Raw genomic sequence first — 144179 nt, 5'->3', positions numbered from 1 at the left:
ATTTTACATTGTTCTTCCTTTTTGTACAATTCATGCTTTCTCCTTTTTTTAATCTTTTTTAATATTAATTTTTATTTTTTTTACATCATTGTTCATTTTTAAACAATATTTGCTTCTCCCAACCCCCCCTCAGGTGTAGTCCCCATAGAGTCTCCTTCACCAATGCACCCGTGCACCATCACCACAGCCCACTCTGCTCCTCTCTCCCTTCATCCCTCCCTCTGATACCTCTTCTACCTCCTCCCCTGCAGTATGTCTGATTTATAATTGTCCTTTTTTGCTTTGTTGTGTTTTGTACTGTTATTTTTTTTAAGATTTTTTTTTAAGATTTATTCATTCATGCATACAAGAACCGGGGTACAGGCCAGAGGGGCGGAGGTGGGAGGATTCACCAGAGAGAGAGCGGGGAACAGAACAGGCAGACTGACGAAATACACTGCTGAGGGGAGCAGCAGGCGAGACAGGAGAGGTCTGCCGCGCCATGTGGGATTCTCACCAGCCAGCTGGGATCGAACCAGTGCTGCAGAGGCTGCGGACAGCTTCACAGCGCTGCACTCAACCGCCCATGCCAACGGGGGAGGCCCTGTTATTATTTTTTTTACACTGATGTCTTATTTGGTTGCCCTATATTCCTGCTGTAAGTAAAAACATCCTTTTTATTTTTTTTTTCTTTTTCCTTCTGGCTTATTTCATTGAGCATAATTCCTTCTAGTTCCATCCACATTGCTGTGAATGGCATGAGTTTATCTTTTTTAATTGCTGAGTAATAGTCCATTATGTGACACATCTTCTTGATTCAGTCATTTATTTTTGGGCACTTGGGTTGTTTCCAGGTTTTACCTATTGTAAATAGTGCTGCAATAAACATAGGAGTACAGGTGTTCTTTTGAACCAATGTTTTTGTGTCCATGCTTTCTCCTTTCTCCTTTGTAGTCTCCGTAAAACTTCCATCACCAATTCACCCATGCACCATCACCATAGTCCCTTGTATAAGAACAGATTCCCATCCCTGTTTCGATCCCTCTCCCTCCCCCTCACCACCACCCCCCTCACAGTGTGTCTCTGATTAATAGTTGCCTGTTAATTTTGTTTTATAATTGATTATAATTATTTCTTTTTCTCAGTCCCTTATTTGGTTCTCCAATATACCTCCTATAAGTGGGACCATCTGATATTTTTTCCTTTTCCTTCTCCTTATTTCACTGAGCATAATCCCTTCCAGCTCCATCCATGTTGCTGAAAACAGCGTGAGTTTATCTTTTTGATTGCTGAATAATATTCCATTGTGTATATATACCACATCTTCTTGATCCAGTCATCTGTTTGGTGATCTTTGACTAAAGACTTGAAGAGGCAAGGGAGAGAATCATGTAGGGATCTGGAGAGTGAGCATCCCAAGAGTTAAGAGTCCAAGAAGGAGTAATCCCTTTGTGTCAGGAGACCAAGGAGGCCAGAGTGGCTAGAATGGAGTGCACAAGAGGAAGGAAGTGGAATAGGCAGTTGGAGCTGTAGGGGCAGGGGACCATGTAGGGATTTAGGTTTTGCTCCTGGAATGTGGTAAGCAGAGAGAGCCCTGAAGACTTATTGTAATAGCTAGTTAGCAATAACCAGGGCTCGAGTTCACGTGTGACTCTAGGCTTCTTTCTTCCCACCCACATGAAAAATCTGGAGGAGCATTGAAGCTGGTTGTGTAGGAAAACTTGTCTGGAGTGTTGACTTTTATGGGTACAGAGTCTGTGAGAAGCTGGGACACCTCCTCTCAGTATTTAGTATCAAGATGCTTGAGCTTTATCAAGCACAGCAGAGGATGCAGGCATTAGGGACAAAGGGCACTTACCTGGATAGGACCAGCAGGACTGCAGAATTCCCAGTGGTTTGGGTGGAGGAGTAAGACATTAAGTCTCATCCCTGTGATTGCCCTGTAACCGCCCTGTAACCTAAAGGATTGTTTTCTCTTCTGGCTAAAAAGATCTCTGTGTAACAGCCCCACACAGACATTGCTTCTCTAAATTTTCCATTTTGTAGAGAATTCCACATCTAAATGCCTCTTGCCTCTCAGGTGCATACATGCGAGAGCCTACACAGACTGTCAGAAAGTGTGGCTAAAGGTGTTTACTCCTTGCAAACTGGTCCAATCACTATGGAGAGCTGTGTGGAGATTTCTGGACCTACTAAACATAGAGCTTCCATATGATCCAGCAATTCCACTCCTAGGTATTTACCCAGAGGACACAGAAACATCAATTCCAAAGAACACCTGCACCCCTATGTTTATAGCAGCACTATTTACAATAGCTAAGCTTTGGAAACAGCCCAAAGGCCCAAAAATAGATGACTGGATCAAGATGTGGTACATATACACCATGGAATATTACTCAGCATTCAAAAAAGATAAACACATGCAATTTGCAGCAACATGGATGGTGCTGGAAGGGATCATGCTCAGCGAAATAAGCCAAAAAGAAAAAGAAAAATACCGGATGGTCTCACTCATAGCAGGAATCTAGAAAACTTAAATAAGGGACCAGGAAAATGAATAACTATAAGAAAGTGAAAATCAAAATCAATAAACTATGAACCAGAGACACTTTTTGGGGGGTGGGAGCGGGAGGGGAGGGATTGGGGTCAGAATGGGGGGGCTGCAATTGTATGGGGAATATAACAATAAAATTTATTATTTAAAAAAAATAATAAAGGTGTTTACTCCTTAGAGAAATTGTCTTGCATGATTAAGATTCTGTGAAAACAAGAAAGACCCAAAAAGTTTCTGACTCTGGGAAGCTAATTAGTAGCTCAGTCTTAGTTTTCAGGTAACATTACAAGATACTAAATAATTCATGGATAACTTCCCCAGATTCAGAGGCTGAGTGTAAGCCCCAGATGACTCCAGGAAAGCCCACAAGTTGTTCACTATGCATTTGGCTTAATTAACTAGAAAACTCATTCTGCATTTGCTCAGAAAAGTGATTTTGTAAGGCAGAAGTGCAGTAAGATAATTCACGACCCCCACTAACTGTTCTGTCATTTGCCAGCTTCCCACAATCACCCCCCGGGATGCCCAGGCAGGCTATACATGTTAGAAGCAAACCAGAGGCTGGGAGGACATGAAAAGTAAATAAACTACAGTTAATGCATCTTCAAAATTAGAAATGAAGCACCCAAGATGCTGGAAGCAAAGGAATTCAGTGTTTATGTTGCAATACAGAAGGCCCACAACCTGGGGGAGTCTGTCAAGGCAGGAGGACCACCCCTCCCCAGGATGACTCTCCTCCCACCCCAGCCCCTTCTTGGGGAGCATCAGAGTTAGCAAAAGAGAACCATGGCTTTTTGTATCTGGAAAGTTATCGATCCCTAAGTCGTAATATTGGAAGTCGCCCTCAACTCCTGTTTCCCATACAACAAATCCAACCCCAAGTCCTTTCTATTCTAACACCTCACTGTTGAATCCCTTGCTGCCTCCTACCACTACTCAGATCCAAGTCACTGTCACTGAAGATTTAAGTTCTGGAATAGCCTCTCAGTTGGAGTCTCCATACCAAATTAAAAAAAAAAAAAAAAAGATGAAGTCTAAAATCATCTCCAAAGCACATAAAGTTCTTTACAATCTGGCCGTTGCTTACCTGTCTATTTCCCCTAAGCCCAGCTTTCAATTCCAAGATGCTGTGTATCCCCTCTGCCCGCAGGGCCTTGGCATATGCTTTCCGTCAAATGGATCTTATCACTACTGCCTGGTTAATAACTCCAACGCCCCTCTGACAATGATGAAGGATATGAAATTATAAAGCATTTGCAAGTGGAAAGACCTAAACCATCAACTCTTCTTGTTCAAGAGAGAATACACACGCACAGCCCCCCCTTCAGAAGGGGAGGACTCCCCTTCTGGGTGGGTCCTGGGCCTTCCCTTTCTCATGGCAGCCAGGTAATGGGTCAGTTTACAATGTCAATTAAAAAAGCCAAAGTTACTGAATTTTTCTCTGAATTGTTTCAAAAAGTCTAAGTTAGAGAAGGTAGAAAGGAGGAGGCAGGAAATCAGGGCATTAAGTTTAAGGAATAATTTGAGGGGTGCTTTACATGTAGAAGGTAGAGGTAACAAGAAAAAAGATTTTTAACATCTTAATATATGCATGTTATAGATAAAAATGTTATATACAGGTTGATTTTTAATGAACACCGGAAACATAATATGATGTAACTTCAATAAATACATAAATACATTCATGGAGGAGGGTTGCTCTCTAGGTGATAATAAACCCATAGTGGTTAAGAATCAAAAAATTTGTATTTAAATCCCACTTCCATGATTTGCTAGTTGAGTGATCTTGGTCAATTACTTACTCTCCCAGTGCCTCAGTGTCATTATCTATAAAATAGGGACATACATAGTTTCTACCCCTTAAAGATATAATACGTCACATATAGTATGTCCTTAGTATATGTTATTTACACTGTTTTATGTAAGTAACATAGGCATTTTGTCAAGAAATTGTACTAAAATTATAATTCTCAAGACTTTTTATTTTATTTTTTTTTACTCAAAGGAAGGTGCAATTTTTGTTAAATTAGCAAAATTAATTTAGAATGATTGAGTGTATCTATTGATGACAGTTTCTTGCATTCCTGTGAAATATAGCTAAAATGGGTGAACTTAATTCCTATCAAAAGTCACAGAGATAGCCAGATATAAAAAAAAAGAACACACATTATTCTAGCAAGAATTTTTACAATAGCAGCACTAGATAATGTTGAGAATACAATAAAGCTGTTTATCATGTAACTGTCTGATAGTATTACAAAATACTAGAACCCTTTTAGAAAACAATTTACCAACCTGATTCATTTGGAACACATAGGAAAACGTAGAAAGGAAAACAAAATTACTTTTTAATACTATCAACTAGAGAAAAGTATTGTTAATATTTTGGCACATGGCCTTCAAAAGCTCTCCTGGAAAAAAAAAGGGACTAGAGGCATCACACTCCCAGACTTCAAACTATACTACAAAGCCATAATCATCAAAACTGCATGGTATTGGAACAAGAACAGACACACAGACCAATGGAATTCAATAGAAAATCCAGAAATAAACCCACAGATTTATGGTCAACTAATCTTTGACAAAGGAGCAAAGACTATGCATTGGAGCAAAGAAAATTTGTTCAATAAATGGTGCTGGGAAATCTCAAGACTTTTTAGAAGCCAGACTGATACTTCTGCAAATGTGATACCAGGACGAGACAGAGTTAAGATGTGAGCATTCAAATAGCAGTTCAAAGATGACCTGGGCCAGGTCATTACAGAAGTTCACCCCTCCCCCTAACAACTTGGCAACACAGATCTCATGGGACATTTCTTTGTTTGGTGTTTGATCCAGGAGAGCAAATACTATGTATCTCTTATTCATTACTGTATCCACAGGGGATAGTAGGGTGCCTGGAACCTAGTATGTGCTCAGTGTACATTCCATGAATGAATGAATGAATGAATGAATGGATGAATGAATGGATGGATGAATGGATGGATCGCTCCATCAATCCATATCCAAAGACAGGACAGGAAATATGAAGCACTGGTCAGTACTATCCCCCAAGAACAAAAAGTTAGTCTTGTGGCTGAAATGATAGAATATTGTGAAGACCAAATCTAAAGTGAGAATAGATTGATTGCTGTTCCAGTTTTGTTTTGGGAGTCTTTCACTTAGATTCTTTGAGACTATTTCCTCATTTGCTAACTTATTCAATGGAAATAATCATACTGACCTTATGGGATGGTGAATTAGGACCAGAAAACGTACAGAAAGCCCCTTGCTCAAAACAGGTCATGCTTGTCTGTCCTTGGTTAGAGAGGTGCCCGACTGATGACCTGCCCCCTCTTGGTATCATGTGAAGGCAGGCCAGAAGCTAACTTGAGGGGACATAAGAGACCCATTAGTGATGTCACACTCCCAATTTGTGGCTACTCCTTGATTATTCAAGAATTGGCAACCTATGATATTTTGGCAAATATCAAAATATGTAGGACTTAGTGATGAGTAAAAGACCTTCGGTCTTGAAAACTATATTTGATACTCTCCATATCATTATGACATAATATAGAGGCATAGAAAAGAATCAAAGCAATTATATCATAGCTGAAGACCAGATCCATAGAACAGTAGAAAAAACTCATGGTACAAAACACATTAACTACTTTAAGATCCCATGACCTCTTGATTATGACAATAGCTGGTGAGGATATTGACTGGAAATGTTAATTGACTGGAAATGGCCCCTCTGATAAATTTAATACATGAAACCTAACAAATGAAATTTTGCTGAGTATCTATAATTTTCAAGGCACTGTTGTGATTTGCAATTCAGTTACTGAACTGAGAACATTATCCTTGACTGGCAGGCATTGTAGTCAGTGCAAAAGTCAGAAATGATGAATTTGATATGATTACAGTTGACAATGTAAGTGTAACATACTCTTGATTCTATCACTGGACTTTAGCCCTTGGAATGTTGTCATGGAAATTTTATGATTTATTTTATTCTCGGTAACCCCTGCATATGCTGACATGTTTAAATCAGAAAAGCTAGCCCATGTATTCTTTTCCTGCAGTTACTTGGGGTCTGTTTTCTCAGCAATATTTCCCCAGAAAGTGAACCTTATATTTATTAAACTTATAATGGATTCAGTACTGTAATTTGCTTTATCTTAATATTGCTCCAAAGCAAACAAAATGATCAGCCATGATGTGTTAGTTGCAGCTAAATTAGTGTTTTCGATATTACTGCACAGTCTGTCAAAATAAAGTCTCTTAACTACAATTGGCAAGGAATCTTGATTGACGTGCTAGGAGATACACTTTGGCAAATTGTAAATATTTATTCAGTTATACTAAGACTAAAATCTGGCTCATCTTTATTTGCATGATTAATTAAGCATAGGGGTCCTGCCTTCGCTTGCTTGGGCTCCCAGATTCCTTGGGAAGTCACCATGACCCGTCAATTCACCAAACTCTTGATTGAGGGCTTGATGCTGGCAGCCCAGGTTACCTCCGCAGGGGAGTTAGTACTTTTTCATTTCCCCGTTCTACCCCTCCTGCTCTCTGGGAGTGTGCCTCTGTTTGCCATCTGCCCCACTCTAGGGGGTACTTCAAAAAGAGGGGACATCACTCTCTGAACCTCTCCTGCAGGATTTCCAGAGTGGTGCACAGCTGGAACACTGAAACAAAGAACCTGGATTCTGTGAAATTGAGATGCCAAGGAGGGAATAGGTTGCTCCAAGCTCCTCTCAGGGCACAGTGAGTTTTGTGTTGTGACACCAGGTTGCTTCTGCAAGGTAAAGGCAGTGTTTTGACAATACAACTCCCTATCTGGGCAACCTATCTAAGTGGCAGAAACTTTGCTAGGAATTCCCATACTTTGTCACATTTAATAATGCCCAAACCCTAGGAGGGAGGTATTATTATAGCTACTTTACAGATGCATGAACTGTGTAAAAGAGTCTAAGTAAATTGTCCCAGACACCTCAAGAGTAGGACTGAAAGTCAGATCTTTTTTTTTTTTTTAAGATTTATTTATTTATGCAGACAAGTACTAGGATACAGGCCAGAGGTATGGGGGTGAGAGGACCCACCAGGGACAGAACAGGAAACAGAACAGGCAAATTGACCGAAATGCACTGCTGAGGGGAGCAGCGGGTGAGTCAGGAGAGATTTGCACCATGTGGGTCACCTTCCTGGCCAGGGATCGAACTTGTGCTGCAGTTTGCTGTGGATAGTTTCATAGTGCTGCATATTAACCCCTTGCACCACCAGGGAGGCCCTCAAAGTCAGATCTCTTAAACTCCAAGTCTCTGCTTTGTTCATAATACTATTTAGAGGTTCCATTTATTTTTTAAAGATTTATTCATTTTTATTTATTTATTTATACAAGCACTGGGTACAGTCAGAAGCGCGGGAGGGTGAGAGAATCCACCAGAACCAGAGGGGAGAGCAGGCAGACTGACAAAGTACACTGCTGAGAGGAGCAGTGGGCGGCGGGAGAGGTCTGTCCACCATGTGGGACCCTCGCCCGGCGGCTGGGGATCGAACTGGAGCTGCAGAAGCTGCGGGAAGCTTCACAACCCAGCGCTCAACCGCTGCGCCATTGGGGGGGGCCCTAGAGGTTCCATTTAATACTAAAAGTGAAAACGAAAATAAATCCCCACATGATAAGCCATTTTTTCTTCCACATGTTTTGAACATGTGCTGTGTGACCCCTGCACGCTGGGTCCCCTCTCTACTCACCGCTGAGGACATCATGCCAGGAAGTCTCTCTTCTCTCTCTCTTGCTCATCATCAGCTTTTCCCTGTCTACTGGATTGTTCCCATCACCACCCCGGACGATACTTCTTCCATCTTAAAACAATGTCTTAGCTCTGCATCCCACTCCACCTATCACACCATTTCTCTGTTCTCCCTCAGCGCAAAACCCACTAAGGAAAACATGTATTCTCACTAGTATTCAACAATCCAAATAAGTGGCTTTGTGTTCCTTCTCTATTCTCTATCAGAACCTGAGATTTAGAAACATGGAGTCACCTGTGGCACATTTTACCTCAGACCATTTCTCTGAACAGGACATTTGATTGCAGTTTTCATCTCAGATGTGGGTGTTTGTTGTTTTCCTTCATGGAAATTTAGAAGTAAAAAACAAGAATTTAACCTTGCTAGGGACAGTGGGATTCTGTTGAGTCCTTGGCCACCCGCTGCCATTTTGCCAACACCACATGACACCAGCGATGGGGACATGAGTGATCCAGGTCAGCCACTCCCCCACCTGAGAGAAGGCACTTAAAGGTTGTTGCCTCCCAATGATGTCTAAGAAGTGTTTTTTTTCTGGAGGAAAGCAACCTATTTGATGCAATTTCTCACTATAATGTTTATGTATAAATCATGTTCTGTAAATAAAATTGTTTTAAGCATAGTTGGAGAGCATGTAAATTGACAGATGAAACGGAATGAGCAAAAAGAACATAAAGGCACAGAAGCTCATTGTGTGAATGAATGTGGATCCCTTTGTAATCCCGAAAATGCTTTTGTAATGAAAGCATTTATCTTCCAGGCAGCTCTAAATGTGCTTGGATCACATGCGCTTCAGCAAGTACACCTGAGTAGGATGGGAAGCCTTATTTGTTGTTCTGTGTTTTATAGATGTTCCTTTTGTATTATGGGATTCATTTGAAATTCTATCATGAGCATGTACTTGGGAGTCTCTCTCAAGTGAATTTTAAAAGCAGCCTTAAACAACTCATGAAATACAGTACTCAGAATGCAACATAAATAAGGCAGTTCTGATCAGGTTATTTACATACACTTGTGGTCCCAGGTGTTTATACAGCATGCTCAGAAAAGAGGTTGGGGAGTAGGACGGCACAAAAACTCTCCAAGGAAATTTGGTGTAAAATTTTTACATAAATTATAAACTGTTGCTGGAAGGAAGGTGAGAAGAGTGGGGAAGAATGGAGAGAGAGAGGATAGAAGGAAGACAGGGAAAGCAGGCTCTTTCTAGAACAGCGATCTTATCACTGAGTACAGGATTGCCATATCTGTACCAGAGGTCAAGAGAAGTAAAGGAATTTAAGATTACACAGCCAGCTGGTGGCAGAAATGAGTTAATACAGATCCCTTGACTTCCATTTTAGAACTCTGCTTTCAAACTGCTAAATAATTAATAGCTACTTTTTCTAACAATAAATTATTAAATGCAATACTTGCCATTGAATATGAAGAAACTATACTTGGCTAATTCCATATAGATTTTTAAATCCCTGCAAAATGGACCAATGAGATACATTTTCAAAGCTCCTGCAAATCAATGGGAAACAAGATTTCACAAAAGAGCACAACCAAATGGCCAGTAAACAATGGTATTCAACATTGCTACTTATAAGAGAACTACAAATTGAAATCACCATGAAATACCAAAACACTCACTAGAGTGAAGAAGCAGGAGAACACTACTCTGTACCAATGGCAAGTCTCAGAGTGCTATAACCACTTTTTAATCTTCTTTTAATTGAACGTTGCATTATAGTTTCAGGTGTGCATCATTGAAACCTATGTGCATATTTCAACAGTTCACCACTAAAAGTCCAGTTCTACCCTTTGTCACGCCCTCTGCCCCAATCGCCCACCCACTTCTCCCTGCCCATCTGATAATCACTAATTTGTCTTCTAGTCTGAAAGTTTCCTTTTGTTTAATCATCTTCATGTTTTCTATATATACCACATGTGAGTGATATCATACGGTCATTGTCCTTCTCTCCCTGGCTTATGTCACTAAACATAATGCATAACCACTTGGGAAATTGTTTGGCACATTTCCCAAAATTGGACAGACGCACATCCTGTGGCCCAGTCATTCCACTCCTCTATATAGCCCTAGTGGAATGCATGTTTTCAGTCACCAGAACACAGGGACAGGCATGCTCACAGAAGTGCAATTCCTAATAGCCTGAAACAAGAAACAACCCACTTGTCCACTAGCAGCAGAACAGATAAATAAATCATGGTAAGTTTGAGTATGGAACAGCAATAGGAACCAGTGAATCGCTCCTGTAGGAAAACATGCATGAATCTCAGAGGCAAAAGGCTGAACAAAAAGCCCAGACAAAATTGATTGCACATATGTAAAAAGTTAGTGAGAACTGTCACGAGGGTGGTTGCCTTGGAGGAGGTTGATATTCAATGAATGGAAAGTGGCAGAAGGAAGCTGTGGGGGTGCTGGCAGTTCTTCGTATTTTTTTTTGTCTGGGTGCTGGTTATAGTGTCTGTTCCTGTTGTGAAAGTTCATTAAGCTGTCTACTTGGATTCAAACACTTTGAATATGAATATTTCATTAAAAAGCTAATTAAAAATAGATAACAATGGTGAGACCATGAGCTAAACGTGACTTGGTTCAGTGTTGGAACATATCTCCTACAACCATGACATAGAAGAGGTCATCTCTGCCCCTCTCCCTGGCCCTTCCTGGTGCCCCTTGCCTGGGAGAGCTACTCTCCTGCCCCCTTAGTTGGCAGCTTTGACCATGCCCTTACAGCATGTCCCTTAAGAAAGAAATCCCCACTAGGCAGCCTTGGTTTAAATCCTACTGGTCACTGCGTGACCTTAGACAAGTGATGGAAACTAAGGCCTCGGTTTCCTCATTTGTAAAGCAAGATTAAAACTGCAAAGGTTTGTTTTGAAAATTAAGTGTATTCAGTTCAGTACACAGAGCAATGCCCGGTTCTTTGTAATTTGAGTTGGTGTTACTGCCAGAGCAGTGGACGGTCAGTGGCCAGTCTCCATCGTGCTGATCTCCTCCTTGGGAAGAGCCTGGTTTTATCCAGAGTCTATGGCAAGAACTATGGGAATAATCCCAGAGGGAGAGGACTACATGGAAGAAAGAAATGGTGATGAGTGTTCACTGTGACTCCAGATGCTTAGCACTCAAGAAATAGGGAAGAGCTTGGGTGCTTTGATAGGGAAGAACTTTGGATGACTTCAACTGATGCCAGCTATTGACTATGAACCCTTTGCCAAAGTCAAGGTAATATACAGCTAAGGCCCATCTGGGGTGTTGCCAGTCATCCACAAGGCTCCTCCATTCTTGTATCCTTTTGTCTCAGGTTTCACCATTATCTTTCTACTGGTATCCCTTAGTGAAACAAAAAAAAAAAATGTTTCTAGAAGGGGTGACTGTATGGCATAGGAGAGCCAACGAGAGGTACCAAATGCCAAGAATAGAGAGAAGGTCTTGGAGAAAAGTGGAAAGATGCTAAAGGCAACCCAAAACTCAAAAAGTTTGCCTTTCAAAGAAAGACATACTATGGCACAGCCCATGGTGCAGAGCAGTGTTAACAGGACCCAGAACATGCTTACTAAAATCTGGCAACTCACATCTCCACACAGTTCTAATAATTTTCAAATATGTAAACAGATTTTCTAGGACTCATAAGGGGAGATGGTGAATGTAGAGCTAACTCAGCTTAGAAGAACATAAATCTGTGCCATGTTCAAGTTAACAAAACAACATTGTTCTTTTTGGCCATGAGTAAAATAATCCAGGTTTTCAAATGACTAGCAATTAAATCTTCAATAAAGTAATGTTTGAAAACTAAAGAATTAGGGGCTATCCTACATATTGAGCAAGTCTTGTCAGCCACTGAGCTAGATGCTTCACACATTGCCCCATTTCATTACTATAATAGTTTAGTAAGCAGTGACACAAAAAAGAGTCCATTGGTATATTTTGGGGGATTCTGTGAGCTTGTTCCATTGATAATGAGAATGAGAAATTGACAAATATCACAAATCAGACCTCAGAGAACCAATTGTTAGCACATTCACCAATACATCACTGCATAGATTATTATCCTAACCTTATTAAGTAAGGGAACTTGGGCTCCGATGATACTCATTCTCTCCAAAGTTATCCATTTACTGCTGCAAAGTCAGATTTCAGAGCTACATCTCCAGCCTCAAAGTCCATGTTTTATCCCTGAAGCCTTACTTTACAATTTGAAATCATCACTAATGATCCACTTCATTAGGGATATAATTTGAGTTTAATTGAAAAGCCTAACTTACAATTTAAACAATCATTTTCTTAATTTGTTATCCTACTACTTTATTATTTAAAAAATTATAAGGACCCTTCAAATGGCACAGCTGAGAGAAACTTGTTAATTATGTTTCCATTAATTCAGCTAAGCCAGCCTGATGCCAATGACTACATAATTTGGTCCCACAAGCAAAATCAATTGGAATTCAGGACTTGTCCAGAAAAAGATGACTCACATCTAATGAAAGCAAAGCAGCTCCCTAGTAATAATCATATTATTTGATTTAACAATGGTAGACTAGTAACATCAGCATAATGCTTTGTTATATTGAAGGATACCTGTGAAAGGCTAACCTGTGAAATCAGTGATACCAAATCCTAGTGTTTGAGAGATTCTGAAATACTGGGACCATGATTTCTCAACTCTGGCTGCATATTACATTTAAAATATCTCCTACTTACCCCAAACCAATGTAATCAGAATCTCTGGAAATGGCATCTTGGCATTGGTATTTTTTACCAGGGATTTGTTCACCAGAGACCAGCTCCCCTCAAAGGACTTGTTTTCTTCCTCTTCCACCTTGTCATAGAATACTGTCATGTGAATAGATGGGCCTCCCTTCCCACCACCTCAGGCGTAGAATATCCAGCCAGCCCCACCAGCCAGTCGGGCATCTTCCACCTGCTCATTCTGTGAGCATCTCCTGCCAGCAGCCCTTACCATCTTCCAAAGGGCTCAGAAACCGGCAGTAAAGCCCTTTACCCTACTGTCTGTCACCTAGCAGGGTGGCAGTGTTGGGAGCCTTGCCAGATGGAGGAAAAACAACTCAAACTCAAAGTCTGAGTAGTGAGAGAGAGAGACCTAGCGGGGCTCACATCTCTGAAGATGCAGCACCTTTCCCCAAGCCAGTCTCATATTTCTTTGGTATCAGATGCAGGGAAGGTATGCAAGTACACAGAGGAATGTGTGGAGGAATGTGCTTGGTGGGGATGTGGATTGGGGAGCCTAATAGTCTGGCACAAACTAGGGGGGACTGAATAGGGGCTGTTACCTAGGGGACTCCATTGTTGCTGGAACATCCTATCTCTATTCTCTGTTTACGCTTAACTTCCTGTCAAGGTGGTCTAGCTGGTTATGCTAACCTGGCCCTAATGTCTGCCTGCTGTTTTCAGCAGATATCCTCATACTGAGACACTTGTCCTGGTGAGAGGCCCCCTGCCTGACTCTATATTTTAGCTTGACAAAAGCAGCAACTTTGGGTGCCAAGTAAGAACAGGGAGGCTGGGGAATCTACAACCTTCCACCTCTAGGATAAACAGATTGCAATTTATGGGTGGCGCTGGGGTTAAAGACAGTACTATCAGGCTATCACCAGCCATTGCAGCATGAGTTCTTGAGTTCAATCCCCACTGGCCAGGGAGCAGCCCACATGGCACAGCAGACTTCTCCTTCCTCGCCTGCTACTCCCCTCAGCAGTGTATTTCAGTAGATCTGCCTGTCTGCTCCCCACTCTCTCTGGTGAATCCTCTCATCCTCATACACCTCTGGCTTATACCCCAGTTCTTGTATGCATAAATAAATTTTTAAAAAATGCAATTTATATTTATACTTGACTAAAATCTCAGTTATTCTCACTCATTTAAGGTGATTTACCTTCATACTCCCAGTCACTCATTCTTTTATTCCATTCTTTGTTCCATTTAGCAGCAAAAGAATGAGACTTTTTGAGTCAGATAGATTCCAGTCCTATATATCTCTCTGCCTTTGCCCTCTAGTAGCTTTGTGATGCTGTACAAGAGCTTGACTTTCCAAGTCTTAAAGACAGTCCCTGCAATGCATGAATATCAATGCAAAAGATGCACTAATTTATGAAAACTAAGTGAGATGTTATCACAAAGTCCCTCGCATAGTGTCAGGCTCATGGCATATATTTAATGATAAAGTGATAATGTCATCAATTTCTTCTTTAAATGAAGGTTTTTAGTACCTGCACTCTAAAAGTCTAGAATCTAATAAGGGAAACAAGATGATAATGCTCCAAATCTGTAGATAAGCTCCCGAACTATGCTCATTTAGGTGAAATTGCCTTCCTACATCAAATTTTATCTCTTCATAATTTTACCTAGACTTAAAACTGTTGAGTGACTTAACAGTTATTTTCAATATCTCACACATGATATCTTTTTTTTTAAGATTTATTTATACAAGAACTAGGGTACAGGCCAGATTCATGGGAGGGTGAGAGGATTCACCAGAGACAGAGTGGGGAACAGAAGAGACAGACTGACGAAATGCACTGCTGAGGGGAGCAGCTGGTGAGACAGGAGAGGTCTGCCACGCCATGTGGGACCCTCGCCGGCTGGGCCAGAATCAAACCGGTGCTGCGGAGGCTGCGGACAGCTTCACAGCGCTGCGCTCAACCACCTGCGCCACCAGGGGAGGCCCTCACACATCATATCTTAACTAAATAAACTTATACAAAAATAACATGGTTTTGGATGGAAGAGAAAGTTAAAATATAGTTACCATCTTGGGTAAGACACAGAAAGGAAAGCTAAAGGGAAAGCAGAGAACCTAATACCTCCTCTTAGGAGAATGTGGAGGAATTAAGAAACACAGGACTAGGGGAACACATTCCAATCCGAATATGTTAATTCTTCAAAATACTTTAGAATCTTTTTCACATACAGATGAAAAATACTTCATAAAACAAATCAAAGTGTAAGAGATAATTTGAAAGCTTTCCCTCATCTAGGCATTATCAATCAGAAAGATATATTTAGAGCACTTTAAAAACTTTCTCTACAGCAATATTATAAAATGATATTCTTTCCTAGTACATGGTAATATATTCTAAATAGATATCAAATCTTCTGGCCAAATACATTATTTTGTATTTATAATCTTTTCACACAAGCATGATTCACTAATATTAAGCTTCAAAATACATTCCATTATGCCAAGGAAAAAATTTAAGAACTGATTTTTGCACTGTCATTCCACTTTAATGGTTTCTTTGGTGCCAATTTCTTAATATGACTCCAAGACATAATAATTAAATTTGTTTCCACCAATTTAATAGGAGAGAAGCTTGCTGGATACTTTAGCAAAGCTTGCTAGGAAAAGTCATTCATTCATTGATTCAACATACATTGATTGACCAATCGTAGCTGTTAAGCACTAAGATAAGTGCTGTAGAAAAAACACTGAAAAATTGTAAAATGAAGGCAGCATCAAACAAATCACTGTGGGATAGTGAAATGTTCACAAATAACAAAAATGTAGAGAGTGCCATCTGAGAAACACAAATGAAAGAAGATAAGCTCTGTGAAGATTCTGATCACTTATATCCTACTTTCTGTGTGATCTGCATCAAGAAGATACCTTGACCCTTAGTAGGTATTTCCTAAAAAATAAGCATTTGATCTGGGTTTGAAATCTGTAATGCTATGTGCAAGAAATAATTAAGAAAGCACATTTTAAAAATCAGTTATGCTAGTTGGTCTAATTTCGTTTACTCATTTCTTTTCCATTTGTGATAAATGGTACAATGTGGTTCCAAATGTCCCTGTCTACATATTGTGAGTGCAACTTAGGAAGTCATCACTGGACATAAGGGTATTACATGCCCAGGAGGAAATGCGCTGGCTTGGTGTTCATCCATCCAATTAATTTTGTTTCTTTCAAAGGAGTCACTTTGAAAGACACTTAACTTTAATGCTATCATCATTCAATATACACTTGAAACTCTTCTGTGTAAATTATCTTCATGATCTGCATAAGCTGCTTTTAAACAAATTCATCCTCCTCAGTATTCACAAAGGATGATAAATTATTTTTTATTTATATATATTTTACATCATTGTTCATTTTTAAATGATGTTTGCTTCTCCCCACTGCCCGCACGTATAGTCCCCATAGAATTTCTTTCACCAATGCACCTGTGCACCATTACCTCAGTCCCCTGTGCTCCTCCCACCCTCCCTCTGTTCCCTCTCCCTTCTCCTCCCCTGCAGTATGTCTCTGATTTATAATTGTCTGTTTTGCTTTGTTGTATTGTGTTTTGTATTATTTTTTCCCCTGATGTCTTATTTGGTTCCCTTCTATACCTCCTATAAGTGAAATCATCTGATATTTTTCTTTTTCCTTCTGACTGATTTCACTGAGCGTAATTCCTTCTAGCTCCCTCTATGCTGCTGCAAATAGCATGAGTTTATCTTTTTGATTGCTGAATAGTATTCCATTGTGTATATATACCACATCTTCTTGATCCAGTCATCTCTTTTTGGGCTTTTGGGTTGTTTCCAGGATTTACCTATTATAAACAGTGTTACAATAAACACAGGATGAGAAATTAGAATGGTAACAGACCTCTCAACAAGCAAAACAATGGAACCTAAATGACAATAAGGTAAAGCCTGCAAAATTCTTAAGAAATAATATTATGAGGCATATTGACTGTCCATATTATACATTTCTGGATCATTTAATCTTTTACAAAAATGATGTAATGAACTGTATCAGTATTGGGGAAAATAACAAAATTGAGAAAAAGCACATATCTTCCTCCAACAAAATCACTCTCTAGTGTGACAGGAAATTTTAAAATCTTTTTCTAGGTAGATATGTCAGCAGTTTCTTCTCTGCCTTTAGTAAAAATGCACGTTGAGCTATAGCTTTTTTCTTTTAAATTTATTTTGAGGTATAATTGACATATAATATTGTGTAAGTTCAAGGTGTACAAGGTGTTGATTTGATCCATTTATATGCTGCAACATAATAACAGCTGTGGCATCCCCTAACATCTTGATCACAGCATACAGTTATTTCATTTTGTGGTGAGAGCAATTAAGATCTAGTCTCCTAGTCTCCTAGCAGCTTTGAAGTGTATAACACAGTCTTCTTATCTATAATTATTATGTTGCACATTAGCTTTTCAGGACTTTTCTTCTACTGGTTGTAAGTTTCTGCCCTAACTAAATCTCTCCAATTTCTCCACCTCCCAATTCCTGATAACATCCATTCTGCTGTTTTTATGATTTTGACTTTTGAGATTCCACATATAAGTGCTATCATATAATATTTGTCTTTTTTGATTTAACTTACTTAGTATAATGTCTTCAAGTTTCATATTGCTGTAAATGGCAAGAAGCCCCTTCTTAAGACTGAGTAATACTCTACATATTATATATTATGTGACTTAGATGTAAATATCTTTAACATGATGTATAGAGAATATATATAATAAAATATATCACATCTTATTTATCTATCACTGGACACTTAGGGAAACTATCTTGACTATTGTGAATAATGCTGCAGTGAACATGGTGGGGGGGTAATCTCTTTGATACCCTGTTTTTGCTTCATTTGAATATATACCCAGAAATGAACACGTTGTTTCTTATTTTCCTGTTGATAGCCATTCTAACTGTTAACTACCATCTCTCTTTGTGTGTTTTGATTTGCATTTCCCTGTTGATAAAATGGAAATTTAATGACAATAAAGCAAAGACTGCAAAATTCTGGACTTCTCTTTAGGTACTTTTGACCTTTTGGTATTGATCTGCATGAGTTCTTTATACATTTTTTATACTAACCCCTACTCAAAATATGATTTGAGGGCCTCTCTGGTGGCACAAGGGGTTAAGTCTCAGCACTACCAAGCAAGCTGACCCACATGGTGGGGCAGACCTCTCCTGTCTTGCCCACTTCTCTCCTCAGCAGTGTATTTCAGTAGATCTGCCTGTTCTGCTCCCTGCTGTCTCTGGTGAATCCTCTCACCACCACTTCTGACCTACACCCCAGCTCTCATATGCATAAATAAAATAAATCTTTTAAAAAATGTGATTTGAAAATAATTTCTTCCATTCTGTGGGTTGCCCTTTCACTTTTTATTTTGCTGCGCAAAAGTTTTTTAGTTTGATGTAGTCCCACTTGGTGATATGTCCTTTTGTTTCTTGTGCTTTTGTGTCATACCTAAAAAAATCATCACCGAGATCATTGTTAAAGAATTTCTTGGCATAAAAACTTGACTTCTGGAAGTTTTATGGTATCAAGTCTTTAATTCATTTTGAGTTAACTTTTTAATATGAGGCAGTGGTCTAATTGTATTTTTCTGCATGTGGCTATCCAGTTCTCCCAGCATCTTTTGTTGAAGATACCACTCTTTCCTCATTGAGCAATCTTAGCACCTTATCAAATATTAGTTGACTGTAAATGCAGAGTTTATTCCTGCATGACTCGTCTGTCCTATTGATCTATGTGTCTAGTTCTTCTGTCCATTTTTTTTATTGAATATAATGGGCAAGTTAACAATTATAAGCATTAAAGCTTTTTACATGTTCTTCACTTAACAAATCCAGAATGAGGGTGTAAAATAAGAAAAGAGTTTCTAGATAAAATGAGAAATAGAATGATTGTAAAGGCTTGATGGATCCGTGAAAGAGGATGGATTTTCAGGGAATGCAAATTAATTATCTACAATATTAGATAGAGTTGTGCAATAGCTATTCCATTGTGAAGAATTGAAAAGACACCTCATTTCCAGGAAGGCTCTCTCAGGGCCTTCCAGGAAGGAGGCAGTCCCACAGCCCAGAGAACCTCTCAGGACAGTGAGGCCTCCACAGCCTGTGAGAGAGAAAGGGGCATCTGAGGGGGTGAGTGAGAAGGAAACTGGAGTGAGGAAGGTCTTCCACATGTCCACTATGCGCAGATTCTGAATGTATAGGGCAACAACTTGGGTAAAATTAAGAATTGTTCTTACCTGTTTGTTTCATATTCTGTGTATATTCCCAATTGACTTGTAGGAGTGATGTCTGTGTCTTTCTAGTAATGGAGTGGACCTGTAACCTTTGCTCCATTAGAATCACTAGGTAGATCTATTTACCTATCTATATCAATGGAAAGATTCTGAAATTATGCACTGAACTGTCAACATTCTAGGGAACAGGACAGGAAAGAGTACAGAATTATTTCCCACCTCATTTCCTGCTATATTTTTCAGTGTTTTAAGGTTAAAACAAATAAATGAGGAAAAAATATTACCAATCTTTCTCTGATTCTACTTTCCTTAGGGAAAGCATTCAGAATGATAAAGACTTGGTTTTTACTCTTTCATTATTTTCATCCATCTTTAAGAAGAGTATGTCGCAATCATCATAAAAAGGCATCATGCTATGTTCTTAGGCTTCTCCTCAGGATCATGATGGGGAAAAAAGGTATACTTCAATTTAGGAGATGAAACTTAAGTGCATGGAAAGTAAACAATGTAATAAAGAGACATGTGCCGGCAGGTAGTAAATTTTTTGATGATCAGACTTGGAAATGAGATGATTGTTCTAGCAAGAGAGAGAAATCAGTAGAACCAGGAGAAAACTAGGCAGATCACCCAACATCACCCTGGGGAACAATGCACTAGTGACTTTTGAGTGTGTGGTATTAACAATGTTTGAAAATTAGCTGTGGGAGAGTAAAAGAATAAGAATGTATAAGTGGAAGGAGTAGAGTCTGAATCAGAGGTAAGTTAAGAACTTAAAGGGGAGCCTCCCTGGTGGTGCAAGGGGTTAAGATGCAACCTATGAATAACTATCCACAGCCACTGCAGCATGAGTTCGATCCCTGGCCAGGAAGCTACCATCATGGTGCAGCAGACCTCTCCTGACTTGCCCGCTGCTCCCCTCAGCAGTGTATTTCAGTTGATCTGCCTGTTCTGTTCCCCACTCTGTCTCTGGTGAATCCTCTCACCCCCCCCCCCCACACACACACCTCTGGCCTGTACCCCAGCTCTTGTATGCATAAATAAATGAATCTTTGAAAAAAAAAAATAAAGAACTTAGAGGAAGTTCTTCTCTTCACAGTCTTTAGAACACTGGCAGAAATTGATGATTCAGCCCCTTTACTTACACATCATGTAACTGAGACCAGGAGAGATTCATAGAGTCAGTCAGTCGGAGATCATGCAAGCAGCCTGTTGCAGAGTTTAGAATGGGATTCAGACCTCTGGACTTCCTACCATTCATAAAATTTACTTTCATTAAGTTAGCCCGCAGGTAGTAAATTTTGTGATGATCAGACTTGAAAGTGAGATGATTGCTTTAATGAGAGAGAGAAATTGAGAGAACCTTGGTTTGTTTCATCTCTCCATAAAAAATGATGTTCAAATATGTATCCTTTTTGGAATCTGCAACAGTGTTTGAGAGCATGTTCATGAAATCCAGCAGGAAGTCATATGTGATAAATCTAAGCTTTCCTAAAACCAAATTACTGAGAATGGAGCTAAACTTCAGAGATGGCCAGCTACCAAGAAAATTCCTCAGGTATGTCTCAAACGACCCATTCTGATAGTATTTGAACATTCCAGTGTCTCGGTTACCAACGGTGCTTGACCCTGCTTCTCCTGAGGTTTTTAGCCACAAATAGGCAGATTGTCAAGATGAAAGCAAACATTATCATAAGCCATTCTTAGTTGTTCAGGCAATGTTTTAAGCAGATTTAAATCAAATCCTCATCACTGGTTTTATTGACATAGATCTAGCATCTTTCAGTTCTTTTACTGAAACGTTTGAAAGTTGGTGACACTATCAAATCATATTTCCATTTCATGATCAAAACCTCTTGAGAGTTTAGAGAACATGCCTTGTTGTTATCGAATTAAATGGCTTAACAAAACGCTAATGGAAAATGCTGCTTTGAATTACCTTTCTGAGAGTTCAGAAACTATGGTGAAAAAAATGACCTGCTTGTCAAATATTAAAAAGGGATTTTTTTCTTCATTAATATTCCCTGGATCGGGCCTCCCCTGGTGGCACAGTGGTTGAGCGCTGCATTGCGAAATTGCCCACAGCCTCTGCAGCGCCGGTTCTATCCCCGGCCACTGGGCAAGTGTCCCACATGGCGCGCAGACCTCTCCTGCCGTGCCCGCTGCTCCCCTCAGCAGTGTATTTCGTCAGTCTGCCTGTTCTGCTCCCTGCTCTGGCTCTGGTGAATTCTCTCACCCTCCTGTGCTTCTCACTGTACCCAGTGCTTATATAAATAAATAAATAAATAAATAAATCTTAAAAAAAAAAAATTCCCTGGATCATAGTTTTAAAATTACTATTATATGGTTACATTATTTAGGGTCCAATCAGGAAATAGAACCCACTGAGTAATTTTAATAGGTAAAAGTTAATATAAAATATTATTAACTGTTAACAGTAATTAACAGGATTGGCTGATAGGGAATAAAAAGAACGTTACAGACTATGGAAAGAGCAGGTGTTGGTGTAGCCACTGCTCCCGGGCTGAGACATTGCATCCAAGGAAGGGACAGACTTGGAAGAGGTACCACTGCGGCCTAAGACCTTATTGGAGAGAGTCCAGCCAAGGTTCACAGGATGGCAGCAAAGTTTCCTGAGACTGTGTTTGCTGAAAGTGTGTGGGAAAGTCATCCATGGATGTTGCCAGTGGGTGACTCTCGGCGCCAAGCCTCCTGGGGTGATGCTGAGAAAGGCTGCCCACAGAGAAATTCCATAGGCTGCTGGCGGCTGACTCCAGCTGGAGTGCCGGGTGTCGGAAATCCTTCCCATTGCAGGCACTGTTTCCAGGAGCGCTCCACTGCCAGGAAGACACAAATTCCTTTCTTCTCCAGTGTGCCTCTGAGGTTCTTAGGCCAACTGGCAAGGGAGAGATAATGTTAAGGCCTATATTGACGGAGGAGAAAATGAAGGCTGAAATCAGAGCTGAAAGGCAATGAATGGCTAACTAGCGTCATTGTTCAGTCAGGTTTTAAAAAATAGTTCTGTTTGTGACATCCGTGTGTTTCAGTTTTAACTCAGTTAAAATCAAGCTCCTTACGGGCAAGAATTATGTCTTCTCTCATTAATAATATATCAAATAATCTATCATGCCCTCAGCTGGCTTCATCACTGCCATGTCATGTAGAAAAAAAAATGTGGTGAAATGTCAAAGAGATGGAGCAGAGGAATCTGTTTTACTAATGATATTGCCCTTTTCCTTCCTCTCCTGTGTCCAAGCCGAGGCTTTTTCCTGGCCTCTTCTCCAAGGCTTTCTCTGTTCTAGAGGAAACAGGAATGCTGCATCTAATAGGTGGAGTAGGGAAGAATGAATGTGAACATTTGGCCCAGCAAATTTCTCCTCTTTGGAAGCCTGCCTGCCTTTCTGATTTGTAGACTTTTCAGCACCACACAGTGCATTCAGAAGGCTGAGCTCTGCCCTCTGAGGGAGGCCTGGAGTAAGTGCCTTAGGGCAGAGGGTTTAGCTGTCCCACAGAGGAGCCACATTCAATTTGGTTTTCATCAGCAATAAAACAAATAAGTTCTCTACCTTATTCCCATGTCTATTTCTCAGTTAGCTCTGATTAATAAATGGTCTTTATCAATCTCTGTAAAGCTTTAAAATAAACAACGTCTTACACTTGATCTTAGCCAAAAGGCTGAGAAGTGATAAACAACTTCTTAAACACAGAAACAGGCCTCTGAATTTCAGTCTGATTTTCCTTCTACAGAGATTCTAAATCACTCTCCCTAATTTCAACCCTCCTCTCCAGGGCAACTCTTTCCAAAATAGTGAAGTATGTTTACTTTGCCCTCTGGGAGCCCTACATTCCCTCTTCCATTCTCTTCCTTCGAGTCTCCCCATCCCTCCCAAGTGCACCACACAAACACAGACACACATTCATTCTTTAACAAAACTCAACTCAGGAGGGTCTGAACATCAGTCATTGTCACCTGTGTCATCTCTGCTGGGGTGACAGACTTCAAATCTGAATTCTAATATTGGAATGTAAGGCTGTTGGTCAAATATACAGAATCAGACAGATGGACGGGGTCCTCTGGATTCTGCTCAATACACTTGAAACTGTCGCCCCAGACAGCAACTAAGCTGCCTGCCCCACTTCTCAGAGTTTCTTGTTGGGTGATCGTGCCACTGCTTTCAGAGATTTAGATTTGAATGTCTCTATTAACATATGTCCATATTCCAAAGCAATTTAAGTTTGACATACACGCCCCCAAAAAATGTGTATGGACTAAAATGGAAAATGAAACAGAGTTTCTGTCCTTGAGAATGTACCATCTGAAAGTCAAAATAATACAATTCCATGCAAAATTAGATAGAGTACAGCAAGGGTTTTGGTGAGTTATATGTCAGACAATATGGGGTTCACATGAGGAGAAAGCACATCTGCTTGGAGTCACCAGGAAGTGCTTCAAGGCAGAGTTAGCATTTGAGAAGACTTTGAAGGAAGGTGTAGACATGGTGCCCGATGTAGGCTGAGGTGACACTAAGGGGTTCTAATTGGCGGAACAGTGAAGTCTCCTGATCTGCATCCAGGCTGTCAGAGCTCCCATTTATCTTAGAATCTTTAGAAGTGTGTAGTGATGCCTCCCCGTTGGCATGCTCAGGGAGTCAGACATCAGAATGTTAAAGCTCTTGTCCAGTCCCAGGCAATACAGATCCAGTGCATGGCAGCTAACATGGGCAATATTCTCTGAGAAAGGCGAGGCAGAGAACAGACAGCAGGGCCTGGCTACTTTCAGTAGGTTGAAGTGTGAACTGTAGGGAAAAGGAGTGGAAAGTCAAGTTTGGAACAGATGGTGAAAGGCATTTAATACCTGACTAAAAAGCAATGACTTTATTCAGTTCACACTTTGGAGTCAAGGATTTGGGGCAGGAGAGTAGTTTTTTCTCCTCTCTCTCACCATCTTCCTCATCACTCCACAAGTAGAGAAATTGTATGATCAAACTTGCCCTTTTGTGGAGCATTCTTTGCAACTTTAGTCCCTCTTACTTGTTTTATCTTAATTGATTATTTCTCCCATTTATATTCAATTCCTACTCCCATTTCCTCCTCTCACATTGATAATGACTCCAATGTGCTTTTGGAAGCTTATGTGTCTGAAAATATATATATAGTGAGAGAAGCATATATATAGTATTATATTGTGATGTACACATATCCCTGTTTAATGTGTTTGACTGAATAAGTTAAAATAGAGATATTTCTTTTGCACTATAGCATTGTATCAACACCACCACACTAATAAAGACACGGGAGTCATGGAGCAGGCTGTACAAAGCAGGATGTTGCTAAAGAGCAAGATCCTGGCCCTTTTATTGATAGAATAATCATACAGCATCAGTTACGTGGGGAAGGAAGACAAAGAGAAAAAGATGGGTGATACTAAAGAATATGCTAGGGCTTTGGGGGGACATGAATCTGCTGACCAGAGAATTCTTACCTGCTTGACAACCAAGTGTTGCAGTCGAAACCATATCCCAGCCATGGTTGTAATCTTATCAACAAGGCATTCCACTGATCAGCTTCTGGGGTGCCTTGTCATACATCTGTCATCGGCCCCCTGGGCATTCCTGGTCATAACTTGTGATGCATAGCTTCCCAGGGTGAACCAGCTTTCTGCTCTTGGTTGATTTGAAAGGCACTTTGTAAGGTTTGGTTCCTATGACTGATTGACCAGGCAGTTCTGACCCTGTATAGGAATGCAGAACTGCAGGTGGTAAAAATGGTGGCTGAACAGGCCGCTTAAGTCTAGCAGACCTACACTATAGAGCTTGTTCTCTTTCTTGATCTACATGAATGCTTTGCACTATAGAGATCAATCTTTTTGTTTTTACTCAAACTGTTTGTTACACTCATCTGCGTTGTTGCTCATTGTACATAGAGTTTATTACTTCTGACTGATGCAGGGCACACCCTCCTGCCTCTCCAGATCACTCTGAGCTGTTGCCCCAGTGATGGACAGCTCTAGTGCCTCCAAATCCCTGCCCCCTAAGCAAATACTATGATAAATATCCCTGCCCATGTTCCTTACAAGTAGGAGCGGGATGGGATGGAGTGGTCAAGGGTCTGTGCATTCAAGTTTTTCAGCCTCCAAAACAGGCTGTACCCGTTTAAATGTCCACCAGGGATACCTGAAGAGCCCTGTTTCTCCATGTTGAGTATTTTCAGAGCAGATAGCACTTTTAATCTTTTATTTTTTTTTAAATTTATTTATTTATGCATACAAGAGCTGGGGTACAGGCCTGAGATGCAGGGGGTGAGAGGATTCACCAGAGACCGAGTGGGGAACAGAACAGGCAGACTGACTGAAATAACACTGCTGAGGGGAGCAGCGGGTGAGCCAGGAGAGGTCTGCTGCGCCATGTGGGTTGCTCCCTGGCCGGCTAGGGATTGAACTCGTGCTGCAGAGGCTGTGGATTGCTTCATAGTGCCGTGCTTAACCCCTTGTGCCACCAGGGAGGCCCTATTAACCTTTTAAAGCAAAGCTGTAGACTTCCAGAAGACTTTCAGTTGCAATCATAGAACTATATTTCTGCAAATATATTTCTTATTATTTTAGTCTATTTTTGATGATACAAACAGTGCCTCTTCTTTCTTGAGGAAGCAGCCCTCGTTTGTACTTTTTTTTCTTTTGCTAATTTTTATAATAAAGAGACCCTCCCAAGGGGACACCATCATGATGTAGCAATTGCTAATTCTTTGGTACATCCAGGAGCCTTTAAATGGTTTATCCAGTCGCAAAACTTAGTGGCACCTTCCTCAGTTACTCTTTTCCATGGGCTTCTCCCCACTAGTTATCGCTCTTGCCATCCCCATCCACCTTCCAGCTCCATCAGGCATGCAGTGAAGCATTCCCCTGTGGTATTCTTGTTGGCAGGATTAGGCCCTGAGTTATTCATGGGAAAAAGTAAGCTCAGCCTGGAAACAGTAACTTCAATTCTTTCACTCTTGTGCCCTTTTAGATCTGACGTGCTTTCCCTCATTTTTCCCTGGGAAGGTGTCTTTATTGCAGAGATGCCCTTTTAGTCTTAGCCTCTGCGCTGTAGCTCACTAAAGTTCTTTTGATGCTTTCTTCTCTTCTCTCCTCTTGCCCTTTATTTGAACATCATCTCATACTGCCCTGAAGCTACTCAGAAGCTCTAGGCCTCCTTGTGGAAATAAAGTTGTAAAGCCCTTTGAAGTCTGGAAAAAAGTTTTCTGTAAACTCTGGCAGGATTGTTCTTACCGGGTCCCTGCAGTAGCATTTCAGATAATGAATGTTCCAGCTGACTTTTCACTGGTAACATGCATACTAATGGTTGCAGTAGGAAATTTCTTTGCCTTGTTCTGTGAACTTAAAAAACAGGTAAACTACTAAATAGAAATATAGAAGTAAACTTAGTTTTGAAATAAATAAGAGTTCCTAGAATCATATGTTGATTTTCATTAACACCTGAACTATATTTCATAGAAATTATCAATTTCTATGACCCATACCTCCTCCAACAATATCAAACTTTCTCATCTATCTATACTTTTGGGTTTTTTTTAAGATTTTATTTATTTGTTTGTTTGTTTGTTTATTTGTACAAGCACTGGGTACAGTCAAAAGCGCAGGAGGGTGAGAGAATTCACCAGAGCCAGAGCAGGGAGCAGAACAGGCAGAAGGACCAAAGTACACTGCTGAGGGGAGCAGCGGGTAGGAGGTCTGCGCGCCATGTGGGACCCTCCTCTGGTGGCCGGGGAGCAGCCGGAGATTGAACCGGCGCTGCAGAGGCTGCGGGCAGCTTCGCAACCCAGAGCTCAACCACTGCGCCACCGGGGAGGCCCTCTATCTATACTCTTGGTTTCAAAAGAATGCTGTGGCTATTGTGTTTTTCTCCTAATAAAAATTATTCTTTTATGCTTGTAATAATTTAGCTGTGTGAAGGTATATGACAGAAAATTAGATGTATAGGGCCTCCCCTGTGGTGCAGTGGTTGAGCGCTGGGTTGCGAAGCTGCCTGCAGCCTCTGCAGCACCGGTTCAATCCCCGGCTGCTCCCCGGCCACCGGAGGAGGGTCCCACATGGCGCGCAGACCTCTCCTGCCACCCACTGCTCCCCTCAGCAGTGTACTTCGGTCCTTCTGTCTGTTCTGCTCCCCGCTCTGGCTCTGGCAAATTCTCTCACCTTTCCACATTTCTGACTATACCCAGTGCTTGTATAAATAAATAAATTAAAAAAAAAAAAAGAAAATTAGATGTATAAAAATAGATATATAAGCAAATTTATAATACACAACTACATATGTGTTCAATTTTTTATTGATATGTTTATTATTTTTTATTTTTAACATCAGTGTTCATTTTTAAACAATATTTGCTTCCCCTCACCCCCTCAGGTGTAGTCCCCATAGAGTTTCCTTCACCAATGCACCTATGCTCAATAACCTCAGTGCCCTGTGCTCCTCCCTCCTCCTGCCCCGCAGTATGTCTCTGATTTATAATTGTCCATTTTTGCTTTCTTATGTTTTGTGCTGTTATTTTTTTTTACACTGATATCTTATTTGGTTCCCCTATATTCCTGCTATAAGTGAAACCATCTGATATTTTTCTTTTTCCTTCTGGCTTATTTCACTGAACATAATTCCTTCTAGCTCCATCCACATTGCTGCAAATGGCATGAGTTTATCTTTTTTGATTGCTGAATAATATTCCATTGTGTGTATGTGCCACATCTTCTTGATCCAGTCATCTATTTTTGAGCATTTGGGTTGTTTCCAGGTTTTACCTATTGTAAATAGTGCTGCAATAAACATAGGTGTACAGGTGTTCTTTTGAATCAATGTTTTTATGTCCTTTGGGTAGATCCCTAGGAGTGTAATTGCCGGGTAACTCCATTTTTAGCAGGTTGAGGAATCTCCAGACAGCTTTCCATAGTGGTTGGACCAGTTTGCACTCCCACCAGCAAAGTAGGAGAGTTCCTTTTTCACCACATCCTCGCCAACATTTGTTGTTGCTTGTTTTTTTGATATGTGCCATTCTTACTGGTGTAGGGTAGTATCTCAATGTGGTTTTAATTTGCATTTCCCTGATTATCAGGGATATTGAACATTTTTTCATATGCCTGTTGGCCATTTGCATTTCCTCTTTGGAGAAATGTTTTTTAAGTTCTTCTGCCCATTTCTTGACTGGATTGTTTATTTTGTTTTTGTTGAGTCATGTGAGTTCTTTGTATATCTTTGTGATCAGTCTCTTATCAGTTGAATAGAGTGCAAAGATTTTTTCCTAATCAGTGGGGTATCTCTCTGTTTTGGTTAATGTCTCTTTGGCTGTACAGAATCTTTTCAGTTTGATGTAATCCCAGCTGTATATTGTTTTACTTGACTTTCTTTGCTTTGGGTGATGAGTCTTTAAAGATGTTAATGCAATGTATGCCTTGTAGTGTTTTACCTATATTTTCTTCTATATATTTTATGGTTTCAGGTCTTATGTCCAGTTCTTTTATCCATTTTGAGTTGATTTTTGTGCATAGTGAGAGGTAGTAGTCTAGTTTCATTTTTTTGCATATGGTGGTCCAGTTTTCCCAGTATCATTTATTGAACAAACTGTCCATGTTCCATTTCATGTTCTTTCCTTCTTTGTCAAAGATCAGTTGTCCATATAAGTGTGGTTTTCTTTCTGTGCGCTCTATTCGGTTCCAATACCAAACTGTTTTAATTATTATGGCTTTGTAGTATAGCTTGAAGTTTGGAAGAGTGATACCTCCTTTCTCCTTTGTTTTCATCAGTAGGGCTTTGGCTGTTCATGGTTTTTGTGGTTCTATACGAATTTCATCAGTATTTGTTCTATTTCTTTGGAGAATGTTCATTGAGATTTTTATTGGAATAGTGTTGAATCTGTGTATTGCTTTTGGTAAGATGGACATTTTAATGTTAATTCTTCCAATCCATGAGCTGGGGCTGTTTCCCATTTCTTTGTGTCTTCTATTTCTTTTAACAGTGTTTTATAATTTTCTTTGTATAGGTCTTTCACCTCTTTTGTTAGGTTTATTCCCAAGTATTTGATTTTTTTTTTGTTCCAATTATAAAAGGGATGGTTTTCTTGATTTCTTCTTCTTCAGACTGATTGTTTATAGGAAGGCTACTGATTTTTGTGTTGATTTTGTATCCTGCTACTTTACTCAACTGGTTGATTATTTTGATTAGTTTTTCTGTGGAGTTTTTAGGGTTCTCTATGTATATTATCATATCATCTGCAAATACTGATAGTTTTACTACTTCTTTCCCTATCTCAATTCCTTGTATGTCTTTCTCTTGTCTTATTGCCCTGGCTAGGACCTCCAATATTATATTGAAGAGCACTGGTGAGAGAGGACATCTTTGTCTTGTTCCTGATCTTAAAGGAAAGGCCTTCAGCTTTTCACCATTGAGAATAATATTGGCCATGGGTTTGTCGTATATGGCTTTTATCATGTTAAGATATGTTCCTTCTAGCTGGAGAATTTCAAGGGCCTTCATCATAAATGGATAGACATAAATTTTCTTAATTGAAATCCTGTTTCCATCATTTAGCAATTGTGTAACTTTGGGTAAGTTACTTAGCTGCTATGAACTTCAGTCCTCCATTTACAAAGAAAGGCTATAATCATTCCCAGCACAGGGTTTTCGTGAAGAGTAAATGATATAATATGCTGTGTATAATACAGCACCTGCCACCCTTCATCAGGCTCCTGTTTTCTCATCTTAAAATGCAGAAGGTGGGAGTTCATTTAATTGCTATCTCTTTGAAAATATGTAATGTAGATTTTCTCTGCCAGTCTTCCCGCCTTAGGTTTATTTAAATCTGTTTTAATTACTGAGAATATTTAGTTCTTTTTGTCTGACCCCCGCATTAGTTTCATCATTACCAGCTCCCTGCAGTGCAGGAGGCTTAGCACTTACTAATTAACCCACCTAACACCAAGCATGCTCCTGTAGCTGTGCTTCCTCTAGAATCATCTGTTACACCTTTGAGTATAGCTTCTGGCTCCTGAGGCAAAGAGAGATGGTACAATTTCCAGTTTTCTCTAAAACAAAAGGACAATTAAAAATGAACTCTGAACTTGTACAAATCCCAAACACACGCATGGGAAAGTTGATGGCCTTATCTAAAGAGGTAGAAAATCAGGGTTAATTATTGACAAGAGGTGAACAAGAAACATCTTAAATACTAACCGTGAGTGCTTTAGTTTGTCAAGGGAGAAAAGAATGAAAGTCAAATAAGCCTAAGAAAAGTACAGCAAAAATTACAGGAACTTTGCAGTATATTAATGATATTTGCATTTGTATATCAACTGCTATTTCCTTTTTAAAAATACCATATGCATGTGAATAATCCAGACTTGGAGACTGATCCCCAAAATGTGCATGCCTAAGCAGAGTTTATTGGAATGCCAATAATCACCAGCCTTGTGTCTACTTTGTAGTTCAGGGTAAATGCTTCCATCACAGAGTAAGACCAGCACCTTGTAGGAGTCCATGTAGCAAAAGAAGAGAATAGGCTTGGTGTAAGGGCTGGTTCTGAAATATGACTCAATGACTTACCGTCTTGGAGACACAGGGCAAATTTACACTTCTTTCCTATAAAATATCCGCAGATACTTCATCTATAAAATCTCATAACAATTACTTTAAAATATTACTGCAAGATTTGTGTACTATAAAGAATTTAACCTTGCCTCAAAAAGGGGGGGCGGGCAGAGTGGCCTCCCACATAAGTGTTTGTACTTACCTGGAACCTTCAGTATCTATAGATAGTCTAATAATGTGATGTGGGATCAGAACTTCAAGTCACACAGTGGTAGCTTGGCCCCCCAAGAAGGTAAAGGATGTTTGTTGTCAGTCATGTAGATCTCTAACAATGTTCGTGTGGACAATAAAACCTTTGCAAACCAATGCTCAGGTGAACTTCCCTGGTTGGCATTACTTCATGTGCATTGTCACACAGGGTTGCCAAAACTCCAGGAGAGGGCAACTGGAAGCAGTTTTGAACTTGACTGGCCTCTGCTCCATGCATCTCTTCCCTTGACTCCCTTCAATCTGTCTCCTCTTGCTGTAATAACCTAACTGAGAGTATAACAGATTTCAATAAGCTTCTTGACTCCTTTAGTGAATTATCAACTCTGAGAGTGGTATTGGGGACCTCCAAACTATGTAAGAAGTGAATATAATTTTTGTGGAATATTCTCTAGTTTTGCAAATTGTTGGCAGCTTTTCAGTAAATCTAAAATTATTACAAATCAAAATTTATTTGAAAATAAAATATAACAAACAGAATCCACTAGAATCTTTTTCAACTTGATAAATAGAAAGGAGAACTTAACATAGGATAATAGGTGTAGAATTCTTTTTATCTTATAACATTTTAAAATTTTTCTAAAGTATAATTAACATATAATATTAGTTTCAGGTATACAACATAGTAGCTCAATATTTGTGTATATTATGAGATGATCACCACAATAAATCAAGTTAACATTTATCTCCATATAGTTACAATTTTTTTTTCTTCAGATGAGGATTCTTAAGATCTACTCTTTTAGCAATTTTCATATATACAGTATGGTATTAACTATTGTCACCATGCTATACATTATAGTTCTATAACATTTGTAACTGGAAAAGTAACCGTTTGACCTCCCTAATCCATTTTACCCATCTTATCCTCCCTTCTCTGATAATCACTAGTGAGTTCTCTGTATCAGTGAGTTTGGGTTTTTTGTGTAGATTCTATATTTGTGAGCTCATAGGGTATTTGTCTTTCTCCATCTGACATTTTACATTTAACATAATGCCTGCAAGGTCTATCTGTGTTGTTGCAAATGGCAAGATTTCATTCTTTTTAACAGCTAAATAGTTTTTTATTGTGTGTGTATGTGGAACATATATGCACACACACATACTCTTCTTTAATCCATTGTTGGACAGTTATTTTATTCCTTTATCTTGGCTATTTTAGATAATGCTGCTATAAATTGGGATGCATATATTTTTTAATTAATATTCTTGTTTTCTCCAGATAAATACCCAGAAATGAATTGCTGGGTCATATGCTAGTTCTATTTTTAATTTTTTGAGGCGCCTCCTTACTGTTTTCTGTACTGGTTACACCAATTCACATTCCCACCAACAGTATACAAGAGTTCCCATTTCTCCACATTGTCACCAATATTTGCAATATCTTGTCTTTTGACACCAATCATGTCAACGTGTGTGAGGTGATATATCATTGTGCTTTTGATTTGCATTTCCCTATTTATTAGTGATGTGGATTATCTTTTTCATGTATCTGTTGACATCTGTGTATCTTACTTGGAAAAATGTCTTCAGATCCTCTGCCCATTTTTCAATCAGGTTGTTTGCATTTTTTTGCTGTAGAGTTGTATGAAATCTTTATATATGTTGGATATAAGTAGATATAAGCAGTTATAAGTAGATAAAAGAAGATAGATGATTTGCAAATATGTTCTCCATTTCATAGATTGCCTTTTCGTTTTGTTCTCTTAGCTGTACATAGGCTTTTATTTTTATTTATTTGAAAGATTTATTTATACAAGCACTGGGTACAGTCAGGGGCACGGGGGATGGGTGGGGGTGGAGAATTCACCAGAGCCAGAGCGGGGAGCAGAGCAGGCAGAAGGACCGAAGTACACTGCTGAGGGGAGCAGCGGGCGGCAGGAGAGGTCTGCACTCCATGTGGGACCCTCCTCCGGTGGCCGGGGAGCAGCTGGGGATCGAACCGGTGCTGCAGAGGCTGCGGGCAGCTTCGCCACCCAGCGCTCAACTGCTGAGCCACCAGGGAGGCCCCTACATAGGCTTTGAGTTTGATTTGTTAGTCCCACTTGTTTGGTTGTTTTTGGTTTTTGCTTTTGTTGATTTTGCTTTGAAAGTTAAAAACAAAAACTTAAGACCATTGTCAGGGAGCTTATAGCCTATTTCTTGTTTTAAGAGTTTCATGGTTTTTGGTCTTTCATGCAATAGTTTAATCCATTTTGAGTTAATTTTCATATGTGGCTTAAATAGTAGTTTCATTCTTTTACATGTAAGTGTCCAGGTTTCCTAGCACCATTTACTGAAAGGGAAACTATCGTTTCCCCCATTGTATCCTTCCTCCTTTATTGCAAATTAATTGACCATGTAGAGTATTATTTCTGAAATATCGATTCTGTTCCATTGATCTATTACCTGTTTTTACATCAGTACCATACTATTTTGATTAACGTAACAATGTAATATAGGTTGAAATCAATTAATGTAGATAAAGGAATAAGACTAAGGAACAAAAACCTAATATCACAACATCAGATTTCCCAAACACCAAATTGAACTTACCTTGTAGCGCCAGCACCTGGGCTGCTTCTTCCTCAGAAACTCAATTTTGCAAACACTGGAAAATCAGCACTACATGTTAACTGCACCAGCAAAATGAGAGCCCCAGAATGGGATGCCCCATTTAGCATCTCAATCAAAATACCCTCACTGCAAGGAAAGTTTGGAACTTGAGTTCTGATATCTGGGAAAGGCTTACTAAAGTTGTGAAAGGAAAGCATAACCAAATGAATTATAGAATAAATATACCAAAGAGAAAAAAGATATTGCAACTCTAACTTAATCATTCATGATAAGAAAGAGCTTAGCTCCATGGGGAGGCAGAAATGGCAATTACCAATGGAAAGCAATAAAAGTTTTCATTAGTTTAACATCTCTTATGTATTAAACACTATATATCCACTATCTCTAAATCTCCTAACAGTGCTGTATGGCAAGTAATATTCTCCTCATGTTATAAATGACAAAAGAGGACTCAGAGAGGTAAACATGACCAATATCACCAGCAGCAGAGCCCTCTGTCTCACTGACACTTGACCCTCTCCATGCAGCTGCTCCCGGAATGCCACCAAAAGCCACCTCAAATTAGGTTAACATTTCTGCACACATAATGTAGTAAGATATATTTAAAGTTTAATTATATATGTTCAGCTTAACATGAAGAATGATTTTGTATTTTTCAAACTCAATTCCACGTCACATCTGTAGGATTCTGAAATCCGCATCAGTGCACATATCGTAGGCAATGTGGTAGCAAAAATGTCTAAGTCCAGCAAAATGCTAGTGAGCAAGAGACCAAGAAAAGTGGCTGTCCAGAGATGGTTACAGAGTGGGGTGACTTTAGGAAAGGAAGTGTGGCTTCAGGAACACTATGCAGTTCTTCCCCTCAGGATAGAAAGATGAGGTCAGGCTGTAACCCCACAGTTTACCTCCTCATCTGGAGGAGTCTGCTGGAACCCTGGTGATGAGACACGATGAAAAGAACCCTGCACATTTTTAAGACTTTCAACAAATTTATCATTAGGACATCATGTACTTTTTGAAACATTTCATTTTTAATTTAAAATATAATAACTGGATGCCTCTTTGGTTAGCATTTGAAGGATCGCTCTTTCATCCTAGAATTGACATGGTTTTCCACTTTCTCATATTTTTGTTTGCAAACCCTCTGAAATTCTGATTTCCTCTGTTGAACATTGTTCTTCTTGACTTGTTACCCAGATGGACCCTATACTGTAATCACACAGGATCGTGTTGAAAAGTATGAACATCTACTGGGCCTCCCCGGTGGCGCAGCGGTTGAACACTGGGTTGCGAAGCTGCCTGCAGCCTCCGCAGCGCAGGTTCGATCCCCGGCTGCTGGGCGAGGGTCCCACACGGCGCAACAGACCTCTCCTGCCGCCCGATGTTCCCCTCAGCAGTGTACTTCGTCAGTCTGCCTGTTCTGCTCCCCGCTCTGGCTCTGGTGAATTCTCTCACCCTCCCATGCTTCTGACTGTGCCCGGGGCTTGTATAAATAAATAAATCTTTAAAAAAAAAAAAAAAGAAAGGAAAGAAAAGTATGGACATCTAAATGATTTGTAAAAGGTATTTTTCTCATTGTTTTGAAATTATTTCTAAGCTTCTAAAAGCATAGTTACAGCAGCCTGAAGCATGTCTTCATCACTCATAGTATCCCCTATATTCTTTTTTTTTAAAGATTTATTTATTTTTACATACAAGAGCTATGTTGTAGGCCAGAGGTGTGGGGGGTGAGAGGATTCACCAGAGACAGAGTGGGGAGCAGAGTATGCAGATCTACTGAAATACACTGCTGAGGGGAGCAGCGGGTGAGACAGGAGAGGTCTGCTGCGCCATGTGGGTCACCTCCCTGGCCGGGGATCGAACTCGTGCCGCAGTAGCTGGGGATTACTTGATAGTGCTGATGCTTAATCCCTTGGGCCACCAGGGAGTCCCCTCCCCTAGATTCTTGCCTAGATTCTCCCCTAGATTCAGGACAGATGTGAAATCTGTCCTGGTAGATTCTGTTGCTGCTGCTTTCAAAATAGGCTTCTCTTCTCTTCCACAACTTCCCTGAAGTAAGATGTGCATGATATTTGTGTTGACATGTTTTTCTGAAATTATCTTGCATGCTGAGTTGAATGGCCCTGCAGAAATCTGCTTCTTTATCTTCCTTGTCAATTTCTTGGTGACTTAGTGCCAGGGCCCTCTGCAATCTTCCTCTTCCTTGTCTAACATTACTGGCCCATCATTTGTTTCTGAGATTTGTTCCAGATCTCGTTTAGGACTCACTATTCTTTCAGTTGTGCTAACTCTTCTCCAGTAAGTTTAGTAACTGCATTCACTGGACCCTGAAAATTTGCATGAGTTGGTGAATTTCACAATTGGACAGATCACCCTTAACAAAAAAATGTAGAGTAACCTTTGGGTTGTAACTGAGCCAAGAAAAGTGCAAGTTATCTAGCTGAGATTGATTCTGGACCCATCAAGGGAGAATTCCCATTAAACCATTGTTTTTCCTAATTTACTATAAGCCAGTGTTCATTGTAATTGTATATAAATGGTCTTTCATTTATAGGATCAATCCTGAGCCTCTGATACTTGAGACTGTTGAACAGGATTAGTTCTAAACTGAAAACTTTCAAGACCTTGCTAATAACTTGAACAGAGAGGGGGGAAAAAAAACCAAAACATCCATATTTCCTGAAGGCTTCTATAAAAACATGAATTAGTCTTCAGAAGTAACTCCACCTTCTGCTTTTCTCATTCTCTCTTATTCATCTGGCCGATGTGCAATTGAAGTTAATTCCACAGGGTGAATATATTCTCCTTGAACTACATTATTCAGACAATGTTGAGCACAAAGAGAGCCAGCCTTCTTGTTTCTCATGGAAGATAGACTCCATATTTGTTTCGACATTGTATACGTTTACCTTGTGAAGTGCCGTTAACTTTTCTGCCACAAAAAAGACATATTTCTATGTTTTAGCTAAAATATTATTTATGGCAGATTATAAGTTTCCAAATGGAAATTCACATATGGGAGAATATGAAGGTGGCAAGATAATTCATTTGTCTAACTTGGCCCCTTTAAATTTCTCTTTTTAATCATCCAAGAATATTTTAATGATGTGGACGTACTTTTGCATAACGTGTGTGATATAAATGGTTCTGTTCCCATGAACAATGCTTTCTTTAGTGTCAGAATGAAAGCATATCAGAGTGATATATTTTAATATGCAAATTGGACCATGCGACTCCTCTGCTTAAATCCCTTCAATGGCTTTGCCTTGCCTTTGCTTTTAGAACAGTCCAAACCTTTCTACAATGGTAGGGGGGAAGGGAAGATTCATTTGCCTTTGTTATGTATTTTCACCTTGGCTTAATAAGCCTGAATGAATTTACCTATTCAACTCTGTGGCAGTATCACTTATAACAAACTTCCTGGAAATATAGTTTAATGTAGTTCAAAGAAATACTCCTGTCTTACCTGCCACATGTCAAGTCTATGGTTGATGATGGGAATATAAATTTATATAAAACGTGACCAACCATGCAGTCTATGGGAAAGACATAGATAAATTAATAGTTACTGAACAGTGAGATACATGCTGCAAAAGTACATTCAAGATCGAGAGGTGGAACAAAGTCAGAATAGCTGTTATGAAGTGGACAGCCAGGGAAATAGACGGCACAGAAAATAACTGATTTGCTTTGAGGGATGAAGTCAATCAAGCAGGGAAAAAAGTCTAAGGAGAGAAGCTGATAGTTAAAGGGCTCAAGAGTGTGAAACAACAGCATAAGGATTTTGTCACGTTGGGCCATAAAGCACCTAGGGGATAAGAGGGGGTAGACTATAGTGGGATTAGAGCATGAAAAACCCGAATGTCCTGCTAAGAGTTGATGGTCTTTGATTGCTGGTCTTCAAGCTAATGGCTTTCAATAATTTTTCAGTCTATAGCAGAGATCTGAATGGAAAACATAACAGCAATATATCTGTCTATAAAGTATAGGAAGATATATGATATTATGTAGGTAAACACATACATGTAAAATGAGTATTTATATTCTGATAGTAATAAGATAAAGTACCACGACTATTCAAAACTGTAGTTGGAAACAACTCGCTTGATGCTATTTCTAGTATACTGGTTGGTCTGTAGCCCCTCAGGCTATTTGGGCGATCACCATTAGATGATTCCCTCACATCCCAGTGTCGTCCTCTTGTCTCTCTAGGACTTTTTCAGGTGGCAAAAATAGATGCTTCCACCTGCTCAAGGGACAGGCCAAGTGTCCAGGAAACCCAGAGGCATTTCTTAACAATATGGGGAGGTTCTGCTTCCTCAGCCTTCTCCCGTTTTTATCTATACCTTCTTTGGGAAGGCCCAATGGACAGGGTCTCCTTGCTCATAGCAGGAGCCCCTCACCAGTGAGCACCTTAATGGCTCTCTTTGCTTCTCCATCTCACCTCTCCCCCTTCCATGCTCACTCTAGTCACCTCCCAAATGAATCCTTATCTCAAACTCTAAAATGTCCATCTATTTTATGTATTTTGGAAAAGACGGGGAAAAAACTGTAAGCCTCATTTCATGTTCAAGAGAACTGAAGTTTTCCCTTTTACATACATCACAAGATGATGGAAGTCTGTAAGAGCTAACAACCCCATCTTGCAGGAACTATAGTAGAACTTCCAGAGCGTAACAGGTCACCTATCAGCACTGTGTAGAACAGTGCTCCTTGGGTAGAATTGTTGACTGTTCTCACTCTCAAGTTCTCTTCCACACTCTGGGGATAAGTGTCCTGCAGTTCCATAAAACACATGACCTTTCCTTTGTCCTGACTTGATCACAGTAAACTCTGCCCCAATCGACACTGAATTCCATGCCCTCTCAGCTCCATATATCTTTGAAAGGCCTTATCATAAAGTCTTAGTTGGCTAAGTCTGTAGTTATCTGGCTCCCCTCATGGTATTCTGCCAAAACTCCAGAATGCCTGCTCCAGCTGGTACCTCCCAATGGTTCTGGTTCCAAAAAGGATACCTGATGCATGTTAATTTCAAGACCTCCTTGTTACCCATTGGCACCTGCCATCTTTTTTCTCAGAGGCCCCAGCTTAGCCTGGCAGTACTTTCTACCATTGCTGTGATGCCTGTGGCAAGCTATCCCCACCATCACTCCTACCCAGAGCAAGACAGCCAATGACCAAATGTCAAGGTTGCTGATGGCGGCCCTGGGTTTACCATCTGACAGTCATCAACACCCTTGCTGCTATAACATCTTAGGTTTTCAACCTTTCAACATTCTTTTCACTATATCCCCATGCTGTCCTCCAAAATTAACCTCCTTTTCTCCTGTTATTGATTAAAGTTATTAGAATGCAAACTGCTAATGACTTGGTTACATTGTTCAGGAAACTTGTTTCACATAAAATTACAGCGATATTTATAATTCTAACATCTGGATCAGACCTGCGTAGAGAGGAAATGCTGTTTCAGTCTAATGGCAATTAAAAAGCCTTTAATTAATTTCCACTCATTTAACGAGTGTTAGAAAGAGAGCTCTGGCTGAGTAGTACTTTCATGGCACTTGAGAGATTAATGTATTTCCTGCTAGAGTTCTTTCACCTCTTTTTTTTTCTTTTCCTTTTTTTTTGGGGGGGGAGAGACCATATGCCTTTATATTAACATTTTGTTTCCCTTTTTGTCCACTAAAACATGTACATTTTAGTAAGAAAAATATACTTTTATGTAAGATATTAACTTAGTTATATAATATACAATGCCCCCATTTAAATATCATGACAATCTTTTTTTTCCCATTCATTTTCTATTTTTAATATTTTTTTCATTTTTTACATCATTGTTCATGTTTAAACAATATTTGCTTCCTCCACCCCCTCAGGTGTAGTCCCCATAGAGTTTCCTTCACCAGTGCACCCGTGCACCATCACCTTCCACCCTCCCTCTGATCCCTCTCCCTCCTCCTCCCCTGCAGGATGTCTCTGATTTATAATTGTCCATTTTTGCTTTGTTGTGTGTTGTACTGTTATTTTTTTTACACTGGTGTCTTATTTGGTTCCCCTATATTCCTGCTATAAGTGAAACCATCCGATATTTTTCTTTTTCCTTCTGGCTGATTTCACTGAGCATAATTCCTTCTAGCTCCATCCACATTGCTGCAAATGGCATGAGTTTATCTTTCTTGATTGCTGAATAATATTCCATTGTGTATATATGCCACATCTTCCTGATCCAGTCACCTCTTTTTTCCTTCTGTTTAATTCTAGCTGATCTTCACAAAACTGCCTGAGATCTTAATTCTAAATCAGAATTCACCTATAAAAGCAGTAGAAGGTGCAGGTGGTACCCTTTGTGTGATTTTCCCCAAGATCCTTTACTATTATGGATTACCAGACAGATAGTTGTGTCCCCAAAAAAGAGATGCTGATGTCCTAACCACTAGTACTTCAGACTTTAATCATTTTGGAACAGAATTGGTGCAGATGTAACAGTTTAAAATGAGGCCATGTTGAAGTAGGGTAGACGGTTAATCCAAAATGATGAATGTCCTTATAAGAAGAGAAAAATTTGGATACAGAGGAAAGGTGGTCACATGAAAACTGAAGCAGAAATACAAGTTTTACTGTCAAAACCCAAGGAACACCTGTGCCTACCAGAAACTGGAAGAGGCAAGAATGGATTCTACCCTAAAGACTTTGGGGAAAGCGTCGCCCTCCTAAACACCTTGACTTCCAGCCTCCAGAACTGTGAAGGGATCAGTTTCTGTTGTTTTTAAGTCACTCAGTCTATGGTACCTTGTCACAGCAGCCCCAGCAAATGAATACACCATCTAAGGAGTAGCTCTGACACTAACTCACTTAGCCATCAACCACTGTTATCTCTCAAGGCTGAGTCCTAGGAACAAAGAGATGCACGGACCCATCCCCGCTTTCCAAGAATGCACAGTCCCAGGGGAGTAATGTCAAGGGAGGCAGGTACACCAGCAACCAGCACTACTCAGAGGGCCACAGGGCATAAGGCAGAGGTAAGTACTAAGCACAGTGAAAGCAGACATAGAAAGTGCACCTCAGGTAATTAGGGGAGGCTTCATAGAGAAGGTCACTTTTAGGCTGGTTCTAGGAATAAGTCAGACTTACCCAAATGGGAGAAACAAGAAGTTTGGTGATAGAAAGAGGAGCATCAGAAAAGGATGCCCACCATACTATTTTATTGGCATAGCCAGTTGAATCATCCACATTCAAATCCACAGGAGTGATCTGTCCATTAAAACAAATCATGTTGCTTCTGACTCCTGGCATTGTGGTCCAGACAGATTATTCTATTGCTTTACCAAGAACTCAGTAAAACACCTCTAAAAACACGACTTTAAAATGCAGCTTTTATTATTCATGTACAGGAAAGCCAAAAGATCAGGAGAGGGTTGCAAATGAATACAATTTGTTGCATTTCCCAAGAGGAAGGCCACAACCCACCTTGTGGGGCAGCAGTGGGTGGGGTCTGTCAAGAGGTAGCAGGAACAGGAGAGAAACAAGGATCTTTATTGTGGTTTCTGGGGGATGGAACAAGTAGGGCAAGGTAAGCAGATTTAGGATGGCCTGGTTTGAATAATTTCAGTCACCCAGCAGTGTGGGGTTGTCCTGAGTAGCCTGATGCCTGGCACTGGATTGATTAGAGCAGGTGAATTGTGGTGTGAGTGTGAGAGCAAGCCAGAAGCTATATGGGGGTGCGTGTGCTTTGGATTTAGTTTGCACAGAAAAGCCATGCTCCTGGATTCACTCAGTTTACCGTCCATAGAATAGGCTAGTCCTGAAAGGGGCAGACTTTCCAGGGTCAGTAGGGCCTCAAGATGTGAAAGCCTCTGAAAATCAGGGGGGAAAGGGAATGGTAGATACAGACATCTTTCTTATAGATGAGTATATTTTAAAGGAGGTGCAAGTCTACTTCCTAAGCTGCCCACCTGAGAGAAATTACTTTAGCATTAAACATCTCGAAATAGTAGGATCTAAAACAGACACCAGTGCCAGGTAACAGGTTCTGAGCTGAGGCATTTTGACACTTTTGTTGTGAATACGACTGGAAGGGGACCCTGGCCTGTCTGTCTGTGTGAAAGGAATGTCAGGTTGAGGAGCTGATTAGCAGCGAATCATTTGGACTAAATGAGAGCTAAATGAGTTCATTTATGTGGTGTCAATCTGTAGCGATTGATTCATTTGGTTTTAGTGCAGCACTCGAAGAGAACAATGCCAATTATTTCCACAAATAGAAAAGGAACAATCCAGTTACCTGAGGACTGACTTTTGCCTGCTTATTCTTTTAAGGAATATTCCACTCCATTCCTCCCCATCTTCTTTCTTTCCTTGGGGGGAAAAATCCTATCTTGGAAATTAAAAAACCAAAACTCTTAACATAAGAATTTCAAAATCTTCTTAGGCTTTTGCTACCACTGGCATTACTAGGAATAACCATCCTTAACAGTCACTGACTACATTTTATTTGCCAACCACCAGACTAATCAGTTTTCATCATTACCTCATTTCATCTTCCTAAAAACCCTATGAGATAGGTATTCCCTTGTGTTAGAAATAAGAAAACTGGTGCTTAGAGGCAGTTAAGGCATTTCCCACAGGGACACAGAATGCATATGACCGAGAGGACCCAAAAGCAAGTTCATCTGATAGCGTAACCTGGTTTCTGACTACTCCACTAGAGCTTCTTAAACTTAACTTTCATGAGACCACCCGAGGACTTCGTTTAAATGCAGATTCTGATTCAGCATCTCTCTGTAGGGGTAGAGCTTCTGCATGTCTGTCAAGCTCCAGATGAGGTGGGCTGAGCTGGTCAAGGACCAACCTTCAACTAGCAAGGCTAAGTAGGCCATCTCTCCTGCATTATGATCTATCCTTTCAGGAAAGTAAGAATTCTTCAAATGCTAAAAGTCCAAATGAATGGTAAAATTGTTGGTTCAGTTTTAAGGCTTCAGATAGCTTCTATGGTCACCTAAAATGAAAGTAAAAATTTTAAAACTCAGTGAATTGCAATGATTTTCTAGAAGCAAAACTCATTGTTTTCTTTTTTTTTTTTAAGATTTAATTTTATTTATTTATACATGCCCTGGGTACAGTCAGAAGCGCGGGAGGGTGAGAGAACTCACCAGAGCCAGAGCGGGGAGCAGAGCAGGCAGAAGGACCGAAGTACACTGCTGAGGGGAGCAGCGGGCGGCAGGAGAGGTCTGCGCGCCATGCGGGACCCTCCTCTGGTGGCCGGGGAGCAGCCGGGGATCAAACCGGTGTCGCAGAGGCTGCGGGTAGCCTCGCAACCCAGCGCTCAACCGCTGCGCCACCGGGGAGGCCCCAAAACTCATTGTTTTAAACTAATATGTTTTACATTTTAGAACAGGCTTGATTTACAGAAAAAAATGGGCAGAAAGTATAGCTTTCCCATTATATACCATTCCCCAGATAGTTTCCCCTATGATTTCCATTGCCCATAAACATTATTAACCAAAGTCCGTAGTTTACATGAGCATTCACTCTTCATGTTGTACATTCTGAGGTTTTGATGCTGCCCCAAGGTCAGGACCCCATGCTGAAGACCCCCATAGTCCTCACCGTGCCCTGTGACGCCCTACCCTCTCTCACTTAGCATCCTGTATGCTGTGTTATTTTTCTCATGAAAAATATTTCTTGGTACTCAAGTCTAGAAATCTTACACACAAATCTTAAAATGCACACAAATCTTAAAATTATTTTTTGTTGGTTTTTTTGTGCCTGAATTTGAAACTTAATTTTCAGATTTAACAGATTATTTAACAGCTTTGTTTGTTGTGTCATGTTTTTTTTTTGTTTTTCACTAAATCTGGCAACCCAACTTCTAGAATCTCTTCCCGCCTGCTCAGATATGACCACAGAGACTGAGTGTTTCATATTTTACTAGGATCTGCTCAGTGTCCCTTCCCAAATGAACCCACTGTCCTGAGTAAGATTCCCATTTTCAGGGTTTTTTTTTTAAGATTTATTTATTTTTATACAAGAGCTGGGGTACAGGCCAGAGGTGCAGGGATTGAGAGGATTCACCAGAGACAGAGCGGGGAGCAGAACAGGCAGATGGACCGAAAAACACTGCTGAGGGGAGCAGCGGGCACGACAGAGAGGTCTGCCGCGCCATGTGGGAATCTCCCTGGCAGGCCGGGACTCGATCTCGCGCTGCGGAGGCTGCGGACAGCTTCACAACGCTGCGCTCAACCCGCTGCGCCACCGGGGAGGCCCCCCATTTTTAGTCTTAACACTGTAGTTGACAAATGAAATGTCCTGTCCCCTTGTTCTGATAGAACAGCAATACACTTGCTGCTGATGTCCACCCCTCTCCGTTTTCCTCAGTGCCTAAGGCAAACCTCAGGCCATTCATTATACAGAAACAAGTTTGCAAAGGAATATTCTTTCTAGAAATCCTTCCTTAGCACCATCATTATCCCAGGCAGAGCCTCGAGTTTCTACGCTGTCCTTTGAAGCTCCTCCCCAACTTTATTTTGCCACTTTTATTTGCTGCTGCTTTTTATTTGATTCAGTCTCGAAATACCTTTTCAGTACTTCTTTAGTTCATTAAGGACAAGACACTGTGCAGTTACAAACTTGCCATCTTTTATCTATTAGAATCATTTTGTGATAATGTTATGGAGCAGCCCTGATATAAAACGGGTCCTCACCCGCGCGCTTAAAAGGGACTTATTAATCCTCCACTCAGGCATACACAAAAGGTTAATAAAAAGTTTATTTACAAGGGAAAAGGAAATAAGGAAAATGTACAACTCAGGGAGAAAATAGGGAAATAAAGTCTTTCATGCGTCCTACCCGATCCGCCGACCTGGAAACCCAAAGTCACTCTCAGAGCTGGCCGGACGATGCGAGCTGGAGGAGAGCCAAAAATGGGGGACCCCTCCAAAGCCCACGTGTCTGCCTTTATACCAACTTGGCTGCTTAACCCCACCGTCAGGTCCCAACCACCTTCCCGTTGGTGGTGATGGGATTTGGAGTTCCCAGTGTCTTTTGACTTTGGTCTGAGGTAGGGGTGGAGTCCACAAAGCCTGTATGGGATTAGCTTTAGGACATCCTTTTCCCCCTAACTAACATTTTTTAGAGCCAACGTCACAAAGTACAAAATGTTTGTTCAGCCTGGACTTGATGAAGCCCTCACAGCTGCATCTCTGAATATATCTGGAGTGTAAAAGAATAGACCTGTGAACCTCCCTCAGGAAGGCTTGCAATTTGTTTTATGTCACCAGTGTCCATAAATGGACTCTATTCTCCCCAGAGGTTGCTAAGGCTTTAAATGGATCTCTTGAGCCTCAGCCCCCAACACTTTCCATTCCCTGGTGCCTGTGCTAAGGTGCTCAGTCCTTCCAGATAAACGCATATGCTCATCTCTTCCGTCACAGCATTGCTGTCAAGCTAAGAGGGAAAAGCTGCAGATCATTTTGAGAACTAAGTAATTAAGACCTATAAACTAGCTTACTGGTTTCACAACTGAAAGGGCTGGGAATTAGGATGGCACATAAAGCAAAACTTGGAACACAAATTCTCAATGTACAAACTTTTTTTCACATTTTGTTTTGTAATATTTTTTTAAATCACTTTTTTTAATTGAGGCAATGTTGGTTTACAACACTATAATGCAGGAGTATAGACGCAGACCTCTACAAATATATGTTATCACACCACGCCCACCACCAAAGCCCCATGATCCCAATCCAATGGGTGCTCCCCCATTTGTCCCTATCCCCCACGCTGTGGTGGCTTTATTCATCGTGTGTCTGACTCCCCAACAGAATTCCTCAAAGGAACTCAGTCTATTTATCATTAACATTTTGTATAATAAACTGTGTGTTCTGCTAGACGAATCATCAAGTATCTTTGCCAGACTTGACTATTTTCCAAAATCAGTATCACCCTCAAAGACAGAGAATAAACTGCCTTTGCAAAATATTCAAAAGGGTTACCAAAGTATGGGTATAGTCTTACTTTCTTCTAGCTATCCTTGTAATCGGGACTAAGGGACTTGATACAATGATGTTCCCGTTCAAAAAGGTTATGAAAATATACTTGACCAGGAGCAGGAGTTAGTCACAGCACTACCAAGCTATCGCCAGCCACTGTGGTGTGGATTGAATCCCCAGCCAGGATGGTGCAGCAGACCTCTCCTGTCTCGCCCACTGCTCCCCTCAGCAGTGTATTTTAGTAGACCTGCCTGTTCTGCTCCCCTCTCTGTCTATAGTGAATTCTCTCACCCGCCCCCCACACCTCTGGCCTATATCCCAGTTCTTGTATGCATAAAAATAAATTTTTGAAAATACATAGAATATACTTGACTAGCTTGAGATTTTTCAGTGACCACTACTATGAATATCACTTATCTGTGAGAGGTTTTTTCATTTCTAAATTAATTTAATCAAACCATCTTTGTCAGTTCTGCTTCTGTCTATGCCCATTCAATGTCTCTCTAAAGTAGCTGTCATTCTCAAGAGGTAATGAAATGATGAGTTTGTCATCAGGTAGTAAATAGATGGTATGTGCAGACACCATTGATTTTGTTTTGGTTTCTATACATAAGTTTCTTTAGGGATTTTGGCTGAGAAGGTAATGATCCTAGATTTCTCTATACTGTTCCTTCAGGTTCCAGCAAAGCAATTTTCTTTTTCCTCAAAAAGTGATGCATATCACCTGACTTTAAAAAATATATATAGGACCTTTTTCTTGATAACAAAAATTATTTCCAGAAATTAAACTCCAAAATAATTTTTCAAATCTAGTGAGTATAAGATTTGTAAAAATGAACAGTAGGACTGTTAATTAAAGTCAGCTAACAGATCATACTAGCATAAGGGCAGGAAAAATACGAATCTGAGAAAGATGCTTAAGAGCTAAGGTTCTGACATGGGATGGATTTTTAATTTAAAGGCATCCGTTAAAGACTATCTTCTTGTGTCTTCTGGTGCTGGAACTCACTGAATTTGGAATAGATTTACAGCAAATTATGAATTACATAATATGGTAATTAAACTAAATGCTTAAGCAGTTCAGTCCAAACTTATCTCAGGGCAGAAGGCAGTAAGATTAAAGGTAGCAGAGGTTGGCTCATAAGGTATAAGGAAAGAAGCCACCTCCATAACATAAATATGCAAGATGAAATTGCTGGATCATATGACAGATGTTTTTAATATGTTGAGAAACCTCCAGACTGGACCAGTCTATATTCCCACCAGTATGCAAGTTTCCTTTTTCTCCACATGCTCACCAACACAGTTTTTGGTCTTTTTGATATGAGCCATGGTTATGGGTGTGAGGTGGTATCTCATTGTGGTTTTGATTTGCATTTCCCTGATAATAAGTGATGATGAGCATTTGCCTTGTGCTGATGGCCATCTGTGTGTCTTCTTTGGAGAAATGTCTATTAGCTCTTCTGTCTGTGCTGCCTCTCTGATGAACAGGATCCCCACCCCCCAACTTCCTCTGCAAGCCTGCCTGGCAACCTCAGCATACTTGGTAGAAGTTTCTTGCTTTCCCAGTGAATACAGACTAGCTTTAGTCTGGGTAATACAGGAGACACCTTTGCTGTGGGTTCCAACACCTTCTCTAGTCAGCTCTGAAGCCCAACATTGGGAAAGGACCCTCATTCCAAGCGTGCCCTTCTTTGGGCACCCTATCTCAGCACTAGGCCATTCGTTAGTGTTCTCTTCACATCCTTAGCGTTATCTATAATACTTTCTATATTAAACTTTCCATATTCAAATTAACAGTGGTTTATATCTCTAGAATAGACCCTAGTACATTTTCTTTTTATATTTTTTAAGGATTTTTAAAAGGTACAGCATTTCATTGTTTTTAAATGAAATTTTTAATATTAATTACTGTAACATTAGGATCCTCCCCATAAAGTTATTACTACCAAACTGCACCCACCACCAGATCACCCATGGTCCACTGTGCTTCCTTCTTTCTTTGTTCTTACCCCCCCTCCATCCCCTGCAATGCTTCAGCTTTCAAGGATTAGTTTTTAAGCTTGTCTTTATCTGACCCTTAGTTTAGTTTCTCTATATTTCATAGATTAGTGACACCATCTGGTATTTAGCTTCCTCCTTCTGACTTATTTCACTTAGCATTATTCCTTCTAGTTCCATCCATGTTGCCACAAATGGCATGAGTTTATCTTTTTTAATCAATGAGTAGTATTTCATCATGTATATATACCACATCATCTTGATTCACTCATCTGATGGGGGCACTTGGGTTGTTTCCATAATTTGACTATTGTAAATGGTGCTGCAATAAACAAGAGTGAAGTCTCCTTTCATAGTAGGGTTTTTGAATTTTTCAGGTATATGCCTAGGAATGGAATGACTGGGTTGTATGGTAGATCCATTTTTAATCTTTTAAGACACCTCCATATCACTTTCCATAAAGGCTGGACCAATCTGCTCTCCCAGCTGTGATACACTACTATTAGACATTGCTAATTTATGCAACAAATACTGAGTTCTTGAAATGTGGCTGACACTGTACTCAGTAATGATGAAATATCGGTGAACAAGATAAAATACCTATCCTCTGGAACTTGTATTCTCCATAGGAAAACTGAGATTGGGGCTACAGAATTAAATTATTTCAGTTGCCTCTGGTTCTAGAAGGCAGGGGCCTTTGACTTCTGAAGCTAAGCATTGTGATCAAACTCACATCTCCCTAATTTAGAAAGATTGGTTTAAAGTAACAACTAATTCAAATCCAGTTCATTCAAATGTTTTTACCATAATATTTTTGTGTAATCATATTTAAAAATCAAATTGCTTTGGAGTGAGCTTGTCTTACAAGTTCATGATATATTTTAAATTTAAAATTTTACTATTTTGTATCCTGGTACTTGGTTTCTCTTTCAGTCATCTAACGTGAGTGGCAGCGTTCACTAGAAATGCTGTTACTATGCAGATAGTTACTGTTTTAAAGTTGCTTAGCAACAAGTATTCAACATTCAACTGCCATCAGCTTTTACACTGAGATGTTTTGAAATCCTGCAAAGGATGTACTGTTTCAAGTATCTGACATTAAATCCCATTATTTCCATTAAAATAGCACAATTTAATCTTATAATTTGTACAAAAATAACTTTATTAGAGCCCTAATTGCCAACTGAGCTCAGTATTTCTGCATGTTTATCAAACTCTGATATCCAGAACACAAAATTAGTTGGAGTAAGTGAATTTGTGTTTCAGATTCACTAATCTTTATAGTTAAAATGCATTTCTTGATTAAATGAAAGGATGAAAAAGTTAAGCTAGATAAAATTATCAACCTCTTCAAATTCATTAATTTTATATGACTCTCATTGACATTACAAAGGTCCTATCAGGTTTCTTGCCAAAAGAATAAATTAGAGACAAAGAAAATATGCTAACACTCCTCGAAGGTTACTCACTGAAAAAAGCAAATTGATTTGAAACACATCAACATAAAATAATGCTAAGGGCTTTTTAAAAAGTAAAGTTATTTTATAACAAACAAAGTTATAATAAAGTTATTTTAAAAGCAACAACTGCAAACAAAAGTAATCATTGTCTTTATTTTCCCTTTTAAAACATGCATTTTCTTATGTTACATATTGAAAAAGTTCATGAAATGTGATAAATCCAAATTTTGGAGATTTGGATTTTGTGCAAAAATATAAAGGGGGGGCCTCCCCGGTGGCGCAGCGGTTGAGCGCTGGGTTGCGAAGCTGCCCTCAGCCTCTTCAGCGTCGGTTCGATCCCTGGCTGCTCCCCAGCCACCAGAGGAGGGTCCCACATGGCGCGCAGACCTCTCCTGCTGCCCGCTGCTCCCCTCAGCAGTGTACTTCGGTCCTTCTGCCTGCTCTGCTCCCTGCTCTGGCTCTGGTGAATTCTCTCACCCTCCCGTGCTTCTGACTGTACCCAGTGCATGTATAAACAAAACAAACAAACAAACAAATAAATAAAACATGCCTCTATAAAAAAAAAATCTAAAAAAAAAAAATATATATATATAAAGGGGTACTAATTATAAAGAAAGAAATCCTGTGGTTCTTTTTTTTTAATTTTACATCATTGTTCATTTTTTTTTTTTTAAACAGTGTTTGCTTTCTTTTCTCAGGTGTAGTCCCCATAGAATTTCTACCACCAATTCACCCTTGCGCTATCACCATAGTCTCTTGTGCTCTCCCACCCGTCTCAATCCCTGTCCCTCACCCTCTCCGGAAGAATGTCTCTGATTTATAGTTGTCTGTTTATTTTTGTTTTGTTGTGTTGTTTTTTTTTTTGTTATTTTTTACCTTGATCCTTTATTTGGTTCCCCTATGTTCCTCCTATAAATAAAACCATCTGATTTTTTCCTTCTGCCTTATTTCACTAAGCATAATCTCTTCCAGTTCCATCCAAGTTGCTGTGAATGGCATGAGTTTATCTTTTTTGATTGCTGAATAGTATTCCGTATCTTTTTGACCCAGTCATCTATTTTTGGGCATTTGGGTTGTTTTCAAGTCTTACCTATTATAAATAGTGCTGCAATAAACACAAGGGTACAGGTATCCCTTTAAATTAAAGTTTTGGTGTCCTTTGGGTAGATCCCTCAGAGTGGAATTGCTGGATCTTATGGTAGTTCAGTTTTTAGTAGACTGAGGAAACTCCACACAGCTTTCCATAGTGGTTGGACCCGTTTGCATTCCCACCAGCTGTGTCGGAGAGTTCCTTTTTCATCCTGTGGTTGATTCTTTTTTTTTTTTTTTTTTAAATAGAGGCATGTTTTATTTATTTATTTGTTTGTTTGTTTGTTTATACATGCACTGGGTACAGTCAGAAGCGCGGGAGGGTGAGAGAATTCACCAGAGGCAGAGCGGGGAGCAGAGCAGGCAGAAGGACCGAAGTACACTGCTGAGGGGAGCAGCGGGCGGCAGGAGAGGTCTGCGCGCCATGTGGGACCCTCCTCTGGTGGCCGGGGAGCAGCCGGGGATCGAACCTGCGTCGCAGAGGCCGCGGGCAGCTTCGCAACCCAGCGCTCAACCGCTGCGCCACCGGGGAGGCCCCTGTGGTTGATTCTTAATTGAAATAATGTTTGTATTGAATCTTCCGGGTAGGTGCCAAGTCATTTGTATTTTTAAGAATCCATTGTACACAACAAAGCCCAGTATGCTGTGGTGTATTGGGGGTGGGGAGATGCCATCTATTCTTTTTCTTTCCAGATCTTAAGCAAGTGTCTCCAAAAATTTTTCAACCTATTTAGAGATTGTTTTTTCTCTTTTCCATGGCTTTATTTTGAACAGCTGTCTTTTCCACTCCAGAAGTTTTTACTAACTTAAAACTCAAGGAGATAGCATCTGTATAGAAGGGTATATAAGATATGCAAATATAATTGAAGAATAAACATTTAAACATCACTCAGTCAAAATATAAAACATCACCACTCAGAACCCAGAAGACCCCCCTCCCCATATGTCCATTCATAATCACAACCTTCTTTGTTCCTCTGGATGTACCCATCTTTCTAATTTTTGTGATTGTTATTTCCTTGCTTTATACGTTACCACAAATATCTGCATCCCATACAATATTGATGTTGTTGTTGATGTTATCGATGTTTTGTTTTGGCTGTTTTTGAACTTTGTATAAATGGATTCATACTATATGCATTTGTAATTGATATCTATCTTTCAATCTGTCCGTTATGAGAAGCTGTAGTTCATTCACTGTTGTTGCTATATGATTATTCCATAACTTTTTACCAGTTCTGTTGAGGAATACTAGGATTGCTTCTGGTTTGGGGATGCTAAATTATTCTTATAAAAATGTTCTTGTATAATATGCTAATCCTTAACACTAGTGTACACTTAACACTTGAATGAGTGTACAGATGTAGGAGTTATTCTGTGTTGTGTAGTAATATCGATAACATCAACAATAACAAGAATGATAGCAAGCACTTTCTATATTTTATTATGTTCCAGGTTCATTTTACATAGATTAACTCATCTAAATCCTCCCCAAAATCCTAGAACAAAAATTGATTCTTCTGGTTGGCAGTGAGGTAAAAGGTACAGGACAAAATCATATTTTTTAATCAAGTCATGTTTAAAATCACATGCTCAAGGTCACAGAACTAAGGGGTTGGGATTCAAATCTATGTATTTGGCAACGGAGCTTGTACTCAAGTACCACATATTAATACCACTTAAAGAGCATAAGCATTTTCAAATTAGACAATGTCCAACTGCTTCCCAAAGAGGTTATACTAATTTATAATTCCACTAGTTGGATAGGAGTTTCAAATACTCCCTGTCTTTGCTAATACTTGTATTGTTAACTTCCTTATTTTGGTCAATCTAGAGGTAGTGTAATGCTGTCTTGATTTATATTTGCATTTCTCTATTATAAGTGAGGCAAAAGATTTTTTTCATTTTTGGATGGAGGGGCAAGGGGAAGAGGTTTACCAATCATATGCATTTCCTTACTGTGAATTTCTTGTTCAATATTTTTCCCATTTTTTATTTCATTTTACATCTTTCTTATTGATAGAATTCTTCAGATGGTCTGTACACTATTTTGCAGGCGCATGTGTGTCTGTTTCACAGTGTAAAACTGATTTCTCTAAATTTTTCAAGATGTATACTATCTCTTTGGCCAATATATGTGGTGCAACTATTTCTTCACACTGTAAGGCTTTTGTTTGTACTCTACCACTTTTTTTTTTAAAGATTAATTTTTTAAATTTATTTATACAAGCAATGGGTACAGTCAGAAGCGCGGGAGGGTGAGAGAATTCACCAGAGCCAGAGCGGGGAGCAGAGCAGGCAGAAGGACCGAAGTACACTGCTGAGGGGAGCAGCGGGCGGCAGGAGAGGTCTGCGCGCCATGTAGGACCCTCCTCCGGTGGCCGGGAGCAGCCGGGGATCAAACTGGCGCTGCAGAGGCCACGGGCAGCTTCGCAACCCAGCGCTCAACCGCTGCACCACCAGGGAGGCCCTGTACTCTACCATTTTTGAGGAAGAAAATAATCATTGCAATTTATTGTTTTTTTTTTTTTCCTTTAAGTTAGGGCTCGTGTCTTATTTAACGAAAAGCTCTCTCTTACTCAATATCTTTAATATATTCTCTATATTGGTCTTAAAAGGGAGTAATTTGCCTTTTTTTCAGTCTTTAAAAAACCTACAACAATTCTGGGCACCAGTTTATCCCCACAAAAATGCCCAATTCTCCCAGAAATATTTGTTAAAAAGCAATCTTTTCTCCACTGCCATAAACCAAGACTTCATGTAATAACATGTTTCTAGTACCTTAGTAACTACCGTTATATTTTGATACCTGGCAGGCAGCATAATTCCTGTCATCATTCTTAGAGTACTTTGACTATTATTGGCCCTTTACACTCAAATAAAAAGTAGAAATTTTTATGAAAATTTCACTGAAATTCCAAACCATCAGGAAATGATTATTTACATTGAGTCTTCCAATCTTTGAGCATGGAATGCCACTTGATTCACTGAAGTGTTCCTTAATGTCTCTGAAGTACAACTTCATAATTTTTCCAGCGTTTTGAGCAGCTTTTATGAGATTGTTTTCAAATATTTTTTGTTGATATTTAGTGATCCTTAATTTTTTCATGTTCTGTTTATTGCTGCTACATATATAGAATTGCAACTGACTTTTATATAGAAATGTTTGCATCTAATAATCTGTTAAATTATTTTATTCATTTTAATAATTTGTAGATTCCCTTCTATTTTCTATAGCTGTATTATCTGAAACTAACATTTTGACTTAAAAAGCAGTAATGACAGACATCCTTGTCATTTCCCAGTCTCAAAGAGAAAGCTTTCAAGGATGCATTATTTACTGTAGATGTCTGGTAGAAACCATTTAATTCGATTGATGAAGTGCCCTTTATACCTAGTTTATAAAGAGCATTTTTATTATGAGTACTGAATATTGAGCAAATAGTTTTTCTATATCTGAGATGGATGTAGAAAATCCATCAATCTCCTTTAATTTCATAATACCGTGAGTATATTGATTCATTTTCTGATGTAAAAATAAGTTTGGCATAAACCGAACAGGTCATGATTAATCATCCTTTGCTGGATATGTCTTAGTTTAGGATTTTACCTCACTAATCCTAAGTAAAACTGGCCTCTAATTTTCCTTTCTCATGTCATTTGATAACAAGTACTTGCTGGTCTCATAAAATGAGTTAGGGTATATCCCACTTTTTCCACTTGGCTTTTTCTAATGGCTTAAGTTTGGAATTATTTCCTGAATATTTGATAGTAGTCATCAAGGACTTTGGTTAGACCTGGAATTTTCATCCTGAAATATTGAGTCATCTAATTGAATGGCTATAGAACTATTCTTTTGTCTTACTTTGGAGGGCTATGTTTTTCTAAAGTTGTGTCCCTTTCTTTTACATGTTACATACTGCCTTTAAGCTGTTCATATCTACTTAATGTCACAACAGAAAGTTATGTCCTCTTTTTCACTTCTGATATTGTACGTGCCTACTCTTGTTTTCTTAACTTTGTCAAAGGATTCACTGTTAAGTCTTTTTCAAAGCATAAGATTTTTTTAAATTACTATTTCTGTTCTACTATTTCATTGTATTTCCCTCAAACTTATTCCATTATTATTCTAGGTTAAGGTACATATTTCTCATTAACATTCAGCCTTTTTTTTTTTTTCTGTTAGACTAAGACTATCAGTTTCCTCCAACTATCATTTTAACTGCAACCCATAATTTCTGTTAAACTATTGTCCAGATCCATTTATATCCTAGGTTCAATTAGGATTTCTTGATTGATTCATAGGTTATTTGGAACTGTGTTAAAGTCCTAAAATACGGAGCTGCTTACTCATTTACTTCCCAGTTAAATACCAATTAAAAATGATCCGCTTAGTGAACTGAACCCTTCACTATATGAAATTACTTTATCTCTAGCAATGTTTCAGTATTAATATACTGATAGAAGCTTTCTTTCAGCTCTTACAACTTTTGCTGTCATTTTACTTTCAATTTTCTATATTTCATGCATTGAGTGTGGTCTCTTAAAACAATTGTCAAACGGGTTGAAAGTGAAACCAATTTGTCCTTAAGTGGATAGTCCATTTACATTTGATGCAATTAATGATATATTTGGGTTATATATAGTATCTCAATTTTTTTCTACTTATCCTTCCCCTTCTGTTTCTTTTTCTTTTTCCTTATTTCATAATGACTCCCTCTCCCCCCCATATTTCATTTTTCCTCTCTCCTAGGAAGTTCACTATGATAGTTCAGTTTTGTAATGTGGTATTTCCTATAGAAATTTTCAAACTTGATTTTTTTTTAAACATATGAAAATAGTTTTATATTAGACATATACTCACTCCAAAGCTATTTTCTGGTGGTCTTTGTTGGCTTTCATTCATGGTGCTAATATTCCTTGTGAAGTTTGCTTAATCAGTTTTCCTGGGGAAAACTGAGACCCTATCTACAAGGCACTCAATCTAGAGCCACTAAACCCATAACTTATGTTTTAACACCCAAATGATGTACATTCGGGGTAATACCTACATTTACACATATATAAGAAAGTTTGTTTATGGCTACTCCTTTTGCCCCCCCCATTTTATTAAGATATAATTAACATACAACAATGTATAACTTTAAGTTGTACAACATGACTTATGTGTAACAAAATGACTTACTGTAGTCATTATGCAGTGTATACATAAATCTTATTAAAAATCACCTGGTGTACTCTTTCGGGTCCTGCTTCCAAGATGACCAAGAAAAGGAGGAATAATGGTCGTGCCAAGAAGGGCCGCGGCCACGTGCAGCCCATTCGCTGCACCAACTGCGCCCGCTGCGTGCCCAAGGACAAGGCCATCAAGAAGTTCGTCATCCGGAACATCGTGGAGGCCGCGGCCGTCAGGGACATCTCGGAGGCCAGCGTGTTCGACGCCTATGTGCTTCCCAAGCTGTATGTGAAACTGCATTATTGCGTGAGTTGTGCTATTCACAGCAAGGTGGTCAGGAATCGTTCTCGTGAAGCTCGGAAGGATAGAACACCCCCACCCCGATTTAGGCCTGCGGGTGCTGCCCCACGACCTCCTCCAAAGCCTATGTAAAGAAGCTAGAGTAAAGCCATGTAACGACTGAAGGACAACTCTGTGGAGAAATAAAATGGAAATTGTACTTTAAAAAAAAAAAAAAAATCACCTGGTGTAAATTAAAAATACCCTTTCCTTGTGAAAAGAACTTTTAAGATGTCTTTCCAAATTTCGAATATATTGAAAAACATTGTGATATTGTATATGATGACACCACAACTTGTCTTTGGGCCACCTTCATCCATTTCCCCCACTTCCTTGCCTTGGCAACCACTAATTGATCTCTTTATCTATGAGGGTTTGGTTTTTTGTTTAAGTTTCTACACATTTTCTCTTGCTCTGATTTATTCCATTGAATGTAATGCCCTCAAACCCTATGCAAGTTGTCCAAGTGAGGATCTATGTTTTTATGGCTGATAGGGTTCTATAGTATATATTTATACCCCATGGATTCAGGATTCTATAGTGTATGTATATACCCCATCACCTTTTTCCATCCATTCGACTCGTAGGTTGACTATTGTAAATAAAGCTGCTATGAATGTAAGTGAGCAGGTACCTCTCTTGAGATAGTGTTTCATTTCCCTCATATGTATACTAGAGTTAGATCATATGGCAGTTTTATTTTGAGCAACCTCCATACTATTTTTCATAACAGCTGTATCAATTTACAATCCTCAATAATAAGGGTATGGGGAATATAACCAAAATGAAAAATGATGGAAGAATTATACAAAATAAAATATATATTAAAAAAATAAAGTATGATCATGAAACAAAACAAAAAATAGGGTCTAGAAGGAGTTTGCTTTTCTCCACAGCATTTCTTGTTGATGAAAGCCCTTCTAACAAGTGTGAAGTGATATTGTGGTTCAGATTTGCATTTTCATAATGATTAGTGATGTTAAATGCCTCTTTATGTACCTGTTGACCATTCAAAGATCTCTGGCAAATGTCTATTTAGGTCATCTGCCTATTTTTCAACTGGGTTATCTATAGTTTTACAATTGAGTTTGAGTTTCTTGTATATTTAGATATTAACCCCTTGTCAGATATGATTTGCAAATATTTTACCCATTTTATATATTGCTTTTTCATTTTGTTGTAGGTTTCCTTTACTATGGAGCATCTTTTTAGTTTGATACAGTCTCTCTTCCTTATTATTTACTGCCAAGCTTTAGCTGCCATATCCAAAAAAATCTCATTGCCAAGCCCTATAGGTAGCTTTCCCCCTAAATTTCCTTCTAGGAGTTTTATGGTTTGGGGCCTTACATTCAAGTCTTTACTCCATTTTGAGTTTACTTTTGTGTATGGCATTAAATAGGGTTTGACAGTTTACTCCATTGCAGGTGAATATGGTTTTTCTTTTTTTTCCCATGAGTATCCTTGTCAAATATTGACTGATATGTATGGGTTTATTTCTGGGCTTTCTATTCTGTTCCATTGATGTAGGTGCCTATTTGTATGTCGACACCATATGTTTGATTACTGTAGCCTTGTAATATAGTTTAAAATAAGGAAAAATGACACTTCTAATAGTTGGATTCTTGATAGGGATTGCATGGAAAAATCTGCACTAATTGTGTAACTTAGTTAATATGAAAAGTCATGACATTTTTTGCTTTCTATGCAAAAATGCATCATGACTTTTCTAACAACCCAGTAGCTTTTTGCATAATTGATTTTGTAATGTAAGTGAATTCTATTAATCATGGAGTATACAATTAAGTCATATTACATATCCCTTTAAAACTCTATGTAATGGTGGTATACATATGGGTGAACTAATGTATTTTGTGTAAATATTTGTGGGCAAGATTTCATGAAATATGCTGTTACATATTTAACATATAAAATGTAATTTTTGTACAATCAAAAATTGTTAAGTAGGGAAAAAAAAAACTAACCGGCAACTATAAATCAGAAACATTCTGCAGGGGAGGGACAGGGATCAAAACGGGAGGGAAGAACACAAGGGACTGTGGTGATGGTGCATGGGTGAATTGGTGGTGGAAATTTTACGGGCACTACACCTTAGAAAAGAAAGCAAATGGTGTACAAAAATTAACAATGATGTAAATTATATACTTTTTTTTTAAGTAACAAAAGTATAGAATGCTGTAACTAGCAATTTCTGATGTGGAGCAGTTTTCAAAGTGAAGGTTAGAGTGTAGCCTTGACTGAAAGTGATAAATGAACCATCAAAGAACTATTAGCACTAATTCATGAGGGTTGACTTATCTAGTAGCCTAATGTCACCAAAAATTTAACAGTAAAGTTTTTTTTTTTTTTTTTGGAGGAAAAATATTTTTTTTTTTTTTTTGGAGGAAAAATATTTATTTTTATAAGTGAGTAGTGTTCCATTGTGTATATGTAGCATATCTTTATCTAATTATCTGTTGATGGGCACCAGGTTGTTTCTAGTTCTCTACTAACAGTGAAGTTCTTAAGGGCCTCCCTGGTGGCATAGGGTTTAATTCTCAATGCTAGCACCTCTGCAGCCTGAGTTTGATCCCCTGCCAGGGAGCTAACCCACGTTATCATGTGGCAAACTTCTTCTGTCTGGCCTGCTGCTCCCCTCGTACTTTATGTCAGTAAATCAGCCTGTTCTCCCCACTCTGTCTCTGGTGAATCCTCTCACCCCCACCCTGCAGCACCTTTGGTCTACAACTCAGTTCTTCTATTCATAAATAAGAACTTTTTTTTTTTTTTTTTAAGATTTATTTAAGTGAGGGTAGCTTAGTGGTGGACTAAAAGGTACAATATTCAGGAGTTATACGTTTTACTGGCTTGTAAAATAACTCCACAAAGAAGCAGTGTTAGAGCATTTATAAAATTATTTCAATAATTTGCTAACAATGCAACATGATTCCTGAATGCACTGTTAGATTCTAAACTTCATGTTCAGCAAGAGCTTTTTTCTTATTCACTGCTGTATTCCTACAGCCTGATATAAAGACTAGATTATTAATGGACCAATTGCTTATCTTTCAGTGAGAAAAAGACTAAATGATCAATCTAAAGATTAACTCTAGGGGGAAGGGAAGGACTGAGGGGCCTGGTAGCCATACACATAGAGAAAGCATGAAATAGCAAACTAGAATAAACAGGAATCAGTTTTTAAAGAGTAGACACAAATGCAGCTGCATCTGAAAAATGATGACTTAAGAATCTCAGAGTAAATACATACCTAAAGATACAAATCATAAACATTTTATGAAAGCTTTCCCAATTCCATTAGGCAATAAATGAGACTCAAGGTAACTATTTAAAGGGTCATTTGTGCGAAACACTGCAGAAATTTATTACTGTTTATATATATCATAAATATGACAGTATACTGAATCTTAGTTTCATCATTTTAAATACACAATGACTGGAGAAGAAGGGACATTCAAAAATGAGGGAAAACCTTCAGGATGACAAAGTATTTAATAACCTAAATAATAAACCTTGCTGGAATTCAACATCTATTTTATTCATGATAGTTACTTAATGAAAGTAAAGCCAGGAGCCTAATAATAGTATTAGAGACAAACTTTGCCCATTTTGTAGGCATTCTTGGTTTAATCCAAAAGTTAAATCCCATGCAGCAGGTAGTACTGCAGTAAAGTTCTGTCTACTAGTGATCCTGATCCATATACTGCAGAGAACATTCCCAAATAAAAGAAAAAATTAATATCAGGCATTCCAAAGCCTAAGAAAACAAAGAAATAAACCTTAGAAACAGATAAAGGGGTTCTGAGCAATACACTAAACTTTTTTCGTAGACTCAGTAATACTAAATTGCCTACTAGGTTTAGTGGCTTCTAGCATCAGCTCCTGCAACTGTCCAATTTGTTCATCACGAAAGTCATTAAGTTTTTCTTCTGGAAGGGTGGTTCCAAAACAGGCTTTTTCAGTTGAATTTTGTCTGTTTTCATTAGCTTGTTGCCACAGCATTGCTGCATATACCTAGGAAAAAAAGATGACAGACATAAAATTAAGATCCATGTTCATTTACTGTCGTAAGGATGGAAGAATTCTAATTCCAAATCACCTGTTTTTCTCTGTCCTTGAGATACACAAACAATGTTGAATTAATTGACTTCCTACTTTGACATTTGGAATGGTGAGAAAGCAATTATTGGGATACAGAATATTGTCAAGTGACAACTCCCAGACTCGTAGCTACTTCCAAGTAGACAGAACCGCACAGCACAGATGGGAGATGTGATCTCTTGAAGCCTACGTCTATATACAAAAGAATAATCCTGAGCCTCCCTGGTGGTGCAAGGGGTTAAGATGGAACCTATGAAGCTATCTGCAGCTACTGCAGCATGAGTTGGATCCTCAGCCAGGGAGCTACCCACATGGTACACAGACCTCTCCTGACTCGCCTGCTGCTCCCCTCAGCAGTGTATTTCAGTCAATCTCCCTGTTCTGTTCCCTGCTCTGTCTCTGGTGAATCCTCTCACTCCTCATCCTTCTGGCCTACATCTTGTGTGTAAACAAATCTAAAAAAAAGTGCTTAATTGGGGGGGTTGGGAAAGTGGTCTATGGATTGACTTCAGAAGCATGCACAAGCCACCCCCAAAAAGGTTATGCAAAACTGTACACAAGCATACACATATTTCTGGTGCCATAGCTTTCATCAAAATTTCAAAAGTGGGGGGGGGGGCATCCATGTTTGAAAGTGGGTTCTAAAAACCTAATTTTTTAAATCACACTATAGAAAAAATATCTTGGAGCCGCGCTGGTGGCACAGGGGTTAAGATGCAACCTATGAAGCTATCTGCAGCACGAGTCAATCCCCAGCCAGGGAGCTACCCACATGGCGCAGCAGACCTCTCCTGACTCACCTGCTGTTCCCCTCAGCAGTGTATGTCAGTCAATCTGCCTGTTCTGTTCCCCACTCTGTCTCTGGTGAATCCTCTCACCATCCACACCTCTGGCCTGTACCCCAGTTCTTGCATGCATAAATAAATCTTAAAAAAGGAAAAAGAAATCTTTCCAAACCTTTAAGACTTCAATATTTCTTTGTCCAGAAAGACATTCTCTCAGTCAGCAACTGTAGCCTAATATTCCAACTACCATTCTCTATACAAGTGATGTTTTTTTGAAATACTCAGGCAGTATCACTTTATTTTGGTTCATGAACTTAAAAGATTATATGCACCCTCTTCGTAAATGAATGAATTAGTTAACTCAGGATAATGTTGTTACTATAAATAGTTTGAGATATCTAAAGTGCTTACAATTGCTCAAATGCCAGCATGAGCCAGAAAATAAGAAGTTGATTCTTTGGAGAACAGAGAGAACTTCTGAATTAAAATTTACATTTTTATGGCTTTTTACTTAAGGGAAAACACCAGAACATGGGACTAGTCTGCAATGTCACTAAGGAATCCAAAGACAGTATCGGCAACTCCAAATAGCAGGTAGAAGTAGAGAAGGGGAGAGCTCAGTAAAAGTTACAAAAGGGGAGCCCCAAATTCTGAAATTAAACTGCCAAAAAATTTAGCTAACCCATTAATTAGGCATGTGCAGAGCAGAGTCAAGCAGCCCAGGTAAGGCAAAAGCAACTGAATTTCAGCTGCTTCTTGCCAAATATAGTTTGGAATCTGTTTCTGCCATGGTAACTGTTTGATAAAACAAAATCCAAACAGTGGAATAATAGCTCCACAATGTAACTCAATGTCCAAGAAAAAAATTCCAAAATTACTATAAAGATGAATAAAATATGTGACCTCTAATCAAGAGAAACTACAGTGTCTGAAATGACTCATGCATTAAAAAAGATTTTAAAGCAACAATTGTGAATAAGCTAAAGAAAATATGGTTGTGGAAGCCAATACTATCCAATGGATAAAGGAGTTTTTCCATAAAGGATGCTGGGAAAAGTGGACAAGTGAAAACTGGTATAGCCACTATGCAAAACAGTATGGAGGTTTCTCAAAATACTAAAAATACAACTAACATGTAATCCGGCAGTTCCACTTTAGGACTATATCCACAGAGGAGATACATACCCATGTTCCTTACATTATTTATAATAGTCAAGACTGGAAACAACCGAAGCGTCTACAGAACTTTTTTAAAAAAGTGTGGCATATACAAATGGAATGTTATTCAATCATAAATTAGAGAACATTATAGTAAATGAAATTAAATCCTCAGACACAAAGATAAATATATGATCTCTCAAAAGCAAACAAAACCTCACAAAGGGATAAAAACTCCAGTTATAAATAAGTATTAAGGATATCAAGTACAACACTGCTGTATGGTAGTGTTCTCATCAGAAGGGAAAAAAATCTTTAATTTTGGTATCTGAGGTAATAGCAGTAATCATTTCACAGTCTGAGTCAAGTCATTCTGTACAGCTTAAATTATTCAATGCTATAATGTCAATTACATCTCAATAAAGTGGGGGAGACAGTTGGTCATGATAAATGGATAAGAAATTTCAACAGAATGAAAAACTAAGAATCAAAAGCTCCACAATTCAAAAATGCAACTTTAAGAAACCTCATTGAATGGGTTTAATGTCAGATTGGAATTAATTCCTCTAGGCATATTACTTGCCTAATCTGAAAAAGCAGAAACTAAAAATCAACTTAAGGGCCTCCCTGGTGGTGCAGGCCGTTGAGTGCAGCACTGTGAAGCTGTTCGCAGCCTCCACAGTGCGGGTTGGATCCCAGCCAGCGAAGGAAATACCCATATGGCGTGTCAGACCTCTCCTTTCTTGTCCGCTGCTCCCCTCAGCAGTGTATTTCAGTCAGTCAGTCTGTTCTGTTCCCTGCTCTGTCTCTGGTGAATCTTCTCATCCTCCTGCACATCTGGCCTGTACCTGGTTCTTAACCGCTTATGCTTTAGGTGTTACATCCATGCATGAATAATCTTTAAAAAATCAAGTTGGGGCCTCCCTGGTGGTGCAGGCGGTTGAGCGCAGCTCTGCGAAGCTGTCCACAGCATCTGCAGTGTCGTTTGATCCCCACCGGCCTCGGAGCAACCCACTGGCGAGCAGACCACTCCTGCCTCGCCCGCTGCTCCACTCAGCAGTGTATTTCAGTCAGTCTGCCTGTTCTGTTCCCCACCCTGTCTCTGGTGAATCCTCTCACCCTCCTATGCATTTGGCCTGTACCCTGGCTCTTGTATAAATAAATCTTTTTAAAAAAAAAATCAACTTAAGCTCAGTGATTTACAGAACAATGTTATAATATCCACATATATTTAAATGTAATTACAGAAGAAAAGAATGAGGCAGAAAAAATACTTGACTATCTGATAAATATGAAATTTCAAGAGTCTTAGAAAGCACCAAGAAAGATACTAAGCAAATCCAAGCATAGGCATAAAATAGTCCAATTGTTGGAAAGAAAAAGCCAAAATCTTAAGATTTGAGATGGAAACAACAAATACCAATGTCAGGATATGGACTACCTTTGAAAGCAGATTAAAGTTATAGCTAAATTTTTATTTTTTAAAAGACTAGTCTAGAGCCAATACTGTAAAATGACAAATTATAAATCTGGGAGGTAAATATGTGTCTTTATTTCCCTGGTTTATTGAAATTTTTCATAATTTTAACCTTATAAATTTCAATATGTATATTCAGAATGTTTCAGGGGGGTATAAATTATAATTAAGGCACCAATCTAATGCTTAAACTCATGGTTCCTAGGTAAACATTTCAAAGCATCAGGAGGTTGCAATTTAAGAGACTCCTAAATTTCCCTACTCCCCAGACACACCAAATCTACAGCTACATGCAGGACAACTACCTCTGAAAGAAATCCAGAAACAGGCTGAGCAACTCCTACTCATTGGACAACTGAGGAAAAACCCTCATCATAACAAGTAAGAGAATCTCTCCATAAACCACAACACTAGCACACATCTACCAGCTTCTCCTTAAGGAGCAAAGGTTTGGATCCCTATCTAGCACCCCAATTTTTAAGACTTCCACCTAAGACACAAGACCACAAAATATCTAGCTTTAAAGGTCAAAGGGTTTGCATCCACAACACTTATAAGTCTACAGTGAACTAAAAAGTAGTTCTTAATGGGCTCATGAAGATTCTCTATGGCTATCGTCTCAGGGTTCAGCAGAGATAACTCACTGAAACATGCAGTAGTTTCATGAAAGGTCTACTTGCATATCTTAATTGGAATCCTGCTCCACAGACTTAACCTTTTAACAGCCATCTAGGGACCCATTGCAATTCTCTCCAGAGAGGTTGGTGGGTGCCATTTTCATACTTCCCCTCTGACTCACCCCCAGCATAACTGAGAAAGGAGCTTGTGCACAAGTCTGGCACCCAGCTCTTATAGCTGCTGCCTAGAGAACACATCCCTTGATAGCCTGGCTCTGGTGACCAGCAGAGCATGATTTCATGGATTACACTAGGTGGTAGAAAATAGTTAACTGACTATTCCACAGGATTTAGTGCAGAGGGAGAAAATGCCCATCTTTCAGGGAATGAGGTGCTGCCTGATGAAAGCACTTTACCAACTACAAAGGAAATCAACTTGCATCCAGTAAGCCTCCATATCAAACCCATTTTACAGAATGGGTTAAACATCACTATGGGAAGGCAACCAGCAAAATCCAAACTGAAAAACTCCAAAAACTACCCCAATCTTAGAATAAAGGAAAAATAAGGATGTCAATTTTAGTGGCGATAGCCATGTTAACTAAAATTAAAGTCTACATCACTAGTAGGTGATTTTGACAGCATGTAGCCCCGATTTATTATGCACGGAGAAGGGCATATCACCTCTAATTAGGCAAATCTAAATTAAGAGACACTATAAAATAACTGACCAGTTCTTTAAAGGAACTGTTCTATATTAGAGGAAACTAAGGTGACAGACATTGTGACCAAATGCAATCTCAAACACTAGGTTAGGCATTAGAACAAAAAAGGAGTATTAGTTTCATCAGTTTTTATAGTAAGTACTCTGGTTCATAAGAATTTAACATTGCCAGTACAACATTATTTCTGATATTTGTACTAGAGCTATGTAAGATGTTAACATGAAGGGCAGCTGTACCATTTTTTGCAACTCTTCTATAAGCTTAAACTTAAGCTAAAAAATATTGATTTATTTGGAAGTTTAAACAAAACTGCTATTAAACAAAAGACATCAAGAAATTTTTAAAAATCAACAATATCAAGTACTTCTAAATTTAGAGGTTAACAATGATATTATGGTCACGATTTTAAAGTCTCAGAGACAAGTACTGGCTTGTGATTTCCTTTAATATCTGGATTAAGGGGAGAAGTAGGTAGAAATACAAATGAAAAAAGGACTGGTCACAAGTTAATGTTGACGCCATGGAGGTTCATTATATCTTCTCTACATTTATGTTTGAAATGTTTTCCATTAACTAAATATATACATATATGTATACATACACACATATGCATACATAACAAAATTAGAAGTAAATTTAAAAATTAACTATATCCAAATACCACACAACTAAATTACTTCCAAATTTTAGCTATGGATTTGAAACGTAACTTTCCTACAAAGTTTCCTAGGCACAGAAAAGCTGAATTGGTCAAGTCTATTCAAGACTAATTCTAGATCCTGTCATTGCTTTAATTTCTCAAACTAAAAAGCCTAACTCCTCTTTATGTGAGTGAGGGATATCAGGTGTCTTCAATGCCAAATTTAATTTTTGTAGATGAGCAAAGAAAATGCAAGTTGTTTTCATTCAAATATTAGCTATTCTTTGCCATCTCAACTGCTAAAATTTTTTTGTTGTGGGCTGGTTAGCCTTCAAAGAAGAGAACTAGTTAGCTTGTAGGATCTTTTCTCAATCCTGAGGCTTTCTTTTCCAAGGAGGCCAATAACGATTGCCTGAGTAACAAAATTTTGCCCCTTTTAGTTTGTACTGTTAATTAATCTGGGTTGACCCTCATTCTCTTGCTGCCAATTAACCATTTGTCTCCTATCTAATAAAGTGTGCATTAGAGAAGACATTAAGATTTTTTTAACAAAGAAAACCTACATTTAACAGCAGTTTTCTTTGTGTTTCTAGAAATATTTCCTAAACAGCTTTATTTTTAAGCCTATGCTTTGAAATATGTCAAAATTAAACAAGTTTCACAATTCTCACCAAGATTAAGATTTTTAGTTGATGCATGGTATTGGAACAAGAACAGACATACAGACCAATGGAATCGAATAGAAAATCCAGAAATAAACCCACAGATTTATGGTCAACTAATCTTTGACAAAGGAGCAAAGACTATGCATTGGAGCAAAGAAAGTTTGTTCAATAAATGGTGCTGGGAAAACTGGGTCGCTACATGCAAAAGAATGAAGCTTGACCACCACCTCACACCATACACAAAAATCAACTCAAAATGGATTAAAGAACTAGACATAAGACCTGAAACCATAAAATATATAGAAGGAAATATAGGCGAAACACTACGTGATTTGCACATCAAAGACATCTTTACAGACACATCACCCAAAGCAGTGATAGTGAAGGCAAAGATAAACAGCTGGGACTACATCAAATTAAAGAGCTTTTGCACAGCAAAAGAGACAATAACAAAAACAAAGAGAAACCCCACCAACTGGGAGAACATTTTTGCACCCAACACTAATGATAAAGGACTGATCACAAAAATCTGCAAAGAGCTGATGAGACTCAACAACAACAAAGAAAATAATCCAGTCAAAAAATGGGCAGAAGAGCTTAAAAGAAACTTCTCTGAAGAGGAAATGCAAATGGCCAACAGGCATATGAAAAAATGTTCAACATCACTTGTCATCAGGGAAATGCAAATCAAAACTACCATGAGATACCATCTTACACCAGTGAGAATGGCACATATTAAAAAAACTAGCAACAACAAATGTTGGCGAGGGTGTGGAGAAAAAGGAACTCTTCTGCACTGTTGGTGGGAGTGCAAACTGGTCCAACCACTGTGGAAAGCTGTGTGGAGATTTCTGGACCTACTAAACATAGAGCTTCCATATGACCCAGCAATTCCACTCCTAGGTATTTACCCAAAGGACACAGAAACATCAATTCCAAAGAACACCTGCACCCCTATGTTTATAGCAGCACTGTTTACAATAGCTAAGCTTTGGAAACAACCCAAATGCCCAAAAATAGATGACTGGATCAAGAAGATGTGGTACATATATACCATGGAATATTACTCAGCATTCAAAAAAGATAAACACATGCAATTTGCTGCAACATGGATGGCGCTGGAAGGGATCATGCTCAGCGAAATAAGCCAAAAAGAAAAAGAAAAATACCGGATGGTCTCACTCATAGCAGGAATCTAGAAAACTTAAATAAGGGACCAGGAAAATGAATAACTATAAGAAAGTGAAAATCAAAATCAACAAAAAACTATGAACCAGAGACACTTTTAGGGGGGCGGGGGCGGGAGGGGAGGGATTGGGGTCAGAATGGGGGGCTGCAATTGTATGGGGAATATAACAATAAAATTTATAAAAAAAAAAAAAAAAAAGATTTTTAGTTGATATTTTAGTACACAGCTATGAATCTGATTAAATTCTTTTCAGTATGTAAATCACTTAATTTGTGCTACCTGCCACACAAGCTAGAATCAAATGGAATAAAATTTCTGATATACGTGGCACACAAAAATTAAGACTGATTAGTTCTTATGAACAAATGTGGACCATAATTTTAATAGAGTTGGCAAAAAAGGGAAGGGATTTGAAAATGGGATGGTAATAATAGTCAAAGAAAGCTGAAAATTAATTGAGAGTATGAGTGTAGCAAACATCAGGCAGGAAAACTACTGGCCCCATTCATTCTTAAATACATGTATACAGAAGAGACACCAAGATTGGTCTAATTAACTGCACATCTATAATACAGACTAGCATACAGTAGTACTAAGAGCTCCCTAAGACATGGAAAAAAGCCACCTGCAGAATATTATGTAAAAAACAATACATTTGTATGTTTCTAAAACACATACATATAAATAAGTTAAAAGGATACCCACAAGTCTAGTGACTAGTCTATTTTGTGCATCTTACCTTTGTACTGTTTTGATCCTTTATACTAAATTTTATTTAAGTGTTAAGTAATTAAATGGGAAGGAAAGAAAGCTGAGGGGAGAGAAGCTAAATACAGGAATGGAGGAAATTAAAGGCGTAATTTTTCATGATTCTTTAAAACAAAATGGTAACTAAATAGCCCAAAACTATAGTTAGAAACATTGTGATTCTATCAGAAATCATGCTATATGAAAATCCTGTCAAACTCTAAATAAAAGGGCAACTGCTTCACAAAAGTCCTATTTTAAAGAGTAACACAGCCCTCTTTAACAGTTCACAATTATTTTAAAAGTTTTCAAATAAAGGAATCATATTATCAAGTTCTCTTATAAAACAGGGACACGTGCTTTTGCCTTACCCAGAGTTTCCTGAAAAGCTAAGGTGAGAGTAGTTTTTCAGTTTTGGAATGTAAATTATATTTGTACAGTATGAACTACCAAAGAGAAGGAAAACTACTAGTTGCATGAGGAAAATGGTACATTTCTCCCCAAATTATTCAATTATTGTAACATTTTATTTAGCAATATTCAACCAACAAACTTAACTTTGGAGCAGTTAGCCAAGCTTTCCCTAAAGAACTGATTAAAAATACCATGGCTCCTTTGGGAGCAAAAACAACAAAAACATCCCCCTTCATAGAAACTTGAAAGTACCTGAATTACAATAACTAAATTCAAAGATGCCACAGGGATTTGAAGCACAGCTGCCCAAATTAATACAGAATATTTTATATTACCGAAAAAAAAAAATTTGATCACTTGGCTTGCTCAAAATAAACAGTAAGCTATGCTATTTCTTAGCCCCAAACACTTAGAATCCATCACATTGATTCACAGAAAACATAGAAAGTTGCACTAGTGTCACCAGTAAGTGTATTTCTCAGGTGGCCATGAGGCCAGGCCTCTCTGGATTCTATTCCCCAAGGTTCCCCTGCCCAGTGCAGTAAACCAGACTCAGGACTCACCTATGGCTCCAGGGATGAACAAAAAAGGTGTTCACTGCTATTACAATGGTGCAAAAAAAGACTAAACAAGAACACGAAAGGTTCTAGTTTAGGGAAATAGAAAGGAAACAGTCTGGTTCACAAAAGAATAGTCATGTTTTAAAAGTATGGTTCACACTTGTTTACTGTGACTTCGGCCTTTGATGTCAGACACACAGAACTGAAATATGTCATATGGCATGGACATCTGACATTCCAAATGCGTCAAAGTCCATGCAAAATCAGCACATTTCTGTTGATGAAATTCATCTAGAAGTTCCTAGTTTACTAATACTGTACTTAAGGTAATTATTATAAACTTATTTAAAGGCAACACTTCACCTATATATTCATAAAAATAATTTAAAAAATACACGGTTCCCAAGTGGGGAAGGAACAGAATGGACTATTGGGGTTAAGTGTGGTGCAGTAACAATACCCAAAGAGGAAGATCCTCCACTTTTAAAACACGTTATCTTGGGCCTCCCTGGTGGCATGAGGGGTTAAGACGCAACCTGTGAAGCTATCCACAGCCTCAGCGGCACGAGTTCAATCCTGGGCTGATGGGAGCTATCCACATGGCACAGCAGACCTCTCCTGTCTCGCCCGCTGCTCCCCTCAGCAGTGTATTTCAGTCTGCCTGTTCTGCTCCCTACTCTCTGGTGAATCTTCTCACCCCCCCATACCTCTGCCCTGTAACCCAGCTCTTGTATGCATAAATAAATTTTTTAAAAAACATGTTATCTTAAAGAAAAAATATTGTTCTGATCATTTTAGAAACTATAGTGGTAAATGAATTATTTGTATATTTTATGCTTTATAGTATGAAATCGAATTTACTTTTACATTTAAGCTTTATATTGATACTATGATTTATTCTTTTGTGATATAACTTGCATCAATAAATTTTACAATAAAGAATTAAATCTGTAATAGTCATTTACATAGGATATTAGAAAATACAAGCTATTATGCATTCTATTTAACTGGACAAATTTATAACTCAGATTTATCAAATGTGTATAGTACACGCCGGTTGTGAGAATTAAATGGCAGTTAATATATCAGTGGTTATGTGTCTGAGTAGTATTCCTCCCCTTGCCCGGAAAGTTCTTCCCGTTGCTGATTGCTGCTTATCCCTCAGGTCACTGCTTAAATGTTTTTTCCTTGGAAAGACTTTCCTGATTCATCTATATAGCCAGCCCTGTTACTTTTTCTCCATATCCTAATTTCCTGGCCAGTTCCTAATCTGATGTTTTGTTTCCTCCACAGAATGAAAGCCATGAAAAAGGACACATCTGTCTTCTTGAGTAGTGAATTCCGTTCATGTATCAAGTGCCTTTATCAAAGAAAGTGCTCATCTTTAATGATGAATGAATGAAATGTGTCCAAGTACCTACCAGAAACCATAGCAGCGCATTGTCAAATGCCTAATCTTTAAAAATAGGCTTATTATGCCTAGATTGTTTTAAAAATTTAAGATCTTGATATTTTCACTTTATCCAGTGAAACATCCACTTCCCCCACAATATCTTATTTCTTACTAATGACATATTTAAAGTTTATCATTTCTGCTCAGTGATTCTCAAATTGTTTGGTCTCAGAACTCCTCTATACTATATCTATCAAATTCATCTAGAAGTTCCTAGTTTACTAATACTGTACTTAAGGTAATTATTATAAACTTATTTAAAGGCAACACTTCACCTATATATTCATGTCAGAAATTAAAACAAACTTTAATTCATTAAAAATAAATGTACTATACATGAAGCTTGATAAAAATTTGCTGTTACTCTATGAGTTTATTGAAACAATGATTTTCCAAAATAAAAAGACCTGTTAGAAAAGTGGCACCGTCTTACGTTTTTGTAAATCTAGTATCTAATCTTTTTTTTTTTTTTTTAAATTTTTTTTTTTTAGAGGCATGTTTTTATTTATTTATTTATTCATTTGTTTGTTTTGTTTATACATGCACTGGGTACAGTCAGAAGCGCGGGAGGGTGAGAGAATTCACCAGAGCCAGAGCGGGGAGCAGAGCAGGCAGAAGGACCGAAGGACACTGCTGAGGGGAGCAGCGGGCGGCAGGAGAGGTCTGCGCGCCATGTGGGACCCTCCTCCGGTGGCCGGGGAGCAGCCGGGGATCGAACCGGCGCTGCAGAGACTGCGGGCAGCTTCGCAACCCAGCACTCAACCACTGCGCCACCGGGGAGGCCCTCTAGTATCTAATCTTACTAAAAGACAGCTGCATCCTAATATCTCTGATATGTAACATACAAAACATGTTAATTGACTTACTGGTGATATGTCCTTCTGCCTGCTCTGCTCCCCGCTCTGGCTCTGGTGAATTCTCTCACCCTCCCACGCTTCTGACTGTACCCAGTGCTTGTATGTATGTATGTATAAATAAATAAATAGAAATGCAATTGCCTTTAAAAAAAAAAAAAAAAGAGTACAATGAGTTAATAACAAAATAGCACACAAAAAAACTCAATAGACATATCACCCATGTCAGCTTTCCCAGACTGACTCAGAGTCAATGCAGTCCCAATCAAAATCTCAGTAGGGTTTTTGTAAAAATTGACATGTTGATTCTAAAATGTATGGACAAAGGAACTAGAATATCAAAATGATTATGAGAGAGAACAAAACTGGAAAACTTACACTACCTGATTTCACAACTTACAAGGCTAAAACAATCTGAACAGTGTGGTATTGGCAATAAAAAACACAAAGAACAAAACAGAATAGAGAACCCGGAAGTAGCCTCCACAACTAAATGATTACAAAGGTACAACAGCAATACCATGAAACAAGGATCATCTTGTTCAACAAAAAATGCTAGGATAACTGGACATTCATAGTTTAAAAAGTGAAACTCAATCCAAAACTCACATCCTATATACAAATTCACTCAAAACATTAAACAATATTATAAATTTTTTTAAATTCTAATTGGAAAGAAAACTACTATTAGAATATGAAATTGACAGTAAGTCAACATGTTTTGTATGTTACATGTATTATATATTCTTAATAAAGTATTCTAGAGAAAAGAAAATTTCTTAATGTGAATATACTAAAGTCATCTTTGTGTGTGAGAAAGCTATCAGCTGAACATCTGATCATGTGACTTAAGGATTAAGATTACCTCTGAGCTAAAAATAGTGTGATTTACCTACTTTATTTTCTCCCCTTTTAACTCTCTATACCTCACTTCTACTTCTCCATCTTCCCACATGCAAACATTGTACAAAATTTATGTGCACACTGTGGGGGGGAAAGGAGGGGAGAGGAAGAATTAGGGTCAAAATAAGGAGGGGTGCAATTGTATGGGGAATATAACTAAAATGAAAATGCATACATTGTGCAAAAATGAAAAATGATGTAAGAATTATATAAAATATTTTTAAAAAATTTATGTACATCGGGGCCTCCCCTGGTGGCGCAGACGGTTGAGTGCCGCGCTGTGAAGCTGTCCGCAGCCTCTGCAGCGCCATTTCATCCAGGCTGGCTGGCGAGGGTCCCACATGGCGCGGCAGACCTCTCCTGTCCTGCCCGCTGCTCCCCTCAGCAGTGTACTTCGGTCCTTCTGCCTGCTCTGCTCCCCGCTCTGTCTCTGGTGAATCCTCTCACTCTCCCGCGCATCTGGCCTGTACCCAGGTTCTTGTATAAAATAAATAAATCTTTAAAAAAAAATTTATGTACAAGTTTACCTTCTAAATATTTTTTAATATATTTATGCAACATGTATATTGCTGCTTTGTGCACATGCATTTTAATATATGTAAATGGAATGATGTAAAGAAAGTGCCTCTGGGAGCAAAAATGCAGGAATGGAGAGGAATGGGATAGGCAATGTTTTTTATTATGTTTTGCTAATTGACTTTTGGAAAAAAAAAGAATGTTTGCTAATTATGTCTGTCAGGTAGTTTAGAAGTTTCTGAACTAAATGTAATTTTCCTATTACCCTATTCCCTAATTGCTTCTTAGATTTCCATACAGCCTTCACTTCCTAAAGTGAAATCTCCTTCTGATTTCCTGTCAACGTTATTTCTACCTTAAGTATCTAAGACAAGAGTCAGGTCTCATCCCAGATTTAGAATCAGAACCTTCAAGGAGATCCAGCAATCTGTGTTTAAGAATCTCTCTAGTGAGTACATATAATACAGTTTAAAAACCACAACTACAATGGTTTAGCATACCCTTTTCCTGACTCCTTTCTTTAAAAAGTTTGCATCTTGTTGATTTCCATACAAACATGTGTAGGTACACAGGCCATGCAGAAGAATGACTGTTTAACATAAAATACTATAAATACCTGGGGAGAAGGGGGTCAATTAGTCATAAATACAGCTACTTATGCTGCCTCTAATATCCAGCAACTGCGAGGTATTTAATAATTTGAAATTTTAATAGTTTAATAAAAAGAAATAGTATGGAAAGGATGCCCAGAAGACCTTTTCACCAAATAAAAGTATTTTTAATAACTAAGTTTACAACAAAGATAACTACTGTAACACTAAAAAACTGCATGCTTTTATAGTATCACACACTCTGACTCATCCTCTCTTTAATTCTTCCATCAAAACCATAAAACCGGGGCCGCCCTGGTGATGTAAGGGGTTAAGACACAGCACTATGAAGTCAGCCACTGAAGCACAAGTTCAATCCCCAGTCAGGGAGGTGACCCAAGTGGCACAACAGACCTCTCCTGACTCGCCCGCTGCTCCCCTCAACAGCATATTTCAGTCAATCCGCCTGTTCTGTTTCTCACTCTGTCTCTGTGAATCCTCTTACCCCCCATACCGCTGGCCTTTACACCAGTTCTAGTATGCATAAATAAATAAATCTTAAAAAACAAACCATAAAACCACAGGAAGTATTCTGTACCAGATGTCCATAAATGCTAATAAACCATAACATAACTTCTAAGGATTACTTTTAAATTAAATTTTAGACAGCTTTAGAATAGCCCAGGGAAACTGCTTAAGATTTAATAAAGGATTTAAATAAAAATACCATTTTTTAATGTCAAATAACATGTGTTAAGTATTTCACACCAGTGAATATACAAAATAATTCCCAATCAAAAGACATGGACCCTGGAACATTATTGAAATCAACTGAATGTATGTTGAGAAGAAACTAATATAATTCAATGGAACATCCAGGTCAACAGAAGTAGTCAGTTTGTAGGTAGTTTTCGTTTCCAAAAAATTATCAGTTTAAAAGAATAAAGAATCAGACTAAAAGAATCAGAATCTTATACTTTAGCATATCTTAAAGTTCAAAAACTTAAAAAAACAAGATTAACATTCAAATGGCATAAAGAGTTCAGAAAGAGCTTTAAAACCAAGATAGTTATCACTCAACTTATTTAATATGATCTCAGAATGAAAACAGACCTACAACTCATTTTTAACTTAAAAATATTCCACAATATACAGTTTCTGTATCTATCTAATCTGTAGCATAGTGAGGTTTTCTAGGGAATTCATGGACCGAAACACGCCAAATTAGATTTACTAGAAACAGAGGTGTATATTATCACATATAGCAAATATTACCTTTTTTTAAAAGATTTATTTTTATTTATTTATACAAGCCCTGGGCACAGTCAGAAGCGCGGGAGAGTGAGAGAATTCACCAGAGCCAGAGCGGGGAGCAGAGCAGGCAAAAGGGCCGAAGTACACTGCTGAGGGGAGCAGCGGGCAGCAGGAGAGGTCTGCGCGCCATGTGGGACCCTCCTCCGGTGGCTGGGGAGCAGCCGGGGATTGAACCGTCCCTGCAGAGGCTGCAGGCAGCTTCGCAACCCAGCGCTCAACCGCTGCACCACCGGGGAGGCCTGCAAATATTACCTTTTCAAGTAAAAGTTCCAGATTTTAATAAAAAAAAAAAAAATATGACTTACTTCCATGATGGTCAAAGCCTAAAATGACTCAATATGCAAAATATAATTTTCAACCACTTGTAATACATCTGCCTACATTGTTTTTCTAAAGTCCCAGTAAGCTTTGGCTTATTTGTCAGAAATATCACACCGTTGTGGCAGTAGAAACAGCTTAAAAGAAGTAATTCTCTTATACAAAACAAATTTGCCATTTCATATACAGTCTTACCTATTCTTTTCAAATAAAATTATTTAACAATTAGGAAACTTTTAAAAGACTCACACCTCTAAAATATATAAAAATATTAATTTCTGTAACAAGCAATTCTCAATTGTAATAGTTAAGAGATTTGTCACATGTGGTTAAACTTAAGGTATACCCCACTCTGCTGAACTGAGCCACTGGATCTATTTTCAAAGGCAACCTGACCTGCTAGACTACAGTTTTAAACAAACTGAGATCAGAACCACTGCAAGCTACTAAAAATCTTAATTACTATAAGTCCCAAGAATGAGAGGGACGGAGTAGGCTAGCCCTATCATCCATGCTGCCTGGTGGGTGCATGGATAATTCTCACCTTTCTCATTTTTTAAGATCACATTAAAACAATAACAAAATGCAGGTGAGTGGAGAAGCTGCACTCCATAGGGTTCACGTTCCTGTTTTCCTTAACAATTTTGCCCTATTTCACTGAGTCAGGCCTCAGTCTTAGAATGAGACCAGAGTCCAATGTATGTGTGTGTATATGTGTGTGTGTGTATATAAACACAGATAATACTGTGTTTATATTCTCATACAATAAAACGAGAATATTTTCAAGAATACATATTTACAAAATCGAATCTTCAACTCTAAATCAAATTTTCTTAAAACCTCTACACATCATTAGCAGATATACACAAGTTACTAACTTTATCTAAACCAATACGCTAGGATAAATGCTTTTGGTGCTTCTCCATCTATAGTTTACGGTCCTCCTTTCCCAATTAAAAAAATGTTATTACTTTGGTAAAAGACACTTAGGGAGCAATTAAAACTTTCATGATCATATCCTTTCTTTCTAGTCTAATTATGGATTGATTTTTTGAAAAGAATAACTTGCAAATCACAAGAGAGAAATTATTTTGAACCCCCAAGAGGTTATAATTCAGTCTATATTTTATTTATGAAATATACTTCTGAATTTTAGTAGGAATTTTTGGCAGTTCCAAGTAATTTAATTCTCTGGTGTTCAACCTGGAAATTGGCAAAGTACACTGGAATTTTAATAAATTACATCTCACTGCCTTTTCAGAAATGTCTATAAGCCTGTAATAAAGTATTAAATGTGAGAGCAGTAAAGACTGGAAGGGAAAGGAGAATGAGAAGAAATGGAGAACAGGATAAGATCAGTTTGATTACCTGAAGCAGAGAATTAGTATTTGTTAAATTGGTTGTTCAAGTTGATTTAACAGATTAAAAAGATATAAAACATGATGAAAAATAAGTTATCTGAACTTGGGGAGTGGGGTAAGTTGGCAAAGACAAAAAAACGTAGAGAAAATAAAGACACTATTCAAGATTCCTACTTGTTTTACTAATCAGAGAAACTCTGCTATTGGTATCAGTCCTTTCAATTCCAGCTAAGAGCAGCTAATAATATATGGTCTGTGGAAGTCTTCTTCACAATTTTTTTACCATTTGCTTTTGTGGTTTATTGTTGTTTTCTTCACTTCAAATCATGTTTCTCAAGGATGAAAAATACTACAAATAATTGCTTTCATCTGAAAGCCTAAGTTTCCTATTGCGATTATAATAAATTTCCACCAAAGAGCGGCTTAAATGTATTATCTTATAGTTCTGGAGGTCAGAAGTCCAAAATCACTGTCACTGGTCCAAAGCCATAAAGGTATCAGCAGAACTGATTCCCTTTGGAGATTCTAGAGGAAAATATTTCTTTGCTTTCACTAGCTTTTAGAGGCGGCCTACATTCCTTGACTCATGATCTCTTTCTTCACCTTGAAAGCTACTAGTGTAGCATCATCAAATCCTCTCCTTCCCACCACATATTTTCTTTGACCCTTCTGCTTTCCTTTTATAAGAAACCCATAACATCAGTCCCACCCTAATGATTCAGGATAATCTTCCCTCAAGGTATTTTTAATTTTTTTAATTTAAATAACACTGATTTATAATATTATATAAGTTTCAGGTGAACAGCATTATAAATCAACACCTGCATATACATTATATTCACCTGCAGCTCTAGTTTCCATCTGTCACCATGCAACTGACCCCTTTTACAGGATTTACCCAAACACTGACCCCGTCTCCCTTCCATTCTGGTAACCAGTATTTTGTTCTTACAGCCCGTTTTTATTTTGTTTTGTTTTCGCATTAGTGTTGCTTCTCTTTTACTTCTGTGTGAAATCACAGGGCGGTCTTTTCCTTTCTCCATCTGACATTTCACTTAGGTCCATCCACATTACTTTTTTTAATACCTAGATAGTATTCTATATATGCTAATTATTTTTAAGAGAGATGACAAAAACTGACACAAGTAGCTATTAATGTATCAGTTTATATCTAATTCCAAAATTAATTTTCCCCATTCGAAAAAGAAAACTAAAAGTTCAATTATACCTATTTCACAGATTTCTTGTTCAAAGTGGCTGAAGGTTGTTTCTCCAAAGCTAAAGGCCTCAGAAGTTCTTTTCTACTCATTCTATAAATTCACTTCTAACTTCATGAGCTTCAACATTACCAAATCCAAAACCTAATCTCAAGCCCTGACACCTCAACTTCCCACTACAATCCCTTATTTACCATTGCCTATAGCACATTTCCATCTGGATAGTTTCCCATTAGTACCCAGTGGGTAACATGTCCTTGTCATTCTCTCATTTTCTAATGTCCTCAGGATAAAGCCATTCTTGAACATAAAAACTGTTGAACCTGAAATCAACAAAAAATAGAGTAGGGAAATCCAATGGTTCATTCCTCTACAAAGAAATAAATACACTGTAAAAACTTTCAAAACCAACTTTTCTGAACTCTAGAAACTAATGGAAAGCTTGCAGCAACCAGGTAAGTGTTTCATCAAGGAAAAAACAGCTGAAACTCAAGAATGTTTTATGCCGTTTTAACTCACCCTGGTCCTGTACTATGCTACCGAAATAGGCAGCAGCCTTAAAGACAACAAACCACGTTCCCAATACAGGTATCCAGTATCAGAGGGAATCAGACAGACATTATTTCTCAAAGAATTTAGGTTTACTGTGACCTGTTTGGTGACTCCCTGGAAAAACAGATCAAAGGGCTTGGTTGGGAACTCTCCAGCACTGGGGTACCCACCAGTGACATTTGTCCAAAAACATATAAAGGACATCTGTCAAAAATGTGTAAGGATCGTAATAGTTACTGATGCATGGGGCATGGGTAAACAATTGAAAAAAACAATAGACAAAAATCATGGTCTAAAACATAATGAATAAGATGCTTTGGGGAGTAAGAGTTTCAAAAAACATGAATTTCTGGGAATTTACAAGGTCACACACGTGGCCACATGTCTAAAATGTTCAAGGAGTTAAGATTTCAGTGTCGCTGCTTAGAGGAGATCCCTCTGGGAAAGCCACTCAAACAGGAATAACTACACACTTTACAAAAGCAACACAAATTTTTATCATATTACACTACAGAGACTTGGGGATTACTTGGTATTAATTTACATGGATACTACAGACCTGTACTCTAAGGAACCTAGAAGATATGCAGGCTATTGTGCTGTAAAATAATGAAGCACTTGTTTAAAGAAAAATGAATGCATTCTTTATACTATGTTCTATTCAACTGGCTCTCAGCACATATATTTTTATATTGTCCAGTCATTGACATTAAAAAGGAAAAACACAAAATAAGCTGTTTACATATAAACATATATGTAAACTGCTCAATAATTTTGAGCAGTATACATGCTGCTCACCAGAAACCAAACCTTGTATTTCATAATACAAATCATAAGCCAAATGGAATTACATATACTTAAATTTAACTTTGCTAGAATACATCTACTTTATAAGGTGAGTTTTATTAGCGTTCGTATTTGAGAGAGGGAGGAGAAAAAGGGGGAGGAGGTTTAGAGCGGTTGAGGGAGAGCACAATGAACCATGGTGGAGAACTATGGGTATTTTGGTGGTGGGAAAACTATGGTGACCACATCTGAGGGAAAAAAATCTATATTGTGAAAAAAAAGCAAGGATGTAAATTAATGGTTTGCCAATGAATAAAACTATTTGGGAGCAGTAACTGAAAATAACAATTAAGGACTAGGTTCAAGCTAAAAATGGAGAGAAAAACAGTCAATACAAATCTACTAAAGTTGGGTATAAAACCATACAACTATTCTTGTGAATGGTAATGCTTCAGATGAGAATATATGACAAAAGAGGGCCTCCCCGCTGGCGCAGCGGTTGAGTGCTGGGTTGCGAAGCTGCCCGCAGCCTCTGCAGCACTGGTTCGATCCCCAGCTGCTCCCCAGCCACCGGAGGCAAGTTCCACATGGCGTGCAGACCTCTCCTGCTGCCCGCTGCTTCCCCTCAGCAGTGTCCTTCGGTCCTTCTGCCTGTTCTGCTACCTGCTCTGGCTCTGGTGAATTCTCTCACCCTCCCGCGCTTCTGACTGTACCCAGTGCTTGTATAAATAAATAAATAAATCTTAAAAAAAAAAAAAAGAATAGCTCTGAATCATAAAAACAAGAGGAAAGCAAAGTAACAAATGAAAAAGCATGCAATTGCTAACAGTTTAACTGGAATGTCCAAAGCATTAATGCATTTATAATAAACTTAAAAACAAGCTTTCCAAAATGCTCTAGAACATATACAGAAAAAAAAAAAAACTAGAAAGTTAATAATACTGTATTACATATTTGAAAGTTGTTAAAGTCACATATAGCAGGAATGTAGAGGATCCAAATAAGGGATCAGGAAAAATAACTAATTATAATAAAGTAGAAATCAAAATCAGCAGGCAACTATAAACCAGAGATACACTACAGCGGGGGAGAAGGGAGTAAGATCAAAATGGGTGGGAAGAGCACAAGGGCCCATGGTGATAGTTCATGGGTGAAAGGGTGGGGGGAATTTTACAGGGACTATAACCAAGATGAAAATGCATGTATTATACAAAAAATGAAAAATGATGTAAAAAAATTTTTAAAAATTAAAAGTGAAAGTTCTCAGCACAAGAAAAAAATTAACTTTTCTTTGTATGCTGATGGATTTTAGCTAGACTTAATGGTGATTATTTTGTAATGTGAATGTTCATACAAATATGATGTATACCTGAAACTAATGTTGTTTATGTCTCAATAAAAATTTTCAAATAACAACAAAATATTCACTTACTTAAGCATGTTGTCCTATGCCATGATCAAAGTATAGATTTCTTCTCTTTACAGTAGCATCAAAATGACAGTTATTCCATTTTGCAATATACCACTCTTAGAGATTTTAAATTTAGTAATAATGTACATTCAATTTTCTATAATATAGTTCATAAATGCTGAAATAAGTAAAAGGAAAAGAAATATTACATATTATATAATATATATAAATAAAACTGAATATATTATAGCTTAAATGTATAAGGTCCACATTTTCCTTTTAAAAAAACATTAAAAAAAAGATTATATTGGGGCCTCCGTGGTGGCGCAAGAGGTTAAGCACAGCATTATAAAGCTATCCGCAGCCTCTGCAGCACAAGTTCGATCCCCAGCTGGCCAGGGACCTACCCACATGGCACAGCAGACCTCTCTTATCTCGCCTGATGCTCCCCTCAGCAGCCTATTTCAGTCAGTCTGCCTGTTCTGTTCCCTACTGTCTCCGGTGAATCCTCTCACCACTACCACCTCCCGTACCTCTGGCCTGTACCCCAGTTCTTGTATGCATAAATAAATCTTTTTTTAAAAAAGATTATAGCCATAGTTTAGGGGTTCCTAGACTCAATTCCAGTATGAGTCTGTATGTGCTTCCCCAAAACAAGCAATTCTCAGACACCATCAGAGTGTCCAAAGATTCAACTCAATTCAGCTCATTTCTGACATTTTCTACCCAGAGATAACCTCAGATTCTACAATTTAAGGACTCAATCTTTAAGCATTGCCAAGACAGTCCTCCTTCAGCTGCTAGGTGCCATTCCCAAACGCAATTTTGTTACCTGTGCTTCTGACCAACCAGCTACAGGTTAGAGGTTCCCAGTCTGATTCAAGTAATTTGCTACAGTGGCTCACAGAACTCCAATTTAATCACTAGGTCACCAATTTGGTAAAAGGACAGAACTCAGGAACAGCCAGCTAGAAGAGATGCAAACGGCAAGGTATGGAGAAGGGCACAGAGCTTCCATGCCTTCTCCAGAAGCATCATTCTCCCCCCAAATGCCACATGTTCACCAACCTGACAGCTAAGCCCCTCCTTTAGGTTTTTATAGTGGCTTCATTAGTCACAATTGATTAATTCTTTGGCAAATGAACTCAAATCTCCAGCCATTCTACCCTCTCTGGAGTCTGAGAGTGGGAATGTAAGATACAACCCTATAAGCATTAGGTTGATTCTCCGAGCAACCAGCCCCCAATTTTAGGTACATCCTAAAATGTCACCTCATTAAGCTCACAAGAGACACCTTTAACAACACTGCCAGCACTACAGAAATACCAAGGCTTTTGGAAGCTGTGAGGCAGGAATACTATGGATGAATACCAAGTACACATTTCTTATAAAATCACAGTATCACATCCACCCAACAAAAACACATCATCAACCATTACATCTGTGAAATGTAAAACTATATAAAGCATGCATACATTGTTCAAGTATTGCATTATACATTTATTAACAGGAATCTCTGAACAAAAATGCTTACAGATATGTCTCACTTTACAACTGTAAAAAACTGCAGCAAAAAATTTTTATCAGTTGAATTACAGTAAATGAACTACAGAATAAAAGGGTTTACCCTATAAATGTTGAAGCTTAAAAGTTTCTGGAAATAAAATTATTAATCTTAATCACAATTTAGATTCACAGCCTATACAGTTTCCTTAAAATGATAAATATTATTAAATGGACAATATTATTAAAATGGACAATTAAAATGGACAATATTATTTTGATTTTTTTCAAAAAAAAAAAATCAAGGCAAAAGAGTGAAAGCATGCCTAGAAAATATGCAGCCTATGAGAAATACTGTCCAATTAACCCAGTCCCCAAAAGAAAAGTTCTGAGACAAGTTATCTAGCAATGGCTGAAATTTTTATAAGGATTTCCAGGTTCTAACTAGCTTAACCCTAAGTCTTGCCTATCAGGAAATAGAAGGGAATTGTCATGATGAGGATAATGTGCACAAAGGAGTAACTGGAAGACATCTGCAGAATACAGAAAATAATCCATTTAGTGAGGCTGTGAAATGATCTAGAAATTCTAGTCCTCTAGACTACTAGTCTCCAGAGTCGAATGTGCACACCTCGGGATACAAGGATTACAGAAAGGCAATCCCCTGTAATAAGGGAAAAAGAAAGTATTAGAATTTCTATTTCAGTTTTTTATTTAAAAAATAAGGGAAATTTATTTTTACTGGTATTTAAACTATTGGTTGTCACTGACATCCTCATAACTCTGTAATACAAAGTCAGGTAGGATTTAAGCAACAAATACAAGGTTAGTTCTCCAGTTTCTCAATGCCATAGAACTGACAGAGATCTCTCCCTGCAACCCACCCCACACCTGCTTTTAATGTATGGTATTTAGATGTGCTATAGTTTGATATGCCAGTTAAACAGATTTACAATTGATATTCTCTAGTTTAAACTAATTTATAAATGACAGGTAGCTTTAAAAGATACCCATGAAGATTCTTTTGAATAATAAAAATGAAAGCACAAGCAAAAATGATAAGGGATTACAGTCATTTTTTCCAACTACTAGTGGAATTGGTCACATTCATGAGGTAAAGACAATGACAATAATGTTGCCCTGATATGATGTGATGACAAAGTATTACCTCTGAGGTATTCCTTCCCAAAACACATAACCCTGGGTTGATTTATGAGCAAAACATCAGATAAATCCCAACTGGAGGCCATTCTACAAAATACCTGACTTAATACTCCTCAAAACTGTCAGAGTCATCAAAAACAAGCCCAGAGGAGGGTAAAGACACATGATTATTAAACACAACGTGGTCTGCCAAATAGGTTCCTAAAACAGAAAAGTCGTCAGGTAAATTTAGGGGGGCGGGGGCAGGAGGGGAGGGATTGGGGTCAGAATGGGGGGGGGGGGCTGCAATTGTATGGGGAAATATAAAAATAAAATTTATTATATATTTAAAAAAAATTAAGCAATATGAATAAAAAGATGGACTAAGAGGGGAGGAGGGAAGGTATTTATTTGTATTGGAGGGACGGAAGGAGATCTCCAAAGTCTGAGCTCCAAGCAGTTGGGTAACAGAGTATTTATTGCCTTAGCAGGGGTACATTTGCACCTTGAAGTAAGCAGGAAGTACAGAAGCAGGAGATTCCTAAGTGGCTATCTGGGGTGCATAAGCCAAGTGTGTTGGCCTTCATAATATTTATCAGTTACTCCCTGAAACTTTCAGTCAACATTTAGGCATTATCTTAACAAAACTTCAGTTAATTAACAGGTCAGCCTGACATTTTCTTGTACAGTATCAACATTGATTTATTAGTTGTGCCACTGGTACTATATTAAAAAAAAAAAAAAAACAGGGCAATGTAATCACCCACATTTTCAAATATAGCAAGACTACTAGAAAACCTATTGTTAATGAGGACTGCTCTGCCCTAAATGTTTATTATGCTTCAAATATTACCTATTGATAAGTCAAGTTCAGAATTTACAAAATATATAAGTTCACATGAGTGACATGCTTCAAAAGCTGGAAGCCTACAATTCTAGAAAATGATAGCAGTCACCATAAGTTATAAAGGTGATACTTCTGTTCATACATCACCAATCATCTATTGAGCACACACTAAATGTCATTGCTAGGAATACAAGGATAATCACAGAATTTCTGATTCAAAGTAGCTAGTAATTTAGCAATGATGCAGACAAGTAAAAAGATAAGTAGCACAGGGTATAAGAATGAAGAGGAATACATATTTTCCATAAATAGAAATGATGGAGGAGTTAAATGGGAGAACCTGGGCTGAGAAATGAGACATGGGGCAGAGGAGGAGTCTAGGATAAGATACCATCAAAGCTGATTCTAACATGAATATGAAGCTGGTTAAGCTAACCAGGAAGCAGGTTAAGTTAAACAGGGACTAGTATGTACAGATTTAGCACTACACTGTCCGACAGAATAGTCATAAGCCATTATAAATACTGAGCACTAAAAATATCACTATTGAGTCTGAGACCCTGAATGCTTAATTCTAATTAATAAGTTTACTATAGTAAAATGTCAATTCTCTCCCCAACATGACTTCTCCAGTGTAATGATTCTTTCCCAAAATCCCAGAAATGTTTTTTGCAGATAAACTGATTCTAAAATGTATATGAAAAAAGAAAGACACTTAGAAAAACCAAAACCATTTTGAAAAAATAAATGGGAGGACTGACTCTTCCTGATGTTAGGGCTTACTCTATAGCTACAGTAAACAAGACCGTGTGGTGGAGTAACAGGATATATAGATCAATGAAAGAACGGAGAACCCAGGAATAGTTTCAACAAGCACACCCCAATGATTTCTTATTTTTGTAAGGTGCAAAGGCAATTCAATAAGAGAAGCAGTCTTTAACAAATGGTGCTGAAACAATTGGACATCTAAAGTTCAAAAAGATGAACTTCCAGTGATACCTGACACCCTATATAAAAGATACACAAAATGAATTATCTTAAATGTTAAATGTAAAACTATAAAAATTTGAGGAAAAAAAATGGGTAAATCTTCACAACCTAGAAATTGATAAAGAATTCTTAGATTTGACACCAAAAACATGATCCATAAAAGGAAAAAATGATAAACTGGACTTCATAAAAAATTTTTAAAAAGACCCTGTTGAAAAACAAATTACAGGCTAGGAGAAATGTGCAAACCACACATCCAAAAACAGACTAGATTTAGAAAATACAGAGAATTCTCAACATTCAATAAAAAAATTTGAAAATGGACAAAAGGCAGGTACCGAAATTTCACCAAAGAAAACATGCATATGGCAAAGAATCACATGAAAAGATGGTCACTGTTATTTGGAAAAAGCAAATTAAAATACAGAATAGGGGCCTCCCTGGTGGTGCAAGGGGTTAAGCAATGCACTATGAAGCAATCCACAGCCTCTGCAGCACGATTTCGATCCCCAGCCAGCCGGGGGCAACCCACATGGAGCAGCAGACCTCTCCTGTGTCGCCCGCTGCTCCCTCAGCAGTGTACTTTGGTCAGTCCACCTATTCTGTTCCCCACTCTGTCTCTGGTGAATCTCTCACCCCCCACATCTCTGGCCTATACCCTAGCTCTTGTATGCATAAATAAATAAATCTTTAAAAAATAAAAAAAATACAGAACAGCATTAAACACTTAGAAAAGGGGCTTATAAATAAAACAATGAAAATAAAAGCTGAGGAAGCTGCAGAGAAACTAGATCGATCCCATGTAGTAATGGTATATGTGTAATACAGGCATACCTCAGATAATGTGGGTCTAGTTCCAGTCCACTGAAATAAAACAAATCAGGTATACTTTTTGGTTTCCCAGTGAATATAAAATTTATGTTTACACTATTATTATATTCGATTATGTATGCAATGACATTATCTCTTTAAAAACCCCAAAATGGGCCTCCCCGGTGGCGCAGCGGTTGGGCGCTGGGTTGCGGGGGCTGTCCGCGGTCTCTGCATCGCTGGTTCGATCCCCGGCGGCTCCCAGGCCGCCGGAGGAGGGTCCCACATGGCGCGCGGACCTCTCCTGCCGCCCGCTGCTCCCCTCAGCGGTGTGCTTCGGTCCTTCTGCCTGCTCTGCTCCCCGCTCTGGCTCTGGTGAATTCTCTCACCCTCCCGCGCTTCTGACTGTACCCAGTGCATGTATAAACAACAAATAAATAGATAAAAGATGCCTCTATTAAAAAATAAAATAAAAAAAAAAAAAACCCAAAATGTATTCTTTAAAAAAAAATTAGTGATTTAAATCCTAACCATCATCTGAGCCCTCAGGGAGTTTTAATTTGTTTACGACATCAAAGTAGACATTATAGAGCACTGTTACAGAGCACTAACAGATATAATAATGAAAAAAACTGAAATACTGTGCGAATTACCAAAATGTGACAGATACCAAATGAGCACAGTGTTAGAAAACTGGCACTAATAGACATACTCAACACAGGGCTGCTAAAAAACTTCAATTTGTAAAAACCCAGCAAAGCGCAATAAAAGTTTAGATTGTGTGTACCGTGCACTTGTTTTAGGGCTCGATGACAATTTAATCCTTTAATCTAGGGCCTCCCTGGTAGCATAGGGATTAAATCTCAGCCCTGTCACCTCCAGGGCCTGAGTACGATCCCCAGCCAGAGAGCTAACCCACTTATGCACAACAGACCTCTCCTGTCTCGCCTGCTACTCCCCTCGGCAGTGTATTTCAGTCAGTCTGCCTGCTCTGTTCCCCACTCTGTTTCTGGTGAATCTTTTCACCCCCTGCACCTCTGGCCTAGACTCCAGTTCTTCTATGCAAAAATAGTAAGTTTCAAAGAAAGATTATTAAAAAAAAAAAAAAAACGCACAAAATTAAAGAGAACTATAAAGTGGTGACCCTAAGATGGTAGAAAACCTTTTAAAGCATACAAGTATGTCTATCCTAAGGAAAGGGTGCGCTAAAGACAGATCAGGTCATCCCATCATGAGGGTATTTTTTCCCCTCTTGCATTTCTATAATGATTTTAAAGTGACAAAAAAAAAAAAAAAAAAGAGGCAAAAGCAAAAACAACCTATTTAGAGGTGAACCAGGTTAAGTGACCATCCTAAAAACAAGACAGCTCTCCAGAATATCTTAAGTAAAAACGTTATTATCCCTTGTGTCAAGTTAACCTTGCTTGCATGACCCAAACTATACTGCCATTATTATTGGAAAATTGCCAACCCCAAACATAAAACACCTTCAAGAAAAGTGTAAGCAAGTTGTTAGAGAAAAAAAATCATTCAAAAGAAAAAAAATTATTCATAACACTTGTAAACAAGGCTAAGGAAGGACCATTGGAAATGGAATAGTGATTAGTGCAATGGGGCTTCATAGTAGGGAAGAGAAATTAGTTTCAATTCTGAAGACAAGGAAAAGTGGAAATTTATATTAGCCAAGAAGCAGGAGGGAGTCTGTGTGTGGAAAATTACTAAGAGGGCAGGGTTAACTTTTTGCTAAACTAAAATAAGATTCTTCTAAAGGAAGGTCAGGGTGATCTGATATTACCTGGGGATGGTAAAGAATGAGGAACCTTCTCAGATATCAAGGGTGATGAGCTATCAAGAATGAACGATTCTGGTTAAACCAACTTCACGAGACCCTTGCTAAAACTGGGCTATTGGAGGACATGCCCAAAGATGGGGCCTAATAGGGCTCTGAGGAGCTTGACTAGAGTTTGGTCAGGGAAAGACTATTGTTGAAGACCAAAATGAACTTCCTTGGATAGACATTCAAATATAGAAGAGAGATGGGGGGAAAGTTGATTTTATGGAGTTCTTAAAGATGGAAAATCGGCCTAACTCACTGCAGCCAACAGAAATTACAGGCCACACTGATAGACCTGCCATGAGTCTGAACCACAGACTTGAACTTTTGGTTTAGCTACAGAGGTAAGTTGAGCTTCTGAGATTGAAAGAGCCATCAAGAAGCCAACTGTGCCTTCAACCTCACAGGAACATTTTCTTTTCTAAGGATTTATTTATTAATGCATACAAGAACTGGGGTACAGGCCGAGGTGCAGGAGGTGAAAGGTGGGAAACAGAACAGGCAGGCTGACTGAAATACACTGCTGAGGGAAGCAGCAGGCAAAACAGGAGAGGTCTGCTGTGCCATGTGAGTTACTCGAGGCTGCAGATAGCTTCACAGTGCTATGCTTAACCCCTCATGCCACCAGGGAGGCCCATTCAGGAGCATTTTCATTGGTATTTCTTAGGAGTACTGGGTTGACAGCCCTAACTTTTTACCTCATAAGGTCAATAATTCTTTTAGGTTTAGATTTATTTCTAAGCATCCAAATGTCTTGCCAGGTATAATTTGTTCATGTAATACTTCCTATCAAAGGGGTTTTGAAGCAGAAGTTATTTGAAAGATGGAGAAATTGAGGAATAAACTATGAAACATGAGAAAGGTAAAACAGCAAGTGAGTGGATATCATGAAGAACTAAAACTTAGTAAATTCAAAATTTCAATCATAAAACAACAGCACCCCACTTTCCTTCTGAAATTATTGCTATAAGTTAAGACTAAAGTAGATAAAGGTATAACAATCACACATCCTGGTTTGTACAAGATTGTTCTGGGTTATAACTAGGTTTGATATTTCTTAATTTAAAACAGTCCTGAACTTTATACTATTTAATGAAATACTAAACTCTAATACTTTAAAGTATTAACAGTTGCATTAAGTTTAGATACTTTACATAGCTCCACTTTGTATTTCCAGCTTCAGCCATAATCTAATCTAATAGTGTGCAAGAAGCATCAAAGACAAGCCTTCAATTTAATAAGTGGTTAACTCTGGAAGATGACTATTAATAACCCATGTCTTTCTCAACCCACTCATGCTTCAGTGTTAACTACCAAATTCCTTTCAAGGACAGCCTGCTAGGCCTGACTGATAAAGCAAGGGCAGGTAGACACAGCAGCTCCAGATAGGTAACTCTTTCTAGTCTAGAGCAGAAGACCCAAGTAAATATTTGAGCCTATTTCCACCACCAGATACTTAGTCTACCAGGCAGTTGTGCTCTGGTGTCTCTGCTTTAGCCAAATTACAAAGCTGCCATTCAGCAGACTCAGTAGAAAAACTGGGAGAAATTATAGGTTAGGCACATGTGAAATATGTAAGGAAATTAGAATATACAGAAAGTAAACAGTAGACTGTTTTACAATTTGATCCCACCAGAGGTTTTTTTAAATATATGATATAAATTTACAACAATTTATTGTTTTGTAATCATTTTATTTTATATATTTCTTACATCATTTTTCATTTTTGCACAATGTATGCATTTTTATCTTTTTTTTAAACTCTTGCAACATAAGTTTATTTTTTTATTTTATTTTTATTATTATTTTTTTATAATAAATTTTATTGTTATATTCCCCATACAATTGGAGCCCCCCCATTCTGACCACAATCCCTCCCCTCCCGCCCCCGCCCCCCTAAAAGTGTCTCTGGTACATAGTTTTTTGTTGATTTTGATTTTCACTTTCTTATAGTTATTCATTTTCCTGGTCCCTTATTTAAGTTTTCTAGATTCCTGCTATGAGTGAGACCATCCGGTATTTTTCTTTTTCTTTTTGGCTTATTTCGCTGAGCATGATCCCTTCCAGCGCCATCCATGTTGCTGCAAATTGCATGTGTTTATCTTTTTTGAATGCTGTGTAATATTCCATGGTGTATATGTACCACATCTTCTTGATCCAGTCATCTATTTTTGGGCATTTGGGTTGTTTCCAAAGCTTCGCTATTGTAAACAGTGCTGCTATAAACATAGGGGTGCAGGTGTTCTTTGGAATTGATGTTTCTGTGTCCTTTGGGTAAATACCTAGGAGTGGAATTGCTGGATCATATGGAAGCTCTATGTTTAGTAGGTCCAGAAATCTCCACACAGCTTTCCACAGTGGTTGGACCAGTTTGCACTCCCACCAACAGTGCAGAAGAGTTCCTTTTTCTACACACCCTCGCCAGCATTTGTTGTTGCTAGTTTTTTTAATATGTGCCATTCTCACTGGTGTAAGATGGTATCTCATGGTAGTTTTGATTTGCATTTCCCTGATGGCAAGTGATGTTGAACATTTTTTCATATGCCTGTTGGCCATTTGCATTTCCTCTTCAGAGAAGTTTCTTTTTAGCTCTTCTGCCCATTTTTTGACTGGATTCTTTTCTTTGTTGTTGTTGAGTCTCATCAGCTCTTTGCAGATTTTTGTGATCAGTCCTTTCTCATTAGTGTTGGGTGCAAAAATGTTCTCCCAGTTGGTGGGGTTTCTCTTTGTTTTTGTTATTGTCTCTTTTGCTGTGCAGAAGCTCTTTAATTTGATGTAGTCCCAGCTGTTGATCTTTGCCTTCACTATCACTGCTTTGGGTGATGTGTCTGTAAAGATGTCTTTGATGTGCAAATCACGTAGTGTTTCACCTATATTTCCTTTTATATATTTTATGGTTTCAGGTCTTATGTCTAGTTCTTTAATCCATTTTGAGTTGATTTTTGTGTATGGTGTGAGGTAGTGGTCAAGCTTCATTCTTTTGCATGTAGCGACCCAGTTTTCCCAGCACCATTTATTGAACAAACTTTCTTTGCTCCAATGCATATTCTTTGCTCCTTTGTCAAAGATTAGTTGACCATAAATCTGTGGGTTTATTTCTGGATTTTCTATTCGATTCCATTGGTCTGTATGTCTGTTCTTGTTCCAATACCATGCAGTTTTGATGATTATGGCTTTGTAGTATAGTTTGAAGTCTGGGAGTCTGATGCCTCCATTCCCTTCTTTTTTTTTCAGGAGAGCTTTGGCTATTCGGGGTTTTTTGTGATTCCATATGAATTTCATCAATAATTGTTCTATTTCTTTGAAGAATGACATTGAAATTTTGATTGGAATAGCATTGAATCTGTATATTGCTTTTGGAAGGATGGCCATTTTAATAATGTTTATTCTTCCAATCCACGAGCAGGGGATGTCTCTCCATTTCTTTGTGTCTTCTTCTATTTCTTTTAACAGTGTTTTATAGTTTTCTTTGTATAGGTCCTTTACCTCTTTTGTTAGATTTATTCCCAAATATTTGATTTTTTTTGTTTCAATAACAAAAGGGATGGTTTTTTTGATTTCTTCTTCTTCAGATTTATTGTTTGTGTATAGGAAGGCTACTGACTTTTGCGTGTTGATTTTGTATCCTGCCACTTTACTGAACTGATTGATGAGTTGAATTAGCTTTTCTTTGGAGTTTTTGGGGTTCTCTATGTATAATATCATATCGTCTGCAAATAGTGATAGTTTGACTTCTTCTTTTCCTATTTGGATTCCTTGGATGTCTTTCTCTTGTCTTATTGCCCTGGCTAGGACTTCCAGTATTATATTGAAAAGCAGTGGTGAGAGTGGACATCCTTGTCTTGTTCCAGATCTTAATGGAATTGCTTTCAGCTTTTCACCATTGAGAATGATACTGGCTGTTGGCTTGTCATAGATGGCCTTTATGATGTTGAGGTACGTTCCTTGTATCCCAAGAATTTCAAGGGCTTTTATCATGAATGGGTGTTGCACTTTGTCGAAAGCTTTCTCAGCATCTATTGATATTATCATATGGTTTTTATATTTCTTTTTGTTGATGTGTTGGATAACGTTGATTGATTTTCGGATGTTAAACCATCCTTGTGCCCCTGGAATGAATCCTACTTGGTCGTGGTGAATTATCTTATGGATACATTGTTGGATTCTGATGGCTAAAATTTTATTGAGGATTTTTGCATCAGTGTTCATTAGGGAGATTGGCCTGTAGTTTTCCTTTTTTGTGTTGTCCTTGTTCGGTTTTGGTATTAGTGTAATGTTGGCTTCATAGAACGTGTTTGGTATTGTCCCTTCCTTCTCAATTTTTTGGAAGAGTTTGTGAAGGATAGGCACTAATTCGTCTCTGAATGTTTGGTAGAATTCATTTGTAAATCCATCAGGTCCTGGGCTTTTGTTTTTGGGGAGGTTTTTGATTACCATTTCAATTTCGCTAATTGTAATTGGTCTGTTTAGGTGTTCTATTTCTTCTTTATCTAGCTTTGGGTGGTTGTAGAGTTGTAGGAATTTGTCCATCTCCTCTAGATTGTTAAACTTGTTTCCATATAACTGTTCATAGTAGTTACTGATTATTCTTTGGATTTCTGCTGTGTCCGTTGTGATTTCTCCTCTTTCATTGATGATCCTGTTTATTTGTGCTTTCTCCCTTTTTTCCTTTGTGAGCCTGGCTAGGGGTTTGTCTATTTTATTGATTTTTTCAAAGAACCAGCTCTTGGTTTCATTGATCTTTTGGATTGTTTTTTTAGTTTCAATTTCATTTATTTCTGCTTTGGTTTTTATTATTTCTTTTCTTCTACTGGTTTTGGGGTTTTTTTGTTGTTCTTTTTCTAGATCTTTGAGCTTCGAGATTAGGTTGTTTCTTTGAGTTCTTTCTTGTTTCTTGATGTGAGCTTATATTGCTATATATTTTCCTCTTATTACTGCTTTTGCTGCATCCCATACATTTAGGATATTGGTGTCTTCCTTGTCGTTCAATTCAAAAAATTTTTTAATTTCTTCTTTGATCTCCTCCTTAGTCCAGTGGTCTTCCAGTAGTGTGGTTTTTAATCTCCATGAGGTAGGAAAGTTCCTTGCCTTCTTTTTATGGTTTATTTCTAGTTTGATGCCTTCATGGTCAGAAAAGATGGTTGATATGATTTCAATCTTGGTGTATCTGTTGATGTTTGTCTTGTGCCCCAGTATGTGATCGATCCTGGAGAATGATCCGTGTGCGCTTGAGAAAAATGTGTACTCCGTTTTTTTGGGGTTTAGTGTTCTATAGATGTCTGTTAAGCCCAATTGCTCTAGGTCCTTATTTAGAGCTTTGGTTTCTTTACTTATTTTTTGTCTTGTTGATCTATCCATTGTTGATAGTGGTGTGTTGAAGTCTCCCACTACGTATGTGTTTTCTCTGATGTCTGTTTTCAGAGAGGACAACAGTTGTCTGATATATTTTGGTGCTCCTTCGTTTGGTGAGTATATGTTAATGAGTGTTATTTCTTCTTGAAGTATTGTCCCCTTGATCATAATGTAGTGACCATTGGGGTCTCTTTTTATCTTTTTGAGTTTGAAATCTGTTTTATCTGATATAAGTATAGCTGTTCCTGCTTTCTTTTTTGGTCCATTTGCTTGTAGGATTGTTTTCCATCCTTTAACTTTGAGCCTGTTTTTATCTTTTGTAGCTAAATGTGTTTCCTGGAGACAGCAAAAGGTTGGGTTTTGTTTCTTAATCCAGGATGCAACTCTGTGTCTTTTTATTGAAGAGTTTAGTCCATTTACATTTAGAGTTAATATTGATATGTTAACATCTGTATTTGCCATTGTGTTTGTCTTTCCTTTGATTTTATTTATTTATTCTTTTAATAACTTTTGTTTTTTGGCCTTCTTTCATTGTTATTCGTCCCTCTGAGGTTCTGGCTTTAGGACTCCTTGTAGTATTTTTTGGAGTGGGGGTTTAGTTGCAATGAAATTCCAGAGTTTCTGTTTGTCTGGGAAGGTCCATATTCTTTCTTCAAAGAGGAAGGAGAGCTTTGCGGGATAGAGTATTCTTGGTTGGCATCTGTTTTCTTGGAGTCTGTTGACTATGTCCCTCCACTCTCTCCTTGCCCGTAGTGTTTCTTCGGAGAAGTCTGATGTCAGCCTGATTGGCTTTCCTTTGAATGTTATCTGTTTCTTCCCTCTTGCCAGCTTCATTATTTTTTCCTTGTCCTGGATTCTAGGGAGCTTTACTATTATGTGTCTTGCTGTATTTTTTCTTTCCTCGTGGAAGTTTGGTGTTCTTCTTGCTTCTTGTATATCAATTTTCAGCTCCTTCTTCACATTTGGGAAGTTCTCTTCAATTATCTCTTTGAATATTTTCTCTGTTCCTACTTCTCTCTCCTCTCCTTCTGGTATTCCTATAACTCTTATATTTCCTTTCCTCCTGGAGTCAGATAGTTCCCGAAGTCTTTCTTCATTCTTTTTCCTTCGTACTTCTCTTTCCTTTTCTGTTTTGGTTCTTTTTATTTCTGTGTCTTCAAGAGCACTTATTCGTTCTTCCATTTCATCAATTCTGCTTTCATTGCTTTTCCCAGAATTCTTTAGTTCTTCCACTAATTCTTTGATCTCCTGCATTTCTTTTACTTCCCTCTTTAGGGACTCAATTTCATTCTTCTGATCGTTGATTATTTTTCCCTTATCATTGTTTTCCTTTATGACTTCTGTCAGTTTTTTAATCACGGCAATTTTAAATTCTCTTTCTGGAAGGCTCAGAAGTTCTTCCAAGTTACTGTCGTTGCAATCTGGGGGCTGGTTTTCTTTTTGTGGTGTGCTTTTTCTCTGGAGAGTTGCTAGGTTGCGTGTGGTTACTCTCCTCCCTACTGTCTGTTTTCTAATTTGCTGTATGCGTTGGGACACTGTGTTGTTGGGACTGGCCGGCATCTTGGGTGAGCTTCTCTGCTCCCCTCTGGTTCCTCCAGGAGTCATCTGTCAGTTTCAAGCAGTCTTTATTGGAGAAAGGTCCCTGTCCTAAACTGTCGATGTGGGGACACACTCCCCTGTGCGCCTGGTCTGCCCCAGCGGTAGGTTCCTGCTCCCCTTCTGGGCTTGGACTGCAGGCCAGAGGGGGTCTGTCGTGGGTGAACTTCCCCCGCTCACCTCTGGCTCCTGAGGAAGCCTTCTGCAGGTAGTCTTTACTGAAGAAATGTCCCTGTTCTAAAATGGTGATGTGGGACACACTCCCTGCGCGTCCGGTGTCAGGCACACTCTTCTGCGTGCCTGGTCTGCCCTGGCTGTGGGTGCTCGCTCTCCCTGTGGGCTCAGACTACTTGTTCGGAAGGGGCCGGGTGTGGGCTAACTCCCCAGCTGGCCACTAGCTCCTTCAGGAGCCTGTGCTGGCTTCAAGTCGCTAGGTGGCGCCAGAGATCTCTCCTAGAGCCCTTGGGGAGCTTATTTTCCACCCCGTGGGACAGGGAGCAGAGCGGGGATGGTAGGGTACACCTCAACGGCTTTGGGGTGCTGTGTCTGCCTTGTGCCCCACCGTCGTGGGGAACCCACGCCCCTAATTTCGTGCCCCGGGTCTCAGTTCCAAAGCCCTCAGTTCCAGGACGCGGGCTGCAGCCCAGTTCAGTGGCGCGGGAATGGCGCCTTTTGCACCGCTCCCGTGCCTGGGTGCCTGGTTCCTGCTTACTCAGGGAGGGACCTTCACCTCAGTGAGGACCTCCGCGTGTCTCCCCGCAAGCCTAGGTCGCAGGCGCGGGGACCTGGGCAGCCGCTATCCGGGTCTGCACTTGCTTTTCAAGCACGCCGAGCGCGCCCTTTTCCGCGCAAGCTTACCGGCAGCCCGGGCTGTGTGCGTGTATCCCGGGGTCTTTGTTCTTCTCTAATGGCGCCCGGAGCCGTTCGCTCCCCACCGCAGCGAATCCTGCGGGGTTCGCCTCAGCTCCCGTTCACGGGGTGTGGTGGCTGCAATAGTTCCTTTCCACTCACAGTCCCGCTTGCTGCGTCCTTTGTTCTTGTTGGCTGTTTTGGTTTGTTGTTTCCCTCCTCTGTGCCGGTCGGAGAGTGCCGCCTCTGTGGGCGGGGGAGGGGAGCAGGGTTCTGCGCTTCCCTCCCTTCTCGTCCTCTTTTATGGCCACTTTCTTCTTCGGGCAGTTTGCTGGAGTCGTCCGTTTATCTTCCATGTCCCAGTTCTCACTGGGACCTGCCGCTTTTCCTCCCTATTAACTTTTTTTTAATGGGAGATCTTACTCGCAGCGTCTCCTCGCCGCCATGTTGCTCCGCCCCCCCCCCCAGCAACATAAGTTTATAAAGCTGCATTTTTATCTTGGTTATATTCCCCATACAACTGCACCCCCCCTTATTTTGACCCCAATCCCTCCTCTCCATACCCCCCACCCCCATAGTATGTCTCTGGTTTATATATAGTTGCTTGTTGATTTTGATTTTTTCTTTATTATAGTTATCCTTTTTCCTGGTCCCTTATTTCGGTTTTATAAATTCCTGCTATGAGTGAGACCATCCAGTATTTTTCTTTTTCTTTCTTGCTTATTTCACTGAGCATGATCCCTTCCAGCTCCATCCATGTTATTGCAAATTGCATGAGTTTATCTTTTTTGATTGCTGAGTAACAGACAAATATTGATGAAATTCATATGGAGTCACCAAAAACTCCGAATAGCCAAAACCCTCCTGAATAAAAAAGGGAATGGAGGCATCACACTCCCAGATCTCAAACTATACCACAAAGCCATAATAATCAAAACTGCATAGTATTGGAACAAGAACAGACACATGGACCAATGGAACCAAATAGAAAACCCAGAAATAAACCCATAGATTTATGGTCAACTAATCTTTGACAAAGGAGCAAAGAATATGCACTGGAGCAATAAAGTTTGTTCAATAAATGGTGCTGGGAAAACTGGGTCGCTACATGCAAAAGAATGAAACTTGACTACTACCTCACACCATGCACATAAGCCAACTAAAAATGGATTAAAGAACTAGACATAAGACCTGAAACCATAAAATATATAGAAGGAAATATAGGCGAAACACTACATGACATGCACCTCAAAGACATCTTTACAAATACATCACCCAAAGCAGTGATAGTGAAGGCAAAGATAAACAGCTGGAACTACATCAATGTAATCATTTTTTATTTTGCAATAAACTCATTTGTCACTAATGACCTTTTTTAAAGGTGTTCCTCAAATAAAAAATTAAGTACAGAATTTCCACTTCTCAAAAAAATTAATAAACATGCGACATGGACTCCTGCAATATCAGTGACATAATAGAAGACAAAGACTCACTGAGTGTGTGTTTACATCAGCAAACACTTTAAAAGTTATTTTGATTTTAATATTCAGTAAGTTGTGCATGAAAACAACATATATAGATCCAATCACTGTCTAAATTAATTTCACTCATTTTTACTCTAGATTACCTTATGCACATATAAAAAACAGTAACTGTTAAATTGTTAGCAAAAGAACAACTCTAAAATGTTTAAAGATGTTAACTTTATATCAATACACCAGATCCCTCAAATAGATGCTCAGTTAAATTAAATACAGTGATAGCTTGATTTCTTTATCTAATTCATGGAATCAAAGTAAAGCAATTGGAAATCCACTCTTTTTGAAAAGTGAAATGTCTGACATTGTAAATTCTGTTTTACAAGTTTAGTATTGAAGATAAACTTATTTGTTTTTACAGAGATATGGATATAAATTTTGGTGGAGTAGAGAGTCAAGTTAAGAATCAAGGTTACAAAATTTAAAAATCTTAAGAAATGTACTTGGAAAATAGATGACTGGATCAAGAAGATGTGGTACATATATACCATGGAATATTACTCAGCATTCAAAAAAGATAAACGCATGCAATTTGCAGCAACATGGATGGCGCTGGAAGGGATCATGCTCAGCGAAATAAGCCAGAAAGAAAAAGAAAAATACCGGATGGCCTCATTCATAGCAGGAATCTAGAGAACTTAAATAAGGGACCAGGGAAAATGAATAACTATAAGATAGTAAAAATCAAAATCAACAAAAAACTATGAACCAGAGACAGTTTTTGGGGAGTGGGGGGCGGGAGGGGAGGGATTGGGGTCAGAATGGGGGGGTTGCAAATGTATGGGGGATATAAAAATAAAATTTATTATAAAAAAATAAAATAAAATGTAAACAAGCCCCACACCATGAATTCCAGAAAGGTATTCACAGAGCTATAAATTGTAAAACATGTTTAAATCACACATATTCAGACCCTCTCTGTTTTATGTTCCCAGGAGGGGTGGAGATTGGATGGTGTCTTCCTGAAACTTCCAAGCTCCATCTTTAACCCCAGACACAGATGAGATGTAGGGATTTAAGCTCAGGGGTCAAAGGTTCCAGATGATGTGCAAAGACTCCCTGCCTGTAAATATCCTTTGAGTGCCATTTTGCTAAAAGCCTAGACCAACAACTCTAAATAAATCTTATTTATTTGTTAAAAAAAAAAAAAAAAAGAAATGTACTTGGAATTGGTTGCGAAGAGCACTTAGATTATAATTGTGCCCAAAGAACACTGTAATAGTTTACTAAACAAAACAAACTGTTACCACAATTGACATTTAAAAAAAAACTGTAGGTTACACAGTAAATCTACAAAATGTAACAAAACTGCTACAAAATACATTTCACCAGGGCTTAAGAGTTTTCTCTCTGTGCTGGCTATCATCCACAGATCTTAGAAATATTGGAGCTTTTAAAAATAAAATTGTAAATCAACCTAAACGTCCCTGAACTTTTTTTATAAACCAGTCCCTTAAATTTTGGTTGTATTTTGTTCAAAAAAGTAGGAATTCCTTAATCAAAGTATAAGACAAATAAAAAAATCTTTCCCTCAACCTCATCTAATGGCTTTGAAACAGCAGCAGCAGCAACAAAGCCTATGATGAAGGTTAAGAATAGGAAATTTTAAAAAACTTGTTCCTCTTGAAGCAGTTCTTTCTGCTTGCTGTGTCTGTGCAAGCATTCCTTCCCCTTCTCTCCCTTTTATAACAAACCTGCCCTTTTAGATATAACGCCTCTGTCTGTGGAGAAAGAATAGAGTTGAAAGGACAGTGCTCCTGAAAGGGGAGCTCCGGTGAAACTTTTCCTAGAGGTAACCCAATGACTCCACTCTCCCAACCCAACACCTTTCCAAAACCAACTTCACACACTAAGGTTCTGAAATTTACAGCTACTAAAACAAAAAAGAAAACAATTTTTAAGACCACAAATGGTATACACGCATACAAAATTAAGTATGGCATTTAATTTTGAAATGCTATACTTACCTATCTGAACTTCTAGGAAGATTTTTTTGAAGGCGTTCCTATTTATAGCTGTGTGTGTGTGTGTAAGTGCGTGTGCAATGCCAATATGGAGGAAAATTTAAAAGGCCTATGATTTTAGAGCATCTGAATCTGGAAAAATCATTCAAAATATTCACAAATAAAGACAATTGACCTGACAAGCTTTGTCTTACTAAGCTACTCTAACTGGAGACAAAAAAAAAAAAAAAAAAAAAAACCTATAAAAATATTTGGACTTAAATTTACACACACCAATACTAAAAATACAGATCTGACAATATTCGCCAGTGAGCAGAATATTCCCTGATTTTTTATATCTCAGTACCTATAGATGGATGATTTTTGCAATTAAAGGAGTCAACAATTCAAAAGTCTTTAAATCATAAAATGCAACTGTGATAAAGCATGCAATTTTAAGAAAAAAATTAAAATAATAAAAACCATATGACAAAAACTATATTCACAAAAAATTGACCAAGTATTACAGACAAAACTGGTTGAAAAAAAGGGTATTACGCTCCAACAGTAATTTTTCTATTTATGTTCTTCTCGTAATGTTCACATAATCATTTATCAAAGGCTTTTTCAATAATGTAAACAGATACATGTAATTTTTATATTATATAAGTTTTTTTAAAAGTACTATTTTATAGTTCTATTAAATAACCAAATTTATAAGACAATAAATGCACATTTCAGATATAGATGTATATTTATGTTTCGTATGATTTTATTTTACTATCTCTTTCACTTCCAAAAGTATACCAGGTTTTTTTTTTAAGATTTATTTATTTATGCACACAAGAGCTGGGGTACAGGCCAGAGCTGCAAGAGGGTAAGAGGATCCACCAGAGACAGAGTGGGCAGCAGAAGAGGCACGGACTGACCGAAGTACACTGCTGAGGGGAGCAGCGGGAGAGACAGGAGAGGTCTGCTGCGCCACGTGGGTTTCTCCCAGGCCAGCTGGGGATCGAATTCATGCTGCGGAGGCTGTGGACTGCTTCATAGTGCATTGCCTAACCCCCTGTGCCACCAGGGTGGGCCAGTATACCAGTGTTTGACCAGAGGCTAAGCAATCAAATTACTAATAATTAAGATCAAAGTATCTATTTACATACTGAACAGTGTTAGAATGTTACTGGCAAAAATTTAAAAATGTTATTCTTCCTTCCCCTTTTTATTTTAAAAAAGATTTTTATTTATTTATGCATATAAGAACTGAGGCGTAGGCCAGAGGTGGGGGCAGTGGGTAAGAGGATTCAGCAGAGACAGAGTGGGGAGCAGAACAGGCAGATCTACTGAAGTACACTGCTGAGGGGAGCAGAGGGTGAGACAGGAGAGGTCTGCTGTGTCATGTGGGTAGCTCCCTGGCCCAGCACTGACTGAACTCATGCCTCAGTGGTTGGTGATAGCTTGACAGCTCTAAGATTTTAACCCCTGTGCCACCAGAGAGGCCCTCCCTTCCCTTTTCTTAATTAGATAATCTAAAATCTAGTACTCAAAGTACTGGCCTACTTCAATTTTTACAAAATTTCTAAACTTTATTTTGACCTTTTTCAGATGATCATTATATAATTCATAGTTTCAGAATTAATACTGTAACAATGCAGAAGTTACATATTTTAATTTTTTTATGAATATGTAGTTTTAAAAAAAAACATTTACCCAAACATAATCTCATGTTTGCTGACTATCTGCTTTGCAAGTTTGTGATCTCTAGAAAATAAATACTGTATCTGGTGAGTCTTTTTTAAAAATCACTATGAATTATCAGTGCCTAAGCCACTAAACCATGGTAAGCATTTAATATTTACTGAGTTAATGAATTTCTTAAACTAAAGAAAAATTTCAGAGAAGCCCTGACAAGAGTAAAGAAAGGAGGCAAAAATCAAAACAGTAAAAGAGCATAAGATGGCCATTAAAAACACTAGGCAAGTTAACATAAAAGACTGTTGAATCAATTTTTTAATGTTTAAAATAAAGTCTGTATACTGGGTTTCATACATCTGCAAATAAAAAATAAATGCACTAAATTTACCCTAAATTGACTTACAAAGAAAAAAAGGCATTATTTAAATAAAACACTATTCAGGAGAAATGAATGACAGCTTCAAAAAATGGACTTAAATTGTATATTATAGGAAAAAAAATTTTAAATTAGTGAAAATATTTTAAATGGGAACTATATATCAGAGAATACAAACATGAAAATTACTAGTTGATATATAAGAAATAATATTTCAGATAGTTTTCTTATCTTTGCCTTTCCAGATATGAGGATCTACTGCCACCGTGTGGAAATTTTTGAAATTACACTCACAAAAGAATGACCTGACTACATTATTCTCTTCCCAGTATTAGAAAAGGTGAATCTAACTGTGAACAAGGTAAATATTCTTGAGGACATTAGTGAAAATTATCATGTGCAATTGTTCCTAGCTTCCGTGTTCTTCCTGAGAGAAGATGTTATTCATTTGTAGCTTAAAGAAACGCCAGAACGGACACTCAACTTAGCAATTACAGTTTTTCTAAGTCTCTCCCAGTTCATCTTAAATTCCTTACTCCTTATCTCACCCCACATCAGGCACTTAAAAAAAACTATTAAAAATGGAAGAAATATGAACATTAAGCTACTTTAACTTGTCCAGAATAATTAGGAACCACAGATGGCCTGATCCAAGTTTTATAAAGACCAAAAGCTTATTAATAGCTACAGAGTAAAAAGAACCACTGAACCAGCCATAACTGCATCCATATGCCTGATGACTTAACAGAATATCTAGATAAAGACCTAAAATTAAAATGCTTGGAATAAGCCTAGTACCCAGTGAAGTATATATATAATACTAAACTTTCACATACTTCTGAAATATAATTTTAAAACCCCATAATAAGGGTAGAAGTCTGTATAAACTATTAATCTTTATAAAGAAGACTATTTGAAAATTTATTTTTTTTTTATCCAGCCATGGGCATAAGTATGCTTAATCTTCATTCAAAAATTAATCACTCATTTTTCTTGGGGGAGGGTGGAGATTTACTGAATATTTATTATAAGCAAGAGACTATCCTTGGAACTTTAAAGTATACAAAGATAGTTGTAAAACATGGTTTATGTCCTCAAGGAATTTACCACCTACTACAATTACTAAAACACATGTACACAAATAACTAACACAATGTAGAAAGTATTAAATACCAAAAACAATGTAGGAAATTGAAAGAGTTTTGCTTCTTACTGGAAAATTAAGAAAGCACTGATAGCAAAGGACTGGAGCTGTCTTGTTTTAGAATTTGGCCATATAGAAAACATTTTAGCCAACTGAACAGTGAAAGCCAAAACAACATGAGACCACACTCTGAGAACAAGGCTCACTTCCATGTAACTAGAAGATACGATATATGACAGGTAACAACATATAAGATAGCAAAAAATATATTCAAGTCAGAGTTTTGAACTCCAGGTTAAAGAGAAGTCAATGGGAAAACAGTGACAGTTTTGACAAAGGCAATCATCTGATCAAAACTGACAGCTAAAAGAAAAGCAAGATTATTAATCTTCTATAAACATTGAGCAGTAATAGCAGTAAGAATGGAGACAAAAGGTCAGATCTGATACAGTAAAAATAAACAATCAACAGGATTTGGCAACTGATTAGATATGGGAAGATAAAAGAGGAAAAATGAAAAAAAACTACAAAATTTGCTTTTAGAAATCTCAAAGCCCTTACCTGGAAATCTTGGCACCTTCCTATCAATCACCTTCATACCCCCAAAGTAGGACTTAAATAGCTAATACTTATTGAACATTACTATGTGCAAGGTGACACTGAATATATTATCTTATTTAATCCTTAACCTTAAAGGTAAGTACTGCTGGTATGCTCATTTTACTGACAAAGAAATAGGTTTAGAGTGGTTAATCAAATTCCCAAAGTCACACAGTAAGTGGCTGTATGTTACTCGATGTCAGATAATGATTAAAGAGTTTTAGCTTACAATTTAAAATGGGATCATCTATAAGGTGATTTAAAAAAAACTCAAGAATATGAAGATGTACAGAATACAATGAAATGGACTTAAATGAAGGGATACAAGTAACAGCATAAATCCAATGGGTAAAGAACTGACTTGATCATAAATTCAATGGCTAAGGAAAACAGAAGTGTGCCCCCCGCCCCCGCATTGTATGCTCCACTGTCAAGAGAGAAGCACTCTCTACTATTATAAACAGTTGCTCTCATTCCATCCTACGCAGACTTGTAGCAAACTTAGAAATTTCTCAGAGTAACTCTGTCTAGTCCCTGATATGTATTAATCTCTGTATCTCCTAAGAACTAGTAAGCACTGAATGAATAAACAAACTCTGGTGGCTTCTGTGTAGTCCTTCTTGGCATAGTATGATCAAACTCTTCACTATAGAATTTTGCCATATAGAAAACATTTAAGCCAACTGAACAGTGAAAGCCAAAACAACGTGAGACCACATTCTGAGAACAAGGCTCACTTCAGTGTAACCAGAAGATATGATATATGACAGGTATCAACATATAAGATAGCAAAAAATATATTCGAGTCAGATAGAGTTCATGGCCTGTATTTGGAACAATTTCTCCATGTCTCACCTTGAACTTGTTTGTGAAATTTCTGCTCCTGATTCTTTTCCTCCTTTCCAGTTTTTGACCCTAACAACATCCTCTGAATCATCCCTGACACTAAACCAAGTCAATGCCATGGACAAATGGCTGAGTTTATTTATATCAAAAGAGGTGTTTTCCTATATTCCAGAACATTTTCAAGGGTTCCCTAGCCCACTGACTTCTTCCTCAGTTATCAAGGAAAGGCTTTACTTACATGGACTCTAACAATCCCCATGCTAAATCATGAAGGGATTCTTGACTTTCTATCCAATAGGCTGTGCAAAAGATCTGAGAGATGGGGCCAAATTCCCAAAGCACTCTGCTTTAATTTGTACATATTTTTCCTGAATAACAATGTAATAAATAGTAGTTAGCTCCCACACAGCCCTGCATAAAGTCTAACTACAGTGCACTTAAAAGATTACACAATGGCAATTGCATTTTATTTTTTCATTATAAACCTTCCATATTTGGGGGCCTCCCTGGTGGCGCAAGGGGTTAAGCACCGCAATCCGCAGCCTCTGCAGAAAGAGTTCGATCCCCTGCTGGCCAGGAAGCAACCCACATGGCACAGCAGACCTCCCTGTCTCACCCCCTGCTCCCCTCAGCAGTGTATTTCAGTCAGTCTGCCTGTTCTGTTCCCCACTCTGTCTCTGGTAGGTCCTCTCACCCCCCGCATCTCTGGCCTATACCCCAGTTCTTATATGCATAAATAAATCTTTAAAAAATGGACTTTCCATATCTGTGCTATAGTATGGATTAAATGGATGTTTGTGGCTAACTCTGGTTAATATTTCAGTACCAAGGGGTATGAATTATCATAAATTGCCGGGTTATCATCCAACTTAAAGAAGTTAACAAACATTTTATAGTGAAAAGCACCATATACATCAACTTCTATAAGTATAGATGAAGATAAAGTAAAAGTTTTAATTATTATTCTTTAAGATTTGGGATTCACTGTGCTTTCAAGAAGGAAAAGATGATTACTAAGTAACTTTTTAAACTTTGCTTAACTCCACATTAGCTCTGTTCTATTTAAGAAAAAATAGCTTAAAATATAGTGTAGTTCAACCTTAATATATGAACTCTTGCCACCTCCTTAATTAGGGTATAGAGCATATTTTGATAACATTTAGTTGAGAAGAATAGAACTAAAATGATCTGGTATGTCTCACTTATCAAAAATGCCAAATCTGAATTTGTTCTTCACATCAAACAGAAATTAAATTTTCTTCTTTTTAGACACATGAATCGACATTGTAGACATACCTATTAAAACAAATTTGATTTATGCAAATGCAGGTTTACAAAAGAAACAAATTATAGGCTGATTATTCACTTCACAAAGGGATTCACAAAAGAAATTATTTAAATAGTAAGTTTTCAAGAATACTTAATATAAATTTCCCCCCAAATCAATTTATAAACAACTATTCAGAAAGATAGTGTATAAAAGTAGTTATAGAAGTATAAAGCTTCAAAAACTCTTTTTGTGGTAATGCTGGGGACAGAAAAAAACTACTATTTTAAAATTTTTGTCCCAATAGCTTAACAAATCTACCAATCGACACTAATATGTTAAATGTATTTTTTTAAAGACTTATTTATTTATGCATACAAGAGTGGGATACAGGCCGGGTTGGGGGGGAGGGGGGAGAGGAATCACCAGAAACAGATCAGGGAACAGAACAGGCAGACTGACTGAAATACACTGCTGAGGGGAGCAGCAGGTGAGTCAGGAGAGGTCTGCTGCGCCATGTGGGTTGCTCCCTGGCTGGGGATCAAACTCGTGCTACAGTAGCTGCAGACAGCTTCTTGGTTGCGTCTTAACCCCTTGCGCCACCAGGGAGGCCCATGAAATGTATTACTTTAAATAGTTCTTAAATACATGCTTTTATAACCATCCTCATAGTTATGAAACCACTCAGTTCTTCTCTACAAGTATATGCAGAGATTAACAAAACAGCAGAGTCAACATGGCTAAAGGTGATTGGAGAAAACGAAGAGCAGAGTCTGCTTTGCCTTCAGTGAAGGCAATCTGGAAGTACAAAAGAAGAGAAATCCAGAGATCCCCATCAGCAGATTTGGTTGTGTTTTCCTTTGACATTTTCTAAGAAGTACTCTGAGGTGTAGAAGATAATGTCCAGGAAAGGAACTTTATTCCAAATATGATGATCTGGAAATGAAGCATTCTGGACTATCCAAGTGAAGCCAGAAGGCACCTAATGCCCCCAAAAGGAGGACTTCTTCCTGTTCTGTGTAGGTGCACTGCAAGTTCACATCCACAACACTGGCATCTCCACTGAAGACCAACTAGATGTGGAATAATCAATCAGATGAAAAAAAAAAAAAAAAAAAAAACAGCCTTACAATAAGATAGTGAAGCTGAAGGACAAAAATGAAAAGAATTTAACCAACTTCAGAAAAACTGACAAGGCAAAGCAGACACTTGGTGCCTGAAAGCAAAGGAGGAAGATGAAGAGGATACCAGAGGGAGGAGGAGGGACCCGAGGAGGAAGAGTTTGAGAAAAGCAGGAAGGACAGAGAAATAAAAGTGAGCATCTATCTCCACATTAACTCCAAAACCCCATGATACATCTCTGATAGGGTGTCTGCTCTCAGCTGATTTTATTACAAAACTAGAACAGGGTCCTCTCCCAGTTTCTACAAGTGTCCTAGAAATTTAATGTGATTTACATGACAGAGCCCAAAGGTATTATGAGCACCCTGAAACTGTATCAAAGTTGTATATATTGCCAAACATTTATAGGAAGTTTTCTTCACTCTGCATTTTGTTTTTAGCCTGATAAAAGCATTTACAGATCTCCATGGCATTCTTAATTGGCATCAACTATATTATTGGTTATAAATTTTCTTTTCATTTTTTTTTAAAGATTTATTTATACAAGAACCAGGGTACAGGCCAGATTCACAGAAGGGTGAGAGCATTCACCAGAGACAGCGGGGAACAGAACAGGCAGACTGATGAAATACACTGCTGAGGGGAGCACCGGGTGCAACAGAAGAGGTCTCCTGCACCATGTGGAACCCTCGCCAGGATTGAACTGGCACTGCAGAGGCAGTGGACAGCTTCACAGTGCTGTGCTCAACTGCCTGCGCCACCAGGAGAGGCCCTGGTTATAAATTTTCAATAGCCAATTGTACATATGTATAGCTTATAAAATGAATAAGTAATACACACAACCCATATATGGAGCATTAGATGGGAAACAAAATGCCTTATGAAGAGGTTATAGTTCAGGTTAAACTGAGAAATATACCCACTGATGCTGCTGCTGTTGTAGTTGCCTTTGTGCCTAATGTGTGTATTTGCTAAGCCATCTGCTCACATCTTAGCTCCCGAAGGGGGTAAGTTACTATGAGAAGTGTATAGATTTTTTTTTAATTCAAGGGGATAGTTTTGAGGCAAACTGTAGAACCTCTTCATCTCAGCAAAGTGAAGAGTCATTGCATCAGAGCCCAGAAACCTTTGCTATTTAAACATACCATGCTTCCTTTTTTTTTTTTTTTGGTATGTTTATAAATGATAAAATGCTTTTGAAGGAAAAGAAACCATTTTTTTTAAATTGATTCAAATAAAGTACACACACTTTAGTGCTTGCCAGCTGAGAGATCAAAATGTAATTTACTTTAGAAATGCATGAAGTTTTACTGATTTAGAAGAGCAAAAACTTGGGCCTCCCCGGTGGCTCAGCGGTTGAGCGCTGGGTTGCGAAGTGGCCCGTGGCCTCTGCGGCGCAGGTTCGATCCCCGGCTGCTCCCCGGCCACCGGAGGAGGGTCCCACATGGCGCGCAGACCTCTCCTGCCGCCCGCTGCTCCCCTCAGCAGTGTCCTTCGGTCCTTCTGCCTGCTCTGCTCCCCGCTCTGGCTCTAGTGAATTCTCTCACCCTCCCGCGCTTCTGACTGTACCCAGTACATGTATAAACAAAACAAACAAATAAATAAATAATACATGTCTCTATTAAAAAAAATAATAAAATAAAATAAAAATAAAATAAAAGAGCAAAACCTTGTCAAGTATAATCCTCCCTTGGGAATTAAACTAATTAAATCAACACACAAAGGGAAATAAATATCTGCACTCTCTCAGACCCAGAAGACAAATTAGGTAGCTTAATCTATTAGCACACTAATGATGATGATGCTCTGACAGAAAGGTGTTTAAAATAAATATAAATTAAAAAGAGGCAGATTTACAAATACGTATTCAGCACTGTCCAGGAAAAAAAGAGCAGTAAAGCGGCAAGACCCAATAAAATATCATAAAATAGCTATTTTCTATTACAGACACAGTGAGGCCTGGTGAAATCACTCTCATGCCTATTCATGTCCTATCATAATACCAAGCATCCTTCCTTCTAAACACTAATTTCAGTTTCCCAGAAAGCTTAATTGATAATTGAGGTCCACAATCCCTTACTTATAATTCTGAAGTTAAAAAAGTTTCAAAAAATAATAATAAAAGCACCTTCAGAACTTATCTGGCAGCAAATCCTGTTCTATTAATAAATGGGCCTGAAGCCTACAGAGTTCTAGCCCAGATCCCACTGGGGTGGTCCTCAGAATTCAGTCAAACTTTCTATCTGAAAAATTCTGAATTCTGAGGCACATCTGAAAGAGGGTTCCCTGGATTTAAATGCAGAGATTCTAATTCCTGGAAAAGGAGGCCCTCTTCAGTGGTTCCCACTCCCCCACCAACAGAAGTGAGTAAATCAACATTCTGGTTTATACTTCAGTGTTATATAAATTCAGTCAGTGTGAGTCTCATGCCAAAATCTGATTATCTAGGTTTATTGTGCTTGATTAGTACATTAGTTTAAGTTATATCCCAGCAATTTCCATTGAAAAATGTGTGGCAATTAGCACCTTGGGCTATATAAATATAAAATATAATATAAAAATAAAGCATTGTTTAAAATTTGTTTATAAGACATTGTGCTAGAAGTGTTGAAGATTAAAAGGTTATTAAGAAGTTTCCTTTCCCTTTGGAGAAGCACAAAAAAAAGAGAGGAAGACTCAAATATACAATAAATTATAGTAGACAAACAAGCAAAATCGAAGGGAAAAATATCAATAATCATTTCGCACTGCTGAAGTTTAAACTACTTTCTTTGAAATGTTAATATCCCCCAAAATCTTAACTAGATTTTCATGAGGTTTTTATCCTAACTAGCTGTATGATACTAGAAAAGTCATTTTATTTCTATTGCCCTTAGTTTCTTCCTTTTAAAATGAAAGAATTATTTTCAGTTCAAGATGGCAGATTAGAAAAATCACAAGAGCATATTTCTAATTTCCTCTCCCTTCTAAACCTTCGTTAAATGGAAAATAATTTAAAAGGATTATTCCTAATGACAAAAAGAACAGGAATGGAGCCATTAGTAACCACTAGATTTCAATAAATTTCTCAAGATGGAAAGCACCAGAGGAGTGTGCATAGGATAAAGGAACAGGGTAAAGGAAGCGAGAGTTTACAATAAGAAACAGAGGAGAATATAGCTAATGTCAAAGCCAAGCTGTCAGAACCAACTAAACTCAAATAACAAGTAGGTAAGGAAAGAAATTAGGAGCGGGGAACAAATCCAAGAGTCTGAGATTCTATAATCCTAAAAGTAATTTTCCAATCAACAGGCTTACCTACAGTTTTCAGTTTCATATTGCTTTATTCATAAATAGGGACAGATATCCAAGATTCACAAGACATTTGAAACAAGAAAGAATCCAATATAAAATGAAAATGTTCCAACTAGAAGAGATAAATTAAGGGATAGAAAAGAATGCATCACTTCTAATCATAAGCTCTCCTACATCAGTTAATTTTTTAACTATGTGCATATATTAGTACTTTGACATTTTTAAAAATTTACGTGCATTAACAAAGTTTACTTAAGCAACATGAAACTTCCTTTCAGTTAATTCTAATGCCACTGAAGTGAAAGTTCAGATGCATTAATTGTTCTTATTAAGCAACCATAAACACTCTTCACAACAGAAACAGGAAAAATAATATTATGCACATATAACTATCTTCTTAAATTATAAAAAGCTTACTTCAAATATTTTAAGACTGCATGTCATGTACATATACACACATCCTACAAACACATACTGATCTGTTTTAGAACCATGACTACTGTCATATTATCAAGTGACCACATTACTTTAAATCTAAGTTTAAATAAATTGGAAAATCTTTTAAACAAAAGAACATCTGTATGCTCCATTATAGTAGAAAGTCAGTATGTACAGGATTGATCAAATTATGATTTTTAAAAACACCTTTAGTTCCTCTATAAGCACTGGTAGAACATTTTATGACATCAATAATAAAGTTCAAAAAGTTTTTTTGACCTTGTGCATACATTGCTCTGACCTTTATTTCAAATAGTAAGTAAAACCAATGTTATGCACATATAATCCTTTATCTTCTTAGATCTATGCAAAAACAAATTTTTAAGACTGCATATAACATAGGTATGGATACACATATATACAAACCTACATACAAGTAAACATCTTAAAAGCTTCACTAAGAATGCAGCTTCAAAAACTGGGGAAAAGGGAAACATTTTATGTACTGATGATACATTATTTCATACCCTCTCTTTTACACTTTATTAAACTATTAGTTAAGATTCACAATACGGCTAGGATTTTTTTTAAAGGTAAAATTTAATATAGAAAACATGTGTAACACATCACCATTAAACAAATCATGACAAAATACAGCACTGAGTAACATGCAGAACAAACAATACACTGTAAAGTTCCCAAACAACCCCCTCCCTCTTGGTGGAAGCATCCCCCACACGTATTGTTCATCTACTGAACAGAGGTAATAAATTCCTTTTATAAACTATAAATCAGGATGTTCAAAAGCAACAAAATGAGGTCCCCAAATTAGACAAGACAGGAGTGCAATTATAAAAACTGAAAAATATCCAACCAACCCTAATTATCCAAAGTTAAGGAAACGCTAAATATAGGTGACATGCAACTCGAGCATACTTTTTTTTAACCCAATGATCCACTTCAAAATGATCTATAAGGGCCTCCCCGATGGCGCAGCGGTTGAGCACTGGGTTGCGAAGCTGCCCACAGCCTCTGCAGCACCGGTTCGATCCCCGGCTGCTCCCCGGCCACCAGAGGAGGGTCCCACATGGCACCACAGACCTCTCCTGCTGCCCGCTGCTCCCCTCAGCAGTGTACTTCGGTCCTTCTGCCTGCTCTGCTCCCTGCTCTGGCTCTGGTGAATTCTCTCACCCTCCCGCGCTTCTGACTGTACCCAGTGCTTGTATAAATAAATAAATAAATAAATAAATAAATCTTTAAAAAAAAAATGTTAAAGCATGTGAGTGTTAAATAATATTTTAAAAATTATAAGAAAAAGATATGACATGTAAGTTACAAATGGATGGTTACATGAAATCTGAGCACTTCCTTCTTTCTAAAACAAATACAGTGAAATAAAACTAAAAAGCAAATGTTACATTATGATATCTAGATGATGACACAAATCTGAAGAATTAAACACAATCAAGAAAAAGAAAAAAAATATTCCTTCCTGAAGTAGGTAGGCGTAACTAAATACAAGGGGGGAAAAACAACGGTTCCCAAACTTTACTTTCTACTTCATTCTCTTAATTCCCGTGTTGGTGATGGATCTTTGACCACCTTCCCCTATGTTATTCCTAAGCTAGGCACTTTCATGCACACCTTTGGAGCACCAAATACAAAAATAAATTTCAAATCTCTACTTCTAGCCAAAATCTGTCTAAGTACTAAACAAGTCAGGCCATCTCCACTTAATTATTCCACGAGAATTTTTAACACAAAACGTTCTACACTGAACTCATTTCCCCACCAGTAACTCCTACAATCTATTCTAGTTATTGGTACCATGATCCAAAACCTTACAGTTATCTACATCAGTCACTAAGTCAAGTTCCATTTAACTGAAAAAGGAAACACATAAATCTATAGTCTCCATTCTGAAACACCTCTTGTTTTAATCACATACATATTTGGGATTACTACATGTTCCTAACAGTTCTTTCAATCGTCAATCCTGCCTTTTTCTTCAATCACTCTTTTATATTGTTTCTAAACTTATCCTTCTAGAATATAATTTCATTCATTTTCACCACAGCTTAAAATGGTTCAATGATTCAAATTGAAAACTAAAATCCTTAGAATATACTGTTTCTTGCTATCTCTCTAGCTTTATCTGCCTATCTTCAACATAAGGTACTAAGTTCAAATTACAGCACTGTAACTCCTGAAATAAGTCACGCAGTCTCTTACATCAATACCGCTTCATGTTCTTCCCTCTTTCCAGTATTTTTCATTCTCTTTTCTATTTTTTGTTCTGGATTTTATCTTTTGCCATTTGTTTTCTTTTTATCTTTCTTTTTTCTTTCCTTGGTAATTATTTTTTCTTTATTTAAATCTGTATTTCCAAAGTAAAGAGCTGAATTCCAAATGGTGACAACTATCCGGGACCTATATAACAGAAAATGGAAAGCAAAATAATGTGTTTTGTAGAAGCAAGGAAATTCTAAAAACACTTGAGGTTGTGGGATATGGAAGTCAAGCAGAAGGCTCCTGCTAGCCTGAAATGAGACAATTTGAGCTTAAAAAGATTTGCAGTGGGTTGAATTACATTGAACTTATTTAAAAGCTCCTGCATTTATGATGTTCCTAAAATTCTCACATACCTTTGGAGGTTCCTGGGGCAAAAAGAAACTAAAAATCAAAATTCACTATTTGTCAACTCCCAGGGAAGGAACTAGAGCTCATTAAATGATGAATGGCAAGACATGAGGTAAATGATTGGTAGATGAAGCAGACTCACCTCACCTGTACTCACAGACCAACTTTAGCATCACTAAAAGCAGGAAAATAAGGCAACATACTAGAAAAGTACAAAGAACCACTTCTAAAATATTTCTTTCAAAGAATCTGGAAAAGAAAATTTATCAAATCTGTGGATATTGCTGCCATATTTTAAGGACAAGAAATATAAAATTAGTAACTGGAACAGAATCCAATAATTTAGGCCGCCAAACATGATTTTAAAATTCAATGAAAATTACTTTAAAAATACATTAATTGTAAAAGTTAACTACTTAAAAATAATAAATCTGCTTTGTTTTTCTTTTCCCAATACTTTTTATTTTTGGAAAAGTCTTTTTCTTAACATTATAACTCTCACATGCTCAGGACTCCCCTCAGTGTAAGTACCTTTCAACTTCCTCCATTTCCTTCTTGCTCCCATGGTATTTAACCAGCACTTTTCATGCAATAATTACCTATTATACTCTACTAAACTTTGAAGACTGTGCAAATAAAATACACTTATTGTTTTTGTGTTCCACAATGCTTATCACTTTGCCTGGCAATGGCTAGTGATCAATAACTACTATTAGAATATGTTAGCTTTTTAGTTTTTTTCCAAAAAACGTCTGCTACAAAGCAGAAGCAAGCAGCAGCTATGTAAGAAAAACAAAAGGAACAAGGCAAAAAAAAAAAAAACAACAGACAAAGAAATGGACAGAAAAAAACATATGGAGTCTCTTCACAGTAAGTCCTGAATACAGCGTGTTTTATGTCTCACATTCTACCACAAACATATTTCACTTGCTATTTAACCTTTAATGCTTATTTTTATTTCCCAGAAAATAAGTGTAAGACATTCTTTTCACCTAGATAAGCACAGCAAGAAAAATGGAAAGCATTACCGAAATCTGCTGTTCTTTAAAAATAAGCAGTCAGAATTTTGAAAATGTCTATTTTACCAGGCAGTTATCAAACTTTCTAAGAGATTTCAAACGTTCTTTTCCTGAACTTACTTTTTTTAAATGACAAGAAATTATACAAGTTCACTATTTACTCTGTAAAATGCAGTGGCATTTTTATCCTTAAGATAATGAAATACCTTTCTCCTACCTTCCCCCAAATGGTTCTGAAACAGAAAGTTCCCCAAAAGAACTCCCTCTAGTATCTGCCAGTTTTCTGTGATCACAAATGAAGGAAATAGAGAACTATCCTAATACTATCCTAAGAACTATCCTAAGCCCCTAGTATTCCTCATCCTGCCCCTTTCTTTTCTCCAATTACCATACCCAACTTTGGCCTTTGAATTACAACAAATAAACAATCCATTTTCAATAATTTTTTAAGTGTGTGACAAAATCCCAAAGATCAAACCCACGTAAGTGCCACAAGTTGTGAGTCACAATCATGTTATTCTCAATTGGGTTAAAATAAAAGCATCAAACTATTCAAGAGTATTACTGCCAAGTTTATAATCACCACTCGCAACAACAACAAAACCACAGAAATGTCATACCTAGTAGCCTCAGGTATAACACAATCATAAATGTGATGTTTTGAAGAACAGATGAGGGGGGGGTGAGGGAAGACTTTGAAAGCTGACTGATGGAACTCTCTGGTATCACTAGTGCCCAAGTCAAAAATTTCCCCTAAATCATCACTCTTTTCTAGCCCTCATCTTGAAAAAGAAAAACCACTATAGCTCTCGCTTGGCAGGATTCTACAGGCCTACAAACTTCTAGAATTAGACTGAGCAGCATTTCAACTGTAATAGTTACTGGGAAATAGATCACTAGGTTAAAATTTACCTTTACCCAGCAATCAACTCACTAATTACAAGACTCAGCTCCATGGAATACTTTTCTTCATTCCAAAAAAATGACTTCAAATGCTAGATCAATATGGAGAACAAACAGCGCCTACATAAGAATCCTAACTAATAAATTACCCAGTTCTTTTTTTATGCCTTCTCTCTCCTCCAATCTAATATCAATGTATTGATTCCCTACTCCTAAAAGGCTTCCAAGTTCTCCTAATTTAGGATCTCTCAAAGTACCCTTATCAACACAGAGCTAGACTCTCCTTCCTATCAAGCCACAAACTAACCGGTATAAAAGATGTCACTTAACCAACACCTTAATATCATGTAGCTTCGTTGCAATTAACAACTTACAAAAATGCTTTTTAAAATACATTTACATACACCAAAAATTTTTGAGGTACATGTTGTAGATAAGAAAATAATTTTCCTTTTTCAAACCTCTGTGATTCTACAATTAAGAATTATGGGATTCAGTGGAAAAAGTCGTGTTTGCTCTAACTAAAGATTTCAGCCATTAACTTTTATTTAGACCGAAGTATCGCTTCCCTCTGTTCTTAAACCAACACTTCTTATTCCTTCACTTAAATAAAAGTGAAAAAGAAAGGTCAAAGGGCTAATCCCTAACGCATGTGTCTGTTCAAGATTTACTGCAACGGCGCAGGGCAATGCAACAAAGCAATGTGACCAAAGACTCCGGAGAAACCAACTTTCACTTGACTTAACTCTGACCAGCATTTTTCTCCTCCAACGGCTGTAGTCCCCACCACCCCGTCCCGTGTTATCTGATGTGTTAAGAACACTCCTGAGACTCAACAAAGCACTGAAATTTAAAAAGAGAGTATTCTCAGAAACAAGCCTCTAAGTCTGAAAACTAAGCCATGAGAAAACCACTAATCAATTAGGTGCTTGTCTCGTGCACGGCGCCAGAAGCGAGAACAAGCATCAGGCGGTGGGGGTAAAGCAAGCTCTTCCAGCACCTGCCCGTGATTTACTCAGGTTTTGCAATCTCCATCCTCCACACTCCTGCAGGAGTTCAAAGACGAACTGCGTCGCAGACGCCAGCATAATGCAATTTGCTCCAGCGAAAGAACACAGGAGAGAAAAGAGGGGCTCGGGATTTAACTTTGGGAAGAACCGCTTCACCAGTTTTGCGCTGCTTCATTCAAACCGAGCGGTTTGCCGCCGCGTTTAGCCCTTCGCGGGGTCGGGGAAGCAGCAGGGGGGGCGGCTTCTCACAGGGACTAACCGGGACACCTTCGAGGGACCCCCCCAAGGACTGGGACGAAGAAGGGGAGGTGGGGGGCAGACACTTGCCTCCCATTCCTGCAAGAAACGCTGGGCCTCGTCAGAAGCAACGGTCTTATGTCTCCTAAATTCGTCCTTCACGTACTGGTCGCCAAGGGCTTTGAGGTCCGGGGGCAAAACGCGGTGCAGCGCCAAGATGCGCCGGTATAAGGCCCGGACACGCAGGACGTGCCGGCTCAGCATAGCGTCGCGCGTGGAGAGCGCACCGCGCCTGCGCAGACACAGCTTGTTCCCGCCCCACTGAAAAGCCGGTGAACCGGAAGGAGGTCGGAAGAGGACGTGAGACCTTCATCCGGTTAGGTCCGCTCTAAAACCAGACCTTCCGGAAACCCGGGCTCCCCGGCGGGCGGAAACCCGCAGGTCCTACCCTGAAGGGGCGTGGTTTTGGGGAAGTCTTGCTTGCAGAGGCACCTCTGAAGGCCGAGTTATAGGGATATAGGGATCGAAGCTTTGGGCTCAGAGATCTTGCGTGGGGCAGTTGTCACCCTCAGCCCCTACCTTTCATCTTTTGCATTCATCTTCATGCCTTGCCTTAGTTAAAATCAGCCTCCTTTAGATTCCTCAACCTGCTAAAGATGGCACTTCCGTATGATCCAGATATTCCACTCCTAGGTATTTACCCAAAGGACACAGAATCATTAATTCAAAAGGGCACCTGCACCCCTATGTTTATAGCAGCACTATTTACAATAGCTAAGCTATGGAAACAAACCAAATGCCCAAAAATAGATGACTGGATCAAGAAGATGTGGTACATATACACGGTGGAATATTACTCAGCATTCAAAAAAGAAAAACTCATACAATTTGCAGCAACATGGATGGAGCTGGAAGGGATCATGCTCAGGTAAATAAGCCAAAAAGAAGAAGAAAAATACCGGATGGTCTCACTCATAGCAGGAGTTTAGAAAACCTAAATAAGGGACTTGGACAATGACTAATTATAATAAAGTAAAAATCAAAATCAACAAGCAACTATAAACCAGAGAAACACTGGGGGTGGGGAAGGGATTAGGGTCAAAATAAGGGGGTGGGAATTGTATGGGGAATATAACCAACATGAAAATGCATACATTGTGCAAAAATGATGTAAAAATATATATATAATTTTTTTTTTAAAAATCAGCCTCCTTTAGGAAGCTTTCAAGAGTAATTCAACCCACTTAAATTGTATTAAAGTATCCCTACATTCTCTGACAGGTTTCAGAGTGGTTAACGTTTACATCCACGAGCCCACCAACCCATCTACTTTGCACAGTGTTGTTCTCCTAATTTTCATCTTAAATGTAACTCACTTGACCCCTGACAACCAAGTTTCATTAGGGAAGAGTCTTAAATATATTGTTTCCTGGAGATTCTGATTAAATAATCCGAGATGAAAACAGTCTATTTATAAAGCACCACCTTTATGAAAAGGTAATTCTGAGAGCTAGTCAATTTCCAAAATGCTTGGCCTTGCTCTTTTGTCCCATTACTTTTTTATGCAAATCCTGATGCTTCCACCAACAAAATACATGCAGAATTTGACCATTTCTCCCCAACCTGTCTACCACTATCAGCTCTCTCTATAGGCTATCACGGTAACTTATGTTCCTGATTCCAACCATGATCATATGTAATGCAAATGTCCCATACCGGGTATGGAATGGTTCAAGCAGACCTGTTGGTGTTTTCATGTTCTCCACTGTTCGCAGCCACACACAGTCGCACATCATCGCACTCCACACCACACCACCCTCTGCCGCCCTGGCCTTATATGCCCAGTTTTTTGGCCCAGGTGTACCCATCTATGCATGCCCACACCCTACTCCAGGTGCCCGCTATCAAGCATGCATTCAGGACCTCAGGGATCCATCATCAATCCTAATGGTGGGAGGGCAGAAGAGCCTGATACTTTTATTTAACCTACACCATATTTTTTTTATAAATCAGATCATGTCACACTTATACTCAAAAAATCCTCCATTGGCTTCTCATCGCCAGTTTCTTCACCTCTTAACTCTAAAAGTTCTACTGCTTTCTGTCTAGTTAACCAGTTACAGCCATACTGGCCACATTGCTCTTCTTTGAACAGGTTAGGCATGTTCCCAACTGAGGAGCTTGGTACTTGCTAGTCCCTATGCTTGGAGTGCTCTGCTATATAGATCCTCTGGGATTAACACCTTTATTTCACTCAGCTCATTTCTGATGTAGTGTCAGTTCTATTGCTGATGATATTTGAATTTGCACAGTATTAGAAATTGCAGTGTCATCATGCCAAAAACTTTTTAAGGCCCCTTCTCTGATTTATTTTTCTCTATAACATTTATGTATTTTACTTATTTGCTTATTGTTACCCCCTTCTAACACACCCTCCCCCCTACCCGCCACACACACACACACACACACACATGCTAAAATACAGACTCCATGAGGGCAGGGATTTTGTGACTTTCGTGTTGTCAAGTGACTCATTCATCTTACAGTGATGAAGGAATGAGAGTGTGGGAATATGTGTTATTCCTTCATAGACCTCACACTTTTGTCTGTGCAATGGCTCTTTTTTTGAGAGAGTAGATACACATCCAGCCACCAATGGCAGAGGTGTACCCATTTTAATATCTTTTTCAGGGCCTACCACATTGCCTTACAAATAGTGAACACTTCAATATTTATTATCTTGGATGGACTTTTTCCTTTTGCTTAACCTTAGGAAAAATATTTGTTTAAAGGAACAGAATATTTTTTAATGGATTTAATTCAGTATTATGACAAACCACATTAATGGCAAGGCTTGAATGGTAGTGTGGTTATTTTACTTTAGGAAATTGTTTCTAACCATACTGAATCTGTTAATATCCTTGCAAATTGAAAATTAATTTCTGTTCCAGTTTACTCTATTTTCTGGTTTCCTTTGGGATTAAAGAACACATAGAACAAATACTTCTTTCAGAGTCAAACTCTTATTAAAGTGTGGAAAAACATTCTGCCAATAAATTAATTTTAAAAAACAATTAATTCAGCATACGTGGAGCAGAAAAGGTCCAATCAATGCCTAGGAGTGGCAAATGACAGGTGAGAGGGAAGCCAAAACATAGTGGTGGTTAGGCCTTGAGAGGAATAAGGAAATAACAGTGAGAATAATGATATATGATATTCATCCATGTGATTATTTATTTTATTTTATTTTACAATAGGCTAAACTGTGAGTTATGTTTTGAAGACAAACTTTCTTCCTTTCCCTCACCTTCCAAATTAGGCTGACCAGGTTTCTTGTTGGTCAAAGTAGCTATGAAAATAAAATCGAGTTATAATATTCTTGGGTGCTAATCCAGTTCTGTATACTTCCTATGGGCCTTGCCTTTATTCTTCCTCCATGTGATTTTTTTTCCTGTGTGCTGTTCAGCAAGACATTCAACCACTCTGTGGTGGATCATTCACAGTATCTTCCAACTTTTTTTTTTTTTTAAGATTTATTTATTTATTTATACAAGCACTGGGTACATTCAGAAGCCCGGAACGGTGAGAGAATTCACCAGAGCCAGAGCATGGAACAGAGCAGGCAGACTGACAAAGTACACTGCTGAGGGGAGCAGCAGACAGCAGGAGAGGTCTGTGCACCATGTGGGACCCTCCCCCAGAGTCCGGAGATGGAACCCGGCGCTGCAGAGGTTGCAGGCAGCTTCGCAGCCCAGCGCTCAACCACTGCACCACCAGGGAAGCCCAGTATCTTCCAGCTTTACCAGTCCAATAATGATTTTTCCCAGATTCCCTCCAACATATTTTTATGAATGTAAAAAGGACACATGTCCACTCTAAAATAACTGCTTTGAAAATATTTTTGAAGAAGAAAGGAGAAATTCCTCCAAACTTTAGATGAAAAACATTAACTAGTTCCTTCAGGACACAGAAAATCTGACAAGCACATTATATAACCATCATACCACAGGGCCGAGCAGCACAGCCACTGCACCATCATGCAATGCGGTGCTTGTGCAGACCAACTCCCAAATAGAGATAGGAGAGGCAGCTAGAGAAGTTCCTCATAATTTTAAGGCCAAAAGAGATAGGAATCAGTAAATAAGAAAAACTAAAACGGGAGGCCTCCCTGGTGGCACAAGGGGTTAAGCACTGCACTAGGAAGCAATCTGCAGCCACTGCAGCACGAGTTCGATCCCCGGCCAGCCAGGAAGCAACCCACATGGCGCAGCAGACCTCTCCTGTCTTGCCCGCTGCTCCCCTCAGCAGTGTACTTCCATCAGTCTGCTTGTTCTGTTCCCCACTCTGTCTCTGGTGAATCCTCTTACCCCCACCCCCACCCCCCCGCATCTCTGGCTTTTACCCTAGCTCTTGTATGCATAAATAAATAAATTTAAAAGAAAAATTAAAACAGACCCCAATTTTTAAAATTGGCAAAGGAACTGAAAAACATTTTTCCGAAGATAACAGAAATGGCCAACAGGTACATGAAAAGGTGCTCAACATCACTTATCTTCAGGGAAATGCAAATCAAACCTGCACCTGCTAGAATGACTGTTATTAAAAAGACAGTAGATAACAAATGCTGATGAGGACATGCAGGAAAGGGGACCATAAACTGTTGGGGACCATAAACTGACATTTTAGAGTTTCCTCGAGAAATTAAAACTAGAGCAACCACTTAGTCCAGAAGACCACTTCTGGATATATCGCCAAAGGAGTATGGAAATATATCTCCACACTCATGGCATTATTCACAAAAGCCACGTATCGAAACAACCTAAGTGTTCATCGACAGATGAGTGGATAAAGAAAACGTGATCTACAGTAAATCCTCACTTAACCTCATCAATATCTTGGAAACAGCAACTTTAAGCAAACAACATTTAAAAAAGCAGGTCTTCAAATAATAGGCCAAGGTTGCTTTTTCTCATCTACATTTTAACAAAACAACATTGAAAGAAACAACATTATCTGAGGAACTGATGTGTATGTGTGTGTATTTATATTCCACATGTGAAATCATCTAATATTTGTCTTTCTCCTTCTGACATATTTTGCTTAGCACAATCCCCTCCAGCTCCATCCATTTTGTTACAAATGGCAAGGTTTTGATTTTTTTAATAGCTGAGCAGTATTCCATTACATATATCTATGTATATGTGTGTGTGTAGATCCAGATTATTGTTTAAGAGTCTCTTTCTTAGCAATCAACACATATTTAGATTACTTTTTTTATGTTGTACAGTGTATACTACAGCATTATTTACAATATAGGACAAGGAAACAACCTAAGTGAGAGAGGTCTAGATCAAAAAGCTTTAATATACCCACACAACACAACAGAATACTATTCAACCTTAAGGAAAGATGAAATGTTGCTACTTACAGCAAAATGGGAGGAATTCAAGGAAATTTTATGTACTAAAGCAAGTCAGAAAAAAGACAAATAGCAGGTGTTAACATTGCAGACTATTCAACAAAGCAAAAAACTTATTTAAAAAACTAGCGGTTATTAATAAAGTGAGGTTTCTGACACTAAGATGGAGGGGTAGGGAGAAAGGGTCAAAAAGACACAAGGGATATTATGGGGAAAAAATGTTTGATTATCAAAAAATACATCAATCAATCAATAAAATTAAGCTCCCCTGGCCTACTTTTTGCCTTTAAGGTTAAATCACAAAATCCAGAGACTGACCTCAAAATCAAAAGCAATTCTTCAGTCTCAGAAAGAATTGAATAAATTTAATGCAATCTCCATTAAAATACCAACAATATTCTTCAAAGAAATTCTCTCTCCAGGAGGTTTCCAGGAAGAACAATCTGTCTTCCTTTACAACTTGTTTTAAAAGATCTGATTTAATGGGGTGTAAATTTATAACCTTCATTAGAATATCAAACTTGCTATTCTGTGCAATTGTAGATATCCTTGTGGATATTCTTAAGTGTTATCAACTTGTTCTGTTCACTGCCTTTGGAAGAATAATTTGAACAAAATGATCTAATAAAGCTGTTAAGATTTTTTAAAATGTTGTAAGTTGTGAAAATAACTTAAAATTGCAGAAACAAAATGGTAGATTACTTTTTAAAATTTAGGCTAATTTACATTAATTTTTATTAATTTCTTGCCTTGTCATGACTTTAGTATCCCACTTCTTTCTCAGTACATTTTAGGATTAGGTTTGACAGGTTGGTTTTATTTGATTCAGTTTGGTTTGGTATGGTTCTGATCCATTTCAAAGTGAGGGCATGTAACTTTCCTCAAACCTAGGGTATTCTACTCTCCATTCCTTTAAAATTTGCCTTCCCTGGCTTAAATACACTTGTGGAATTTACACAGGAAGGATGCTGAAACTTTAGGACAATCAATAATTTTCCCTTTCCATATTTGTAATTCCTTGGTACTTATTCCAGAATTCCTGACTTTATGGATGTTCATCTGACATGTCTCCCATCCATTGAGATTTTTGTCTCATTCACTACCTTAGTGAAGCACTAATTTCTCTTTTTTGATATTTGTAGGGTAAGGTAAAAGGTATCAGGCTTTCTGCCCTCCCGCCATCAGGATAGATGAGGGAACCCTGTGATCCTGAATGCATACCTGATGGCGGGCACCTGAAGTGGGTACACCTGAGCTAAGAGACTGATTTATAAGGGTGGTGCAGCAGAGTGCGGTGTGGTGGTAGTGCGGTGTTAAGGGTGGAGCAGTAGAGTGTACGGAGGAGAGCAGCGACTACAAACAACAGCGAAGAGCATGTGGCTGCTAGAACCGTTCATTAACCTGCCCGGATTGGGTTGGTTGCTTTATTTTTATCCAAAAGTGCTTGTTTACATATTTAAAGTCCTGTCTGTGTCCTTTGTTAACTATTTCCAGAGATGTTAGGCCTTTAGTTTGTTTCATTCATTATCTTTCCTATTCTTGGCTCTTGTCAAATGTGGATGATTTCTTTTGTATGCAGATGGCCTATTAGTATGTCTATTATGCCTGCTGTACTCAAGGGTCAGGTGTAAGGAACATGGGATAGTCAGGCTCTTGTTTGCCTTCTGCTGCCAGCCTCAACAACCCCACCTGTGGCCCCACCCAGGTTTCATTATCCGCAGTGATATCATGCTGATGCAAAAAGCACTTGGGAGTTGTAGGGTAAGGTAAAAAATATCAGGCTTTTCTGCCCTCCTGACATTAGGATAGAAGAGGGAACACTGCAGTCCTGAATGCATGCCTGATGGTGGGCACCTGCAGTAGGGTGTGGGCCTATGTAGATGGGATTCACCTGGGCTGAGACTGGGTTTTTAAGGGCGGCGTCATGGAGAAGCAGGAGAAGCAGAGAAGCAGAACAGAAGCTGAGAGAGAGAGAGAGAGAAGGCTGGAGAGCCCAGATAGAGTGAAGACTTGCTGGGGGTTGGGAGGCCTGCCAGCCCCCTGGCACCCCAGCACCCCTGCCTGCTGTGTACCTGGTAAAACCCAATAAAAGCCTGCAAAGCCACGGAGGGCTCCAGGACTCCTCCTTTACCTGGTCTGCTGGGTCAGAAAACCTGCCCTGTGTCCTTCCTGCCTCTGCAGGAGTGCAGCACAGGGCACTTGGGCCTTCAACCAGAGAGCATGGGGTGTATACATATGTGTAAATACAGACACCCGGTTCAAGGGTGAGGCTAAATGCTAAAGGGGAGATTCAAGAGGGCTATGGGGCCCAATTGCTGTCTGCCTAACTCCCTGCCTACTGGCTTGCCTCTGAGTCCAGTTCCGTGATTAAAGGCACATGTTAGAGATAATGAAGGCTTCAAAATTCTCTTTTCATCTGCATGAATCAACAATGACCCTGCCCAGGCTGGGATGGTTACACAACAGAAGGCAAACATGCTACTGAGGACTATAGGTCTATCTGTTTTCAGTAAGAGTAAGGGTCAGAGATGTGCCACTGGGTAATCACGCCATTCCGGGTATCTAGTGAGTACCCAGTAACTACCTTCTGGAAATTCTCTCCCTATTGTGCCCTTGTCAGTCACCCAAGTGCACCCTCTTCTCTGTGACCCAAGCTCCTATACTCACTGCTCTCACCTGGAGACAGACAAGTGGCTCCTTCTGGAGCACCCTAAGTTATTATCCTCTTAGCTGCCCCAACCCTCTGTGATTTTGGTATTTATCTCATCCGGATGTGGCCTGTTTCATGAATCATTTCCACCTATTGCTAGTACATTCTTTTACTCACCTGTTGCACTGATTTTTTTTTAAGATTTATTTATTTATGCATACAAGAACTGGAATACAGATCAGAGGTGGGGGTGTGAGAGGATTCACTAGAGACAGTGTGGGGAACAGAACAGGCAGATTGGCTGAAATACACTGCTGAGGGGAGCAGCAGGCAAGTCAGGAGAAGTCGGCTGTGCCATGTGGTTTGCTCCCTAGCCAGGGACCGAACTCGTGCTGCAGTGGCTGTGAATAGATAGCTTCATAGGTTGCACCTTAACTCCTTGTGCCACCAGGGAGGCCTGGCTTTTCCTTTTCAAAGGGATCCTAATTACTCTTCATTTCTCAAGTATTATCAGTTTCCAGACTATCATGAATTTGCCAATCTAGTTATTGCTTTTTAAAAATATACTTTATAATATGTTTCTATGGGCTAGCTGGAATAGAAGACTGATTTCAAGTCTACTGTCTTAACATTTAAAGTACAAAGTATTATTTATAATTAAAAAAACTATCAAATCTAAATGTCTAACATCAGAGAACCAATTAAGTAAATCATGTATCCACATAATAGAATATTTACAGTTTTTAAAATGATGTCCATGATGATATTTAGTGTCAGAAAGTGCATGTTACTTACTGGGAATCATCAAAAGCAGGCTACAAATAAATAGATAGGTTTAGTCATTTTTTTTACATAGAAGAAAAACTAGAAGAAAAAACACTAAAAAATTAACAGCATCCTCTGCTAGGATTATTGATGTACTTTCCAATTTTGAACAAGTTATATCTCTTTATATATATATAATATTTTACATTACTGTTTTAAAAGCTACTAAAATGGAGAATTCATATTATGTTCAGGTTTCCATACCATCTTTACAAAAAGTAGACCATATCATAAAGGAAAACTTTAATGATTTTAAATCAGGAATTTTACAGACCATATTCTCTGAACCCACACATACAATTAGAAAATCATAATAAAAGTTTGTTAGAAAAGTAAAACCAATCGGAAGTTTCTAAACATTCTTTTACATAAACAGAGCCAAAAAAAAAAAAAAACCACAAACACAGATTTAGAAAGTACTGAAGAAAGACACTAAGACACTAAAGGGAATCACACAAAGCAACATCTTAGGGTAAATGAGATGGTCAAGCTTTTATGCCACTGGCCACTGCGGCTATCACCTGCGGCCTTGAATCAGGAGGCGCTTGGGAGCGTGGGCTCCGGGCGCGCATGCCTGATGGTGGACACCTGGAATATGGTGTGGGCATGCCTAAGTGGGCACACCTGAGCCTAGAGGCGGGGGCTATAAGGGCAGCAGAGAACAGCTATGTGACAAGACGAGTGATGGCTGTGAGAGGAAGCGATCACAAGAGAAGGCCAGAGAAAGCCCAAAGAGAGTAAAGATCCCGGGAGGCCTGCCAGAGGCCTGCCAGCCTCCTTGACCTCCCCTCCCCTGGTTTCCCCCATCCCTTTTTTGCTAACCTGCAAGCTTGACTCTCAAAAACTGGCAAAGAACGAGCATTAGATTCTGAAAAAGCCACTGAGGGCCCCAGGACTCTCCTTTAACCATCTGCCCAATTGATAGAGAGCCTGCCCTGTGCTTGCTGGCACTATAAACATCCATTTTATTTAAAATTATGTGGTACATACACGAAGGTGCTCATTATGGATGAGCGACATTATAGACGCTATAGATGAGTGGGGTGTGTGGGGTCCTTGATGATGGATACAATATGGACAGATTAAGGGAAGATTTTGTATATGTATTATATAAAATCTATATATTATATATTAATATGTTACATATTACATGTTTATATATACATAATGTGTGTGTGTGTGCACGCCGGTATGTGTGGAGAGAGAGAGAGACAGAGACAGAGAGAGAGCTTGTTACTTGCATAATAGCAAAAAGAAGGTACAAGCTGCCAGGTCTTGTTCTCACACACCAAGTGGGATGACAGCAAAACCAGACGGGTATATTTAAAAATGTCTGATTTTAATACCTATAAAGGTGATGAAACTGGGACCAGATCAGTTCAGTGGCTTCCAAAGTGGAATGGGTTCAGAATACTGAAATCCTTAAAAAGTGATTAAAGCAGTTCAACCATTTATGGGGTAAGAAATGAGTTACTGGAAGTTGGCAAGAGTAGTGTTTTAAGAATAATAATCTGGCAGTCCTATGTAAGAACAGATTGTTAAAAGAATAAATGAAGGGGGCCTCCCCGGTGGCGCAGCGGTTGAGCACTGGGTTGCGAAGCTGCCCGCAGCCTCTGCAGCAACAGTTCAATCCCCGGCTGCTCCCCGGCCACTGGAGGAGGGTCCCACATGGCGCGCAGACCTCTCCTGCCGCCCGCTGCTCCCCTCAGCAGTGTACTTCGGTCCTTCTGCCTGCTCTGCTCCCCACTCTGGCTCTGGTGAATTCTCTCACCCTCCCGCGCTTCTGACCGTACCCGGTGCTTAAATAAATAAATAAATAAATAAATAAATAAATAATAAAAAATAGAAATTACACCTTAAAAAAAAAAAAGAATAAATGAAGGACCTCCTGGTGGCCTACGGGTTAAATTCAGAGCTATCACGAAGGCCTGAGTTCTGGGATCTACCCACATGGCGCAGCAGACCTCTCCTGTCTCGCCCGCTGCTCCCCTCAGCAGTGTATTTCAGTCAGTCTGCCTGTTCTGCTCCCCACTCTGTCTCTGGTGCATCCTCTCACCCCCGCACCTCTGGCCTACACGCTAGTTCTTCTACACAAAAATAAATAAAATCTTAAAAAAAAAAAGAATAAATGAGTACATCACTTCATTCAAATGAAAGAAGGGCCTTGTATGGAACCCATAACTGCTATGTGCCACGTACAGAAGAACATTATTAACTTTTGTGCTGGAGATCACCAGGAGCTAATGACCAGGAGGCAGGCAGAGTGCTGGGAGTACAGCCATAAGACTCTAAAGGACACTGGATTTAAAGACTAGCTAGATATAGGGACTGGGAAGATAGCCAACTCAAATTGTAACAGGGTGGTCCCCAGGAAAGGGGGAGGTTCCAGGTTCCCTGCCCCACCCAAGGAAGGGTGGAGCTGAGCAGGAGGAAGAGAAGCTGAAGAAGAGACTGAGGAAGGAAGCAGGATGGAGCCAGGAGACCTGGAGGAGGCGCATGGAGCCTAGAGACATGTAAAGAAACTGTGCTTGTCTTTTGGTCGTGGACTGGGTGACACAGATGTGGATGAGACCCGTGGAGAGGTGACCATGGCAGCTTTTATCTTGATGTTGATTTTGCTCTTTTCCTTCCGGGCTTGTTTGGTTGTTTGTGATCCTTTTCTGTGGGTCCCCACTGGAAGATGCTTTAGACTTGTGGCAGGCCTTGGGGCCTTGTTCTGGGCCGATCCCATTTGGATGGACTTTTACCCACGAGGGGATGGGTAACTTTGGGTGCTTCACTTAGAAACTAGACTCTTTGCCTTACCTGTATTGTTTCCTAGTCTTATTAAAGTTCCTTTTCATTAAAGACTCCTATGTTTTGTGTTGATGCGGTGGATGGCAGAACCCACTTAGAATAGACAGGTTTGCGGGGTTTGGGCTGCCCCTCTCCCTGTCCTACAACAAAATGAGTCTCCCTGGTTTCCTTTATGGAAGTACAATTGACTGAGACAGGGAAATCAGGAGGATAACTGCTTTTGCAAATATATTTTACTTTAGACAAGTTGAGTTTTAAGGGGTAGCCAACCCTAAACAATGCATTAGAAATTTACCTAATAGTATGGATGTCTAAATCAGTGGTTGGTTCACAAGTTGGGCTGTATATTACAATCATGTGAAAAACTAGTAAAAAAAAAAAATTATGGATAATTAAGCTTCACTCCAAACCACTTGAATCAGAATCTCCATGAGTGGGTGAAGCATTCATTTTGCTTAGAAGCTCCTTCAACAGAGTTTAATGTGTACTCAGTATTTAGAGAACCAATGGTCTAAATTTCCAGCTTGGAAACACTTGGGTTCCAGGAAAAGTGCTCAAGATACTAAGACACTGCTGAAAACTTGTTACTAAATATTCAATATTAAAGAGTCCCTGCAGCAGCAGGGAGAAAGATTTTCTATCACTACCAGTATTTCAAAGCATAAAAGCCAGACTTATCTTGGAGAAACAGAACGTAAGGGTGAAAAGATAACTGATATAGAACCTCCCCGGTGGCGCAGCGGTTGAGCGCTGGGTTGCGAAGATGCCAGCAGCTTCAGCAGCGCAGTTCGATCCCCGGCTGCTCCCCGGCCACCAGAGGAGGGTCCCACATGGCGCGCAGACCTCCCCTGCTGCCCGCTGCTCCCCTCAGCAGTGTACTTCAGTCCTTCTGCCTGCTCTGCTCCCCGCTCTGGCTCTGGTGAATTCTCTCACCCTCCCGCGCTTCTGACTGTACCCAGTGCTTGTATAAATAAATCTTAAAAAAAAAAAAAGATAACTGATATAGCTTTGGTTTATATCCACATTTATAAAGCAGAAAGTGCTTCACACCTTCAAGGCTGGCTAAGAGCTCATTTCAGAATTGCCCCACTTTCCACATGCCACATGCCACTTGCACAACCCTGCAGTATTTCTCTGAGGAAATGATTCAAACTTTCCAAATAACTAATAAATGTTCAGAACATAGCTTACTTACCCAAAGCTGACATTATTAATAAAGAGCCATGAAATCTCTATTATCTGTATTTTTTTTTCTTTTTTACTTTCTTCTATCCTAAACCTTTCACCAGTACTCTTGCTTATACCCAAGGTGGCTTCATAATTAAATATTCACTCATTCTTTCTCTCTCAGGCATCTTCAATTCATTGCTTCGTGAGACTATTCCATTTAGTTCATAAACACAAGAATACGTCCTATTTTTAAAAAAATCCCTCCATCAGTTATGGTCTTAAAGACCATCCTATCACTGTTTCCTTCATTGTTGAACTGGAAAATGTAATATATTCCCAGTTTCTCCATCTCCATTTCCATTGAATCTGTAACCTGGCGCCTATACCCTCTAAAATAACGTTCTTCAATGTCACTCTATCCAAGTGATCCCACATCTCTGGTCCCATTGCCTCTGTGTGCCTAGCAGGCTGTGGTAATTTTTCCACCCCCAAATGTGAAAAAGTCCAAAGGCTCAGCCCCAATATCCGTTCTATCAGTGTCTGTCCTGTTCAACTCTCCCTGGCAAATGGTGGTGCTCTGCTGCCCCCATCTGGCCAAGCCCATTCTAACCACTTCAGAGGTGCTAGCTGAACGTTTCTTGGAAAAGTGCCAGCACATTCTAAGCAAACCTCACTCCCTACAGTTTCAGCCTTCCTCTCTAACCGCGGGATAGGTTCAACTTGAAAGAACGATCATTCCCTCAGAATTCCTGCCAAAATTAAACATTATCTTTCTTCAAACACCTTTCTCCATTATTCTTCATCTTACCTAGGTTCATGACTCAGGAGGCATCCATAATATCTTCCTTTCTCTTCTTCTTTTTTTTTTTTTTAAAGATTTATTTATTTATACAAGCACTGGGTACAGTCAGAAGCGCGGGAGGGTGAGAGAATTCACCAGAGCCAGAGCGGGGAGCAGAGCAGGCAGAAGGACCGAAGTACACTGCTGAGGGGAGCGCCATGTGGGACCCTCCTCCAGTGGCAGGGGAGCAGCCGGGGATCGAACCGGCGCCGCAGAGGCTGTGGGCAGCTTCGCAACCCAGCGCTCAACCGCTGCGCCACCAGGGAGGGCCCTTTCTCTTCTTGTATCTTGCTTTTAATCCTTGTTGAAACTTCCTTTTGTAAACTGATCACTTTTTTCTAAGTCATTACCCCATCTGCCTAAAATCTGTGTCCCTCATTTAAATGATTACAATGGGGCCTCCCCGGTGTCTGCAGCGCTGGTTCGATCCCCTGCTGCTCCCCGGCCACCGGAGGAGGGTCCCACATGGCGCGCAGACCTCTCCTGCCGCCCGCTGCTCCCCTCAGCAGTGTACTTCGGTCCTTCTGCCTGCTCTGCTCCCCGCTCTGGCTCTGGTGAATTCTCTCACCCTCCCGCGCTTCTGACTGTACCCAGTGCTTGTTTAAATAAATAAATAAATCTTTAAAAAAAAAAAAAAGTAGTTTCTCCCTCTTTAAAAAATAAATAAATAAATAAAAATCACACTGCAAAAAAAAGCAAGATTTTCAGCTGAATTATGTGTAAAAGTATATTTTCAATATAAATTGTGCATTATAATTTTCTTAAAATTGAAGGGAAATTTCTGAATGATAAATTCAGACAAAGATTTCAGCTTCATAATACCCTTATACTTTTAGCCTGAGGAAAACAAAAGTAAGTAAGTATACAAACAAATGCAAAAAGAAATTGTCTGACAAGGGAAGTAATTCCTCTTCTCCCTGTCTCCCTCCACTCACAATTAAAATAAGTTCACAATATGTGCTCTTCAGATTTAAGGTGATGATATTATATTTAAATTCACCCCAGGTTCCAGTTCTGCCATTTTTAAACTATGTGATCTTGGATGTGTTTTTAAGCTCTTGTGGGCTTCAGTTTCCTTCTCTTAAAATGAGAATAATATTATGTACCTCAAAAGTTTCTGGTGCACCCTATGTTTATAGCAGCACTATTTACAATAGCTAAGCTTTGGAAACAACCCAAATGCCCAAAAATAGATGACTGGATCAAGAAGATGTGGTACATATACACCATGGAATATTACTCAGCATTCAAAAAAGATAAACACATGCAATTTGCAGCAACATGGCTGGCGCTGGAAGGGATCATGCTCAGCAAAATAAGCCAGAAAGAAAAAGAAAAATACCAGATGGTCTCACTCATAGCAGGAATCTAGAAAACTTAAATAAGAGACCATTTAAAAGAATAACTATAAGAAAGTAAAAATCAAAATCAACAAACAACTATGAACCAGAGACACTCTATTGGGGGATCGGGGGCAGGGAAAGGAGGGATTGGGGTCAAAATAAGGGGGTTGCAATTGTATGGGGAATATAAAAATAAAATTTTAATTAAAAAAAGTTTCTGGTGCAACTCAATTATTTAACATGTTAAAAGGCTGTAGACTTTAGTCTAGAGCACATAGAAGTACTGATCAGAGTTAGCCACAATGCTGGTGATAAAAATTGAAAGCCAGGCGAAACTGTGCTTCTTTTACTTTTTCCCACTTTAGAATATAATATACTTTAGATGTATGAAACTTAAATTACCTGAAATAATGTAATGCAACTACACTATGACCACCTAAATTCTTAAACCAGAATTTACACCTGAATTCTATTGTACACAAGCATGATGACTTTCTTGATCACGAGGAACACTTCTCTAAGTGATACTCTCCCAAAAATCTTGATATTCAAGAAAAATCTTATAATAGCTGATAGACTCTCAACATCAATGTTGGGGACAGAACATTTCAGTCTTGTGCTGTAAAATTATTTGAATTACTAGTCCTCACTCTGAGAATGATGTTGACAAGCTAAGTGAAAATTGGTGTTTGGCCTCAATCATTCTGCAGTCATGATAATGAAGAAGAAGAATTATTTACAAGATGAGGACTGAGATCTGGATCGTTCTAGAAACTACATTTTTCTGAACCAGTAACTTCTTAAAAATTATTTTCAAGTATTAAGATCTTTAATTTCAAGTATTAATAGTGTTTAAACAAAGAAGGCACTTGTTCTTCCTTCATAAAATAAGACTTTGGCTATGAATGGTTAATCATAGTATTTCCTTAAAAATATAACATCAAATACACAAAGGTCTCAGAAGTAGGCTCAGGTTTTAGCACAAATCATAAAACTGTTTTATTTTAATTACTTTATTTATTTGAACCCCAAATGGACTTTTGAATAGTACAATTATATTCTTAAGAAGATGAGATTATTTTAAAGTATATATATATATATATATATATATGATGAAAGTATAGCCTTTCTCAAAAATGTCATAACATACACAGCCAGTAATAAAATAAATAGTTCAAAGTTAGATCAACTGGATTTACACTGACAAAAATTTTTTAAAAGAGGAACATAGGTCTTGTCTTCCTTTGTATAATGGAATTACAGTCTTTCTCAAGAATATTACAACATATGCAGTGATAAAATATACAGTTCAAACTTAAGTCAAATTGGATCTTTATTAATAAAAATCTTAAAAAGAAGAATATAGGTTTAGTCTTCTTTTATGGATTATGATGGCATTATAGCCTTTCTCAAGAACTGTGGCAGAATAAACATAGAAAATCTAATTAGCCATATGCTGGTATATGATAGTAAAGAAATCTTTTTGTTCACAAATACCCAGTTTAAATATGTTCATAAACCTAAACAATCAGGTTTTAAGATATCTAGTTGTAGTCTAGAACCATTATTAATTAAATTTGGACATAAAGGGACAACTTCTAAGCATATACAGTGATTCTTCATTTTTATTGTACTTAACAGGCCCCTAATGAATCTGTAAAAGGTTGCTCCAAATGCCTAAGGAAGAGTGTAACCTTGGAATGTTTTCTGTTGTCTTCCTTTGGGAGAACCTACATAACGTCTCAAGGAGATAGGCTTGAGGGAAGGATGATTTGTCCAGCAGATAAATTTGTCCTAAAATGGTGCTTCTCAAACTATAATGTGCTCACTAATCACCCGGGCATATTGTTAACATGCGGATTCTATACAGCTGGTCTGGGGAGAGCCCAGGATCTTGTACTTAACAGGCCCCTAATGAATCTGTAAAAGGTTGCTCCAAATGCCTAAGGAAGAGTGTAAACTTGGAATGTTTTCTGTTGTCTTCCTTTGGGAGAACCTACATAACATCTCAAGGAGATGGGCTTGAGGGAAGGATGATTTGTCTAGCAGATAAATTTGTCCTAAAATGGTGCTTCTCAAACTATAATGTGCTCACTAATCACCCGGGCATATTGTTAACATGCGGATTCTATACAGCTGGTCTGGGGAGAGCCCAGGATCCTGCATCCTTAACCAGCTCCCAAGTGATCCACAGGTCATGCTTTCAGAAGGAAGGTCCTAAATCACAATCCGTAGCTCAAGCTATAAGAGAATGATATTATGCTTCTTCAAACTTCATCTTCCTATTCAGATATGTATAATGTAACTATTCTGGGTGACTTGTAAGCGTTTTAAATTTCTCTAAATTGAAGTACAATTTAAAATATTTTCATTGCTCTCAAAAAAAGAAGTACAATTTAAAATATTTTCATTGCTCTCAAAAAAAGAAGTGGTGGAAGTAAAAAGAGAATTACTCTTTTTTTAAATATAAATATCATATGAGAGGATAATATAAATTATTGTGGTTAGAAAAGAGGAAAAAATAAAGCTCAAGTATAATAACTGAGTAAAGAACCAAAATGGGAAAGAATACCACAGAGGTGAAGGCTAACCAGACTAGCCACGGAGGTATCGTCCTCCGGCTTGGGGTTTGCCCAGCCTTAGTTGATAGCTTTTGTAAGAGGACGGTGGGGGATTAAGTCTTAAGTACTTAAGGCTAAAAGTATTCAGGAAGACCTATAGTTGCCTAATCAAATTGCTTTTATGCCTTCGGATCAGCATTACATTACCCCACAGGGAACTGAAACACAACATAAACATGTATTTAAATGAACTTAGAAGAAAGCTTGTTGTCCCGTCTCCTGTTTTAATTAGATATGTCTTCTATAAGAAACATATAAATGCAGGCTCTGCGGTCTCCCTGGCAAGGCTACAGCACTAAGTAAATCCACTATAGTATTATTTTGTTTGCTTTTTTCCCTTAATTAAGTTTTTTAAGTTTCCTTAACTCTCTGTGTGGCTGCTTCAGCTTAGGCAGCTGGGTTTGTGGTGAAGGGCTGGGAGAGCACATACCAGCCTCCAGGTCCTCCTCCTGGCGCCTAATCATACCTCTTATGCAGCCAGATAGGAAAGCAGGAGAAAAAGGAGGGGAACCATCCCAACTGCACAATAAACACCCTTCATAGAAACCCCCTTATATTGCATTTAAGAAAAGCCCAATTGTTTTTCTAGCACACTGATAGGGTGGGGGGTACACAAAACCCTTCATTTCTCCAAGTATGTGCACAGCCTCCCAAGGTTTATGGAAAACAAGGATAGCATCCAATTATATAATGCAAATATATTAAAATATTTTGCTGGCTCAAGTGCTATCTTTACCCCAGATCTCTGAACTGGAGGAGGCTCCTCTAGCCAATTTCAGAGGCTCCAATTGGGTATCAGTCAAATAACCAACACATGGCAATGTGCAGGCCTCTGAGCTCTCCCTTTTGTTAAAGCCTCAGAAGGCCAGGGTTGGCTAATAGGTACAGGTTGCTGCATGGCTGTATAGATTAGAAAATTGGACTCAAAATTTTGTGTGATTTGCTGCCTTTTTTTTTTCTTTTAAATTTTGGTTCACTTTAATTTAAAATTACTTAGATCTTAGTTGAAGCTGCTAAAACTGGAAGCGTGAAGAAGCATATGCATATAGTGTATATTGGGTTTTTTTTTTAAGATTTATTTATGCATACAAGAACTGGGGTACAGGCCTGAGGTGCAGAGGGTGAGAAGATTCACCAGAGACAGAGTGGGGAACAGAACAGGCAGATTGACCAAAGTACACTGCTGAGGGGAGCAGTGGGTGAGTCAGGAGAGGTCTGCTGCGTCATGTGGGTTGCTCCCTGGCTGGCTGGGAATCGAACTCATGCTGCAGTGGCTGTGGATAGCTTCCTAGGTTGCATCTTAACCCTTGCGCCACCAGGGAGGCCCCATACTAGTGTATACTGACACAGGCGTCTCCAAACACGTGTGACTAAGACATAGGTATATACTTGCATACTTTTTTGTGTTAAGACTACAGTAGAGAACATTTATGCATTGATATGTGAATTGATGGTATTGTTTAATTTATGATTCTGAGCTCCAGGTTAAGTACTTGTATAACAGGGTGGACACTAGGTGCCTCTCTCCCTGTCTTGTAACACTTGGTTTAAGTAAATGAAAACATATGCGAACAAAGATATGTGTGTGTGTATGCATATATAGATTATATATATACTATATATAATCTATATATAAAAATATATATGTGCACACACACACAGATATAAGTGGAAGAAATACACCTAAATATAATGGCGATTACTGCTGAAAAGTAAATTAGAGGTGATTTCTAATTTTTTTCTTTCTGTTTCTTCTCCCCTGCCCTCAAATTTTCTGGCCCTTTAAAAACAAAAACAAAAAACTATAGTACAAGCAGAAGCATAAAGAATTATTTTCCTTGTAGATATTTGTTCACAGCTATTTTTATCAGTTACTTAATTTAATCATTCAACACAATTTATTAAGAATCTCCTACGTACCAAGCATTGTGCTGGGCATTGGGATGCACTAACATGCACACTTTTTTTTTTTTTTTTTAAGATTTTTTTTTTTCGGGCCTCCCCGGTGGCGCAGCGGTTGAGCGCTGGGTTGCGAAGCTGCCCGCGGCCTCTGCGGCGCCGGTTCGATCCCTGGCTGCTCCCAGGCCACCGGAGGAGGGTCCCACATGGCGCGCAGACCTCTCCTGCCGCCGGCTGCTCCCCTCAGCAGTGTACTTCGGTCCTTTTGCCTGTTCTGCCCCCTGTTCTGGCTCTGGTGAATTCTCTCACCCTCCCGTGCTTCTGACTGTACCCAGTGCATGTATAAACAAAACAAACAAACAAATAAATAAATAAATAAAACATGCCTCTATTAAAAAAAAAAAGATTATTTTTTTTCCATTTTTATTTATTTATTTTATTTATTTATACAAGCACTGGGTACAGTCAGAAGCGAGGGAGGGTGAGAGAATTCACCAGAGCCAGAGCGGGGAGCAGAGCAAGCAGAAGGACCGAAGTGCACTGCTGAGGGGAGCAGCAGGCGGCAGGAGAGGTCTGCACGCCATGTGGGACCCTCCTCCAGTGGCCGGGGAGCAGCCGGGGATGGAACCGGCGCCACAGAGGCTGCGGGCAGCCTTGCAACCCAGCACTCAACCGCTGCGCCACCAGGGAGGCCCACGTTTCATGTTTTAATTAAACAAATATCTCACCCAATACTTGTGACTGACCTATGAAAAGTTAGACTGGCAGGCTCCATGTTACCCCTGCTTTTCCTTATTCTAAAATTCTCCTTATTCTCTCCTTTTCCAAGGGTAGAATTACTCTGATTAGCAAGACTTTTTTTTATCACTTTGATCTTTACAGAAAGAAATGTCCCTAAGCTACATAGTAACTGTCTTCCGCTATGAAGACACAAATATGTGGGCCTCCTGTCCATCTTTTCATGGAGTTGTTCCAATAACCAGTAATAGTATAGCAGCCCCCACACCTCTCTGAGGCAGGGGCAGGACTGGGGAGGTGAGAGCAAATCACTGCTTTTCTTCTTTCTGAAGTCACTCTCATTTGGGTAGCCCCAAAGAAAGTTGCGTGAGACCAGGCTCATCAAACAGAATAAACAAAAACTGATCAAACACTCAAAGACCAAAGTCTGTAAAAGATGCATAAGTAGTTAAATATAGATCTTCAAAATGGAACTTTTGTGTATGCCCCAGGTTCCAGAAGAAACCACTATGATTAGCAGCTTCCAGCTTACATTTAAATTCTAATGTAGTTAAGTGCTGCTCCTATGCTGTCTAGGTGTAGCATATTATTTAAAAACAGCTGCTGCCAAGCCCACCCGGCTGCTCTCCACAATGATAGCATATTAAAAAGATGTCTCCTTTGGGTCCTTCGTAGACAGATTCCAGTCCTTGTTCTTCCATTCCATTGCCGCACCACAATTCTCTCCAGTCAGTTAGCATAACTGGCCTGTCCTAAAACATGCCTTTCATTTTCCATATATGTCCCCTTATCCCAAAAGCCTTCTTTCTTTTCTCCATTTCATCTATCCAGCAGTAACAGGTGACATTTACTTCTTCAGGAAACTTCCTACGAGGTCTTCAGCACTGAGAATGCCCTCCACCCTTGGATTTCTCTGTGTTTCTCTCTGTAGAATTCACTAGGCCATGAGTGGGACTTAAGGAATAGAGGGTTTGGAATGGACAGGGCCATCAGTCAGTCCCCACTTCATACATTCTTAGAGCATTTTCTCACTCCAGCTCCTTACCATCCAGGACTGTTGTTCTGACTCTACTTGTTGTTTACCTGATGAGGCAGACCATCTAATAGAAAGCTTAGATGGGTCTCCAATGGGCCTTAGGGCCCTTTTGTGTTATAAAGCACACAATGAATCATGGATGAAATGATAAATCATTATTTTATAATCTCATTGCTCTTTAACTTTTCAAGATTAAATATTTCCAAGCAGACTTGTTGCTCTCAGAGCTACCAAAGCAATGCTTTGCATATGTTAGGTTCTCAACAGATATGTGTTGACTCCAACTCCATGTATTGTGGTAGAGGCTGTTTATTGTCCCTTACACTAGCCTCTATTTTTCCTTTTAGAAATAGTTATCTCGCATTTTAACTGACTACACCACTGCCAAGCTGACCTTAAATTTCCAGTCTCTCTTGTCTAGACTAGACTTCTTTATCTTTCCAGTCTAGACAAAGGCATATGACTAAACTCCAGGCAACATAGTGTGAACAAAAGTAATGTGTGCAAGTTCTAAATTAAATCCTTTTAAAAAAAGGAATTTACTTGCATTCCTTCCTCCTATTTTATATCTCTTTCCCTTTTCCAGGCTCAAATGCATCAGACAGAGCTAGTAAGATAATTTAAAAGATGATAACACCCTAAAAGATGGCATTAAAAACAAGATAGAAGAAACCCTTAGTCTCTGAATTATTTCATGAAGCAAAACAATCATATGTATCATACCCTACATGTGCCCAAATAATATGGATATTTTCCAGATAAATAGGACTTGTTAAGACAAACTTCTGTCCCTAGGTTATACCACATACTTTACTAAAATTATGCACAATATCTAGCTTCTGTATGGATTTATTTCAATATATAAAGCTAGTTAAAGGTATAATAGTATAGACATGATGTATCACCTAAGGCAACTGTTACCTTATTTGAGCCACAGGATATAATTTTGCTTAGATTTGACCTTTTCTCATTTTGTCTTTTTTGCCAAACACCAACTTCAATGTCATTTCTTCTCACATAAATGCATGCATTTGACATTTTTCACCCAAAATTGTGCCCCAAATCCAAGGTACTGATTTTATAGGAGAGGACTACTATATGACATAGTCTCCAGAAATACCATATGTCTAAAACTGAAGTCCAAGGAGTATTCCAATCATAAAAACTAGAAGCTGCATATTTTTTAAACTCTAAATCTCACACAGCTTCCTCTTATATTACTGGAACATGGTTGCTGAAGTCTTTAATGCCCTGATTAAAAGTTCTGAAAGTAGGGCCTCCCTGGTGGTGCAGTGGTTAAAGTCATAGCACTAGCAAGCTATCAGCAGCCACTGCTACATAAGTTCGATCCTCGGCCAGGGAGCTAACCCACATGGCACAGCAGACCTCTCCTGTCTCACCCGCCGCTCCCCTCAACAGTGTATTTTAGTGGATCTGCCCATTCTGCCCCCACTCTCTCTGGTGAATCCTCTCACCCACCCCAACCTCTGTCCTACACCCCAGTTCTTGTATGCATAAATAAATCAATATTTAAAAAATAAAAAAGTCCTGAAGAGAGTATGGCAATTCCTCGAAAATTAAGAAGAAAAATATTATATAGTACAGCAATATTTCTTCTGGATATTTACCCAAAGAATATGAAAACACTAATTCTTTTTTTCCCCACCTCCTCCCAAAAACACATACATAATTCAAAAAGACATATACATGTCTATGCTCATTGAAGCCTTATTTATAATAACCAAAATATGGAAACAACCTAAATGAACATTGATAGATGACTGGATTAAAAAGATGTGGTATATATAAATATATATACACATATATTTAACTTTAGTGTATTATTATATTAATATATTACTTTAATGTATATACAATAGATGATTAGTAGTCCGTTATATGTATATATAGGTATATATAGTAATCCAAGATATAGGATATTTGTATGTAATTATGTATATAATAGACTACTAATCAGCTATTTTTAAAAAAAGATGAAATCTTGCTACTTATGATGACATGAATAGACTTGAAGATAATATCTAAGTCAGACAGACAGAGAAAAGTACTTACTATATGGTCAGGAAAAAGAACAAAACTTGCAGGCAAACCATAGACCTGAGGCATACAGCAGGGGAATGGGAAGAAGAGGGGTCAAAACAGGGGAGGCGACCTCCCTGGTGGTGCAGTGGGTTAAGACACAACCTATGAAGCTGTCCACAGGCACTGCAGAATGACTTCAATCCCTGGCCAGGAAGCTACCCACATGGCGCAGCAGACCTCTCCTGACTTGCCCACTGCTCCCCTCAGCAGTGTATTTCAGTCAGTCTGCCTGTTCTGTTCCCCACTCTGTCTCTAGTGAATCCTCTCACCCTCCACATGTTTAGCCTATACCCCAGTTCTTGTATACATAAATAAATAAATCTTAAAAAAAAAAAACAGGGGAGGGAAGAGCACAAAGGATTCTGGTAATGGTCATGGGTTGGGAGATTTATGGGTACTACACAAGAGGGGAGAAATCAAATATTGTTCAAAAATGAACAATGATGTAAAAAATAAAATGTTTTTTACCAATATCTACCAAAAGAAGTACTATATAATATCATTCATATGTGGAATATAGAAAAACAAACAAGTGAACAGACCAAATCAAACTCTTAGATAAAAAGAATAGATTGGTGGTTAGCAAACAGAGAGGGTGATGCAGTTGGATAAATGAGGTAAAAGAGGTAAATTTTATGATGTTAGATGAAGACTACATTTTTGGTTGATCATGATGAAATATATATGGATGTCAAATTATAATAGTATACATCTAAAACATATGTAAATTATAAACCAACGTTACTTCAATTAAAAAAAATTAAAGTCTTCCACTGAGGTTGCCATGCAATGAAGAAGCCCAAACTAAACCTACAGAGCACCCACAGGAAAAGATTCCCCCAAAACTATATAAGGAGAGAGATGTCTGGCCAGTTTCCATTCTAATTATTAACTATTCCAGCACCAACCACTCACTGTCTGACTATAATCAGAAGAGAAATGTTGAGCCAGAACAAGCCAACTTAGTTTTTCTTGAATTACTATCTCATAAAAGCCATGAAATATTATAAAATATCTGTTGCTAACTTTAGCCACTAATATTTGATGACTAACTAGAACAGTCATCAAAAAATAGATCCCACTACCCAATTTTGCAGAGCCATGGGAAAAGAGGTGTTTCTGACCAGCCTTTTTGTCTAAGAATTTTAGCATACAGACGACGGCATTTAAAGTTGAGAGTCTTAGTCTTTACTTTTGCTCCAACTTGATTAAAAAGGATGACTTTAGGGGCCTCCCTGGTAGCACAGGTGGTTGAGCGCTGCACTATGAAGCTGTCCACAGTCTTTGCAGCATGGGTTCGATCCCGGCCGTGTGGCCGGCAAGAATCCCACATGGCGCAGCAGACCTCTCCTGTCTCACCCGCTGCTCTCCTCAGCAGTGTATTTTGTCAGTCTGCCTGTTCTGTTCCCCACTCTGTCCCTGGTGAATCCTCTCACCCTCCTGCACATCTGGCCTGTACCCCGGTTCTTGTGTAAATAAAAAAAAAAGATGACTTTAAGCAACAGACAGATTTTTCAGAGTCTACTTCTAAAAAGAACCTGAATAGCTTTTTAGAATACTGTGAGGGTCAACTAGGCATAATAGAAACAGTCCCCCAAGGAAAGTGTTCAGTGTCACCTTGACTTGACTTCCTCAGGCCTGCTCATCTTCATGAAGGTCTTTTAAGAAAATAAAGCGGCAAGAAATGAAAATCATTCAATGAATACTTTCCTCCAGCTTAACTTCATCAAACTCAGTAGAAACAACCAGCTCCAGTTACATGTCAGTTACCTTCTTACTTGTTAAATTACAGATGATAGGTGCTAGCCCGTCCATGACTTAGAGAAGGAAATGCTGCTTCCCACCCTAAAACTCTAGGCTGTAACTCCATAGTCTCCATTGCCTTTCAAGAGGAGAAATAGCAGAAAAAATTCTTTCTCCAAAAGGCCCCTGTTTATGAACTTTGCTCTCTGTGAGATCTCAGGGAACGTATGTGGTCAGGATCATTTCTTCCAGTACCACAGCTCTTTTCAAAACTCCTCCTTTGGCAGCCAGCAAGTGTCTTATAATCCCTCTGGAAATAGCTTTTCCCTGAGAATAATCACCCTGGCAATGAAGCAGGGAAGAACACATAACTGTGTCCCAGGAAAGCCATGTTTGAGACCATCACTTGATGCCAATTCTAGCACAGTATGGCGACTGCTAAGGGAAAATATTGCTTTGATATAGAACTCAGACTCTGTGGCAGTTCAGCATGGGTGGCCTGACAGCTGGGTGGGAAGCACTTCAGTTCTTAACCTAGGTTATTTCTAATGTTCAATAGAGGAAAATATTGAAAATTAATTATTTCATTGTAGATTCAGATATTTTTCCTACCTTTATGAGCCAGAAGCAGAACCTGACTATTTTCTTAAAAAAAAAAAAAAGACTATATTTATACATATATGTAATATGAGTTGTTTAATCATTGTAGTTTTAGAGTGAAAACTTTGAGTCATTTATTAATAAGGCTAGCAAAGTTTAATGTTTTGGGGAAAAAAAGAAAGAGGGGCACAGATAATTGATATTGCACTAATTAGGATTCTGGCAATTTAATCAAATAGTTTCATTGAATTCATTGAAATTGATTTTGATTGCATCAAGATAATTGGTGGCATCCCATAGAAAGATGTAAATTTTGAAGAATGGATAGCATTGCACAGGCTATGTTTTGGGTGACATTTTCTTCATCTAACCTTTTTCCAGCATCCCATTTTTGCAAGAATAGGAACACAAAGAAACATTATTTCTGGTTTCAATTTTCAAAAATTCAATATGAAGCAAAACTCAATTCTAAAAGCTTTAGAATGTTTCTTAGCTTTAAAAATATTAAAAATACTAATTATTGAACACATTGCAAATATATTTCTGAAAAGATTAACAGATGTGAGCTATTAGCAATTTTTAAATTAACTTTTTTCTACTATTATATTTTTTCTACCAATATATACAATTATGTATTAAGTGTTTTAGGCCTTTTAATGGAAGCTTTCAGAGCTCTCTCCTGAGTCATTTAATTTCTGTTAACAGATCCATCCTGGCTTCTTATTGGCACCTATTCCTGTGCCACCCACGTAGAACTCCAAATGTGGATCCAAAGACTGCTGAGCTGTGAACACTCTATTTGTGTATTTCTGCCAGTGACCACCCTTAAACCTCAGAAAAATCAAAGAGAAGCAAAGATATGCTGAATTGAAAAAAATCTTTGAGGATGCTTAGAATAATGTGGGCTCAGGACCACCAATGAAAGAGGACACCTTTTTTTAGTGCAAAGAATAGGTGAACTGTGAGTCTTGAGTCCAAAGACTTTCTTTTACCTTCCTTCATCCTTAAACAGGATTTGTGTGTGTGGTGTGTGTGTGCGCGCACATTCATGCACATGCGTTTTGTACCTTCAAGTACAATAAAAAGCCATGAGATGATAGGTCTTTCCCTCGGCAATTACGGATTAGGCAAAAGTGAAACAAAATGAATATACAGTATTCTTTTGAATCTTAACTACTGACTTTCTTGCCAAATCAACAACACTAAGAGCTTTGTTTCATTTTTATTTCAATTTGTAATTTCAATTTTATTCACTGCTCTGAATTAAAGTAAGGGTAACATCAGGTAATTATAAGTTAATTTGGCATAATCTGGAATAAATTAGATGATTGCTCAGTTCATATAAATATATTGTAATCATAAATTGGGATTTTTAGACTTCGAAGGGAGCTTTGAACTTATTTCCCCTCCAAACCCCTCATTTTAAAGATGAAAAAATGGAAATCTAGTGTGATTAAATGACCTGCCCAAGGTCATTCAGCTAATTAAAAGCTAAACCAGAACTAGATGCTATGTCTCTGGCTTCCCCATCTGGTGTTTTGTTTTTCTATGACACCTCAACTTTTGATCAGTCATAATGGAGGTTTCAGTGGACTGGATTAAACAGAAGAACAAGTAAGCTTGGTGTTCCCTTTCCTTGTTCCTGGGCTTCTTGACTATGGAACTGCTTTGTTTTGTTGCTTGCTTCTTTAATTATCTTATATCCTCTTCAGTATTTAGCTGACAGTTTTCAGAAAAATATGTTTTGTTAAATGCACTTAATAATTGGGCAAGTCAACTCATCTATCTTTCGAGGATCAGCACATTAAAGCTAAGTTTAGCATTAATGATGGTGAAAGAAGGCTACCAACCAGGTGAAGAGTGATGGGGGAAGCTAGTTTAGAATTTCCATTTTCCATTTCTACACCATGCAGAATAAACCACATGGAGGCAACAGAGCATAACAGGAAAATACAAACAGCAGTATTATTTGCACCAAGTGAATAAAACATCCTTTTTGTCCTTCTTTTCAAGTTGCTAATGAATCATATGCTAACATGGATAATTCCCTCACTACTTGTTCTTATTGTTCAGATATAAATTAAGTCATCTCTCCATTGTGTGTAGTACAACTAACTCGCTGTATATTTACGGCTTCAAATATTAAATATTTAATGGTAATTAAAATATTAACAGAAGGAGTGTGTGTATTATAAAGCACACTTGAACTGAGAATTTAAAGATATGGCTTCGAGTTCTGGACTTGTCAGAAATAAGTTGTATGACTTTGAACCAGTAGAGCAAACCCACTGGTGATTTCCCATCTTCCTTCCAGCTTTAAAACCATTTGAGTCAATATCCTTTTTTTAATGGATTTGCAAATATTTACTGAACAGTACCCAGGACCAGACTTGTGTTTATTGTTCTAAAGAAGTTAGCTACCTCACTTGGAGAGAGCAAACTTAACACAGCGTGTTCTTGCCATTATAAATAAAAGATTGAAGTCACTGGTTAGGCTATGAACAGGTAATGAGGAAGGCAGGGGGGATCAAAAATATAAAATAGGGTCTCTGCCCTCAAAGGCTTTAACAAGTCAGCCAGGGAGACAGAACTCTCATATAAGAATTTATGTTCACATTGGTAATGTCCAGACTAAGGGTCTACTTAGTTTTATGTAGATAATGTATTTTTTAAAAGTGCTAAATTCGTTTATATAATTTTGAAACTCCATATACATTCAGAAAGGAGAAATGTGATCTAGATTAGGACCATAAATCCTGAAACCGAGTGACCACAGCAAGATGAGTGCAGCCCCTCACTTAAACTGACGTGGCCAGGTGTGCAGAAGAGCCCTACTTTTGGGGTTTAATGTTCTGTGGTTGCTGTTTTGAATTCTTAATGATGTTATCTTTGGATTTGGATTTTGTGAGTGAAGTCCACTAGCTCAATGGAGTCATGGCGTCAGGCTGCACCATCTTGGCGCCTCTGCTTCCACGTGATTCTGCCTCTTTCATCTCCCTAGGATACGTTCTCAGGGGTGCGCCCCGACACCTGGGCAGCCCACACTCTAACCAGTCTCCCCCTGCTTGCCCCTCCACCTCAAGAGGGTGACTGCCTTCCGCTGCTGGCAGGAGCCCAGGTACACCACGGGCGGGAAAGGATGTCTGAGGACGTTCAGACCGGGCATGGTGGCCTCCCAACCCTCAGGGTTGTGGTGCGGTCTTTTGTGTAACTGAATGAGTGGGAGGGGTGTCTCTTCTTTACTGGGTGAGGATCCTGAGCA

The 144179-nt window shown here is 38.6% G+C and overlaps 2 protein-coding genes and 1 pseudogene across 3 annotated transcripts; 1 reads left to right on the top strand and 2 right to left on the bottom strand.

The window, feature by feature from the left end:
* Window positions 1–21915: 21915 nt before the first annotated feature.
* Window positions 21916–36605, bottom strand: LOC311168871 (ataxin-3-like; annotated as a pseudogene). The gene is made up of 4 exons: window positions 35698–36605; window positions 35587–35600; window positions 35267–35377; window positions 21916–22167 (listed from the first exon to the last, which is right to left on the bottom strand). The product of its transcript is annotated as an ataxin-3-like (transcript).
* An 18905-nt stretch (window positions 36606–55510) lies between these two features.
* LOC311169095 (small ribosomal subunit protein eS26) lies at window positions 55511–56394 on the top strand. Its single transcript, XM_084230805.1, has one exon. The coding sequence runs from the start codon at window positions 55518–55520 to the stop codon at window positions 55863–55865; it is 348 nt and encodes a 115-aa protein (XP_084086931.1). The 5' UTR covers window positions 55511–55517; the 3' UTR covers window positions 55866–56394.
* A 3206-nt stretch (window positions 56395–59600) lies between these two features.
* On the bottom strand, window positions 59601–115397 carry SDHAF3 (succinate dehydrogenase complex assembly factor 3; the record flags this gene model as incomplete). The annotated part of the gene is made up of 2 exons (XM_084230582.1): window positions 59601–59801; window positions 115224–115397. 2 exons carry the CDS (start codon window positions 115395–115397, stop codon window positions 59601–59603), a joined length of 375 nt encoding a protein of 124 aa, XP_084086708.1.
* Window positions 115398–144179: the final 28782 nt, after the last annotated feature.

The sequence above is a fragment of the Talpa europaea genome (genome assembly GCF_964194135.1).
Source record: "Talpa europaea genome assembly, chromosome: 3".
Classification (NCBI taxonomy): Eukaryota; Metazoa; Chordata; class Mammalia; order Eulipotyphla; family Talpidae; genus Talpa; species Talpa europaea.
This window is presented reverse-complemented; position numbering and strand designations above follow the sequence as displayed.

What these genes read in the sequence shown, in the direction of transcription:
- LOC311169095 (XM_084230805.1), top strand. Translation starts at nt 55,518, where the DNA reads ATGACCAAGAAAAGGAGGAATAATGGTCGTGCCAAGAAGGGCCGCGGC.